The sequence below is a fragment of the Xenopus tropicalis genome, chromosome 6 (assembly GCF_000004195.4).
Source record: "Xenopus tropicalis strain Nigerian chromosome 6, UCB_Xtro_10.0, whole genome shotgun sequence".
NCBI lineage: Eukaryota > Metazoa > Chordata > Amphibia > Anura > Pipidae > Xenopus > Xenopus tropicalis.
The window spans coordinates 3,984,445-4,128,002 of NC_030682.2; the positions used below are offsets into that span (position 1 = coordinate 3,984,445).

The 143,558-nt window shown below is 45.5% G+C and overlaps 10 protein-coding genes, 1 long non-coding RNA gene and 2 pseudogenes across 14 annotated transcripts in view; 7 read left to right on the top strand and 6 right to left on the bottom strand.

Moving 5' to 3' along the window:
- The first annotated feature begins 33,089 nt into the window (after positions 1-33,089).
- LOC105947555 lies at positions 33,090-37,791 on the top strand (annotated as a pseudogene).
- Positions 37,792-44,033: 6,242 nt separating this feature from the next.
- On the top strand, positions 44,034-60,872 carry LOC101735222 (oocyte zinc finger protein XlCOF6-like). Of its 3 annotated transcripts, none has more exons than XM_031904206.1 (3): positions 44,034-44,137; positions 57,920-58,061; positions 58,425-60,872. In XM_031904206.1, exons 2-3 carry the CDS (start codon positions 57,998-58,000, stop codon positions 60,629-60,631), a joined length of 2,271 nt encoding a protein of 756 aa, XP_031760066.1. In that variant the 5' UTR covers positions 44,034-44,137; positions 57,920-57,997; the 3' UTR covers positions 60,632-60,872. The 3 variants fall into 3 exon arrangements, with proteins under 3 accessions (XP_031760066.1, XP_031760068.1, XP_004915678.2); XM_031904208.1 differs by having other exon boundaries at positions 44,101-44,121; XM_004915621.4 differs by lacking the exon at positions 44,034-44,137 and adding an exon at positions 44,338-44,425.
- A 2,633-nt stretch (positions 60,873-63,505) lies between these two features.
- LOC100487485 (histone H2B 1.1) lies at positions 63,506-63,975 on the bottom strand. Its single transcript, XM_002943348.5, has one exon. It carries the CDS (start codon positions 63,958-63,960, stop codon positions 63,580-63,582), a length of 381 nt encoding a protein of 126 aa, XP_002943394.1. The 5' UTR covers positions 63,961-63,975; the 3' UTR covers positions 63,506-63,579.
- A 338-nt stretch (positions 63,976-64,313) lies between these two features.
- LOC116411632 (histone H2A type 1-like) lies at positions 64,314-64,800 on the top strand. Its single transcript, XM_031904321.1, has one exon. It carries the CDS (start codon positions 64,350-64,352, stop codon positions 64,740-64,742), a length of 393 nt encoding a protein of 130 aa, XP_031760181.1. The 5' UTR covers positions 64,314-64,349; the 3' UTR covers positions 64,743-64,800.
- A 2,457-nt stretch (positions 64,801-67,257) lies between these two features.
- LOC101735164 (histone H2B 1.1) lies at positions 67,258-67,714 on the bottom strand. The gene has a single exon (XM_004915619.4). It carries the CDS (start codon positions 67,694-67,696, stop codon positions 67,316-67,318), a length of 381 nt encoding a protein of 126 aa, XP_004915676.1. The 5' UTR covers positions 67,697-67,714; the 3' UTR covers positions 67,258-67,315.
- Positions 67,715-68,071: 357 nt separating this feature from the next.
- LOC101735111 (histone H2A type 1) lies at positions 68,072-68,551 on the top strand. Its single transcript, XM_004915618.4, has one exon. It carries the CDS (start codon positions 68,104-68,106, stop codon positions 68,494-68,496), a length of 393 nt encoding a protein of 130 aa, XP_004915675.1. The 5' UTR covers positions 68,072-68,103; the 3' UTR covers positions 68,497-68,551.
- Positions 68,552-70,726: 2,175 nt separating this feature from the next.
- LOC101732029 lies at positions 70,727-75,146 on the bottom strand (annotated as a pseudogene). The gene is made up of 4 exons (XR_004223168.1): positions 74,635-75,146; positions 72,741-73,235; positions 72,511-72,581; positions 70,727-71,207 (listed from the first exon to the last, which is right to left on the bottom strand). The product of XR_004223168.1 is annotated as a neurofilament heavy polypeptide-like (transcript).
- LOC101734862 (histone H2B 1.1) lies at positions 73,406-73,839 on the bottom strand. Its single transcript, XM_004915614.4, has one exon. The coding sequence runs from the start codon at positions 73,799-73,801 to the stop codon at positions 73,421-73,423; it is 381 nt and encodes a 126-aa protein (XP_004915671.1). The 5' UTR covers positions 73,802-73,839; the 3' UTR covers positions 73,406-73,420.
- A 1,083-nt stretch (positions 75,147-76,229) lies between the features above and the next one.
- On the top strand, positions 76,230-76,962 carry LOC101734931 (histone H1B). The gene has a single exon (XM_004915615.4). The coding sequence runs from the start codon at positions 76,249-76,251 to the stop codon at positions 76,909-76,911; it is 663 nt and encodes a 220-aa protein (XP_004915672.1). The 5' UTR covers positions 76,230-76,248; the 3' UTR covers positions 76,912-76,962.
- A 1,385-nt stretch (positions 76,963-78,347) lies between these two features.
- On the top strand, positions 78,348-78,827 carry LOC100487179 (histone H3). Its single transcript, XM_004915616.4, has one exon. The coding sequence runs from the start codon at positions 78,363-78,365 to the stop codon at positions 78,771-78,773; it is 411 nt and encodes a 136-aa protein (XP_004915673.1). The 5' UTR covers positions 78,348-78,362; the 3' UTR covers positions 78,774-78,827.
- Positions 78,828-81,115: 2,288 nt separating this feature from the next.
- On the top strand, positions 81,116-81,517 carry LOC100486870 (histone H2B 1.1-like). Its single transcript, XM_031904326.1, has one exon. The coding sequence runs from the start codon at positions 81,137-81,139 to the stop codon at positions 81,515-81,517; it is 381 nt and encodes a 126-aa protein (XP_031760186.1). The 5' UTR covers positions 81,116-81,136.
- Positions 81,518-82,930: 1,413 nt separating this feature from the next.
- LOC116411641 lies at positions 82,931-95,603 on the bottom strand. The gene is made up of 3 exons (XR_004223246.1): positions 95,591-95,603; positions 85,227-85,228; positions 82,931-83,038 (listed from the first exon to the last, which is right to left on the bottom strand). It is a non-coding gene; the product is annotated as an uncharacterized LOC116411641 (long non-coding RNA).
- A 47,643-nt stretch (positions 95,604-143,246) lies between these two features.
- The window catches only part of LOC100494585 (E3 ubiquitin/ISG15 ligase TRIM25-like), a 2,390-nt gene continuing 2,078 nt past the window's right edge, over positions 143,247-143,558 (bottom strand). The window contains exon 2 of the mRNA XM_031904258.1: positions 143,247-143,558. This exon is cut by the window's right edge and continues 691 nt beyond it. The gene's annotated coding sequence lies outside the window, so the exon portion shown is untranslated.

The following is a 143,558-nucleotide window of genomic DNA, read 5'->3' on the forward strand; positions in this document are numbered from 1 at the left end:
GGGGGGGAGGAAAGAGGAGAAAACTGAGAAGACTCTTGCTCGTGCCTTGACGGATTTTTCTGAAAACAGGAAGTCTGACACAGAAAAACATGTGACACAAAAGAAGACAAGAAATCCTGTGTTTCTTTTGATTGAGGACTATAAGTATTTCTGTGAGTGCTTATGGCTGTATTTACATAGACCTATCTGATTAAGCTTACTTAGTTTTTACTTTTCCTTCTCTAAGAACCGAGTCATTTTTCACTCCTAATTTCAAAACAATATGTAAAGCTCTCTCCTAATTAAAATTATAGAAAAAAAATTACCCTTGGGTTGTTTAAGAATAAACCATGTTTATTGGTCTACTTTCACATAAAACTCAATGAATATGCAAAATATTTATTTACCTATACAAAGGATATTGCAGATATATTTCGGTCCCCTTGCAAAATACAGTAGCTGCCATCTGACTGCAGTTTCAAGGTAACACAGTATAATAGTGGATGAGGCTGATAAAAGACCTGCATCCAACCATCAATTCAAAATGTTGTCTAATTGAAATTAGCCTCACTGCTCTGTTAGTTGAATCAGAGGAAGATGAGGAAACTGGAGCCTTAGATGGGGGGAAACATCCCTTCCTGACCCCAAGGGGCCATCAGACCAGTCCCTGGATCCCAGTACAATAAAGGCCTGAATGCTGCAAGCTGAGCAGTTGCTGTATGGCCGGGCTTTAGATGGTTTGTAGGTGCTGTCAGCAGTGGGGTATTCACACAATATGCGAGTTGCTTACAAATGTGGCGCCTTTGTCCAGTTCTGTCAGAATGGAATGTACTGTGTTGCACCATGGGAAAAAGACTCTTTGCAGCCCTGGGGGTACATTGAACCCGCTGCCAGGGAGCCATAATACAGAGCAATGAAAAACAGCAGCACCAAAAGCCTTTGGAAAGTGTTAAATATTGGGTATTGGAAAATAAGTTTTATCCCAGGCCTGAATGGGTTAACATGTTACAAGTGTACAACTGACTTGCCATTCACACTATCCCTCACATACCCCATTGTTCCCTAAGTCTGGAATGTGATTGATTGGAAACATATGGTCTTAGGGGTAATACAGTGGGGGAGGGGTTTCCAACAGGGATTTATATCAGCAACAAAAGGTTGGTCTCACACTTTCACTCTCACACACACACAGCCTGACACACACATACATTTTTACTACTTTAAATGAATACATACATACTTTGTATTGTATTGGGAAGCTGTCAATATTGTTTTTGTCAGGCTTAATTACTGGTAATTTGTATGTAACTTCTGTAACTCTTTTCCACACATTAAATGTACTTTAAATATCACCTTGGTGAGTGGTGTTTGTTGACCATAGTACTTACACAGATATATTAGAGAAAGGATAATTATAACAGATGGCGAGTCCCTGGACTCTACACATATACACTCTCTGTCAGCTTCAAAGGGGGACAGAAGGGTGTAGCTGAACTGAAGCTCCCAGATGTCTTTATGAGTAAAAGAACCTAGAAGTCACTTGTGTAAGTATTAATAGCGGCGCAGGAGGAATATTCTGCTTTCCGGTGAGTATGGGTTTTCTTGATAATTTGGCTAGGAAAAGCAAATTCGAGTTTAAAATCCTCCATAGAATTATGTCTGATGCAGAGATATGGTCAGATCTGTACAGTCAGTGTGTGGGGGCAAATGTAAAGTTAGAAGAAGGATGTCATTTTCTAAGATGAAGCACAAGATTAACAATGTTATGTTAATGGTGAAAACATTTAATATGTTGATGTGCTCAGGTAGGAAGGGAAATGATGTAGGAAAGACTAATTCTCATTCTGATGAAAAAGTAGAATGTGACACAGTTAGTACTGACTGTCTGGCTAAGGGGATTGCTCAGCATGATTTTTAGAAGTAGAATCAGTTTTGCGAAGGAATAACCAGGTTCCGGTTATTACAAAAGAATAGAGATCTACGTTTATTCCGGATCTCAGTGACCCAACTTTAGATTATGATAGGGCAAAACTGCAGTTAAAAGTTAATAAACAGCTTTTAAAAATTGTGAAAAATATTCCACATTTGAATGCAAAGAATAATGTTTTATTAAACTGTGATCTGTTTGAGTCTCATATAGAGAGATATGATTTAAGTGAAGAACAGAAGAATAAAGTGGTTAAACTGTGGGTGCCGGCACGTATTTCCCAGAGGTTATTAATCCCTGTGAGTGCTCCCGGCACTGATACAGATGGGAATCTAATACACGGCACAAGGAGGGACAGGCTATTAATGCTTAATTATATAATTAATGGTAAAAATGTGCTTGATATAGAGGTGCTTAATAATCTCGAGACCTCTATAGATGACGACCCCTTTACATTTCTGGTTTTGTTCGAGCAAGTTGACTGGTTATGGGTATTGGAGAAGATGAAGTTACACAGCAAATGATGAAAGCTTTTGTAAACAAGTTTAAATATCTAGACCCTGTAGCTAATATTTGTGCTTGCAGTGTTGATACCCTTCAGAAAGCAGCCTCACATATAGATACGTACAGGAGACAGCTTATACTGCAGAACTCAGGCCCCTCAAACATTAACATGATAAGGGAAATATGCCAATCAAATAAAACAAAGATAAGATCATATACCCATGCAATCTGCTATTTTTGCGGCCGGGTCGGGCATTATTTCAAAAAGTGCTTTAAAAGACGGAAATTATTTAAAAAGCAAATTAAGGTTGATAAAGATTCTGAAATGAGGCATGAGCTCAGGTCTGTGCTGTTACACAGGGAAGGGAACCTGATGCACAGAATGGCCGCTCCCAGGGTCCCATGAACAGACCAGTCTGTCGGTATAAAAGACCCAGGGCTGAAGAGAAAAGGAGTTACTCATTGTTACTGAGAAAAGGAATAATCACATTATAGGGTTAGTGATAAAGAAATGTTAGTACTTATTCCTTAAAGGTTTGTAAACATTGTGTAAATGAATATGATTGGGTATGGCTTTTGAGAAAAAACATTTACTTGGAAATACGTAGCAGTGTTATTGTGAGTGTAATGTATTTCATTGAACCTGCAGAAGCAGGAAAGTTTCATGTATGTTATAAGTTTTATACTGTAGAATTTCTGCAAATGATAACCCCCTATTTAGCCAAATGCCAAGTTAGGTTTGGTGAAAAGCTATTTTGGCAGTGGAATCATAAACATCAGAATTGTATCTTGTTTTATTTGTAGCATAAAGTGTCTCTGTATGCATTATGGGTTCTGTAGCCATATACTGTCTGTAGCCTGAATGTCAGGGAATTATTATTGAGATTATGTAGCCCAGATATTATAATGGGTATAAGGGAGACAGGGAATATTTAAGGGAATAGAATGGCCTCACCCATAATTTGTGGAGCAGCATTTATTAATCTATTGCTCAAAGGCATCTAAGTTTGCTTGTGATGCTCAAATAAAGGAGGTTTGGGTGTTGATGGTTTCAGATTTCCAAGACTTGTTGAATGACTAGTTTAAGAATAATTTTTGCAGATGTTTTTTTCAAGATTCAGAGTAGTTAGAAAGGTATCGGCAATGTTTTCCTGATTAAACAAGGCTGTTAGGAACATTGTACAAAAATCTACCAACCCCCATCCCAGGGTGCCATGTTTTTCTAGTCTGTTTTACTGGAACCAGGAGAATGTTGTGTTTCCACTGACCAATATTTCTGAAATAGTGATATCTATAGAAGTTTATATAGAACTCTACGTTGACTTTTCATTATCAAAATCAGGTTCACAAAGATTTGGTTTCCCCTATAAACTAGAGATCAGTACAATAAATGATGTTATTTAAAGACGTTGGTTCCAAGGGGCACATGGGTAATACTCAGGTTACACCAGGGAGGGATGTGTAGAACTGCTCAGCCGTAGGTATTGTGTTCATATAATGAGCAGACTTCTACTGTATAATAGTTGGGACAGATAAACAAAGCTTATTTTCTGAAGATTGCATTGTATTTCCATGTAAATTGTTTCATAAACTGAGGGAAATTATTATTATAGGAAATGTTGGCATATTTGCCAATAAGGGAATTATTTTACTAACCTTTACCAAATAAGTACAGGAACAAGAGAGTAAATACATTCTAATCTATAATTGCATTAGTACAACCCAATTTTTTGCTTTCATTTGGCTAAAGAGTAACAGGGAAACTTTATTTACACTGTGTAAATTATTTTAATCTTATTTTCTTCAGCCTTGGAATTCACAATTGCCGCAAGCAGGCAGGTGCCATTATGTGGTATGATTATTCATATAAATAAGAGTAAAGTTCTCATGGCTAATGGGCCGGCTCTGCAAAATAACAGCAAAGTTGGGGGGTTTAACATTCTATTGTACAAGGAATATATCTTATACATTGATCTGGATGAGAAGAAACGTCTGAATAACATCAGCTGCTGAAATATTCCTTTTATATTTTATAGGAAATATTATATGTGTCGGCCATGGGTAAAAGTATCACATGGATAAAAACATCCTGCGATAGATAACAGATTATACATTTTAAGAATGTTTTCCTTAATATGCAATTATATTGGGACCAGGAAAATAGTTAGTACTTACAGCATTTTAAAAGGTTAAAGTAATGTAAGTGGACAATAATGATTTTTATGTATATGCCTTAAAGGGGAACTGTCACCCTAAGACATAACTCCAAATTATTTTCTATATTGTTAGTTAAGCAAAATAAACTTTACATACGCTATAGAAATAATATAAATCTTGTTTAATTCTGTCTTGGAATTACTCAATCACAGCAAGCAGGCCGGCGCCATTTTGTGGACACTGTTATGAAGGCAAACTTTGTATCATGCCAAAATCTTGTTTATGAACCAGAATGGGGGACCAGATGCCCAGGCCCATGCACTGGCCATACAGTTAGATGAGGAGGAGGGAGGGGAAAGCGAGATGTGCAGTGACATCTATGTAGTGCTGAATGGAAAGCTAAAGTTATTGTCTGCCCCGCCTCTATGTCTAAGGGGCATAGAGGCGGGGCAGGCAATATATGATTGACAGCTGGGATTTTTAAATGCCTTTATAATGGGTTTGGATGTGTTAATATAAAAATGAATTTGGGTTTGAGTTTCATGTTTAATTTGAAAAGGACTTTTATTATACAGCTTTTTATGTCTGGGTGACAGGTCCCCTTTAAACACATGTTTGTTAAGTACTGGGAAGAAGGCATCATTTGTACATGTTTTAATTTTCCCTTATAATTATTTTCCTATTTATGTTATTCATACATTCACTTAAGAGATTTATGATTTTCAATATGAAGGACATTATTAATCATGGAATGCATCACATCATATTCATGGGAATGGCAGGGTAATACAGGGATAGAGTTTCAGATTAATATAAATGTGCAGTTTAGCAGTAGCTATAGGCCGGGCTGGGCACGACTCTGCCAAACAGCGGGAGGAACAGCAGCCTATGGAGGGAAGTGCGGGTTTGGGAGTAAAGTGATTTGTAACAGACTGTGACTCAGGGGGAAATTAACATTGGGGAATAACATTCATAAGGGTTACCTGAGAAATTATTTGATTATGAACTGTTCACAAAGAGACTGTCTCATCCCTCCTGATTCTGTCTGTGTCGTGTTCAGTCTCTAACAGACTGTTGTTTCTAAGATCCGGCTAAAGACTGTGTTATTACTGCTTATTCAAGTCCCACCTTCCTTTCATTGGGTACGGCCTACGTTATGGCTGTTCTACATCAGGGCAGCTGCAAAGATACCATGAACCCCAGAGGGGCATTGGTGATGCCGGTACTGGTACAACTCCCTGATTCTATACTGCTTCTGTAACTCTTTTCCACACATTAAATATACTTTAAATATCACCTTGGTGAGTGGTGTTTGGTGACCATAGTACTTACACAGATATATTAGAGAAAGAATATTTATAACAAGTAGGGGGCAGTAAGGGGCTCCCAGGAGCCAGTGAGTATCACACCCAGGGATGAGCTGTGGGAGATACAAGCAGATATTAGGGCAGATACAGTAGGGGGCAGTAAGGGGTTCCCAGGAGCCAGTGAGTATTACCCCCAGGGATGAGCTGTGTGAGATACAAGCAGATATTAGGGCACATACAGTAGGGGGCAGTAAGGGGTTCCCAGGAGCCAGTGAGTATTACCCCCAGGGATGAGCTGTGTGAGATACAAGCAGATATTAGGGCAGATACAGTAGGGGGCAGTAAGGGGTTCCCAGGAGCCAGTGAGTATTACCCCCAGGGATGAGCTGTGTGAGATACAAGCAGATATTAGGGCAGATACAGTAGGGGGCAGTAAGGGGTTCGCAGGAGCCAGTGTATTTGTCTGATGGGGTCAGCTCACTAAATATAGGATTTGAACAACAATAAAATAGGCCAATGAAATGATAGGGGGCATTGATTTGTGTTTGTGTTAAACCAAGGGAAGCCAGTTTCAAGAGGGAAACCAGTAGTTACTGATTGGCCATTTCTCAGCCATTTTCACACAGACTTTATTAGCTTGAAACTGTGCCTCTCCCCTACACAGGGTATAAAGGTTACAATGTATATTATATATATGTTCATATACCAGTGTATCAGGGAGTGGCTCTATACCAAGCAGTCAATTCTACTAGCAGTATTCACCTTTCAGTACTGAGAGACTGCCCGGCCTGCACTCCCCAGCACTGAGAGACTGCCCGGCCTGCACTCCCCAGCACTGAGAGACTGCCCGGCCTGCACTCCCCAGCACTGAGAGACTGCCCGGCCTGCACTCCCCAGCACTGAGAGACTGCCCGGCCTGCACTCCCCAGCACTGAGAGACTGCCCGGCCTGCACTCCCCAGCACTGAGAGACTGCCCGGCCTGCACTCCCCAGCACTGAGAGACTGCCCGGCCTGCACTCCCCAGGACTGAGAGACTGCCCGGCCTGCACTCCCCAGCACTGAGAGACTGCCCGGCCTGCACTCCCCAGCACTGAGAGACTGCCCGGCCTGCACTCCCCAGCACTGAGAGACTGCCCGGCCTGCACTCCCCAGGACTGAGAGACTGCCCGGCCTGCACTCCCCAGCACTGAGAGACTGCCCGACCTGCACTCCCCAGCACTGAGAGACTGCCCGGCCTGCACTCCCCAGCACTGAGAGACTGCCCGGCCTGCACTCCCCAGGACTGAGAGACTGCCCGGCCTGCACTCCCCAGCACTGAGAGACTGCCCGGCCTGCACTCCCCAGCACTGAGAGACTGCCCGGCCTGCACTCCCCAGCACTGAGAGACTGCCCGGCCTGCACTCCCCAGCACTGAGAGACTGCCCGGCCTGCTCTCCCCAGCACTGAGAGACTGCCCCACCTGCACTCCCCAGCACTGAGAGACTGCCCGGCCTGCACTCCCCAGCACTGAGAGACTGCCCGGCCTGCACTCCCCAGCACTGAGAGACTGCCCGGCCTGCACTCCCCAGCACTGAGAGACTGCCCCGGCCTGTTCCTTCCAGCACTGAGAGACTGCCCAGCCTGCACTCCCCAGCACTGAGAGACTGCCCGGCCTGCTCTCCCCAGCACTGAGAGACTGCCCCACCTGCACTCCCCAGCACTGAGAGACTGCCCGGCCTGCACTCCCCAGCACTGAGAGACTGCCCGGCCTGCACTCCCCAGCACTGAGAGACTGAGTCCCAGTAACCAAATGGAGAGACAGTAAGTAATTAGCAAATAGATTTATTTTAGGCCGTTACTGGCTGTAAGTGGGAGAGTCACAAGATGTATATTCAGTACATGTCTCTTTGCAGTTACTGTGTTTGCTCAACTAAATGTCATTATTCTGTAACTCCCTGTATCTGGGCTTAATATGTGATTCCTACATATTCCCCCCTCCCTCTCACTCACCCCCGGCCCAGAATGAAATCACTTCCCCAGCCCCATTATACAGGGCCCCAACTTTAAGAGTTTACCAGAGCACAAGTCACATGGCTGGGGGCACCTGGGAAACTAAGAACGTGTCAAGTTCCACATCAGAATTCAAAATTAAATATAAAAAATTCAGTTTCCCCTTTTAAAAAAAAATGGATTTCAATGCAGGATTCTACTGGTTCACCGCAAAGAATTGATGCATTTTTAAAAAATCTTGTTTTCCTGTGATAGAATCCCTTATGGTATTAAGATTATAAACATGATATGTAATGTACATAATGACACACTGACTTCCAAGAACAAAGACTTCAAATCCTAAATACATTAAAAACAGTGAGAAACATCAGAGCATTAAGTGCCTCATGCGTTTCGGGTTCCACCACCCTTAAAGAAACAGTAACACTATTCTACCCTGCTGCAATAATTGCCCTATGCTGCACAAAGTGTACTATTTTCAACGCTTAATTAAAAAAATAACTTCTAAAACGTTTACGGTCTTTTGAAAAAAGGGCGACACAGTGATATTCACTCTGTAAAATCCACCATGTGACGCTCCCCATCTCCCCTTACCCTTCTGCTCACTGCCAGGAGTCTGTTGTTACCCTTAATGTTGTCCATCTCTGTCTAAATTCCTTCAACTTAGGTTGTGAGAGAGTGTGGGCAGCATAACTTTGGTATCAGTTCTTCTGTATAATGTTGCAAGCAATGAAGTGAACGTGACATGAAAGAACTAATAGGGCAATTATAAAGGGGTAGAAGGGTAGAATAGATTTTGTTCTTAAAAAAAATTAGTGTTACTGTTCCTTTAAAAGAAAAGTAACACTAAAAAGTAACAGTAAAAAACAAATAATTGCCCTATCTAGCACACCATTTATTATTTTGAATGCTTTATTAGAAAATACCTGCTAAAACTTGGCTTCCGGTCATTTGAAATAAGGCGATGCGGTGATGCCAGGGAAGTATCCACTAAGCAACGATTGATTGATCAATCCTAGCCTTCCTTCTGTATAGGAAGGGGTCAGGCTAGGATGGATCAATCGATCGCCGCATAGTGGATGCTTCCCCTGCATCGCCGTATCGCCTTATTTTAATAGGTTAGCTTAAAGCAGTTTGAATGTGTAGCACTGGCTCCTTTTGAAAGCTCAGACTCAGGCACACTTTACTGCTGCGCTGCAAGTTGGAGTGATATCCCCCCCCAGCAGCCGATCAGCAGAACAATGGGAAGGGAGCAAGATAGCAGCTCCCAGTAGGTATCAGAATAGCACTCAATAGTAAGAAATCCAAGTCCGGCTTGGGACTCCTCCAGTTACATGGGAGTAGGAGAAACAATAGGTTAGCTGAAAGCAGTTCTAATGTGTAGTGCTGGCTGAAAGCTCAGACTCAGGCACAATGGCAGAGTAAATGATTTACTATGTAAACAGTGCAATTTAGTAATAAAGCTACACCATAAAAATCATGACAGAATCCCTTTAAAGAAGACAAAGGATAAGTGAAAATCCCTACAATCTTGTAGGCAATAATGAATACTATTTGGGATGAGAATAATATCTCCAAAGGGGAGGGGCACAGAGAGGATTTAAGTGCAGACTTTTGCTCCTTGTTAAAGGAACAGTAACACTAAAATATGAAAGTGTATAAAAGTAATTACAATATAATGTACTGTTGCCCTGCCACATCATAGAGGTAGTCCACGTCCTGATGATGCCTGGTGGGATTTCCATGTATCACACACCCAAAGCCGAGCTCCTCTCTGCGAATAAGCTCCCTCTGTAAATCCATTTGTCGAGGTGTTTTCCCACCTTGTCGTATACCCACTCCGGGGCATAGGGCATGTAATATCCCCATGTCTCGTACACATGGGCATTGATCAACCTCTGGACCCGGGAAACAGTCCTCTGCTTTTGTAAGCTCAAACTGTTCAAGCCACTCTGTCCACTCCCCAGTGACACCATCAAATGGGTCTAAAATTTGGTTTAAGAATCTGACTCCCAGTCCCAGCAGAGCTGATCTCAGCAGATTGGTTTTCTGGTATTAACACTGGGGGGCAAGGAATACACTGGCTTGGGGATTTTCTCCCTCCATGTTATAATACAATGTAAAATGAAAAACAGAAGATTGCACAAGTAATGCAGAAAATAATTCTGTATATTGTAAGCAACGCTGCCACCAATTTGTACCAAGTTATCTGTTACCTTCTGGGTAGCCGGGCAGGGTACGGGTTCCTTTAACAGCTGGGCAGGGTACGGGTTCCTTTAACAGCTGGGTACAAAGTAGAGATAGATACACAGAAATGGTTTGTGGGAGCACTCCAAGGCTAAATAGAGTATACAAATACATTGGAAGTGCCACTGATCTGGCCAAATTAACTACAAACATACAAAAAGAGAGGGGGATTGATCAATGCACATTCCCTGGTCCCCTGTCTATTGCTTGTGCATGTATTGACAAAAAACAGGGGTTTTTAGTTACAAAATTATGATCATAAAATTGGTAAGCCCCCATACCACGTCAAGGTAAACCCTGTATGGTGGTCCTATCTATTTACCTCTGGTCATATTTTTCAAAGGCTGGCACTCCCGTGCACTGTTGCCATTCTTGACCTGGGGGCTTACCAATCTTATGATCATCATTTCGTAACTAAAAACCCCTGTTTTTGTAAACACATGCACTAACGGACAATTTACTTATGAAACAGGGGACCAGGGAATGTGCATTGATAAATCCCCCTCTCTTTTTGAATGCTACAAAGTAGAGATAATACACTTGCTGAATGTATAATGAGAGTGCATGCAGCACTCTCTATTTTACTATGGGGCACCACATATAACTGAGAGTTCAGGCCGGGGGGCTGGGGACACTTTATGTTGGTGCCACTTATCTGTAACCCAAGGTGTGACATCCATAAGATCCAGAACATTAGATTTATAATCCGGTGATGGAAATCTATTCAGTGTTCCCAGGGATTACAGTGCCCAGTATTTAGTCCTGGTTCTCCTCTTGGGTAGAAATGGGCCACTAACTAAGCAGGGGTGACTGACTCTAACGGGCCCTGGAACCCGGGGCTCTAACCTACTCTGATCAGAGAAGGGACCTGACTACTGAACCTTCTGCTTATTATAAAACAATTCTGCACTAGTTACAGTAAGGGCCTTTTGGAACTGGAACCTAATGGTCCTAAGGTGCAAGGAGAGTAAAATCCTTCCCTGACTGGCACTTACTGGCACTGACTGACACTTACTGGCACTGACTGACACTTACTGGCACACTGAGGGGAACCTACAGTTGGTGCAGCCTTTCTTGCACTTTGCCAACCTTGCCCCCCAGGGGGTCTCTCTCTCCCTGCTGCCAGCTCTGTGCTCTCTCCTTGCCTTATTGTCTTGGCTCCCTCTCTCCCATCTCTCCTTGCAAAGTCACAAGGTATCAGCCTTACTGTTTCCAGATTGTCTAAGGCTGCCATCTGCAGGCTGGAGGTGACATTTGCACAGTCCTCATTTGCCTGCCTGTTACACTACATTGGGTCGGGCCTAGGCAGGGCTGATGTTCTGCTTGAGATGGGAGTGTAGGTGCAAGTTGCAGGAGAGAGGGCAAATGAACACTGTGATGATCTGCTAAATGCTGATTATTACATAACATTTAGCTGTGATGTTGTGGGACCCCCCCAAGTGAGGCGAGGGAATACTGGGTTATGGGATATAGCTCTTAGTACAGCTTGACCAAGGTTCTGGTCTGATTGCCATCTTGGAGACTCAGCCAGACATTCGTCAGGGGAAGGGAAGAAAAGGGTATGTTTTGAGAAACTGGATCTGAAAAGTATGTTAAAAACTGCACTTATTTCAGTGATTTAACATGTATAATCATATTAAAGGAGACATATTGGATAAATGGGAAAACCCCTAACCCTGTAGGCAATTATGAATAATATCCGGTGCTGGTTTCCCTTTGGGCTAAACATTAACCCTATCTGTAACAATGGCCCCTTTATTGGAGCTCCCTATAGATCCTATCACTTCTCTGTTGGAGTTTGAAATGGAGAGTGGGCGTGTCCCTGCCAGAAGCACAGTAGGAGGGGGAGAGCCAATCACAGCCCTGCAGTCACACAAGCAAAGACAGGCTTCAGTTCCCTATCAGGTCAGCCTAGCTGCTGATTGGTTCCTATCCTACAGTGCAGGGTACGGAGGGCCGCCGGCTCCCCAGCTCATCCAGAGAATTCAGCCAGCAGGAAGTGGAACAGATGGGCGGGGCTAGTGGGGTTTGGGGGGAATTTCTCAATAAATCAGTCCGAAACACAACTTTTTTAGCACAATCCTTCTATATCTAGAGGAGTATAATTCTCTGGTACATTCATCATTTTTATAGGATATGTCTCCTTTAAACTAAATGGAAAATCAAGGTATATGTCCCCTTTAAATGCTGCTGCTTCCTCAGTAAAACAGATATAAATATGAATCTTTTCCCTCCCTGTAGGTACAGAGTTGGAGCTGCTGAGTGAGGCGCCTGGGGGAGAGAAGGAGGAAATTCAGGGAAATGTTCTGTACAGACTGAGAGTGAGAGACTCCCACTGACTGAGGCACCAGCTAAAGGGCCCCCCCGGGAACTGCCCCCCAAGGAGGGAGCTGGCAACCAAGGGACTCATCCATCTGCAGATCTGCCCCCAGAAGCACAGGAGAGATGGATGGAGGGACCCCGAGGGGGCAGGGGGGCAGGATCCAACAGCTGGGGATAAAGATGCACCAACTGGATCTGAGGATCCCTGACATGGAGGAGCTGTGCAACTTGGCTGGTACATTGGGTTCCTTACTGGCACAGGGATCAGATGGAGCTGCACTGTGTGGGGCTGAGGGGGCAGATAATGAGGGCAGAGAGGCAGATGGGATAATGGCCCCTGGATTGACTGATACTGTGCTGGGTATAAGGAGACTGATCTATGGGCCGGAGGCTACAGACCTGGTACTGGATATAAACACGGCTCATAAATATGTATCTGTATCAGGGGACAGGAAATCTGCTTCCTACTCACCAACAGAACTACATTACCCACAATCCCCAGAGAAATTTCAGAATTATGCTCAGGCTTTAAGCAGCAGGAGTTTCCCCTCAGGGCGACATTACTGGGAAGTGGAGGGCAGTAAATCAGGGAACTGGGGGGTAGGGGCGGCCTATCCCAGTATAGAGAGGGGAGGGTATCAGTCTGGTATTGGGAATAATAACAAGTGCTGGTGTTTGCGCAGATGGGAGGATATCAGATATTCAGTGGAACATGACAGTAAATGGACACAGTTACCCCACGTCCCTTCCTGCAGGAGAATCAGGATCTGGTTGGACTATGAGGCCGGACGTCTGTCCTTTTATGAGCTGAGTGAGCCAATCAGGCACTTACACACCTTCACTGCCTCCTTCACTGAGCCCCTTCATGCTGCATTCTGGGTACAATCCCATGGTACCTGGGTGAGAATCATTAGAGAGAGAGAAAAAGGAGCAGAAGTACGGACACTAAAGAGAGAGACAGACAGACAGATAAGAGACAGTGAGAATCTGACCCCAGGCAGAGAGAAGTTGGACCCAGAGACCCGGATGCAGGAGGAGGGTGCTGTGTCTCATATAATCCACAAGGGGGAGACAGAGAGGGAAGAGTTGGCCAGGCAGATCCCTGACATGGAGGAGCTGTGCAACTTGGCTGGTACATTGGGTTCCTTACTGGCACAGGGATCAGATGGAGCTGCACTATGTGGGGCCGAGGGGGCAGATAATGAGGGCAGAGAGGCAGATGGGATAATGGCCCCTGGATTGGCTGATACTGTGCTGGGTATAAGGAGACTGATCTATGGGCAGGAGGCTACAGACCTGGTACTGGATATAAACACGGCTCATAATCATGTATCTGTATCAGGGGACAGGAAATCTGCTTCCTACTCACTAACAGCACTACATTACCCACAATCCCCAGAGAGATTTCAGGATTATGCTCAGGCTTTAAGCAGCAGGAGTTTCCCCTCAGGGCGACATTACTGGGAAGTGGAGGTCAGTGAATCAAGTAACTGGGGGGTAGGGGCGGCCTATCCCAGTATAGAGAGGGGAGGGGATCAGTCCGGCATTGGGAATAATAACAAGTGCTGGTGTTTGCGCAAATGGGAAGATAACAAATATTCAGTGGAACATGACAGTAAATGGACACAGTTACCCCACGTCCCTTCCTGCAGGAGAATCAGGATCTCATTGGACTATGAGGCTGGACACCTGTCCTTTTATGAGCTGAGTGAGCCAATCAGGTGCTTACACACCTTCACTGCCTCCTTCACTGAGCCCCTTCATGCTGTGTTCTATGTTAATGGTGCCTGGGTGAGAATCATTAAATAGGGTGCTACCCAGAAAGGGAATGCATTTAAGCCTATAAATGCTCAGTTTGGCTTCTCTGCCTATAGGACACACATAGCATTTGTCTGTTGGCATAGAAGCGCCCATGTCCTCTTGCCATGGTTCCTTTTGACTCCAAAGGGAAATGTCTCACCCCATCTGGGCCCTTACAGAACTAGTAGAGAAAAGTCTCCAGGCTGAACTATTTCTTTCAACACATTCAGTTTCCCACAGACACTTGGCTACCAGTGGTTCTTAACTAAGAATAATAGGTTTATTAAAAAAAAATAAAAATAACATACAAGAAGGTTGTTCCTTTGTATGCAAAATATTTGTGGCACAAACACATTTTACATTATACACTGACTTCACAAAAAGGTGTTACTTACAGCCCAGGTGCCTGCTCCCAGTGTATCAGTATCCTCAAAGGGTGCTCCTAGGGCAGTGACCCCCAACCAGTGGCTCGGGGGGAACATGTTGCTCCCCAACCCCTTGGATGTTGCTCTCAGTGCCCCCAAACCAGGGAGTTATTTTTGAATTCCTGACTTGGGGGCAAGTTTTGGTTGAATAAAAACAAGATTTCCTACCAAATAAAGCCCCTGTAAGCTGATAGGGTGCATAGAGGCCCCTAATAGCCAATCACAGCCCTTATTTGGCTCCTCCATGAACTTTTATGGTGCTTGTGTTGCTCCAAGTCTTTTTACATTTGACTGTGGCTCCCGAGTAAGAAAGGTTGGGACCCCTGCCCTAGGGAATACACATGTGGAGACTCAGAGTGGGGATTCAACAAAAGTGGAGTAAAAGTGGCGTAAATACAATCTTGGTATTAACAAATACAAATTTGCCAAAATTCCTGTTCAACCACCACTTTTCATTTTTTGGATGCAGAAAGACAATTTACAGACTTTTGTGAATACATTGTTAAAATGATAAAAATAGAAGGAAAACAGCATTTTTAATGAAAGTGGGTTTTTATACGGAGTAAATCCAGCTCTGCATTGCTTCCACCAATCACCTTTCAGTATATTGCCCTCATTAGCATATTCATGGAGATTACCAGCCTACTGTTACAAGACCCATTTTCTATGTAACCATAATATAACAATAGGTTTAACCCTTTCACTGCCAGCCATTTTGAACAAAGCAGAACTTCTACTGCCTCTACTGTTTTTGAACATTTTGCACTGTTTCACTTTAGGGGCCTTTCCTTGGGGGAACTTTTAGTTTACTCAGGAAAACAATATATTGTTTTTTTCAGGACAACCTAAGCTTTTAAAATATGGTAGAATTTTTGTGTAATTCCAATTTTGTAACAAGATATAGGCTTCTAAATGTCTAAAAAATGAAAAAAAATTATATTTTCCATAATATAAACACATACCAGAAACAAAAATTATTTTATGCATGAAAATACACCTGATTTGGAAAGTCCCATGTCTCCTGAACGTGCCAATACCAAATATATATAGTTTTATGGAGATTTCTCACATGTATAGGTCAAAAACTCCCAGCAGTACACTACCAAATTCCCAAAGCACTGCTCCTGAAAGCTGCATACTTTAGATTTCAAGGCCAAAAATTCCGCTAACAAAGTTTATCCCAGAAAATTTTACATTTTTAGAAAGAAGACATTCTGGGGAATCCAGAATAGGCACAACTGTCTGTCTACTCCAAACTATTAAGTCGCAATGCTTTCCTAAAGTTATTGGTTTTTATCAAAATTTGTGAAATTTTTTTAAAATCGCTTCAAAGCTTCCAGTCTATAGTATCTTATCTCCTACAGGTCATAAAGTAACCAAATAAAACACCCTAAATATGAATGCCAGGGGTCTACTGAACAGTTTGATGCCCAATATGTATAGGTTTAGCTAAGTATGTGGCATGTAGGGGCCCCAATGTGAACATACACCCATATGTACTGTCATTTCAGCTTCTGCAAAATCAACATTTACATCATTACATGTGGGATAATGCTAGTAAAAAGTACATTCACCCCAGAAAGCCATATATTTTTGAAAAGTACACATTCCCCCGAATCTAAAATGGGTACCCATGTCTTTCTACTCCACAGTACCAAGCCGCAAAGCTTTCCTAAAGTTGGCAATTTTGATAACATTTCCAAAAATCCACTCAAAGCTTCCAGTTTCCAGCATCTTATCTCCCACATAGCATTAGGTACCAAGATAAAACACCCTAAATATGAACGCCAGGGGCCCACTTAACAGTTTGATGCCCAATATGTATAGGTTTACCTAAGTATGTGGCATGTAGGGGCCCCAATGAGAACATACCCCCATATGATCTATCATTTCAGCTTCTGCAAAATCAATAAATTTACATCATTATATGTGGGATAATGCTAGTAAAAAGTACATTCACCACAGAAAGTCATATATTTTTGGAAAGTACACATTCCCCCGAATCTAAAATGGGTACCCATGTCTTTCTACTCCACAGTACCAAGCCATAAAGCTTTCTTAAGTTTGACAATTTTTATGGAATTTCCAAAAATCACCTCAAAACTTCCACTATGCAGCATCTTATTTTCTACAGATCATTAGGTACCAAGACAAAACACCCTAAATATGAACCCCAGAGGTCTACTGAACAGTTTGATGCCCACTGTACATAGGTTTATCAAAGCACATGGCACTTAGAGACCCCCAAATATACCTTGTGCACACTATTTTCATGGCTTATCTTTACCTAATTCATAAACACATGGCAGTTTTATGAGGGGTAGATGCTGCAGAAATGTAGAGTGACCCCTAAAATCCCTATATTTTTGGAAAGTACACATTCTGACAAATCCAACAAGGGTAAAGAGTCATATCTACACCAAAGTACCAATCTGCAAAGCTTTCCTAAAGTTAGTGGTTTTTATGACATTTGAGAAAATCGCATAAAAATGTTGCAGTTTGCCGCATTTATCTCACACAATTTCTTGCGTACAAAGGCAACTCACCCCAAATAGGAACACCAGAGGCCTACTGAACAGTTTGATGCCCAATATGCATAGATATACCAAAGTCTGCGGTATGTACTGACCCCATAATGAAAATAGCGCATAAGGATTTCTCACCTGCCAGCTCAGCTTTTGCACACAGAGCCCCCTGACAGCCTATTATATGCAGTAAGACCCCCAAACTACACAGGGACCCCCAGAAAACCATATATTTTTGGAAAGTACACATTCTGATGAATTCAAAATAGGTAAAGTTATTTTCGTACACCAAAGTTACACATGGCAAAGCTACGCTAAAACAGATCAGGAATACTAATATAGGGATAAAAATGTGCAAATCAGTGAAACAATAAGTGAAAATAAGTCACATGACAGTGTAATTAGTGGTTAGAATATCTGATCCAATAGTCACGCTGTCAAAATAAACAGTTTTTGGGGGAAATGAAAAAAAAAAAAGTACAATGAAAATTTTTTTTAAAAAGTTTTTGTGAGTTTGTGTATACATGTGCACATGTAAAAGTTGTGTGACAGTGTGTATATGAGTGTATATAAGTGTGCAAAGTGGAAAAAAAAAACCTGTGCTAAATTGTGTTGTATGTGTGTATAAATGTATATAAATGTGTGTAAGTGTGTGTAAAAGTGTGTATAACTAAAAATAAAGTCACACTTACCTGTCTGAAGGTCAGATCGGTTCCCTGCTTCTCCTTCCTTCAGTCGCCGAGGAAGTAGGTGGGAGGCGGCTCTGGGGGGGGGGAAGCAGGAAGCTGTACAAGCAGCAGATGTGATCGCATCTGCTGCTTGTAGGATGGTCCTGCGACAATCGCATTGCAGGACCATCCCCCCAACCCCCTCGGCTTGTTGCCGAAGGGGTTGGGGGCACATCTGTCGCCGATGCAGAGAGAACCGATCAGGAAGAAAGACCATAGGTACTACGTCATTAGCAGGAAACTGCTTTTTTAAAACGACATAGCACCTACAGTCTTGGCAGTGAAAGGGTTAAAAAAGACCCATCAACATTTTTAGAAGAAGAAAAAAAATACGTATTTTATACCATTTTATATATAAAAGTACCTTATTGCCAACATAAAAGGGTGACAAGAATATCTCTTTACATTACATTTGCATTATCTTGCTATCTTTTGCTTAATTAATGAGGCAATATGAGCATTTCAAGTAAATTTATTGTATAAATCTTGATTTAAAGTAGACATATAGGATTAAGAAATAAACCCCTAATCTTGTAGGCAATTATGAATAATATCCGGTGCTGGTTTCCCTTTGGGCTAAACATTAACCCTATCTGTAACAATGGCCCCTTTATTGGAGCTCCCTATAGATCCTCTCAGGTCCCTGTCTGGGTTTCACATGAGGGGTGGGCGTGTCCTAACGGTCCCTGCCAGAAGCACAGTAGGAGGGGGAGAGCCAATCACAGCCCTGCACTCACACAAGCACAGACAGGCTTCAGTTCCCTATCAGGTCAGCCTAGCTGCTGATTGGTTCCTATCCTACAGTGCCGCCGCCCCCCTGCACAGCCTGGGAAAGGAGGCAGCAGGAAGTGGAACAGAGGGGCGGGGCTAGTGGGGATTTGGGGGAATTTCTCAATAAATCAGTCAGAAACACAACTTTAAGCACAATCCTTCTATATCTAGAGGAGTATAATTCCCTGGTACATTCATAATTTTTATATGGTATGTCTCCTTTAAAGATCGCAGAGGGCAAGGGGATGATGTAAAATATATTCATACAGAATTATAGTGACACAGCATATGAAATGTATACCTGCCATTCACACATACTTGTAAGTTGATTTGGGAAATGACTGAGCCGCCTTTTAATATATGTTCTTGCCAGAGCCGGATTTGTCTTGCCGGCGCCCCTAGGCCACCACCTTTGGGCCCCCCCCGTGCGCATGCGCGAACTCACAGCCACCCTGTGCCCCCCCCCCGGCTGTGAGCGCAAGTGCGCATGTGCAAACATTTAAAGTCCTATACGGAGCAGTGGGGAGAGGTCCCCATTGCTCCGTATGGGAGCCAAATGTACAAATTATTTTGCGGTGGGGCGGCATGCCGCCCCTAAATTTGTGCCACCCTAGGCCCGGGCCTTTGTGGCCTCACCACAAATCTGGGCCTGGTTCTTGCCTTTTATAGATACTTGAGGGTAGGGACATACTGACACCCGGCATATACTCTGGGGCACAAGGCTCTCTCTCTTCCCAGGAGGGACAGACACATCTCTCTCTCTGCCCTGGAGGGACAGACAGGTCTCTCTTGCTGAGAGATGGGCACACACCCAGGCACACACACACATATATGAAACATACACACACATCACATATTAACATTATATTTATATGCATTAATTGTACAAAATATTACTGTGAGCTGCCAAGGGTATGTGTGACTGGCTGTTTGTGCATATAATTTGTAACTCCATATAATAAAGATATTTTGTTTTCACCTTGGTGAGTGGTACTTTGACCATAATACTTACACAAATTTTATAATTAATACATGATATTCTACATTGGCATCGCCAGCCAGATAAATAGACACTGGGCTTTACATATCACACATATACCCACTTTGAAAGCTTCATAAAGGGGGGATAGAGGATAGAGTGTGCTGTATGTATGAAGCTTCCAGAAGTCTGTAAGTAAAAGAACCTAGAGCGGATTTGTGTAAGTAAAAGAACCTAGAGTGGATTTGTGTGAGTAAAAGAACCTAGAGCGGATTTGTATGAGTAAAAGAACCTAGAGCGGATTTGTGTGAGTAAAAGAACCTAGAGCAGATTTGTGTGAGTAAAAGAACCTAGAGCGGATTTGTGTGTAAGTAAAAGAACCTAGAGTGGATTTGTGTAAGTAAAAGAACCTAGAGTGGATTTGTGTAAGTAAAAGAACCTAGAGCGGATCTGTGTGAGTAAAAGAACCTAGAGCGGATTTGTGTAAGTAAAAGAACCTAGAGCGGATTTGTGTGAGTAAAAGAACCTAGAGCGGATTTGTGTATAAGTAAAAGAACCTAGAGCGGATTTGTGTAAGTAAAAGAACCTAGAGCGGATTTGTGTAAGTAAAAGAACCTAGAGCGGATTTGTGTATAAGTAAAAGAACCTAGAGCGGATTTGTGTAAGTAAAAGAACCTAGAGTGGATTTGTGTAAGTAAAAGAACCTAGAGCGGATCTGTGTGAGTAAAAGAACCTAGAGTGGATTTGTGTAAGTAAACGAACCTAGAGCGGATTTGTGTGAGTAAAAGAACCTAGAGCGGATTTGTGTATAAGTAAAAGAACCTAGAGCGGATTTGTGTAAGTAAAAGAACCTAGAGCGGATTTGTGTGTAAGTAAAAGAACCTAGAGCGGATTTGTGTAAGTAAAAGAACCTAGAGCGGATTTGTGTAAGTAAAAGAACCTAGAGCGGATTTGTGTAAGTAAAAGAACCTAGAGCGGATTTGTGTAAGTATCAGAGGCACTGACACAGGGGTGCAGCAAGGGGTATTCTGCTTTCTGTAAGTATGGATTTTATTAATAATTTGTCAGGTAAGAGAAAATTTGAATTTAAAATTCCAAAAGACTTGTCTGATGCAAAGTTATGGTCGTATCTTTATAGTCAGTGTGTGGATGCGAATATAAAGTTAGATGAAGGAGTGTCATTTTCTAAACTAAAGCTCAAAATTAACAACGTAATGGTAATGGTTAAAACATTTAACACGTTAATGTGCTCTAGTGAGAGGGACACTGAGGGGGTACAGGCTATCTCTGGAACTTTAAAAGAAGATAAATGTGACTCAGTTAGTTCTGAGATTCTGGCAGAGATAGAGAAACATAATGTCAGACTGACAGAAATTGAGTCAGTTTTGAAGCAAAGTAAAGTGACACATGTTTCTGTGATCACTAAAGAACAGAGACAGTCCCAGAGTATCTGGATATTAATGACCCAGAGTTAGATTATCAAATGGCAAAGTTAAAATTAAAAATTGACAAACATTTGTTAAAAATTGCTGAGACTTTTCCAAAGTTTGATAAGTGCAGGAAATTGATAGGAAATAGTCACATCTCCCAGAAGCACAAAAAAATACCATGTTTAAAAGATGGCTGCCTGTGTCTGTAACTAGAGATGTAGCGAACTGTTTGCCGGTGAACTAATTCGCGCGAAGATCGGGTGTTCGCAAGTTCGCAAACTTTCCGCGTATGTTCGCAATTTGGGTTTGCAGCGTTTTTTTCCGCTGCGTTTTTTCTCAGCCTAAAAACGCCGCACAACCACACATGGCGTTTTTCAGCCTAGTACTGGTGTAAGCAAATCCCATTTCCATGGTGCTAATAGTGCAAAATAGCAAAAAACGCGGTGTATTTCTGCTAGGTCTGCCTGTTTTTATGCAACGCTGTGTCAACAAAGTATTTTTCAGAGAAAATTTTGCCCTTGATCCCCCTCCTGCATGTCACTGTCCAGGTCGTGGCACCCTTTAAACAACTTTAAAATCAGTTTTCTGGCCAGAAATGGCTTTTCTAGGTTTTAAAGTTCGCCTTCCCATTGAAGTCTATGGGGTTCGCAAAGTTCGCAAATATTCACGCTTTTTTCGCTACATCCCTATCTGTAACAAGTCAGTTGCCAAACTTCAAACAGTATTCATGGAGAGTGCAATGAGTATGAAAGAGTCAAACAGCTGTATTTAATCACTAATGGTGAGATTCCTTCTGTAGAATTGATCAGTAGATTTGAGAAATGCAAGTTGCAGGATGATGTTTTTGCATTTGCAGCAACGTTTGAAAAAGCCTACAGATTGGTCATGGAATTAACTGATGCAAATCAACCAGCACCCAAGGCCAAGATCAATGAATGCAAAAATGTATATTTCTTGATCCTGTAGCTATTGTTCATGCATCCAGTTGCAGTTCATTCCTAAAAACAATAGCTTTTATTGAGAAATATAGATTGGAACTTCTGTCACGCAGCTCAGAATCTACTGACAAGCAGATAGGAGCCCTAAGAGGAGCACATTTAAAAAAAAAAAACAATTTCTATGAATTTTCGGTTTGTCATTTTTGCGGGAGAATGGGGCACCTAATCTGCAAATGCTTCCATTTATGGAGACACAGATAAAATTAATAAAAATAATTCTATGAGGAAAGGAGAAGGTCAGATGAATAGGGATTCACGTTGGCGTGACTCTGGTATACAGAATAGCAACAGCTGCAATCCCAAAATGGCCAGCACAGGAAAGGAGGAGCTATTCTCTGCTGTTAAAATAGTTGCTATAAATGAAGTCAAAAGGTTAATGTTGATTTGACCTAAATTATTCACTTAAGGTTTGTAACATTTGTATTAAGCAACCAAATGTTTTAGGATTGTTGAAATACAAAGTTAATATATACATGGAAATATATTCAAAGCAGGTCCCATATAATTGTGCCTAATATGGGCAGGGTTATCCCCAGATGAATTAAACAATACTTTATATGCTGCTAACTGGAGCTGGTAAACCATGGGATAGTGTGCAAATATTGTTTATGTGGGAGAATGTATCTACTATGGTGCATTTTCATTTCCATGTATATTGACCGTTAAAAAAAAGTTTCCTAGATTAAAAATTAATTTTCCAACCTTTACAGAATAAGACCCTATGAAATTTGAAGTCCTCATGATGTATGTGTATTTATGGATGCATTTAGTGTATATTTTTACTTTTGTTGAAAGGGAATGGAATTTGCTAAGGTGCTAGAACAGCAATTCCTTGAGACAGCAGAACAGCTGCTGGGGGGTCATTAGTATACTGGGTATATTCCCTATGTGAGGGGGAGGGAATAGCGACTCATAGTATCATAGTATGATATGGCTGGAAGAAAATGATTTCTGAAACTATGTTTCCAATATGTTAAACCTTGTTTCAATGTTTTTCCTAATTTTCCCTAGGAATTATGGTTTAGTCCAAGTGGAAAAGGAAATTCTTATTTGTGTTTTTGTTTTCCTCTTTGAAAGTGCATGAGGAAAATTGTATGTGAGATTAATGGTTTGTTACTCATGTAGTCAAACAGATTCACCTATTGCAATATAATAAGTCAGACTGTAACTGAGTGACCCAAGGTAAGGGAATGATTATGATTTTAAATACTTTTGAGGAGTTCCATCTGCACGAGGATTGTAGTCACAATGTGTCATGTGGTGTTTATAGGTGACTGACAGGTGCATGTGTGTATGGGGGGGTGATGTGGATAAGGGGTGAGTAACATAAATAAACAGTCTGACCCTTTTGTTTGCAAAATGTTTCCTTGAGGATTAAAACCAACATATAATATATGGTAAATGGAGACCTAAAAGTGCACCTATTAGGAAAAAGTGCTGCTGTGCAGATTAATATATTGGTATTATTCTAAAATGTATGAAGAATGATATCTTGCAATTATATTTTTTTTAAGAGTACTCCATATACATCTTGTGATGATTATATTTTGAGATTTATCAGATAATCTGACCAATTATATATATTATATGTAAACAGTTTAAAATAAACAGACATGAATTACAAGATGTATATGTTACTGTTCTTTTATGACAGTCTGGATCTACTATTTCATTTTTATTTTGTTAAATTGAATTTTATTGAATGTATATTTTGTCAAGGTCATTGTCATGCCAGCCCATTCCTCTGACATGTCCAGAGTTAAACCTGGCAACATTTGGCTTTGTGTTAAATACACAACAAGGGACTGTGGGAAGGTGACACTTATCTGGGTTAGCAGACAATTCAGAGCCGGGGCAGTTGGGGGGAAGTTGGGGCAATTGGTTTCTTTGATCTGTTGATAAAGAGAGGCAATTGTGGCCCTAAGAACAGCAGGGGGCGCAGCTATGAGAAAATATGGATTATAGAAAGGGATCCATATCTCCTTTGCTTTAGGGGTCACATCCTCATAAATCACATATTGGTTATGGGGGGCCCCATGCTTCCCAATGGTACCAAACAGGGACTGCCTATACCCACCAGTTAGGGGGATAGTTTCTGGGGGGCTGGGACAGGAGACACCCCTCATGTTTGGTATCATTCTGATCCCCCACATATGGGTTTAAACAAGCCCCTATTTTCATAATATTGGGTACCGGCAAGTGCCAGTATTATATGACAGAAACTGGCCTGAGAATTGCAGCCTCTACAGGGGGTCCCAAGGGGCAAGTTCCTGGCCACTCCCCCCTCATGCATATGGTAATGAGGGAGGGGCCCAGCGGGGGATAAAAGGGCAACAGACCCAGTGACTAGAGCTCATACATGAGATTCCAATTCTATTGGGGTGTGGGCTCAGGTTTCCAACTCTATTTTATTTCCTGTTTGCAATGTAATGTGTGTGTCTCTTTTTGTAATATCTGTGTAAATGCCCTGTTTGCCCCTGTAATATTAAATAGAAATGTAATAAGTTCTGCCTTTTGGCTCTAAGACTCACGAGCTTGTATAGCGCTTGGGCCTAAAATGCATTAACTGCTTGTCTGTGGGTAGAGGGAAAGGTGTCTGTGTAAAGGCTAATTAACTAGTTGGCTGCTAGCAGGAGAGTGTGTAATTAACCCTTTGGCTGCTAGAGTGCTGGGGGAATGAGTGGAAGCTAACCCTAACTACAGTGAGAGAGAGTGAGGGGTACATGTGTGTATTGGGGAATAGTACCTGTTGTAGGGAGCAGGGAGATATTCACATTAGGTTTCTATCGCCTGTTAATGATAGATGGGGGCAGGGAATAGTTATTTGGGGTGGGGGTGTGTTTGGGGGTGTCTGACGTTAGTCTAACCTGTGTGTAAGGGGACTGAGTGTAACCCCTTGTGGCCCCGTCCCAGTGTCAAATGCATCTTTCTGACAGTTGTAAAGTCTGAATGACATGAATGACAAATTTGTGAGATGTTTCTCCTAAATCGTCATTAGTACCTGATTTATCAAGCTCAAACTAGCAAAATTATGTAAAGAAGAGTCATTAATATTGCACATTTTAAAATGGTAATGGGTCTGGAATATATAAAATGGTATGAAATACTTTTATTTGCAAAACAGTTGGTTACAGCCTTTCTATGTTTGTATTTGCTGTATAAAGATGCTAATGCCGTATCAACAGTGCAAATATGTGATAAAAGGCACAAAGCACAAGTGTGGTGATAGCATAAAAAGTAATGAGCAAGAGGATATATATTATTTGATATCTCAAGCAAGATCGCAGCATTTGATTATTTTACCTCACTCCTCAACTTTATGTAGGAATGTTTAGAAGTGTCTCTGTGTAACATGTTTATTGATATTGTTTCTCATCCATGGAAATGTAACATTATAGGTTTAAATTAGTCAATTAGTAAAATGAGGGTTCAATTTTATTGACATGTTCCCTTTATTCCCCTTACAGTACTGTTAGTACCGTACCCCTACTGTTATTTGGTTTTGTGATGGAGTGAATTTAGCTAAAAAATTTTGTTTGTTTGTCTTTAAATGTTAATTTTACTGGCCAGTAACTCATTAATTCAGTATTTCAGTGTGTAAATAGCTATGTGTATAATCTGTGTGTATATATGTGGTATATATGTGTTAAAAGTGGAAACAGCATTAGCTTTTAGGGATGAGCGAAAAAATTCGCCAGTGTTAGATTCGCGGCGAACTTTCGTGTTTCGCCGCCGGCGAAATGTTTCGCGAAACGGCGGCGAAAATTCGGCGTGCGGCTCGTTTTGCCGTGCGGCAGAATTTTGTCGCGCGACAAAAAAAATCTTTGTCGCGCAGTTATTTTTGCCGCGCGCGGCCAAATTTTGTTGCGTGCGAGTAATTTTTGCCACGAACGCCCAATTTTAGTCGCGCGCGGGCAATTTTTGACGTGTGTGCCGATTTTTCCGCCGCGACGGAAAACTAGGGCGCACAACTTATTTCGCCGGGCGCAGAAATTACGCCGAGAAATTACGGTGCGACAAAAATTACGCCGCGCGACGAAAAAAAAATTACGCCACGCGACAGATTAGTTTCGCAAATTTTTCGCCGTTTCGCGAATTTTTTCACCGTTTCGCGAAAAACGGGACAAAATCGCTCATCACTATTAGCTTTGGGTAACAAACGGAGGCCTACTTAGTTTGAAGCCTGTGGCTCAGCTGTGCTGGGTTTTAAGTGGTGCTAAAATAACTGCCTATAGAGCTCTGTTTGCCCCAAGTGTATATATAAGTGGGTGCATAAAACTACTTTGTTTCTATACAGAACATTGCAATTGCTTGTATAAAGTAAAGTTTAATAAAGCACTTACCTGGAGCTTTCAGAGAAGCCACTCCCTAAAGGGGTGGGGCTGCCTCTCTGAATGAATATTTATAGAGTAGATACTGACCACCAGGAGCAGCATAGAGCAGTTTGGAGGCTATAAAAGCTGCAGACTGGTTTCTTTTGGGAGTCTGTGTTAAGCCTTTGTAAGAGGCAGTTCTAGAGCACCAGGAGTGTGCTTGAAGGGTTACTGTTGACCCCCCCTGCTGGTAAAAGTTTGTATTGCACCATTGCAAAAACAGTTCTTTCTGCATGTGATAAAAATAAAGCACAATATTTCCACTGAAGATCTGTCTGCTACTAAACCTGCACACACCCAGTGACCGGTTTGTTTATTTATGTTTTGTTAAAATAATTCAGTTTTTAGTTTTTTTTGTAAATTCATCATACACTTACATAATACACAAAAGCTCACATTTTATTTCTTGTTGTTTTCCCAGACAGTAACAAGTTCTGCATGGAATGACAGGGTAATACAGTGATTGGGTTATTATATACCTATAGAGATAGGTTTAGTAACACTGATTTTCAGTGCAGATCAGGGATAGAGGAGACACAGAGAAGATCCATCTGTTGCAATAGGAATGGAGACATCACCCAAGGAAACCTGATGTAAAAGTGATGGAGTCGTAACAGACTGTAATTTAGGATAAAATTGAGGAGTATTTGGAGATACAAAGTGGAATTTCAGCAAAAGACAAATGGAGGATGACTGAAATGTGTAATTAAACAATAGTGGACTGGCTTCATTTTAACCTTTCACCTTACTTTTTTCGCCCATCAGTTAAAGACTCTCTCTAAAGGGTTTGGCCTCCACCAACAACAGTCAGACAGATTGTGTACAAATGGGGGGAATTCAAGCCCATTGTTACCCCGTCCAGAAGTGGCTGCCCATCAAAGATAAGACCAACTGCAAGGCTAAAGGTGACCATACACGGGCCGATTGTAGCTGCCGATATGGGTCCATTGGACCGATTCGGCAGCTTATCAGCCCATGTAAGGGAAACAACGACTGGCCTGCCCGACCGATATCTGGCCAGGTTAGAAAATTCAGTCAGATCGGGGACCACATTGGCTCGTTGATGAGGCCCCGAACTGACTGCACCTATTCCAGTCATTATAATTTGATCGTTTGGCCCCAGGACCAAACAACCGAATTAGCCTAAATTCCTCCGATATCGCCCACCTGTTGGTGGGGATATTGGGAGAAGATCCGCTCACTTGGTGACCTCGCCAGGCAAGCGGATCTTTACGTGTATGGCCACCTTAAGTCTAACAGTCTTACCAGGGAGTTAAGAGAAAACATCTGTAAACTGTGCTGTCAGAAGATCCTTACTCTGTCTTACTGGGGGCTTCCTGCACCTTTACAGGTAGAAACAGGCTGAATAAACATAGTGTTCTCAGTTTTCCAAGACTTTAACATGATGGATCTGTTTACCTTTCTAGGAATCTGGGTGAGGAATTTTGTAATTCACTTCCCCTGTCCTGCTCAATACCTTAAAGGGACCTGCCATGTAGCTAAGAGCTTACTCTCTGAGCAACGGAACAACACTATCACCCAGCTGGAATGTCCGAACATGAGCATTTCTGTTAAAGTGTTGTACCTTCCTCAGATTCTCTTTGGCAAAGTGACCCAGCAGATCTAACCAATCTCTCAAAGTGTATGGGGACAACCAACAGGCCTACATGGCCAATATCTGACCTAAAACTTGACAGGCCCACATTTCAGTTGCACACAGACATTATTGGGGATGTGCCTCTCCCCTACACAGGGTATAAAGGTTACAATAAACACTATAAATATTATGTGCCAGTGTATCAGGGTGCGGCTCTGTACTTTCTCCCTTGTACCAAGGTGCCAGTTCTACTAGCAGTATTCTCCTTCCAGCACTGAGAGACTGCCCGGCCTGCCCCTTCCAGCACTGAGAGACTGCCCGGCCTGTTCCTTCCAGCACTGAGAGACTGCCCAGCCTGTTCCTTCCAGCACTGAGAGACTGCCCGGCCTGCTCCTTCCAGCACTGAGAGACTGCCCAGCCTGCCCCTTCCAGCACTGAGAGACTGCCCGGCCTGCACTCCCCAGCACTGAGAGACTGCCCAGCCTGTTCCTTCCAGCACTGAGAGACTGCCCGGCCTGCCCCTTCCAGCACTGAGAGACTGCCCGGCCTGCACTCCCCAGCACTGAGAGACTGCCCAGCCTGTTCCTTCCAGCACTGAGAGACTGCCCGGCCTGCTCCTTTCAGCACTGAGAGACTGCCCGGCCTGCTCCTTCCAGCACTGAGAGACTGTCCGGCCTGTTCCTTCGAGCACTGAGAGACTGCCCGGCCTGTTCCTTCCAGCACTGAGAGACTGCCCGGCCTGTTCCTTCCAGCACTGAGAGACTGCCCGGCCTGTTCCTTCCAGCACTGAGAGACTGCCCGGCCTGTTCCTTTTAGCACTGAGAGACTGCCCGGCCTGTTCCTTCCAGCACTGAGAGACTGCCCGGCCTGTTCCTTCCAGCACTGAGAGACTGCCCGGCCTGCACTCCCCAGCACTGAGAGACTGCCCGGCCTGAACTCCCCAGCACTGAGAGACTGACCGGCCTGTACTCCCCAGCACTGAGAGACTGCCCGGCCTGAACTCCCCAGCACTGAGAGACTGACCGGCCTGTACTCCCCAGCACCGAGAGACTGCCCACCCTGCAGTACGGCCCTATTGTTGGCCGAAATGGCTTTTTCCACCTACAATGAAAAGATTGTTTCCCTTAGAATTGCAGAGTATTAGCAGGTAAGTGTAAAATACTTTGCGACTTACCATCGACCTGAGGTCCCCAACCAATTAACCTACTGCCCTATTATGCTTATTCTTTGTTCTCTGACTCTGGGGCTTAGGATTTCACCTGGTTCCTGGGGGTTAATTTCCATAGCAACCATGAAGCAGTTATGTGATCAAAATGAAAACTGAAGAGGAGGGGCCTGAAATAAGATAAGTGATAAGATATACAGGCGGCAATAAAAGCCTCACAGTCAGTCTTGTTCTTGTCGCTGGGTCAGGGCCATATACAGTAGCGTAACAGTGGGTCACACACTGCAGCTTTGGGGCAGGAAGGGGAGGGTAAAGGAGCCCAACCCCCCAGTGTCACCAGATATAGGGTCTGACAAGGGTGAGTTATGCCCCCATATCCCATGTGTAACTTGATGTGCATGGAGCAGCTTATAACTGTAGCTATGCTAAGCTCCACCCACAATTATAAGCCCCACCCACTCATTTAAAGTTACTGAAACGTATACAATTTATGTAACGTTTGCAAAAAGTGCCTAGAAAATGACATAAATTGTGTATGAAGCAAAAGCCAATGCAGAGAAGCTTTGCAGGGACAAACCCCACTGCCCCCCAATGCATTTTAAATCTGAATGTAAATCCCACTGCCCCCAATGAGCAAACTTATTAGCTCATTAATTATTCATTGTAACTATTCAAGCATTATCATTGGGCCCCAATACTTACACAGTTTATATAACTTATGTAAAAACGTATGTAACTTCCATATCAAGCAATGATGGTGCAGAACAGGGGCAGGTAGGCGGGAAGGGGTTAAACTTAGGGCAAACTCCACTGACCCCCAATAAACTCCCAATGGAAATCATTATATGAACGGCTTATTATAGAGAAACATCAGCTGTTTATATTGCACACACAAGGGGCGGGGCCAAAATCTTAGTACTGTGCTTGTGTTCATGGGGGGCCCCCATATAAATAACTTGTGCAGGGCCCCAAAGCTTCTGATATCTGCCCTGACACATGTTCTTTGGTATCAGACTTCCTGCTCTCAGAAAAATCCTTTAGGGCATTTTATATTATATTATATATTATATTATTACAGCAGGGAAAATAAGTATTGAATGTGTGAATGTTTTTCTAATGGGGCTACTGACATGAAATTTACACAAGATGTCGGGAACAACAGACCCCACATATAAAGATATTAAAACAAATAAGTCAGTAAATGAAGTTCTGTGCAGTAAAGTGGAATGACGCGGGGAATAAGTACTGAGCGCGCTTACTGAAATGTATTTAATACTTAGTAGAAAAGCCTCTGTAGGAAATGACAGCTACAGGCGCCTCCTGTATGGGGAAACTAGTCACAGGCATTGCTGGGGTGGGATTTGGGCCCATTCTCCCACACAAACTGATGCACCTGAGGAAGGCTGTTAGCCGAAACATGTAGTGCGATGATATATTAAATTACACTGTTGCACTGAAGAACATGTGTACTCTCCAGGTTATTTGGATTGAATCCCACACAAATTGGCTTCAAATCTTGAAGGTTCCGGGGCCTCTTCTATGAACTCTGATCTTCAGTTCTTTCCATAGATTTTCAATTGGATTCAAGTCGGATGAGTGACTGGGCCATTCTAGCAGCTTTATTTGCTTTCTCACAGCCAAGGAAATGCTTAGTTGGTTTGAGTGTTTGGGCCAACCCTCATCTCATCTTCTTCAGCATCCTGGTAGGTGGAGTAGATTCTTATCAAGAATATCCCAGTACTTTTCTTCATTCATCTTTCCTTTAATTATATGAAGTCTGCCAATACCATATGCTGAAAATCAGCCCCACAAATGGGACTTTTCTAGGAGCCTTAAGGAATTTCTTCCCAGAATCCTGTTATGACTCATTTGCATACATATGAGGCGGTCTCCTCAATCCTTTTAGTTTGTTCGTGAATCCCCACTCCTGGCTCTCCCTAAGCTGATCAGAAAACCCTGCGCTACACTGATGAGCCCCAAAAAGGGCGAAACCGGTCTGTAGTTGGGAATCTGATCAGCTATTATCCCGGCTTCTGCTTTAAACCCAGTGGGTGAGCTTTAGCCCATAGGATAAACCCATGTAAATGGGACTTTTCTAGGAGCCTAAAGGAATTTCTTCCCAGAATCCTGTTATGTCTAAAGTTTAGAGCTGTTCATACTTTTAATGATAATATTGTTAAATAAGTACAACTTTTTCATGATACGTTAATTATTCCACAAAAAAAAGTTGTACTTTTCATACTTTACACAACAATAGAAAGTTCAGAATTCATTCAGGCTTCGGTATGGTGACTTTCCTTGGGCCGGGTTAGAGCTGCAGAGTGCCATTGAGCCCTATGGGAGACTTTCCTTGGGCCGGGTTGGAGCTGCAGAGTGCCATTGAGCCCTATGGGAGACTTCCCTTGGGCCAGGTTGGAGCTGCAGAGTGCCATTGAGCCCTATGGGAGACTTTCCTTGGGCCAGGTTGGAGCTGCAGAGTGCCATTGAGTCCTACGGGAGACTTTCCTTGGGTCGGGTTGGAGCTGCAGAGTGCCATTGAGCCCTATGGGAGACTTTCCTTGGGCCGGGTTGGAGCTGCAGAGTGCCATTGAGCCCTATGGGAGACTTTCCTTGGGCCGGGTTGGAGCTGCAGAGTGCCATTGAGCCCTATGGGAGGCTTTCCTTGGGCCGGGTTGGAGCTGCAGAGTGCCATTGAGCCCTATGGGAGGCTTTCCTTGGGCCGGGTTGGAGCTGCAGAGTGCCATTGAGCCCTATGGGAGACTTTCCTTGGGCCAGGTTGGAGCTGCAGAGTGCCATTGAGCCCTATGGGAGACTTTCCTTGGGCCAGATTGGAGCTGCAGAGTGCCATTGAGCCCTATGGGAGACTTTCCTTGGGCCGGATTGGAGCTGCAGAGTGCCATTGAGCCCTATGGGAGGCTTCCCTTGGGCCGGGTTGGAGCTGCAGAGTGCCATTGAGCCCTATGGGAGACTTTCCTTGGGCCAGGTTGGAGCTGCAGAGTGCCATTGAGCCCTACGGGAGACTATCCTTGGGCCGGGTTGGAGCTGCAGAGTGCCATTGAGCCCTATGGGAGACTTTCCTTGGGCCAGGTTGGAGCTGCAGAGTGCCATTGAGCCCTATGGGAGACTTTCCTTGGGCCGGGTTGGAGCTGCAGGGTGCCATTGAGCCCTATGGGAGGCTTCCAAAATCATGCACAGAAGGATCAAAGCCACAAAGGTTTTCGCATGATTTACGATTGCTTGGATCCGAAAATTTCTTAACTTTTGGATTGCTACCATGATTTTTCGTACGTCCAAGAAAAGAATTTTCGAATATCAGAAATTATCGTGATTAATATGAATTTTTGCCAATCCGAGATTTGTACTTTAATGAATGGGCCCCTTAGTGTTAATTTCATGTCAATATCCCCATTAGAAATATATTTACTGAAAAAAACATTGAAGTGTTCAATAATTATTTTCCCTGCTGTATATTTGGTGCAATTATGCCCAATTTGTGACAATGAGCACGCACAATTGTGCTAATTTTGATGAATCTCCGCAACTGCAGTACCCAGTGCAGCAAATCATCTTGTTTTAACCGCAATGACACTGGAATTCTGGGAAAAATATGTGGGGAAAAAATGGCTATTGCTCTCAAAAATGCACTTTGCACTTACTAAGCCCAATAATAAGCTTATAAGCCCAAATCTGTCCTATTTGGGTCTTTGTGTCCTATTTGTGTTAGTGGTGTTGAAAAATCATCAAATATGACATTGGGCACTTTAACAACTATGTCCCTTTATCTCTTTAGCAAATAAATCAACTGATACATTAGCTGCCCCAAAGGTGGTAAGGGGGCGGGGCTGCCTGCAGAAGGAGGAGCTAAATGGATGGAGAGCAGGGCAGGAGACAAGCCCCAGGAGATCAGATCCAGGAGCTGGAGATAAGGATCCACCAATTCGATCTCAAGATCCCTGACATGGAGCAGCTGTGCAACTTGGCTGGTACATTGGGTTCCTTACTGGCACAGGGATCAGATGGAGCTGCACTGTGTGGGGCTGAGGGGGCAGATAATGAGGGCAGAGAGGCAGATGGGATAATGGCCCCTGGATTGGCTGATACTGTGCTGGGTATAAGGAGACTGATCTATGGGCAGGAGGCTACAGACCTGTTACTGGATATAAACATGGCTCATAATCATGTATCTGTATCAGGGGACAGGAAATCTGCTTCCTACTCACTAACAGAACTACATTACCCACAATCCCCAGAGAGATTTCAGCTTTATGCTCAGGCTTTAAGCAGCAGGAGTTTCCCCTCAGGGCGACATTACTGGGAAGTGGAGGTCAGTGAATCAGGGTACTGGGGGGTAGGGGTGGCCTATCCCAGTATAGAGAGGGGAGGGAGGCAGTCTGGCATTGGGAATAATAACAAGTCCTGGGGTTTGTACAGAGGGTATGATAACAGATATTCAGTGATACATGACAGTAAATGGACACAGTTACCCCACACCCCTTCCTGCAGGAGAATCAGGATCTGGTTGGACTATGAGGCCGGACGCCTGTCCTTTTATGAGCTGAGTGAGCCAATCAGGCGCTTACACACCTTCACTGCCTCCTTCACTGAGCCCCTTCATGCTGCATTCTGGGTAGGGTGGGAGGGTACCTGGGTGAGAATCATTAGAGAGAGAGAAAATGGAGCTGAAGTACTGACACTAGAGAGAGAGACAGACAGACAGATAAGAGACAGTGAGGATCTGACCCCAGGCAGAGAGAAGTTGGACCCAGAGACCCGGATGCAGGAGGAGGCTGCTGTGTCTCATATAATCCACAAGGGGGAGACAGAGAGGGAAGAGTTGGCCGGGCAGATCCCTGACATGGAGGAGCTGTGCAACTTGGCTGGTACATTGGGTTCCTTACTGGCACAGGGATCAGATGGAGCTGCACTGTGTGGGGCTGAGGGGGCAGATAATGAGGGCAGAGAGGCTGATGGGATAATGGCCCCTGGATTGGCTGATACTGTGCTGGGTATAAGGAGACTGATCTATGGGCAGGAGGCTACAGACCTGGTACTGGATATAAACACGGCTCATAATCATGTATCTGTATCAGGGGACAGGAAATCTGCTTCCTACTCACTAACAGAACTACATTACCCACAATCCCCAGAGAGATTTCGGAATTATGCTCAGGCTCTAAGCAGCAGGAGTTTCCCCTCAGGGCGACATTACTGGGAAGTGGAGGGCAGTGAATCAGGGGGCTGGGGGGTAGGGGCGGCCTATCCCAGTATAGAGAGGGGAGGGTATCAGTCTGGTATTGGGAATAATAACAAGTGCTGGTGTTTGCGCAGATTGAATAATAACAGATATTCAGTGAGACATGACAGTAAATGGACACAGTTACCCCACACCCCTTCCTGCAGGAGAATCAGGATCAGGTTGGACTATGAGGCCGGACGCCTGTCCTTTTATGAGCTGAGTGAGCCAATCAGGCGCTTACACACCTTCACTGCCTCCTTCACTGAGCCCCTTCATGCTACATTCTGGGTAGGGTGGGGTTCCTGGGTGAGAATCATTAGTTAAAGCTTGAAAAACAAATGGCTGAAAATGCAGCATTTTATATATATATATATATATATATATATATATATATAAAACTACTACATACCTCCCAAGTGTCCTATTTGTTGCAGGACAGTCCCTATTTTAACAGCTCAGCCCCCAGTCCCGGATTCTTATTGAAAAGCCCCTCATTTCCGTTTGCTCTCCTGCACAGAACCCCAAAAAGATACAAAGTTTCCCAAATGCAATAAGTTAAGGGGGCTTTTTGCAGAGCCCAGAATACTCACCCCCTGCACTGAGATACAAGTGTAATAAGCTAAACAGGTCTCTTGGGGGAGCTAGAAATGTGTTAAAACTTTACAAAACCCGCCAAATTGTGTAATATGGGAGTGGTATTTACAAGTCTGTCCCTTTATCCCCATGTCTGATTCCTGTGCCATATAATGACGGGAAAAATGCCATCATTATCTCTATATGTAAGGTACCAGCAGGATGAGAAATGGTGTTGCAATGTGCAGATTTCTGTGAAATTTTGCCTTTTATATATTTTATTACAGACAGTGCTCTAAGAACATTATTATGTGATATTTATAAGTTTAGAAAAAACAATTTTGTGTATATAATAACAGAAAGATGCAATGTGCCCCAATGTTTCTGTATTTCTGCATAGGGAATGTCGGGCAGCACAATTATCTCTGTTCAACTCTGTCCCAGTTCTGCACAGAAAGAGCGATGATATTCTATAAGGATCCAGGGGGGGGGGGGGGTGGGGGTTGTATTGGTTCCATAAGGATTTAGGCCAGGGGGCACCTACAGGAGAGGGATGTGAATGTGCCCTTTGGCCCTTTGGCAGCTCAGGGTGGTCTCCCTATTTGTACCAGTGCATTGGGATGATTTCTCTTAAATGGTTTAACTGTATTTTCTATTGGGAGGATTTTTACTGAAAGTTTAATAAAAACCTTTTTCTAAAACCAATTGTGTCTGTGTGGGTGCTGAAAATTAGATTATGGCACAAACTTACAGTTAAACAACCCCAGTTAGAACTTTATAAGGGGCTAAAATATCAATGGATGCCATTTTACTTACCCCTTCTCTCTAGGTAGGGTTATACCATGATGGAAGCTACAGTCACTGTGATTGGCTGAGCCGCCAGGAGAGCTCTGCAGCTGGTGATTCTTTTGGCTGTGCCAGTGGGTACTGTGCCAGGGGGAGTTTATGCATTTAGTGCCAGGGGGATGGGTATGTGCTACTGGGCCCATAACATGCCGACTGCTTCAACCAAATAATGGGAAAGATCAAAGCCTTAACAATATTGGGTGCAGCCAAGTGGGAAACAAAAATAAAGTCAGTCCCGGGGAAGGGGTTACAGTATGTGCCGGGGAGTGACACGTAGAATCTGGTTTAGCAGGAGGCAAGAAACGCCAGGGATCTCCCAGAGAGCTGTTATTTCATATAACAAATGTAGATGCTACTGGGGTGTTACACAGTATTGGGCCAGGGCAGTCAGGAGTAGGGTGAGTACCAAGTGAATGGCACCCATAATACATACCTCCCAACTGTCCCAATTTTCATGGGACAGTCCCTTTTTTGACAGTTCAACCCGCATTCCCAGATTCTTACTGAAAAGTCCCTCATTTTCCTTTGATCTCCTGCACTGAATGCTAAAAAAAGATACAAATTTAATTAAAAAGTAGCTTTTGGCAGAGCCCAGAAAGTTAACAAGCTTCACCTGCACTTAGATACATTGTTTCTCACATTTAATTAAATAAGTAGCTTTTGGCAGGGAGGAAACCATTCACCTGCACTGAATGTAATAAGGGCTCCTTGTGGAACAGGGACCTTCAGAATCATCACCATAGGACAGAAACCAAACCAATAGTGTGTGATCACATAGAAGAGAAGCCACCTATCGACAGCGATTGTGGGAAAAACTACAGGGCGAAGAAAAAATGCAAAGTTTATCTTCAGATTCATAAAGAAGAGAAACCGTTTGTCTGCAAAGAGTCTGGCAAATGCTTCAGCGAGAAGAAAACCCTTGAAGTTCATTTTCGCAGCCACACAGGAGAGAAGCCATTTGTCTGTACTGAGTGTGGGAAGAGCTACAAGAGTCAGAGTAAACTCACTGTTCATTTTAGGATTCATACTGGAGAGAAACCATTTGCCTGCCGTCACTGTGGGAGGAGCTTCAAGGATGGAGATGTCCGCAAACATCACATTTTAACTCACACAGGGGAGAAACCATTTGTCTGTACTGAGTGTGGGAAAAGCTTTACCAAAAAATATGATCTCAAATCTCACGTTTATACTCACACAGGAGTGAACCCATTTAGTTGCACTCAGTGTGAAAAAAGCTACAAGAAAAAGAGGGAATTAGTTCTTCATCTTAAAATTCATGACGGGAAGACTTTCCCATGCACAGAATGCGACAAATCCTTTCCAGCAACGTGGCAGCTCAAAAGGCACCAAATGGTGCACACCGGGGAGAAACCATTCAAGTGTTCCGAGTGCGGGAAAGGCTTCCGGGAAAGAGGAAAATTGCAGTTGCATTATCTCATTCATATGGGGATTAAACCCTTCTCATGTTTGGAGTGTGGGAAGATGGAAGACTGAGTTGCAAAATCACTGCTTGGTACACACTGGGGAAAAACCATACGTCTGCACCGAGTGCGGGAAAAACTGTGCAAGTAACAGTGATCTAAGGAACCATCTCCGGATTCACACAGGGGAGAAACCATTTGCCTGCACCGAGTGTGGGAAAAGTTTCCGGGTCAAGGTGGAACTCGGCAACCACCGCCGGGCTCACATAGGGGAGATGCCATTTGCCTGCGCCGATTGCGGGAAACGTTTTCTGCATAACAGTGGCCTCTTGCGCCATCGGAGAGTTCACACCGGGGAGAAACCCTTTGTCTGCACTGAGTGCGGGAAAAGCTTCAAGGATCAGGGGGTCACTAAATCCTCATTTACAGACTCACACGATGAAAATAGTTTGCAAATGGTTTTTTTCTTTTGTTCAACAGATTGGCGCTAAAATATCTGCAAACTTTTACTAAATGAAAAAAATGGCTGAAATCTATAAACCGGGATTTGTATATTCTGACAAATGACCAGTTTTCCCATCTGGATAGTTGAAAGTGATGGTGGAGACTATGGAGCATATGAGGGACCTACATGGCCGCAGTCCCAACGCTACGTAGAGATGAAAGGCCACTCCCACATACAGGGGCATATTTATCAAAGAGTGAAACAAGAGCTTGTCCCAGCCCAACAATGTTCCACCATCCTCTATTCATTTGTATGGGAAATATTGGGGGCATATGTAGCAATGAATCTGAATTCACGCTTTAAAGGAGAAGGAAAGGTACAAACTCAGTCGCTTTATCAGAAAGGTCTGTGTAAATACAGCCATAAGCACTCACAGAAACACTGAGTCCTCTATCAAAAGAAACACAGGATTTCTTGTCTCCTTTTGTGTCACATGTTCTTCTGTGTCAGATTTCCTGCTCTCAGAAATATCCTTCAGGGCACGGCACGAATCTGCTCAGTTTGCTCCTCTCTCCCCCCCTCTTCTCTTCCTCCCCCTCCCATCTCTCCTCTCTCCCCCTCCCAACTCTGTGTAATCTGAGCTATCAGCAGCCAGAGCTGCAGCAGGAAGCTACTGAGACCAAGCTAAAATGGCAGCTGCTATCTTAAAGGAGACATATCCTATAAAAATGATGAATGTACCAGGGAATTATACTCCTCTAGATATAGAAGGAATGTGCTTAAAGTTGTGTTTTGGACTGATTTTTTTGAGAAATTCCACCAAAACCCCACTAGCCCCGCCCATCTGTTCCACTTCCTGCTGCCTCCTTTCCCAGGCTGTGCAGGGGGGCGGCGGCACTGTAGGATAGGAACCAATCAGCAGCTAGGCTGACCTGATAGGGAACTGAAGCCTCTCTGTGCTTGTGTGACTGCAGGGCTGTGATTGGCTCTCCCCCTCCTACTGTGCTTCTGGCAGGGACCGTTAGGACACGCCCACCCCTCATTTGTGATTGGCTCTCCCCCTCCTACTGTGCTTCTGGCAGGGACCGTTAGGACACGCCCACCCCTCATGTGAAACCCAGACAGGGACCTGAGAGGATCTATAGGGAGCTCCAATAAAGGGGCCATTGTTACAGATAGGGTTAATGTTTAGCCCAAAGGGAAACCAGCACCGGATATTATTCATAATTGCCTACAGGGTTAGGGGTTTTCCTTTATCCAATATGTCTCCTTTAAACAAACAGAGGGAGCTTCTAGGGCTGTTACTCAGGCAGGTAAAGCTTTCTGCAGAATTAATATAGGGCTCTAGCTTGTACTATTGTGGCTAATGTATTGGCAGTAAAATGCCAAAATGCCTTTCCTTCTCCTTTAAAAATGTCATAACAATGAATATAGAATGGAAGAATTTCTCTCGGGTCACTGTGCTGAGCTCTATGTCCCTGTCTGAGCGGCCCCATCCCCCCGTACAGTCGGACAGAGGCCCCAGTTGGGGACACACACATTTCTGGTTTATACACTTCCCGAGGCTCAAGGACCTCTCTACTTTCAGTGCCTGAATGCTATTGGTGCGTTAGGAAACAGACAGTAAAACCAGCAAAAAAAACAACCTTTCAAATGTCAAAAGCAGAGAAGGACATTATCCATCTCATTAGCATCTCATTAGCATCTCATTAGCATCTCATTAGCATAAGATAATTGTGCACAGAATATTACGAGTAAAATTTAATATAACAATAATATAGACTCGCAGCAGCTTCTCTTACCTCTATAGTTAGTACAGGTATGGGATCCGTTATCCCGAAACCCGATATCCAGAAAACTCAGAATTACGGAAAGCCCGTCTCCTATAGACTCCATTTTAATCAAATAATTCAGATTTTTAAAATTGATTTTGTAAAAATAAAACTGTGCTTTGTATTTGACCCCAACTAAGATATAAATAACCCTTACTGGATGTAATAAAATCCTATTGGGTTTAATTAACGTTTTATTGATTTCTTAGTAGACTTAAGGTATGAAGATCCAAATTATGGAAAGACCCCTTATCCGGAATACCCTTGGTCCCAAGCATTCTGGATAATGGCTCCTATACCTGTATGAGTTGTAGGCAATTAGTGCCACTGCCCATATACAATATACAATTTATACAGAATCAATTTTATCTGTCAACTTTAAAGGAGACATATCCTATAAAAATGATGAATGTACCAGGGAATTATACTCCTCTAGATATAGAAGGATTGGGCTTAAAGTTGTGTTTCTGACTGATTTATTGAGAAATTCCCCCAAACCCCACTAGCCACGCCCATCTGTCCCACTTCCTGCTGGCTGAATTCTCTGGATGAGCTGGGGAGCCGGCGGCCCTCCGTACCCTGCACTGTAGGATAGGAACCAATCAGCAGCTAGGCTGACCTGATAGGGAACTGAAGCCTGTCTGTGCTTGTGTGAGTGCAGGGCTGTGATTGGCTCTCCCCCTCCTACTGTGCTTCTGGCAGGGACCGTTAGGACACGCCCACCCCTCATGTGAAACCCAGACAGGGACCTGAGAGGATCTATAGGGAGCTCCAATAAAGGGGCCATTGTTACAGATAGGGTTAATGTTTAGCCCAAAGGGAAACCAGCACCGGATATTATTCATAATTGCCTACAAAATTAGCGTTTTTTCCCATTTATCCAATATGTCTCCTTTAATTCAATTGAAGGGATAGCTACATTTTTTAATGAAACTGACAATAAAATTCCCGAATAACAGTTCCATTTGCTTTTCATTTTTATTTCTTTTTTGTGCCGTTTGTTGGATTCGTCATCAAGTGACTTCCTCAGGGGAATAAAGATCTGCATTGAGCAAATCAAAGTGGATCTTTATGCCCCTGAGGAAGTCACTTGGTGACGAAATGCGTTGGGCCCAAGGCCGGAACTAGGGGTAGGCAGAAGAGGCAGCTGCCTAGGGCACAACGATTGAGGAGCCTCTCCTGCCTACCCCTAGTGCTACTTTGTCATTGCCTCCGCCACTTGTCATTAGCGGCGGAGGCAATGACCGATGTAATCGCCCCGCCCCCCTGCACCGGCTCCTGTGCTTTGGCGCGCATGCGCTGTTTGGGGGGGGGCGGGGAGGTGGGCGGAGTTGGCCGACCGGGTTGCCTAGGGTGCCCGGTCGGCTTGGCCCGCCCCTGGTTGGGCCTCATTGATTGATAGGCTTATTGTACTGCAACATTTGTAAGTGCCACTTTTATGTATTAAACAATTAACTTTTGATTTTACACTATGGGAGTGCACTACTCGTTTTTAGATATCGGTAGATTGATTCGATATGTCAGATTTCCCTGACTACTGAGCTATTTCATGTAGCCCACTTTAGAGAATGTGCTGCTACCTGCTGAGATCTTGTGGCGCTTACAGGGATCCTGAGCCCCACTTACTTTGGGGAACAGCTATTTCTTTATACTTTGGCGTGCCTCCACCCAGGATAGGGATAGAATGAACTATAACTCCCCTCCCGAGATCTTGATATAGTGCTCCTGTTTGGGGACCCCAGCACTCTGGTGCCTTGCCCCCTCCCTGGGGTAGGTTCTTACCGGGTAGTGTTGGTCCTCCAGGAGTAATACACACACACTGATGTAATGCTGAACAAAGTGTTGTGTTTATTGGCAGAGTGGTAGACAGCTTTGGCACACAGGATACAGAGAATGTCAGGATACCTTCTCTAGGCTTTTGAAGTCCCCCTCTCTTGGGATACCGGCCACACTCCAGCCAAATGACCCTCCCTTTGGGGTTCCCTCCGGTACTCACGCCGGGATACCCTCTCTAGGGCTACCCCCGGTACTCACGCCGAGCAGACACCCCCTGGAGACCTCACCCCGGAAATGTCACCCGGCTATCCCCCAGATTAGGCACACTCCTATTCCTAGTTCTTGTATCCCTGACTCCAGCTATCAGTGCTGGGAGATCTTAATCTCATCTGCCTCCTGGTGGGGCCAAGCTGCCCAGCTAAATAATCCTGTCTACCACTCCTAGAATGGTCTATAACACACATCTAGCTCACTAGACCCAGCCTGTCACTATCCTCTAGCCAGAGGGGTCCCAGGCAATAAGACCTCAAGTAACATGGCAGCACAGCCTTATATACTGTGTGCACCCTGTGGCCTAACTATTGAACTGCAGGGGAAGTTAACTCCCTGTTAACCCTTATAGTGCCAACCACCCAAGGTGTCCCACTACTAAAATATTTCCCTCCCTTGGGGTCTATCCTGGGGGCAACCAACCTAGGGGACCCAAATTTTGGGGAACCCTACATTCATATTGTACAAAAACACTAAAATTGGATTTATAGAATGAATAGATTAAATAAGAATTAATAGAAGGAGGAGGTTGGAGCTGGAGAAGCAGAAGAGAAATATGATACAGACTTTTGATAAATCCAGTCGTCTCCTAAAACCCAGACACCGAGCCCAGTGAGGGCTGATCCTGGTTATATAAGTGCTTTCTCTACTGAAACCCGATCATTCTTGTACTATGAATCCTGCCAATGGCTTGATGGGTGCCCCATGGCAGTAGCTACAAGGGCAATTAGTGGGCACATCTCCATACCCTCAATAACACAGACACTACACAGTAACGTAGAGCAAATATTCTGTATACAGCATTTGCTTGGGTAGAGATTTGCACCACAGTGTTGCACACAGTAACAAATGGCTGTATATATATATATACACTCCATAAATAGCACTCACGGCTTGTAGATCAATAAAAAACTTTTATTGGTATTCCATATCTACGCGTTTCGACCCGCTGGGGAGGGAGGCGTAGATATGGAATACAAATAAAAGTTTTTTATTGATCTACAAGCCGTGAGTGCTATTTATGGAGTGAATGTAAGATTTGATATGCACCCGGCTCCTGCTCTCTGCGTATGGTGAGTGCCGCTAAATTGACACTTCCCAAGACCGGTGTTTTAGAGAGATCCCTGAAAGCAAATGCTTCTCATTCTACTGCTAAATCCTGTATATAACTAAAGCCTGTTTGTATGGACCCCATAGTGTCTGCATAACGTTATTTTATTATTGTGAGCTGGTGGATATTGATGGAGACATTCACTAACGACAGATAAGTTCTGTATATAGGGAGACCTCAAGTTCCGCCCAATGTGCCCCCTATAAAGGCAATTGAGAAGGGAGTGTATGGAACAATACAGAGCTGGTACATACACTCACAGAAACACAGTGGGCAGATGTGGGAGGATGAGTAAAGGATCCCGTAGTCTGATTCGGCATCTTATCTGCCTATGTATGATGGGCCTACTCAACCAAGATGTGGCCTGAAATGGGCTGGATCTTGATCGGGCAGGTTCGGTTTTCCGTTGGATTGGGGACAGCATTGGATTGTTGATGTGGTCCTTTGTCCTACAGCGCCTATGCCCGCCAGTCTGATCCTTTGGCACTAGGGCCAAATGACTGAATTAGCCCGATATTGCTCACCTTAGGTGGGCATATTGGGTTTATCTTGCAGTGTATGGCCCCCTTAGGCTTACACTTACCCTCAGGGTCAGACTGGGGGGTGCAGAGCGCACAGGGGCTTCTGCCTCACCCCGCTAATGTCCCCTGTCGCCTTCACTCCCCCCCCCCCCCGCAGGGGTCCCCAGCACTCTCCGACCCCCCCCCCCGAGCGCTCCTAAATTAAACTTACCTGTGGCGCCTCGGGGGAGGGAGCTGCAAGAGAACCGGGGGGGGGGGGGGCGGATCTGGGCTCTGGGGGCCCACCGGTTCTTTCCAGGTATCCCGGCAGCCCATTCCGACCCTGATTACCCTGCAGTTTAGTAGTTGTCACCCAATGGTGTAACGCTAATACAGAACATTACTGGGTGGGTTAGTGCGTAATGTTGGCAGGATTTGTTTTTAGTGTGAACCTGAAATCTATGTGTATCTGTCTGTATGTTTGTATGTATGTTTTTGTTTCTGTGTATAAATAATATGACAAATTCTGCTCACTGCTCTCTCCCTTCCCTGCCTGAGACACATGGGGGCAGAACTGCAGCTACTAAATCTGATATAAATCCCCCCCCCCCAGCCCTGTCTGTGCGGCTCCCTCACCCTCCCTGCCTGTTACACCAACAATCCGTTTCCTTATTTACATCTCCCGCCCATAATACTGCAACCAGCCAATCCTCGCGTAGTTCCAACCATAACAACAACAACAACCAATCATCACTGCCCAGAGGGCGGGCTAATCAGCGGCAGCCAATAGAGCGCGGCATATACCGGTTCCTTTTTAACCAATCACAGAAGTTCAGGGAAATACAGTGTTTGTAAGGAGTTCTACTGAGAGAAACTTTACCGGAACTGTAAGAAGGGGCGCAGGTTTGTGTCTGGGGGGAGGGGCACGGGGGGGAGGGGCACGGGGGGGAGGGGGAGGGGCACGGGGGGGGGCACAGGGGGGGCACCTGGGGGGGGCACGGGGGGGGCACAGGGGGGGGGCACAGGGGTGTGTGTCTGGAACAGCTGAATGGGGGACTGCGGGCTGAGTGAGACCGGAGAGCAGAGAGTTGGATGAGACGTGACTGAGGGGGGAGGAAGCGCTGCGGCCGGAGGGTAAACAGCACTGAAATGTGAGATAAACCGATAGGGGGAGGGCAGCACTGAGCTGAGGTAAGGGGGGTAATGTGTGTGTGTATTATAGGGGTAATGTACCCCCTACTGTAACTGATAAGGATATTAGCAGTCACTGAGGGGTTCTGTGCCCCCCATATAAAGGCACAAGGCTGCAGGCTGAGTTATACAGGGAACTCTGAGTATCACTCATGTATTATAAGGGATAATGTACCCCCTACTGTAAATGATAAGGATATTAGCAGTCACTGAGGGGTTCTGTGCCCATATAAAGGCACAAGGCTGCAGGCTGAGTTATACAGGGAACTCTGAGTATCACTCATGTATTATAAGGGATAATGTACCCCCTACTGTAAATGATAAGGATATTAGCAGTCACTGAGGGGTTCTGTGCCCCCCATATAAAGGCACAAGGCTGCAGGCTGAGTTATACAGGGAACTCTGAGTATCACTCATGTATTATAAGGGATACTGTACCCCCTACTGTAAGTGATAAGGATATTAGCAGTCACTGAGGGGCTCTGTGCCCCCCATATAAAGGCACAAGGCTGCAGGCTGAGTTATACAGGGAACTCTGAGTATCACTCATGTATTATAAGGGATAATGTACCCCCTACTGTAAATGATAAGGATATTAGCAGTCACTGAGGGGTTCTGTGCCCCCCATATAAAGGCACAAGGCTGCAGGCTGAGTTATACAGGGAACTCTGAGTATCACTCATGTATTATAAGGGATAATGTACCCCCTACTGTAAATGATAAGGATATTAGCAGTCACTGAGGGGTTCTGTGCCCATATAAAGGCACAAGGCTGCAGGCTGAGTTATACAGGGAACTCTGAGTATCACTCATGTATTATAAGGGATAATGTACCCCCTACTGTAAATGATAAGGATATTAGCAGTCACTGAGGGGTTCTGTGCCCCCCATATAAAGGCACAAGGCTGCAGGCTGAGTTATACAGGGAACTCTGAGTATCACTCATGTATTATAAGGGATACTGTACCCCCTACTGTAAGTGATAAGGATATTAGCAGTCACTGAGGGGCTCTGTGCCCCCCATATAAAGGCACAAGGCTGCAGGCTGAGTTATACAGGGAACTCTGAGTATCACTCATGTATTATAAGGGATAATGTACCCCCTACTGTAAATGATAAGGATATTAGCAGTCACTGAGGGGTTCTGTGCCCCCCATATACAGGCACAAGGCTGCAGGCTGAGTTATACAGGGAACTCTGAGTATCACTCATGTATTATAAGTGATAATGTACCCCCTACTGTAAATGATAAGGATATTAGCAGTCACTGAGGGGCTCTGTGCCCCCCATATAAAGGCACAAGGCTGCAGGCTGAGTTATACAGGGAACTCTGAGTATCACTCATGTATTATAAGGGATAATGTACCCCCTACTGTAAATGATAAGGATATTAGCAGTCACTGAGAGGTTCTGTGCCCCCCATATACAGGCACAAGGCTGCAGGCTGAGTTATACAGGGAACTCTGAGTATCACTCATGTATTATAAGGGATAATGTACCCCCTACTGTAAATGATAAGGATATTAGCAGTCACTGAGGGGTTCTGTGCCCCCCATATAAAGGCACAAGGCTGCAGGCTGAGTTATACAGGGAACTCTGAGTATCACTCATGTATTATAAGGGATAATGTACCCCCTACTGTAAATGATAAGGATATTAGCAGTCACTGAGGGGTTCTGTGCCCCCCATATAAAGGCACAAGGCTGCAGGCTGAGTTATACAGGGAACTCTGAGTATCACTCATGTATTATAAGGGGTAATGTACCCCCTACTGTAAATGATAAGGATATTAGCAGTCACTGAGGGGTTCTGTGCCCCCCATATAAAGGCACAAGGCTGCAGGCTGAGTTATACAGGGAACTCTGAGTATCACTCATGTATTATAAGGGATAATGTACCCTCTACTGTAAATGATAAGGATATTAGCAGTCACTGAGGGGTTCTGTGCCCCCCATATAAAGGCACAAGGCTGCAGGCTGAGTTATACAGGGAACTCTGAGTATCACTCATGTATTATAAGGGATAATGTACCCCCTACTGTAAATGATAAGGATATTAGCAGTCACTGAGGGGTTCTGTGCCCATATACAGGCACAAGGCTGCAGGCTGAGTTATACAGGGAACTCTGAGTATCACTCATGTATTATAAGGGATAATGTACCCCCTACTGTAAATGATAAGGATATTAGCAGTCACTGAGGGGTTCTGTGCCCCCCATATAAAGGCACAAGGCTGCAGGCTGAGTTATACAGGGAACTCTGAGTATCACTCATGTATTATAAGGGATAATGTACCCCCTACTGTAAATGATAAGGATATTAGCAGTCACTGAGGGGCTCTGTGCCCCCCATATAAAGGCACAAGGCTGCAGGCTGAGTTATACAGGGAACTCTGAGTATCACTCATGTATTATAAGGGATAATGTACCCCCTACTGTAAATGATAAGGATATTAGCAGTCACTGAGGGGTTCTGTGCCCCCCATATAAAGGCACAAGGCTGCAGGCTGAGTTATACAGGGAACTCTGAGTATCACTCATGTATTATAAGGGATAATGTACCCCCTACTGTAAATGATAAGGATATTAGCAGTCACTGAGGGGTTCTGTGCCCCCCATATACAGGCACAAGGCTGCAGGCTGAGTTATACAGGGAACTCTGAGTATCACTCATGTATTATAAGGGATAATGTACCCCCTACTGTAAATGATAAGGATATTAGCAGTCACTGAGGGGTTCTGTGCCCCCCATATAAAGACACAAGGCTGCAGGCTGAGTTATACAGGGAACTCTGAGTATCACTCATGTATTATAAGGGATAATGTACCCCCTACTGTAAATGATAAGGATATTAGCAGTCACTGAGGGGTTCTGTGCCCATATAAAGGCACAAGGCTGCAGGCTGAGTTATACAGGGAACTCTGAGTATCACTCATGTATTATAAGGGATAATGTACCCTCTACTGTAAATGATAAGGATATTAGCAGTCACTGAGGGGTTCTGTGCCCCCCATATAAAGGCACAAGGCTGCAGGCTGAGTTATACAGGGAACTCTGAGTATCACTCATGTATTATAAGGGATAATGTACCCCCTACTGTAAATGATAAGGATATTAGCAGTCACTGAGGGGTTCTGTGCCCATATACAGGCACAAGGCTGCAGGCTGAGTTATACAGGGAACTCTGAGTATCACTCATGTATTATAAGGGATAATGTACCCCCTACTGTAAATGATAAGGATATTAGCAGTCACTGAGGGGTTCTGTGCCCCATATACAGGCACAAGGCTGCAGGCTGAGTTATACAGGGAACTCTGAGTATCACTCATGTATTATAAGGGATAATGTACCCCCTACTGTAAATGATAAGGATATTAGCAGTCACTGAGGGGTTCTGTGCCCCCATATAAAGGCACAAGGCTGCAGGCTGAGTTATACAGGGAACTCTGAGTATCACTCATGTATTATAAGGGATAATGTACCCCCTACTGTAAATGATAAGGATATTAGCAGTCACTGAGGGGCTCTGTGCCCCCCATATAAAGGCACAAGGCTGCAGGCTGAGTTATACAGGGAACTCTGAGTATCACTCATGTATTATAAGGGATAATGTACCCCCTACTGTAAATGATAAGGATATTAGCAGTCACTGAGGGGTTCTGTGCCCCCCATATAAAGGCACAAGGCTGCAGGCTGAGTTATACAGGGAACTCTGAGTATCACTCATGTATTATAAGGGATAATGTACCCCCTACTGTAAATGATAAGGATATTAGCAGTCACTGAGGGGCTCTGTGCCCCCCATATAAAGGCACAAGGCTGCAGGCTGAGTTATACAGGGAACTCTGAGTATCACTCATGTATTATAAGGGATAATGTACCCCCTACTGTAAATGATAAGGATATTAGCAGTCACTGAGGGGTTCTGTGCCCCCCATATAAAGGCACAAGGCTGCAGGCTGAGTTATACAGGGAACTCTGAGTATCACTCATGTATTATAAGGGATAATGTACCCCCTACTGTAAATGATAAGGATATTAGCAGTCACTGAGGGGCTCTGTGCCCCCATATAAAGGCACAAGGCTGCAGGCTGAGTTATACAGGGAACTCTGAGTATCACTCATGTATTATAAGGGATAATGTACCCCCTACTGTAAATGATAAGGATATTAGCAGTCACTGAGGGGTTCTGTGCCCCCCATATACAGGCACAAGGCTGCAGGCTGAGTTATACAGGGAACTCTGAGTATCACTCATGTATTATAAGGGATAATGTACCCCCTACTGTAAATGATAAGGATATTAGCAGTCACTGAGGGGTTCTGTGCCCCCCATATAAAGGCACAAGGCTGCAGGCTGAGTTATACAGGGAACTCTGAGTATCACTCATGTATTATAAGGGATAATGTACCCCCTACTGTAAATGATAAGGATATTAGCAGTCACTGAGGGGTTCTGTGCCCCATATAAAGGCACAAGGCTGCAGGCTGAGTTATACAGGGAACTCTGAGTATCACTCATGTATTATAAGGGATAATGTACCCCCTACTGTAAATGATAAGGATATTAGCAGTCACTGAGGGGTTCTGTGCCCCCCATATAAAGGCACAAGGCTGCAGGCTGAGTTATACAGGGAACTCTGAGTATCACTCATGTATTATAAGGGATAATGTACCCTCTACTGTAAATGATAAGGATATTAGCAGTCACTGAGGGGTTCTGTGCCCCCCATATAAAGGCACAAGGCTGCAGGCTGAGTTATACAGGGAACTCTGAGTATCACTCATGTATTATAAGGGATAATGTACCCCCTACTGTAAATGATAAGGATATTAGCAGTCACTGAGGGGTTCTGTGCCCCCCATATACAGGCACAAGGCTGCAGGCTGAGTTATACAGGGAACTCTGAGTATCACTCATGTATTATAAGGGATAATGTACCCCCTACTGTAAATGATAAGGATATTAGCAGTCACTGAGGGGTTCTGTGCCCCATATAAAGGCACAAGGCTGCAGGCTGAGTTATACAGGGAACTCTGAGTATCACTCATGTATTATAAGGGATAATGTACCCCCTACTGTAAATGATAAGGATATTAGCAGTCACTGAGGGGTTCTGTGCCCCCATATACAGGCACAAGGCTGCAGGCTGAGTTATACAGGGAACTCTGAGTATCACTCATGTATTATAAGTGATAATGTACCCCCTACTGTAAATGATAAGGATATTAGCAGTCACTGAGGGGCTCTGTGCCCCCCATATAAAGGCACAAGGCTGCAGGCTGAGTTATACAGGGAACTCTGAGTATCACTCATGTATTATAAGGGATAATGTACCCCCTACTGTAAATGATAAGGATATTAGCAGTCACTGAGGGGTTCTGTGCCCCCATATACAGGCACAAGGCTGCAGGCTGAGTTATACAGGGAACTCTGAGTATCACTCATGTATTATAAGGGATAATGTACCCCCTACTGTAAATGATAAGGATATTAGCAGTCACTGAGGGGTTCTGTGCCCATATAAAGGCACAAGGCTGCAGGCTGAGTTATACAGGGAACTCTGAGTATCACTCATGTATTATAAGGGATAATGTACCCCCTACTGTAAATGATAAGGATATTAGCAGTCACTGAGGGGTTCTGTGCCCCCCATATAAAGGCACAAGGCTGCAGGCTGAGTTATACAGGGAACTCTGAGTATCACTCATGTATTATAAGGGATAATGTACCCCCTACTGTAAATGATAAGGATATTAGCAGTCACTGAGGGGTTCTGTGCCCCCCATATAAAGGCACAAGGCTGCAGGCTGAGTTATACAGGGAACTCTGAGTATCACTCATGTATTATAAGGGATAATGTACCCCCTACTGTAAATGATAAGGATATTAGCAGTCACTGAGGGGTTCTGTGCCCCCCATATACAGGCACAAGGCTGCAGGCTGAGTTATACAGGGAACTCTGAGTATCACTCATGTATTATAAGGGATAATGTACCCCCTACTGTAAATGATAAGGATATTAGCAGTCACTGAGGGGTTCTGTGCCCCCCATATAAAGGCACAAGGCTGCAGGCTGAGTTATACAGGGAACTCTGAGTATCACTCATGTATTATAAGGGATAATGTACCCCCTACTGTAAATGATAAGGATATTAGCAGTCACTGAGGGGTTCTGTGCCCCCCATATAAAGGCACAAGGCTGCAGGCTGAGTTATACAGGGAACTCTGAGTATCACTCATGTATTATAAGGGATAATGTACCCCCTACTGTAAATGATAAGGATATTAGCAGTCACTGAGGGGTTCTGTGCCCCCCATATAAAGGCACAAGGCTGCAGGCTGAGTTATACAGGGAACTCTGAGTATCACTCATGTATTATAAGGGATAATGTACCCCCTACTGTAAATGATAAGGATATTAGCAGTCACTGAGGGGTTCTGTGCCCCCCATATACAGGCACAAGGCTGCAGGCTGAGTTATACAGGGAACTCTGAGTATCACTCATGTATTATAAGGGATAATGTACCCCCTACTGTAAATGATAAGGATATTAGCAGTCACTGAGGGGTTCTGTGCCCCCCATATAAAGGCACAAGGCTGCAGGCTGAGTTATACAGGGAACTCTGAGTATCACTCATGTATTATAAGGGATAATGTACCCCCTACTGTAAATGATAAGGATATTAGCAGTCACTGAGGGGTTCTGTGCCCATATAAAGGCACAAGGCTGCAGGCTGAGTTATACAGGGAACTCTGAGTATCACTCATGTATTATAAGGGATAATGTACCCCCTACTGTAAATGATAAGGATATTAGCAGTCACTGAGGGGTTCTGTGCCCCCCATATAAAGGCACAAGGCTGCAGGCTGAGTTATACAGGGAACTCTGAGTATCACTCATGTATTATAAGGGATAATGTACCCCCTACTGTAAATGATAAGGATATTAGCAGTCACTGAGGGGTTCTGTGCCCCATATACAGGCACAAGGCTGCAGGCTGAGTTATACAGGGAACTCTGAGTATCACTCATGTATTATAAGGGATAATGTACCCCCTACTGTAAATGATAAGGATATTAGCAGTCACTGAGGGGTTCTGTGCCCCATATAAAGGCACAAGGCTGCAGGCTGAGTTATACAGGGAACTCTGAGTATCACTCATGTATTATAAGGGATAATGTACCCCCTACTGTAAATGATAAGGATATTAGCAGTCACTGAGGGGCTCTGTGCCCCCCATATAAAGGCACAAGGCTGCAGGCTGAGTTATACAGGGAACTCTGAGTATCACTCATGTATTATAAGGGATAATGTACCCCCTACTGTAAATGATAAGGATATTAGCAGTCACTGAGGGGTTCTGTGCCCCCATATAAGGCACAAGGCTGCAGGCTGAGTTATACAGGGAACTCTGAGTATCACTCATGTATTATAAGGGATAATGTACCCCCTACTGTAACTGATAAGGATATTAGCAGTCACTGAGGGGTTCTGTGCCCCCCATATAAAGGCACAAGGCTGCAGGCTGAGTTATACAGGGAACTCTGAGTATCACTCATGTATTATAAGGGATACTGTACCCCCTACTGTAAATGATAAGGATATTAGCAGTCACTGAGGGGTTCTGTGCCCCCCATATAAAGGCACAAGGCTGCAGGCTGAGTTATACAGGGAACTCTGAGTATCACTCATGTATTATAAGGGATAATGTACCCCCTACTGTAAATGATAAGGATACTAGCAGTCACTGAGGGGTTCTGTGCCCCCCATATAAAGGCACAAGGCTGCAGGCTGAGTTATACAGGGAACTCTGAGTATCACTCATGTATTATAAGGGATAATGTACCCCCTACTGTAACTGATAAGGATATTAGCAGTCACTGAGGGGCTCTGTGCCCCCCATATAAAGGCACAAGGCTGCAGGCTGAGTTATACAGGGAACTCTGAGTATCACTCATGTATTATAAGGGATAATGTACCCCCTACTGTAACTGATAAGGATATTAGCAGTCACTGAGGGGCTCTGTGCCCCCCATATAAAGGCACAAGGCTGCAGGCTGAGTTATACAGGGAACTCTGAGTATCACTCATGTATTATAAGGGATAATGTACCCCCTACTGTAAATGATAAGGATACTAGCAGTCACTGAGGGGTTCTGTGCCCCCCATATAAAGGCACAAGGCTGCAGGCTGAGTTATACAGGGAACTCTGAGTATCACTCATGTATTATAAGGGATAATGTACCCCCTACTGTAAATGATAAGGATACTAGCAGTCACTGAGGGGTTCTGTGCCCCCCATATAAAGGCACAAGGCTGCAGGCTGAGTTATACAGGGAACTCTGAGTATCACTCATGTATTATAAGGGATAATGTACCCCCTACTGTAAATGATAAGGATATTAGCAGTCACTGAGGGGTTCTGTGCCCCCCATATAAAGGCACAAGGCTGCAGGCTGAGTTATACAGGGAACTCTGAGTATCACTCATGTATTATAAGGGATAATGTACCCCCTACTGTAAATGATAAGGATATTAGCAGTCACTGAGGGGTTCTGTGCCCCCCATATAAAGGCACAAGGCTGCAGGCTGAGTTATACAGGGAACTCTGAGTATCACTCATGTATTATAAGGGATAATGTACCCCCTACTGTAAATGATAAGGATATTAGCAGTCACTGAGGGGTTCTGTGCCCCATATAAAGGCACAAGGCTGCAGGCTGAGTTATACAGGGAACTCTGAGTATCACTCATGTATTATAAGGGATAATGTACCCCCTACTGTAAATGATAAGGATATTAGCAGTCACTGAGGGGTTCTGTGCCCCCTATATACAGGCACAAGGCTGCAGGCTGAGTTATACAGGGAACTCTGAGTATCACTCATGTATTATAAGGGATAATGTACCCCCTACTGTAAATGATAAGGATATTAGCAGTCACTGAGGGGTTCTGTGCCCCCCATATAAAGGCACAAGGCTGCAGGCTGAGTTATACAGGGAACTCTGAGTATCACTCATGTATTATAAGGGATAATGTACCCCCTACTGTAAATGATAAGGATATTAGCAGTCACTGAGGGGTTCTGTGCCCCCCATATAAAGGCACAAGGCTGCAGGCTGAGTTATACAGGGAACTCTGAGTATCACTCATGTATTATAAGGGATAATGTACCCCCTACTGTAAATGATAAGGATATTAGCAGTCACTGAGGGGTTCTGTGCCCCCCATATAAAGGCACAAGGCTGCAGGCTGAGTTATACAGGGAACTCTGAGTATCACTCATGTATTATAAGGGATAATGTACCCCCTACTGTAAATGATAAGGATATTAGCAGTCACTGAGGGGCTCTGTGCCCCCCATATAAAGGCACAAGGCTGCAGGCTGAGTTATACAGGGAACTCTGAGTATCACTCATGTATTATAAGGGATAATGTACCCCCTACTGTAAATGATAAGGATATTAGCAGTCACTGAGGGGTTCTGTGCCCCCCATATAAAGGCACAAGGCTGCAGGCTGAGTTATACAGGGAACTCTGAGTATCACTCATGTATTATAAGGGATAATGTACCCCCTACTGTAAATGATAAGGATATTAGCAGTCACTGAGGGGTTCTGTGCCCCCCATATAAAGGCACAAGGCTGCAGGCTGAGTTATACAGGGAACTCTGAGTATCACTCATGTATTATAAGGGATAATGTACCCCCTACTGTAAATGATAAGGATATTAGCAGTCACTGAGGGGTTCTGTGCCCCCCATATAAAGGCACAAGGCTGCAGGCTGAGTTATACAGGGAACTCTGAGTATCACTCATGTATTATAAGGGATAATGTACCCCCTACTGTAAATGATAAGGATATTAGCAGTCACTGAGGGGTTCTGTGCCCCCCATATAAAGGCACAAGGCTGCAGGCTGAGTTATACAGGGAACTCTGAGTATCACTCATGTATTATAAGGGATAATGTACCCCCTACTGTAAATGATAAGGATACTAGCAGTCACTGAGGGGTTCTGTGCCCCCCATATAAAGGCACAAGGCTGCAGGCTGAGTTATACAGGGAACTCTGAGTATCACTCATGTATTATAAGGGATAATGTACCCCCTACTGTAAATGATAAGGATATTAGCAGTCACTGAGGGGTTCTGTGCCCATATAAAGGCACAAGGCTGCAGGCTGAGTTATACAGGGAACTCTGAGTATCACTCATGTATTATAAGGGATAATGTACCCCCTACTGTAAATGATAAGGATACTAGCAGTCACTGAGGGGTTCTGTGCCCCCCATATAAAGGCACAAGGCTGCAGGCTGAGTTATACAGGGAACTCTGAGTATCACTCATGTATTATAAGGGATAATGTACCCCCTACTGTAAATGATAAGGATATTAGCAGTCACTGAGGGGTTCTGTGCCCCCCATATACAGGCACAAGGCTGCAGGCTGAGTTATACAGGGAACTCTGAGTATCACTCATGTATTATAAGGGATAATGTACCCCCTACTGTAAATGATAAGGATATTAGCTGTCACTGAGGGGTTCTGTGCCCCCCATATAAAGGCACAAGGCTGCAGGCTGAGTTATACAGGGAACTCTGAGTATCACTCATGTATTATAAGGGATAATGTACCCCCTACTGTAAATGATAAGGATATTAGCTGTCACTGAGGGGTTCTGTGCCCCCCATATACAGGCACAAGGCTGCAGGCTGAGTTATACAGGGAACTCTGAGTATCACTCATGTATTATAAGGGATAATGTACCCCCTACTGTAACTGATAAGGATATTAGCAGTCACTGAGGGGCTCTGTGCCCCCCATATAAAGGCACAAGGCTGCAGGCTGAGTTATACAGGGAACTCTGAGTATCACTCATGTATTATAAGGGATAATGTACCCCCTACTGTAAATGATAAGGATATTAGCAGTCACTGAGGGGTTCTGTGCCCCCCATATAAAGGCACAAGGCTGCAGGCTGAGTTATACAGGGAACTCTGAGTATCACTCATGTATTATAAGGGATAATGTACCCCCTACTGTAAATGATAAGGATATTATCAGTCACTGAGGGGTTCTGTGCCCCCCATATAAAGGCACAAGGCTGCAGGCTGAGTTATACAGGGAACTCTGAGTATCACTCATGTATTATAAGGGATAATGTACCCCCTACTGTAAATGATAAGGATATTAGCAGTCACTGAGGGGTTCTGTGCCCCCCATATACAGGCACAAGGCTGCAGGCTGAGTTATACAGGGAACTCTGAGTATCACTCATGTATTATAAGGGATAATGTACCCCCTACTGTAAATGATAAGGATATTAGCAGTCACTGAGGGATTCTGTGCCCCCCATATACAGGCACAAGGCTGCAGGCTGAGTTATACAGGGAACTCTGAGTATCACTCATGTATTATAAGGGATAATGTACCCCTACTGTAAATGATAAGGATATTAGCAGTCACTGAGGGGTTCTGTGCCCCCCATATAAAGGCACAAGGCTGCAGGCTGAGTTATACAGGGAACTCTGAGTATCACTCATGTATTATAAGGGATAATGTACCCCCTACTGTAAATGATAAGGATATTAGCAGTCACTGAGGGGTTCTGTGCCCCCCATATACAGGCACAAGGCTGCAGGCTGAGTTATACAGGGAACTCTGAGTATCACTCATGTATTATAAGGGATAATGTACCCCCTACTGTAAATGATAAGGATATTATCAGTCACTGAGGGGTTCTGTGCCCCCCATATAAAGGCACAAGGCTGCAGGCTGAGTTATACAGGGAACTCTGAGTATCACTCATGTATTATAAGGGATAATGTACCCCCTACTGTAAATGATAAGGATATTAGCAGTCACTGAGGGGTTCTGTGCCCCCCATATACAGGCACAAGGCTGCAGGCTGAGTTATACAGGGAACTCTGAGTATCACTCATGTATTATAAGGGATAATGTACCCCCTACTGTAAATGATAAGGATATTAGCAGTCACTGAGGGATTCTGTGCCCCCCATATACAGGCACAAGGCTGCAGGCTGAGTTATACAGGGAACTCTGAGTATCACTCATGTATTATAAGGGATAATGTACCCCCTACTGTAAATGATAAGGATATTAGCAGTCACTGAGGGGTTCTGTGCCCCCCATATAAAGGCACAAGGCTGCAGGCTGAGTTATACAGGGAACTCTGAGTATCACTCATGTATTATAAGGGATAATGTACCCCCTACTGTAAATGATAAGGATATTAGCAGTCACTGAGGGGTTCTGTGCCCCCCATATACAGGCACAAGGCTGCAGGCTGAGTTATACAGGGAACTCTGAGTATCACTCATGTATTATAAGGGATAATGTACCCCCTACTGTAAATGATAAGGATATTAGCTGTCACTGAGGGGTTCTGTGCCCCCCATATACAGGCACAAGGCTGCAGGCTGAGTTATACAGGGAACTCTGAGTATCACTCATGTATTATAAGGGATAATGTACCCCCTACTGTAAATGATAAGGATATTAGCAGTCACTGAGGGGTTCTGTGCCCCCCATATAAAGGCACAAGGCTGCAGGCTGAGTTATACAGGGAACTCTGAGTATCACTCATGTATTATAAGGGATAATGTACCCCCTACTGTAAATGATAAGGATATTAGCAGTCACTGAGGGGTTCTGTGCCCCCCATATAAAGGCACAAGGCTGCAGGCTGAGTTATACAGGGAACTCTGAGTATCACTCATGTATTATAAGGGATAATGTACCCCCTACTGTAAATGATAAGGATATTAGCAGTCACTGAGGGGTTCTGTGCCCCCCATATAAAGGCACAAGGCTGCAGGCTGAGTTATACAGGGAACTCTGAGTATCACTCATGTATTATAAGGGATAATGTACCCCCTACTGTAAATGATAAGGATATTAGCAGTCACTGAGGGGTTCTGTGCCCCCCATATAAAGGCACAAGGCTGCAGGCTGAGTTATACAGGGAACTCTGAGTATCACTCATGTATTATAAGGGATAATGTACCCCCTACTGTAAATGATAAGGATATTAGCAGTCACTGAGGGGTTCTGTGCCCCCCATATAAAGGCACAAGGCTGCAGGCTGAGTTATACAGGGAACTCTGAGTATCACTCATGTATTATAAGGGATAATGTACCCCCTACTGTAAATGATAAGGATATTAGCAGTCACTGAGGGGTTCTGTGCCCCCCATATAAAGGCACAAGGCTGCAGGCTGAGTTATAATATTTGGAATTTGTTTTTTTTTCATAATTCAAACTCTCGATAACAGGGTCTCTCCCCCCTATAATCTAATAATAATATACATTTGTATCTGGGATTCAGTTCTGGTGTGCAATGTTTGTGTGTAAATGTTCTGTATTTGCGTCTCTTTACTGTATGAAGCGCTGCGGGGAAGGATAGTGACCATAATAATAATAATAATAATAATAATAACGTGTGTATCTTTGCTTTGTGTTTGACAGATTTCAGACTGTAAAGAAATCACAAGGGATAATCTCTGTATAATTCTCACCGGTTGCACCGAAAATTCTACTCCTTAGATGTTCCTCCATGTTCAAAATCTTCCTCTTTCCAGACAAGAGACTGTAATGGAGCTGCATATCAGTAAGTCTCCCATAGTTACACGGGATATTAAGGAACCAATCAGCAGCCAGGCTGACCTGATAGGGAACTGAAGCCTGTCTGTGCTTGTGTGAGTGCAGGGCTGTGATTGGCTCTCCCCCTCCTACTGTGCTTCTGGCAGGGACCGTTAGGACACGCCCACCCCTCATGTGAAACCCAGACAGGGACCTGAGAGGATCTATAGGGAGCTCCAATAAAGTGGCCATTGTTACAGATAGGGTTAATGTTTAGCCCAAAGGGAAACCAGCACCGGATATTATTCATAATTGCCTACAGGGTTAGGGGTTTTCCTATTTATCCAATACATCTCCTTCAAGTGACTGTTGTGTTTGTTTTCTTTTATAGAAAAGTGGCCCGGAATGGAGAAAAGACTGAGATCTGTGTTTGCCAAATATCGTTTGGTTCCATATGGATCGAAGACGAGCAGAATCAGAGGAGATGTCTCTACGGAGAGTACAAAGAGCCAAAAACAAACTCACCAATCCAACAAGTCCGTTTCCTGCAAGGAGTTTGGCAGAACATCCAATCAGGAACAAACAGGAGAGAAGGGCTTTACCTGTGGGCATTGTGGGAAAATCTACATGGACGAGCATCACCTCAGCGTTCATTTCCAGCTTCACTCAGCAGAGAAGCCTCTCGCCGGCACCGAGACTGCGGAAACCACTATGGGAAAGAGCAACGTCCGAGATCTTCCGGCTTTCCCCTGTCCCGAGTGCGAGAGGTCCTTCAGCTCAAAGCCGAGACTCGAAGAGCACCAGAGGACTCACACTGAGGTTAAACTGCACGAGTGCACGGAGTACGAGAGATCCTTCAGCTCAAAGCCCAGACTCGACGAGCACCAGAGGACTCACACTGAGGTTAAACTACACGAGTGCACGGAGTGCGAGAGATCCTTCAGCTCAAAGCCCAGACTCGACGAGCACCAGAGGACTCACACTGAGGTTAAACTACACGAGTGCATGGAGTGCGAGAGGTCCTTCAGCTCAAAGCCCAGACTCGACAAGCACCAGAGGACTCACACTGAGGTTAAACTGCACGAGTGCACGGAGTGCGAGAGATCCTTCAGCTCAAAGCCCAGACTCGACGAGCACCAGAGGACTCACACTGAGGTTAAACTACACGAGTGCACGGAGTGCGAGAGATCCTTCAGCTCAAAGCCCAGACTCGACGAGCACCAGAGGACTCACACTGAGGTTAAACTGCACGAGTGCACGGAGTGCGAGAGATCCTTCAGCTCAAAGCCCAGACTCGACGAGCACCAGAGGACTCACACTGAGGTTAAACTGCACGAGTGCACGGAGTGCGAGAGGTCCTTCAGCTCAAAGCCCAGACTCGACAAGCACCAGAGGACTCACACTGAGGTTAAACTGCACGAGTGCACGGAGTGCGAGAGATCCTTCAGCTCAAAGCCCAGACTCGACGAGCACCAGAGGACTCACACTGAGGTTAAACTACACGAGTGCACGGAGTGCGAGAGATCCTTCAGCTCAAAGCCCAGACTCGACGAGCACCAGAGGACTCACACTGAGGTTAAACTGCACGAGTGCACGGAGTGCGAGAGATCCTTCAGCTCAAAGCCCAGACTCGACGAGCACCAGAGGACTCACACTGAGGTTAAACTGCACGAGTGCACGGAGTGCGAGAGGTCCTTCAGCTCAAAGCCCAGACTCGACAAGCACCAGAGGACTCACACTGAGGTTAAACTGCACGAGTGCACGGAGTGCGAGAGATCCTTCAGCTCAAAGCCCAGACTCGACGAGCACCAGAGGACTCACACTGAGGTTAAACTACACGAGTGCACGGAGTGCGAGAGATCCTTCAGCTCAAAGCCCAGACTCGACGAGCACCAGAGGACTCACACTGAGGTTAAACTGCACGAGTGCACGGAGTGCGAGAGATCCTTCAGCTCAAAGCCCAGACTCGACGAGCACCAGAGGACTCACACTGAGGTTAAACTGCACGAGTGCACGGAGTGTGGGAAATCTTTCCAACGGAAACAGCACCTGAAAGCTCATTATTTAATGCACACGGGGGTGAAGGCTTTCTCGTGTGACGAGTGCGGGAAACGGTTTAAACAGAGGAACGGTCTCAGCACTCACCGGCTGAGTCACAGCGGGGAGAAACCGTTTGTCTGCAGCGAGTGCGGGAAAAGCTTCCGCGCGAAAACCGATCTCAATTATCATCTCAATATTCACACTGGCAGAACCTTCCCCTGCACCGAGTGTGAGGAATCCTTCCCGTCCCAGAAGCACCTCAAGCGCCACCAAATGATCCACACTGGGGAGAAACCCTACGACTGCACCGAGTGCGGAAAATCCTTCCGCCACAAAAGCAATTTGGATCAACACAACCTCATTCACGCCGGTATCAAACCTTTCAGCTGTTCCGAATGTGGGAAACGGTTCCGATGGAAACAAATCCTTCAGGATCACCAGCTGATCCACACGGGGGAGAAACCCTACGGCTGCAGCGAGTGTGGGAAAAGCTACGGGAACAAGGGCGACCTCAAAGCCCATCTGCAGAGACACATAGGGGGGAGGCCACTCGCCTGAGTGGGGGGAGGAGGAATGAGAGAGAGTCTATACTCACAGGGAACCGTCTCTGTACTGAGACCAACTGGAACTCATGGGAACATCCCTAGTCTGTACTCTGACTGGGAAAGGTACTGGGATACATGCGATCAGCAAATCAGGATTATGATCAATTATTCACTGTATTAATGGACTTGAGTGGATTCATTTGCTCTGGGCGAGGAATCCTGTATATAAATAAAGCCTGTTTGTATGGAACCAATGGCGTCTGTGTAATGTTATTATTATAGAGAGCTGGGGGGGGGGATAGACTGTAAGCTCTTGGTATTTGGGTTTGTTACCCGTATAGTGAGGCCGGGGATACTCTCCTTTGTGTTGGAATAGCAGCCGGACCGGCCTTGTTTGGATGTAGGGAGGATGATTTGTAAATGAATATTAAGGGTATAACGCATGTATAACTCATTAGCACTTCTTTTTAATTAATCACTATTTATCGTTACACTGTCCCATGGTATAGAGACCTCCCTCAATAGAAACTCTATAGTGTAAGGCAAGGAAGTGATAGAAGGATAGAGAATATATTACACTGGGTTTTATTTATAGAAATAAAGGTTTTTGTTTTAATTCAGCAGGGGGGGGGGGGGGGCATCTAGTTCCACCTCCAGCCCATGTGTTACCCAGTGTTTCTCTTCTCTTTACTTTAAAGGAGACATATTGGATAAATGGGAAAACCCCTAACCCTGTAGGCAATTATGAATAATATCCGGTGCTGGTTTCCCTTTGGGCTAAACATTAACCCTATCTGTAACAATGGCCCCTTTATTGGAGCTCCCTATAGATCCTCTCAGGTCCCTGTCTGGGTTTCACATGAGGGGTGGGCGGGACTAGTGGGGCTTTTGGATACATTTTTGATAAATCATCCACAAACACTACTTTTTAAAGAAGACATATTCTATAAAAGTTATGAATGTACCAGGGAATTATATTCCTCTAGATATAGAAGGATTGTGCTTAAAAATGTTGCATTTCTGACTGATTTATTGAGAAATTCCACAAAAACCCCACTAGCCCCGCCCATCTGTGCCACTTCCTGCTGCCTCCTTTCCCAGGCTGTGCAGGGGGGCGGCGGCACTGTAGGATAGGAACCAATCAGCAGCTAGGCTGACCTGATAGGGAACTGAAGCCTGTCTGTGCTTGTGTGAGTGCAGGGCTGTGATTGGCTCTCCCCCTCCTACTGTGCTTCTGGCAGGGACCGTTAGGACACGCCCACCCCTCATGTGAAACCCAGACAGGGACCTGAGAGGATCTATAGGGAGCTCCAATAAAGGGGCCATTGTTACAGATAGGGTTAATGTTTAGCCCAAAGGGAAACCAGCACCGGATATTATTCATAAGTTTTCCTTTATCCAATATGTCTCCTTTAATAAAAACTGAATCCCCCCCCCCCCCCCCCCCCCCCATACCCTAAGCCAGGCACCTGGTATAAATTCTACTCCTGTAAGTGCACAAATAGAGTATAGACTCATTCAGCCAATCATGAGACAGCCACTCAGAGGGAAGGGGGTAAATCCTGTAAGAAGTGGGCAATACTGGGGCTGCTAATCTGAGGAATTCCTATAAAGAAACACAGAGCTGGGCCAAAAGCAGCTTCCTCTGGCTCCCTGGTGCCCCACATAATACATCTTTTAGATTGTGAGCTCTTTTGGACTCTTTACCTCTTGTATCAGTTATGGGATATTCGTGTATATAATTTTGTATGTTCAGTGCAAACAGCCATTTACTGAATAGCGCTGTGAAATACTGTGGCGCTTTATAAATACCCGAGAGGCGCAACTTGTTCCCAATCCAGCATTTATTTAGCTGGGAGAATCTGGCACTGAGCTGGCCGGGAATTGCACCTCTCAATTACTAGCAATGATTTATACAGCGCCAACAAGGAGGCAAATGGGAATGTAAATTTTCTCCGGCATAGGAAGGGGACATGGGGGGGGCGGGGATGGATTTATCGCTGGGATATCGCACTTATTGAAGGGATATCCGAGCGGCCGGGGAGTTGCGCAGCCGCAGAAGCACTTTCCTCATGTTACAGTAACAGAACTGCCAAATAAACAGATTCCTAGGGTAGAGAATAGCGTATTGCCCCTCTGTTCACCCCGTAACAAAACATACCCCCCCCCAAGTACAGAGATCCTTATTGAGCCGGATCCAGAGCTACTGAGGCCCCGCTGACTCCCCCATAGTGCGCAGGGGTGTGAGCCCGACACACAGGGACTAACGGGTTCACTTAGCGCCACAATGGGAATCACCACAGGGGGCAGCACTGAGCCCAACAGGCCTGTTTATTCAGCTTGTGCGACTATAACAGGATGAGCCCCCAGTTCCTATATCGCAGCCCTGAGAGCCCCAGGGAGAGTTCCTATTGGCGGGTTTACTCGGCCGGGAATTCAATTGCTTTTCGCAAACTAAGCATTAGCGTCCCATTGGCTTAAACTCATTTAAACTAATTATCCACCGCCCAAACGCCCTACACTATAAACGGATTTAAATTAAAAAAAAAAAAAAAAGTATGGGGGGGGGGGGAAAGAGTGTTTCAAAGATAAAATCACTGACAGAAAATCTGACACAAAGTGATACTTTCCAGCCGCATTAGGATGAGGCCTCCCTGGGGGCAAAGCGCTGAGTCTGTAGTTACTCGCTGTGTCCAGATGGAATTGTCATATAACAACCAAATCGCTACACAGGAGCGTCTGTCTGCGACACTGTATCAAGTCATTAACTGGTGGGGGCAGAAGTGTAGAAACAATAGTGTAACTGCGCTGAACTCAACCCTGTTCTTTTAGCCTAGAAGGCTCTGACTGCGGAGTCCAAAATAGGAAGCAGAAGAGTTTACAGATCTTATAGGGAGGGGGTGAGTGGCTCTGAGAAGAGCCTTTGTGTTGCTGGGAGTAGGGCAGGAGATGGGGCAGCAGTTACTTGGCGCTGGTGTACTTGGTGACAGCCTTGGTGCCCTCGGACACGGCGTGCTTGGCCAGCTCCCCAGGCAGCAGCAGGCGGACCGCGGTCTGGATCTCCCGGGAGGTGATGGTGGAGCGCTTGTTGTAATGAGCCAGGCGGGAGGCTTCCCCTGCGATGCGCTCAAACACATCGTTGACAAAGGAGTTCATGATGCTCATGGCCTTGGAGGAGATGCCGGTATCGGGGTGCACCTGCTTCAGCACCTTGTACACGTAAATGGCGTAACTCTCCTTCCTTGTCTTCCTGCGCTTCTTCCCATCTTTCTTCTGGGTCTTGGTCACCGCTTTCTTGGAGCCTTTCTTCGGGGCTGGAGCAGACTTGGCTGGTTCAGGCATGATCAACTATCCTAACGCTTTCTGATATACGAGAAAACTGTTCCCTCCTTCTCCCGGGCTGCTGCTTTTATAGCCCTCCCATGCAAATAAGGGAACTCGGAACCTGCGTCTGTAACTGGTCGGTTTGTGTCACATGGCATAAACCCTCCCATCTACAGCTACGGATTGGTGTTCCAGATTTGCTGCAATTAAACTTACTCGGAAAAAAAGGGGGGGAATGCTCTTAGAGCAATTGATTGGTGCTTCCTAAAACCCCATTGTGATTGGCTGAATCAGAATTCACCCAATTAGAGAAGAGAGGTGTGTCCTGCGCTGCCTACTAAAGCCTGTACTGGGACTAAGGTAGTTACATTCTTCTATTTCTTTGTAGCTGAGTTGTATTGGGGATCATGTCCGGCAGAGGGAAACAAGGCGGCAAGGTTCGGGCTAAGGCCAAGACCCGCTCATCCCGGGCTGGGCTGCAGTTCCCAGTTGGCCGTGTTCACCGCTTGCTGAGGAAAGGCAATTATGCCGAGCGGGTGGGAGCCGGAGCTCCGGTCTATCTGGCCGCAGTACTCGAGTACCTGACCGCTGAGATCCTGGAGTTGGCCGGGAACGCTGCCCGGGATAACAAGAAGACCCGCATCATCCCCAGGCACCTGCAGCTCGCTGTGCGCAACGATGAGGAGCTGAACAAACTGCTCGGAGGGGTGACTATCGCTCAGGGCGGGGTCCTGCCCAACATCCAGTCCGTGCTGCTGCCCAAGAAAGCCGAGAGCTCCAAGCCGGCCAAGGGCAAGTAACGCTCCGAACGATGAACTCTAAGCATCAAATAACCCAAAGGCTCTTCTCAGAGCCACTCACATTATCTAAACACGGCTGTGTGACACATACGGGTAAATCTGACTGCTGATCCGCTCATAAACCCAAAGGCTCCTCTCAGAGCCGCCCATATAGTCACTGAATTGTAAAAACGCTGTCTATGCTAAACGTTCTCTATAGCTTTCAATTTAATATACATTTATTGCCAAGAAATGGACAAACTCCGTTGTAATTTGCTTATTTAGCCCATAGACTCTTCCCCCAAACACAGACATACGCTCCCATAGGTTGGTCAGTGTCCGGCCCAGTCGCAGTATCGCAGGGGGAAGCTAATATTTAGCGATCTGAGAACTAATCTGTTAGTTACACGGGGGGGGGGCTGATACAGTCGCACTGCCAATAACAGGGAGGGACACAATGTTGCTATTCGGGCTGCAATTGATTTCTGCGTCGGTGAAATAATGTATCGGGGTAACAGGGGATCTGAGGGCCCCCCACTTCTCCTTATTCTCTGATCCCAGCGGAGCTTCCCAGTGCGGAGTCGGATGTAACAGGGAACTGATTGAGGGAATTTCTGGATTCGGGGCTCAGAGATTACATACAGGGAATATGAATGTGATTCCCAGAGATTAGTGGGAACATTCAGCAAATACGTTTTGTGGTTTTGATTTTGCTGTCCAGTTACTGTATATAGTCAGTTATAATGTATCACTTGGACTTTAATTCATATAAAAGAATTATATAAATAAGTGACGTCTCAATCCAGTAAAGACCTTTCCTATTTCCCCTTATACTGTGTGTGCGCCCAACGGACGCTTACTTGGCGGGCGATTTGAAACCATCAGCTGATCTCACTGAGCCAATCAGTAGAAGTAACCTATGGGCGGGACTTAGTTAATCGACTTGTTTGAGAGGACAATGTATTATTATGCACTAAACTCCGCCCACCAGCTCAGTTCCCTCTCAGGTCCTCCCCATCTGTATAAAGGAGGCTGCAGGAAGCGCTTGCTGTACATAATTCACTCAGTCAGTTTGAGGATGTCCGGACGCGGCAAAGGCGGGAAGGGTTTGGGGAAAGGAGGCGCCAAGCGGCACAGGAAGGTGCTGCGGGATAACATCCAGGGCATCACCAAGCCCGCCATCCGCCGCCTGGCACGGAGAGGGGGAGTCAAGCGCATCTCTGGCCTCATCTATGAGGAGACTCGGGGGGTCCTCAAGGTTTTCCTGGAGAATGTCATCCGGGACGCCGTCACCTACACCGAGCACGCCAAGAGGAAGACCGTTACCGCCATGGATGTGGTGTACGCTCTCAAGCGCCAGGGCCGCACTCTCTACGGCTTCGGGGGCTGAATCTGCTCAGAAACCGATATAAACCCAAAGGCTCTTCTCAGAGCCGCCACTCACTCGGTTATTTAGAGCTGTTACTATTTGCCTAAATGTCTGGGTTTTACTGACCCTGCGCCGGGGCAAAGCTGAGAAACCGACTGTTTGACACCAGCCTTTTGTATAAAGGGGACGGTTTTTATGAGAAGAAAACCTACTGGGGTGAGCGGCAGGGTAATTCCGTCCCACACTGGGGCAACACCTAATAGTCTGTTCCCATAAGCGATTGTTTAGCTCCCCCCCCCATTCATATTGGGCCAATGAGAATTTGTTCCTATACATTAAAATTTCTAAATTACTTGGTGGAACCGGTTGAACACTTTGCTGAAGGCGCAGGAACAGGAGATAAAACCCAGTACCGATATGTGCAGTCACCGTGGGGGTCGGACCCGTTACTGTTCCGCTTGGGATCCCACCTCCCCCGGTGTTTTTCAATTAGAAGCCGTTTTTGCAGGAGACTGTAAGACTCCTCACGGACCCTTCTGTTGGGTCTAGAATCTTCCCGCCCTGAAGTCGGCCTCATATCAGCTATAAAGATTTCTGTACTACAGCAGGAATAAGCCCGCCCTGTGTGCCAGTTCTCTTGGGTCGGTATAGGGGGCGCTGTTCACCCCTCCGGGCCCCATATCGCAACCCTGAGAGCCCCAGTGAGGGTTATTGGCGGGTTAAATGGGCCGGGGATTCATTTGCTTTCCGAATAGTAGGTACATTCGCCCCCACTGTAAAACTTTGACTTGGATCCATATAAAAGAATATTTTTTAGATAATGGCACTGGCAGAAAATCCGACAAAATTATACTTTATGTTCCACAGCCCATGTGCTCATTCCCAGCCGCATTTATTATGTGGCCTCCCTGGGGGGAACCCAATGCATTGCGGCTGGGAAAGAGTCTGTAGTTACTCGCTGTGTCCGGATGGGATTATGTAATAACTAAATCGCTACACAGGAGCGTCTGCCTGCGACACTGTATCAAGTCATTAACTGGTGGGGGCAGAAATGAAGTGTAAATAGAATACAGTAACTGCGCTGTTCCTTCAGCCCTGAGAGTTGTACTCGCCGCGGAGACTCAAATGAGAAGCAAAAGAGATTACAGATCTTATAGGGAGGGGGTGGGTGGCTCTGAGAAGAGCCTTAGTGTTGCCGGGAGTAGGGCAAGAGATGGGGCAGCAGTTACTTGGCGCTGGTGTACTTGGTGACAGCCTTGGTGCCCTCGGACACGGCGTGCTTGGCCAGCTCCCCAGGCAGCAGCAGGCGGACCGCGGTCTGGATCTCCCGGGAGGTGATGGTGGAGCGCTTGTTGTAATGAGCCAGGCGGGAGGCTTCCCCTGCGATGCGCTCAAACACATCGTTGACAAAGGAGTTCATGATGCTCATGGCCTTGGAGGAGATGCCGGTATCGGGGTGCACCTGCTTCAGCACCTTGTACACGTAAATGGCGTAACTCTCCTTCCTTGTCTTCCTGCGCTTCTTCCCATCTTTCTTCTGGGTCTTGGTCACCGCTTTCTTGGAGCCTTTCTTCGCGGCTGGAGCGGACTTGGCAGGTTCAGGCATGGTCAATTAACCTTACGCTTTCCGATAAAACTGGAATACTATTCCCTCCTCTTTCCCGCCGCTGCTTTTATAGCCCTCCCATGCAAATGAGGCAGCTTAATATCACAAACTATTACTGGTTAGTTTTATCACATGGTATAAAGACCGCCCATCTACAGCGACGGATTGCTGAAAGTGTCTGTGTGTTATTGGCTGCAATCAATCCCACCCAGTAGAAAACTGATTGAAAGTATTTAGGGCAATTGATTGGTGCGTCCGAAACCTACACTGTGATTGGCTGCATTGCAACTTACCCAATTGGAGAAGAGAGGTGTGTCCAGAGCTGCCTACTAAAACCAGAACCTGCGCGGAAAAGTTATATTCTGCAATTTATTTGTTTTCGAGCGTTTGGATTTACTCCTGAGAACATGTCCGGAAGAGGCAAACAAGGCGGCAAGGTTCGGGCTAAGGCCAAGACCCGCTCATCCCGGGCTGGGCTGCAGTTCCCAGTTGGCCGTGTTCACCGGTTGTTGAGGAAAGGCAATTATGCCGAGCGGGTGGGAGCCGGAGCTCCGGTCTATCTGGCCGCAGTACTCGAGTACCTGACCGCTGAGATCCTGGAGTTGGCCGGGAACGCTGCCCGGGATAACAAGAAGACCCGCATCATCCCCAGGCACCTGCAGCTCGCTGTGCGCAACGATGAGGAGCTGAACAAACTGCTCGGAGGGGTGACTATCGCTCAGGGCGGGGTCCTGCCCAACATCCAGTCCGTGCTGCTGCCCAAGAAAGCCGAGAGCTCCAAGCCGGCCAAGGGCAAGTAACGCTCTGAGTGACGAGTAGAACTACAGAAACCCAAAGGCTCTTCTCAGAGCCGCCCCCATATAGTCACTAAGAGTTCTAACAACTTGGTCTGTTCTAAACTTTCTATAGAGACTTCAGTTTCATGTATTCACTGCAAGAAATTGGCAATAAGCTCCGTTGTAATTTGCTTATTTAGCCCATAGGCTCGCCCCCCACACACAGACATACACTCCCCATAGGTTGGTCAGTGTCCGGCCCAGTCGCAGTATCGCAGGGGGAAACTAATATTTAGCGATCTGAGAACTAATCTGTTCGTAACACCGGTCCCTCTTAACAGTCTTTCCCCTGTGGGTGACTATCCCGGGGGGGGGGGGTAACAGGGGGTGACTATCCCGGGGGGACTGATACAGTCGTACTGCCGGTAACAGGGGGTGACTATCCCGGGGGGACTGATACAGTCGTACTGCCGGTCACAGGGGGTGACTATCCCGGGGGGACTGATACAGTCGCACTGCCGGTAACAGGGGGTGACTATCCCGGGGGGACTGATACAGTCGTACTGCCGGTAACAGGGGGGTGACTATCCCGGGGGGACTGATACAGTCGCACTGCAGGTAACAGGGAGGGACACAATGTTGCTATTCGGGCTGCAATTGATTTCTGAGTTGGTGAAATAATGTATCGGGGTAACAGGGGATCTGAGTGCCCCCCAACTTCTCCTTATTCACTGATCCCAGGGGAGTCGGATGTAACAGGGAACTGATTTTGAGGGAATTTCTGAGTTTGTGACTTTTTAGTAAGAGATTACATACAGGGAATATGAATGTGATTCCCAGAGATTAGTGGGAACATTCAGCAAATACGTTTTGAGGTTTTGATTTTGCTGTCCAGTTACTGTATATAGTCAGTTATAATGTATCACTTGGACTTTAATTCATATAAAAGAATTATATAAATAAGTGACGTCTCAATCCAGTAAAGACTTTTCCTATTTCCCCTTATACTGTGTGTGCGCCCAACGGACGCTTACTTGGCGGGCGATTTGAAACCATCAGCTGATCTCACTGAGCCAATCAGTAGAAGTAACCTATGGGCGGGACTTAGTTAATCGACTTGTTTACAAGGCCAATGTATTATTATGCGCTAAACTCCGCCCACCAGCTCAGTTCCCTCTCAGGTCCTCCCCAGACATATAAAGGAGGCTGTAGGAAGCGCTTGCTACACATAATTCACTCAGTCAGTTTGAGATGTCCGGACGCGGCAAAGGCGGGAAGGGTTTGGGGAAAGGAGGCGCCAAGCGGCACAGGAAGGTGCTGCGGGATAACATCCAGGGCATCACCAAGCCCGCCATCCGCCGCCTGGCACGGAGAGGGGGAGTCAAGCGCATCTCTGGCCTCATCTATGAGGAGACTCGGGGGGTCCTCAAGGTTTTCCTGGAGAATGTCATCCGGGACGCCGTCACCTACACCGAGCACGCCAAGAGGAAGACCGTTACCGCCATGGATGTGGTGTACGCTCTCAAGCGCCAGGGCCGCACTCTCTACGGCTTCGGGGGCTGAATCTGCTCATAAACCGATATAAACCCAAAGGCTCTTCTCAGAGCCGCCACATAGTCACTGAGAGTTGGAACAACTCGGTCTCTTCTAAATGTTCTGCCTTTCGGTTTCCCGTATCCCCCGCCATTGGCTTATTCAGCCCATAGGCTCCTCCCCTCACATACGGTCCCACAGTCCGTGTCCTGCCCCGTCCGACTGATAAACGGTATCTCAGGGGGCGAATACTTAGCGATCTGAGAATGAATCTGTTGGTAACACCGGTCTCTCTCAACAGTCTTCCCCCTGTGTCCCCTTCCTCCTCTCCCCCCATGGAGTTGGGACAAGAATGAACTCTCCCTATAGTTGTCCCTGGGCAAATAGGGGGGTATTTGGGCTGGAGATCCCTATGTGGGTTATGATGGATGGGGGGTGGGGGTGACTATATTCAGCAGTTTTCTAGTTAATTCCAGCAATCTGGTTGCTAGGGTGCAAATTACCCTAGCAACCATGCATTGAATGAGACACAGGAATATGAATAGAATGAACTCAACCTATAGTTGGCCCTGGCCGAACAGGTGGGTGTTTGGGCTGCAGATCCCTATGTGGGTTATTGGGGGGCAGATTTCCGGGCACAATGGTGCCGGGAGCCACAGACCGGGTGTCAGTCCCCATCACTCCCTACCGGCTCCTCATGTTCAGCTGATTTGATTGGGGATTTGGTGGCTCTGAAAAGAGCCTTTGTGCTGCTGGGAGGCTGTGCGGGTTGGATCTAAGCCCTCTCGCCTCGGATCCTGCGGGCCAGCTGGATGTCCTTGGGCATGATGGTGACCCTCTTGGCGTGGATGGCGCACAGGTTGGTGTCCTCAAAGAGACCGACCAGATAAGCCTCGCTGGCCTCCTGCAGAGCCATGACGGCTGAGCTCTGGAAGCGCAGGTCGGTCTTGAAGTCCTGAGCGATCTCCCGGACCAGGCGCTGGAAAGGCAGTTTGCGGATGAGCAGCTCGGTGGATTTCTGGTAGCGGCGGATCTCCCGGAGAGCGACTGTGCCGGGCCGGTAACGGTGAGGTTTCTTGACTCCGCCGGTGGCCGGGGCGCTCTTCCTGGCTGCCTTGGTGGCGAGCTGCTTGCGGGGAGCTTTCCCTCCGGTGGATTTGCGGGCGGTCTGCTTGGTACGGGCCATCGTATACAATTCCGAACTTCAACTCTTTCACTAATAAAGAATGAACAAGAGAACCCCTTATACAGGCGCTACTACCTTATAGGAGACATATCCTATAAACATGATGAATGTACCAGGGAATTATACTCCTCTAGATATAGAAGGATTGTGCTTAAAAAGTTGTGTTTCTGACTGATTTATTGAGAAATTCCCCCCAAACCCCACTAGCCCCGCCCATCTGTTCCACTTCCTGCTGGCTGAATTCTCTGGATGAGCTGGGGAGCCGGCGGCCCTCCATACCCTGCACTGTAGGATAGGAACCAATCAGCAGCTAGGCTGACCTGATAGGGAACTGAAGCCTGTCTGTGCTTGTGTGAGTGCAGGGCTGTGATTGGCTCTCCCCCTCCTACTGTGCTTCTGGCAGGGACCGTTAGGACACGCCCACCCCTCATGTGAAACCCAGACAGGGACCTGAGAGGATCTATAGGGAGCTCCAATAAAGGGGCCATTGTTACAGATAGGGTTAATGTTTAGCCCAAAGGGAAACCAGCACCGGATATTATTCATAATTGCCTACAAAATTAGCCATTTTTCCCATTTATCCAATATGTCTCCTTTAAGATTGGCAAATCCGCTTCATTCTAAGAAATCCCGCCTCAACACTACAGCGCTATTGGTCAGTTTGAATATAATTTCTCCTTTGTTTGGGTCGGAGAAGCCTGTTGGTTATTTCAGACATCCCGCCAAAAGGTTTTTGAGTCTGTTCCTGTACAGTGTAACCTGCTAAGGGGACGGAGCTTATAAAGCTGGAATGTTGGACTTTATGTAGTGTTGCAATTTAATGCTTTCACTACAATCCCGGGTAGCGATGCCGCTAATAACCCGAGAGATCAGTAAGGGAACCCCGTGTAACAAACTGTCAGTTTCCCGCACTGGAACAGCCGCTCCCCGTTTTATTTCCCCGGGTTCCACCTGAACCCGCTCAGCCGGGAGACAAGGGCTAAAACCAAAACCCGTGGAAATGGATATTTGCTAAATGACGTTGTAAAACCGCACATCACCACTAGGTGTCACTAATTGTACACTCAGCGCTAGGCAGATACGGTTACAGATCGGGTCTATAGTTGTACGGATCTTCCCCCTGACTGAATCTCTATTTGTGGCAGGGAACACGGACGCGGGCGTTGCCCCCTTATTTTGGGGTAATTTGTTTCTCTCCCGTGTAATGTAATGAGGGATCGGCCCAGAGCAGGGGTCCTCAAACTTCTGACCCAAGGGGCCGGACCACCAGCACCCCCCTCCCGCTCTAAATCGTATGGCCCAGATACCAGTTAGCTCACTAGGAGCTCTGCCCGAACCGAAAACCCCGACATATTACAGTAACGCAGTCGCACAGGTATCGGCTCTTTTGCTGGGGGAGGTGGGGGCTCTGAAAAGAGCCTTTGGTGCAATGCGCTGGGGCCCCGGGGCCACATTACTTCTTAGGAGCGGCCTTCTTTGCTTTAGCAGCTTTGGGTTTGGCTGCCTTGGCCTTTTTAGCCGGGCTCTTGGCAGCTTTGGGCTTGGCGGCCTTTTTAGCCGGGCTCTTGGCCACCTTCTTGGGTTTGGCAGCTTTGGGCTTCTTGGGGCTTTTGGCGGCCTTTGCCGGTTTCTTCACCTTCTTGGGGCTCTTTGCTGCTGCCGAGACCTTCTTGGGCTTTTTAGGGGACTTGGGCGCCTTCTTTGCCGCCGCCGCTGGTTTCTTGGCTTTGGGCGCCGCTGGCTTCTTCTTGGCCGCCTTCTCCTTACTCTCCAGCGGCTTCTTGTTCAGCTTGAAGGATCCGGAGGCTCCGCTCCCCTTGACTTGGGTGAGAGTCCCCTTAGTGACCAAGGCCTTGAGAGCCAGCTTGAGGCGGCTGTTGTTCCTCTCCACATCGTAGCCTCCGGCAGCCAGAGCCTTCTTGAGAGCGGCCAGGGACACCCCGCTGCGCTCCTTAGAGGCGGACACGGCTTTCACGATGAGCTCGGCCGCGCTGGGCCCGGAGGGTTTCTTGGCTTTGGCGCCTCCCGCTGCCGCCTTCTTGGGCTGCTTCAGAAATGAAGTGTAAATAGAATACAGTAACTGCGCTGTTCCTTCAGCCCTGAGAGTTGTTCTCACCGCGGAGACTCAAATGAGAAGCAGAAGAGTTTACAGATCTTATAGGGAGGGGGTGGGTGGCTCTGAGAAGAGCCTTTGTGTTGCTGGGAGTAGGGCAGGAGATGGGGCAGCAGTTACTTGGCGCTGGTGTACTTGGTGACAGCCTTGGTGCCCTCGGACACGGCGTGCTTGGCCAGCTCCCCAGGCAGCAGCAGGCGGACCGCGGTCTGGATCTCCCGGGAGGTGATGGTGGAGCGCTTGTTGTAATGAGCCAGGCGGGAGGCTTCCCCTGCGATGCGCTCAAACACATCGTTGACAAAGGAGTTCATGATGCTCATGGCCTTGGAGGAGATGCCGGTATCGGGGTGCACCTGCTTCAGCACCTTGTACACGTAAATGGCGTAACTCTCCTTCCTTGTCTTCCTGCGCTTCTTCCCATCTTTCTTCTGGGTCTTGGTCACCGCTTTCTTGGAGCCTTTCTTCGGGGCTGGAGCGGACTTGGCTGGTTCAGGCATGGTCACACCGCTGCTTTCTAACTACAAACTGTTCTCTCCTCCTCCCGGGCTGCTGCTTTTATAGGCCTCCCCTGCAAATAAGGGAACTCGGAACCTGCGTCTGTAACTGGTCGGTTTGTGTCACATGGCATAAACCCGCCCATTCACAGCTACGGATTGGTGTTCCAGAAAGCGTCTGTGTGATTGGCTGCAATCGGACTCGAAAAAAAAAAAAAAAAAAAAGAAGAAACGTGTTTAGAGCAATTTTTTGGTGCTTCTCAGAGCCACTCACATTATCTAAACACGGCTGTGTGACACATACGGGTAAATCTGACTGCTGATCCGCTCATAAACCCAAAGGCTCCTCTCAGAGCCGCCCAATACAGCTGCATCGCACAGGGGGTCGTTTTGTTACAGGATAAATGAATGTGGCGGGATACAGACATAAGGATAACGTTACTCACAGGATTCCTGTCCCAACAATAGTATTTAGTTTGGGTTTTACGCCTTCTATGAGTGGGGATAAAAGCCGAATTTTCACGTTTCTTCCCTGTCCCTAAAAATGTACCGATATCTGTCAGAGCACAAATTGCGAGATTAATTCAGCCGATCATGGGGCAGTCACTGCGGGTTGGAAGTGGGGGGAGACCTGTATGAATCGGGCAGTTATGTGGCTGCTGCTCGTTCCAATCCCTAATTATGAGTTGATTATAATGGAAGGAGTATTAGTAGGAAAGGCTGCGGGATGAATAGAAGTAACTGACAGTAAGGAGGCAGCGCCAGGGGGAAGCCACATACAGTGAATGAGCAGCGCCCGGTGTATTACCCACATCCCATGCTGCTGATTGTTACACTGTGTGTTCAGCTGATTTGATTGGGGATTTGGTGGCTCTGAAAAGAGCCTTTGTGCTGCTGGGAGGCTGTGCGGGTTGGATCTAAGCCCTCTCGCCTCGGATCCTGCGGGCCAGCTGGATGTCCTTGGGCATGATGGTGACCCTCTTGGCGTGGATGGCGCACAGGTTGGTGTCCTCAAAGAGACCGACCAGATAAGCCTCGCTGGCCTCCTGCAGAGCCATGACGGCTGAGCTCTGGAAGCGCAGGTCGGTCTTGAAGTCCTGAGCGATCTCCCGGACCAGGCGCTGGAAAGGCAGTTTGCGGATGAGCAGCTCGGTGGATTTCTGGTAGCGGCGGATCTCCCGGAGAGCGACTGTGCCGGGCCGGTAACGGTGAGGTTTCTTGACTCCGCCGGTGGCCGGGGCGCTCTTCCTGGCTGCCTTGGTGGCGAGCTGCTTGCGGGGAGCTTTCCCTCCGGTGGATTTGCGGGCGGTCTGCTTGGTACGGGCCATAGCGATAGAGATAATATAATCACTAACGAAAAGAAACTCAATAGAAACCACAGCCGCATTGACTTATAATTTATAGGCGCTACCACCTTGTGATTGGTCATCTCTAAACCCGCCCCTTCAGTACCTAGCGAATCTGCTTCTCAAATCAGAAATCCCGCCTAAATACTACTACTCTATTGGCTGTTTTCATTTTCATAAAAAATTCCATATGCGCTTATTGTCCGGTCGCTCTGAGAAAACCCTCAGCGATTTCAGATCTCCCGCCCCCAGAATCTCACTCGCTAGATGGACACAACCTTGTGTTTGTGATTTCGTAGCAGTTTAGAGCTGAGCCCATTGCTCTTTCCCAACACAATCCCGGGCTGCGGTTCCGCTAATAAAGTACAAAATAACCTCCCGATTAGGAGCCAAAGGCGAAATCTCTTGGTTCCGGTGCCAGTTCCGCTTTGGCGGAGCCACAAACCATTCCCAGTTGAGTTGGGAACATTGGGAACCAGTAACCCTCAGGCGGGGTGCGGATTCAGGGAACGGCAGAACCAAATAGTGAAACTGTAACCGCCCGGTGCCCAGATCTGCAGGTTGTACAATAGCGGCACCTAGTGGGGATTTGAGGTTTCACAGGATCATTCCCCAAACTACATTATTTCCAGCGATCCGAGAAGGCAGCGGTACAGACAGTACTGTAGTGCGGGGGAACCCACGGCAAATGGAAATCACCTATATTGTCTACCAACAGAACCCAACCCTAACTATACACAGTAACCATGGGGCTGATATGGGGGCGGGGCTACTACAGAGCGACAGAAGTTACCGGCTCTTTTGCTGGGGGAGGTGGGGGCTCTGAAAAGAGCCTTTGGTGCAATGCGCTGGGGCCCCGGGGCCACATTACTTCTTAGGAGCGGCCTTCTTTGCTTTAGCCGCTTTGGGTTTGGCTGCCTTGGCCTTTTTAGCCGGGCTCTTACAGGTTTGAAAGGAGGTAAGAAATAATAGGCGGGGCTACAACACCACCCAATAGGAGGCATACTTGATGTTGCTAGTTGACCAATCAGGCAAAGAAAGGCTGAATATAAAGAGGCTCCGCACCTGGAAACCAAAATACTTTTTACTGAGTTTAGGGAGAGAATGGCAGAGACTGCAGCTGAGACCGCTCCGGCCCCTCCCCCGGCTGAAGCCGCCAAGAAGAAGAAGAAGCAGCCCAAGAAGGCGGCAGCGGGAGGCGCCAAAGCCAAGAAACCCTCCGGGCCCAGCGCGGCCGAGCTCATCGTGAAAGCCGTGTCCGCCTCTAAGGAGCGCAGCGGGGTGTCCCTGGCCGCTCTCAAGAAGGCTCTGGCTGCCGGAGGCTACGATGTGGAGAGGAACAACAGCCGCCTCAAGCTGGCTCTCAAGGCCTTGGTCACTAAGGGGACTCTCACCCAAGTCAAGGGGAGCGGAGCCTCCGGATCCTTCAAGCTGAACAAGAAGCCGCTGGAGAGTAAGGAGAAGGCGGCCAAGAAGAAGCCAGCGGCGCCCAAAGCCAAGAAACCAGCGGCGGCGGCAAAGAAGGCGCCCAAGTCCCCTAAAAAGCCCAAGAAGGTCTCGGCAGCAGCAAAGAGCCCCAAGAAGGTGAAGAAACCGGCAAAGGCCGCCAAAAGCCCCAAGAAGCCCAAAGCGGCCAAACCCAAGAAGGTGGCCAAGAGCCCGGCTAAAAAGGCCGCCAAGCCCAAAGCTGCCAAGAGCCCGGCTAAAAAGGCCAAGGCAGCCAAACCCAAAGCGGCTAAAGCAAAGAAGGCCGCTCCTAAGAAGTAATGTGGCCCCGGGGCCCCAGCGCATTGCACCAAAGGCTCTTTTCAGAGCCCCCACCTCCCCCAGCAAAAGAGCCGATACCTGTGCGACTGCGTTACTGTAATATGTCGGGGTTTTCGGTTCGGGCAGAGCTCCTAGTGAGCTAACTGGTATCTGGGCCATACGATTTAGAGCGGGAGGGGGGTGCTGGTGGTCCGGCCCCTTGGGTCAGAAGTTTGAGGACCCCTGCTCTGGGCCGATCCCTCATTACATTACACGGGAGAGAAACAAATTACCCCAAAATAAGGGAGCAACGCCCGCGTCCGTGTTCCCTGCCACAAATAGAGATTCAGTCAGGGGGAAGATCCGTACAACTATAGACCCGATCTGTAACCGTATCTGCCTAGCGCTGAGTGTACAATTAGTGACACCTAGTGGTGATGTGCGGTTTTACAACGTCATTTAGCAAATATCCATTTCCATGGGTTTTGGTTTCAGCCCTTGTCTCCCGGCTGAGCGGGTTCAGGTGGAACCCGGGGAAATAAAACGGGGAGCGGCTGTTCCAGTGCGGGAAACTGACAGTTTGTTACACGGGGTTCCCTTACTGATCTCTCGGGTTATTAGCGGCATCGCTACCCGGGATTGTAGTGAAAGCATTAAATTGCAACACTACATAAAGTCCAACATTCCAGCTTTATAAGCTCCGTCCCCTTAGCAGGTTACACTGTACAGGAACAGACTCAAAAACCTTTTGGCGGGATGTCTGAAATAACCAACAGGCTTCTCCGACCCAAACAAAGGAGAAATTATATTCAAACTGACCAATAGCGCTGTAGTGTTGAGGCGGGATTTCTTAGAATGAAGCGGATTTGCCAATCTTAAAGGAGACATATTGGATAAATGGGAAAAATGGCTAATTTTGTAGGCAATTATGAATAATATCCGGTGCTGGTTTCCCTTTGGGCTAAACATTAACCCTATCTGTAACAATGGCCCCTTTATTGGAGCTCCCTATAGATTCTCTCACTTCTCTGTCCAGTGTGAAATGGAGAGTGGGCGTGTCCTAACGGTCCCTGCCAGAAGCACAGTAGGAGGGGGAGAGCCAATCACAGCCCTGCAGTCACAAAAGCACAGACAGGCTTCAGTTTCCTATCAGGTCAGCCTAGCTGCTGATTGGTTCCTATCCCACAGTGCAGGGTATGGAGGGCCAACGGCTCCCCAGCTCATCCAGAGAATTCAGCCAGCAGGAAGTGGAACAGATGGGCGGGGCTAGTGGGGTTTGGGGGAATTTCTCAATAAATCAGTCAGAAACACAACTTTTTAAGCACAATCCTTCTATATCTAGAGGAGTATAATTCCCTGGTACATTCATCATGTTTATAGGATATGTCTCCTATAAGGTAGTAGCGCCTATATAAGGGGTTCTCTTGTTCATTCTTTATTAGTGAAAGAGTTGAAGTTCGGAATTGTATACGATGGCTCGTACCAAGCAGACCGCCCGCAAATCCACCGGAGGGAAAGCTCCCCGCAAGCAGCTCGCCACCAAGGCAGCCAGGAAGAGCGCCCCGGCCACCGGCGGAGTCAAGAAACCTCACCGTTACCGGCCCGGCACAGTCGCTCTCCGGGAGATCCGCCGCTACCAGAAATCCACCGAGCTGCTCATCCGCAAACTGCCTTTCCAGCGCCTGGTCCGGGAGATCGCTCAGGACTTCAAGACCGACCTGCGCTTCCAGAGCTCAGCCGTCATGGCTCTGCAGGAGGCCAGCGAGGCTTATCTGGTCGGTCTCTTTGAGGACACCAACCTGTGCGCCATCCACGCCAAGAGGGTCACCATCATGCCCAAGGACATCCAGCTGGCCCGCAGGATCCGAGGCGAGAGGGCTTAGATCCAACCCGCACAGCCTCCCAGCAGCACAAAGGCTCTTTTCAGAGCCACCAAATCCCCAATCAAATCAGCTGAACATGAAGAGCCGGTAGGGAGTGATGGGGACTGACACCCGGTCTGTGGCTCCCGGCACCATTGTGCCCGGAAATCTGCCCCCCAATAACCCACATAGGGATCTGCAGCCCAAACACCCACCTGTTCGGCCAGGGCCAACTATAGGTTGAGTTCATTCTATTCATATTCCTGTGTCTCATTCAATGCATGGTTGCTAGGGTAATTTGCACCCTAGCAACCAGATTGCTGGAATTAACTAGAAAACTGCTGAATATAGTCACCCCCACCCCCCATCCATCATAACCCACATAGGGATCTCCAGCCCAAATACCCCCCTATTTGCCCAGGGACAACTATAGGGAGAGTTCATTCTTGTCCCAACTCCATGGGGGGAGAGGAGGAAGGGGACACAGGGGGAAGACTGTTGAGAGAGACCGGTGTTACCAACAGATTCATTCTCAGATCGCTAAGTATTCGCCCCCTGAGATACCGTTTATCAGTCGGACGGGGCAGGACACGGACTGTGGGACCGTATGTGAGGGGAGGAGCCTATGGGCTGAATAAGCCAATGGCGGGGGATACGGGAAACCGAAAGGCAGAACATTTAGAAGAGACCGAGTTGTTCCAACTCTCAGTGACTATGTGGCGGCTCTGAGAAGAGCCTTTGGGTTTATATCGGTTTATGAGCAGATTCAGCCCCCGAAGCCGTAGAGAGTGCGGCCCTGGCGCTTGAGAGCGTACACCACATCCATGGCGGTAACGGTCTTCCTCTTGGCGTGCTCGGTGTAGGTGACGGCGTCCCGGATGACATTCTCCAGGAAAACCTTGAGGACCCCCCGAGTCTCCTCATAGATGAGGCCAGAGATGCGCTTGACTCCCCCTCTCCGTGCCAGGCGGCGGATGGCGGGCTTGGTGATGCCCTGGATGTTATCCCGCAGCACCTTCCTGTGCCGCTTGGCGCCTCCTTTCCCCAAACCCTTCCCGCCTTTGCCGCGTCCGGACATCTCAAACTGACTGAGTGAATTATGTGTAGCAAGCGCTTCCTACAGCCTCCTTTATATGTCTGGGGAGGACCTGAGAGGGAACTGAGCTGGTGGGCGGAGTTTAGCGCATAATAATACATTGGCCTTGTAAACAAGTCGATTAACTAAGTCCTGCCCATAGGTTACTTCTACTGATTGGCTCAGTGAGATCAGCTGATGGTTTCAAATCGCCCGCCAAATAAGCGTCCGTTGGGCGCACACACAGTATAAGGGGAAATAGGAAAAGTCTTTACTGGATTGAGACGTCACTTATTTATATAATTCTTTTATATGAATTAAAGTTCAAGTGATACATTATAACTGACTATATACAGTAACTGGAAAGCACAATCAAAACCTCAAAACGTATTTGCTGAATGTTCCCACTAATCTCTGGGAGTCACATTCATATTCCCTGTATGTAATCTCTTACTAAAAAGTCACAAACTCAGAAATTCCCTCAAAATCAGTTCCCTGTTACATCCGACTCCCCTGGGATCAGAGAATAAGGAGAAGTTGGGGGGCACTCAGATCCCCTGTTACCCCGATACATTATTTCACCGACGCAGAAATCAATTGCAGCCCGAATAGCAACATTGTGTCCCTCCCTGTTACCGGCAGTGCGACTGTATCAGCCCCCCGGGATAGTCACCCCCCTGTTACCGGCAGTGCGACTGTATCAGTCCCCCCGGGATAGTCACCCCCTGTTACCGGCAGTGCGACTGTATCAGTCCCCCCGGGATAGTCACCCCCCTGTTACCGGCAGTGCGACTGTATCAGTCCCCCCGGGATAGTCACCCCCTGTTACCGGCAGTGCGACTGTATCAGTCCCCCCGGGATAGTCACCCCCTGTTACCGGCAGTGCGACTGTATCAGTCCCCCCGGGATAGTCACCCCCTGTTACCGGCAGTGCGACTGTATCAGTCCCCCCGGGATAGTCACCCCCTGTTACCGGCAGTACGACTGTAGCAGCCCCCCGGGATAGTCACCCCCTGTTACCGGCAGTACGACTGTAGCAGCCCCCCGGGATAGTCACCCCCTGTTACCGGCAGTGCGACTGTATCAGCCCCCCCCGGGATAGTCACCCCCTGTTACCGGCAGTGCGACTGTATCAGCCCCCCCCGGGATAGTCACCCCCTGTTACCGGCAGTACGACTGTAACTAACTAACCAGTAATAGTTTGTGATATTAAGCTGCCTCATTTGCATGGGAGGGCTATAAAAGCAGCGGCGGGAAAGAGGAGGGAATAGTATTCCAGTTTTATCGGAAAGCGTAAGGATAGTTGACCATGCCTGAACCTGCCAAGTCCGCTCCAGCCGCGAAGAAAGGCTCCAAGAAAGCGGTGACCAAGACCCAGAAGAAAGATGGGAAGAAGCGCAGGAAGACGAGGAAGGAGAGTTACGCCATTTACGTGTACAAGGTGCTGAAGCAGGTGCACCCCGATACCGGCATCTCCTCCAAGGCCATGAGCATCATGAACTCCTTTGTCAACGATGTGTTTGAGCGCATCGCAGGGGAAGCCTCCCGCCTGGCTCATTACAACAAGCGCTCCACCATCACCTCCCGGGAGATCCAGACCGCGGTCCGCCTGCTGCTGCCTGGGGAGCTGGCCAAGCACGCCGTGTCCGAGGGCACCAAGGCTGTCACCAAGTACACCAGCGCCAAGTAACTGCTGCCCCATCTCCTGCCCTACTCCCAGCAACACAAAGGCTCTTCTCAGAGCCCCCCACCCCCTCCCTATAAGATCTGTAATCTCTTTTGCTTCTCATTTGAGTCTCCGCGGCGAGTACAACTCTCAGGGCTGAAGGAACAGCGCAGTTACTGTATTCTATTTACACTTCATTTCTGCCCCCACTAGTTAATGACTTGATACAGTGTCGCAGGCAGACGCTCCTGTGTAGCGATTTAGTTATTACATAATCCCATCCGGACACAGCGAGTAACTACAGACTCTTTATCAGCCGCAATGCATCGGGTTCCCCCAGGGAGGCCACATAATAAATGCGGCTGGGAATGAACACACGGGCTGTGGAACATAAAGTATAATTTTGTCGGATTTTCTGCCAGTGCCATTATCTAAAAAATATTCTTTTATATGGATCCAAGTCAAAGTTTTACAGTGGGGGCGAATGTACCTACTATTCGGAAAGCAAATGAATCCCCGGCCCATTTAACCCGCCAATAACCCTCACTGGGGCTCTCAGGGTTGCGATATGGGGCCCGGAGGGGTGAACAGCGCCCCCTATACCGACCCAAGAGAACTGGCACACAGGGCGGGCTTATTCCTGCTGTAGTACAGAAATCTTTATATCTGATATGAGGCCGACTTCAGGGCGGGAAGATTCTAGACCCAACGGAAGGGTCCGTGAGGAGTCTTACAGTCTCCTGCAAAAACGGCTTCTAATTGAAAAACACCGGGGGAGGTGGGATCCCAAGCGGGACAGTAACGGGTCCGACCCCCACGGTGACTGCACATATCGGTACTGGGTTTTATCTCCTGTTCCAGCGCCTTCAGCAAAGTGTTCAACCGGTTCCACCAAGTAATTTAGAAATTTTAATGTATAGGAACAAATACTCATTGGCCCAGTATGAATGGGGGGGGAGCTAAACAATCGCTTATGGGAACAGACTATTAGGTGTTGCCCCAGTGTGGGATGGAATTACCCTGCCGCTCACCCCAGTAGGTTCATTCTCATAAAAAAAACCGTCCCCTTTATACAAAAGGCTGGTGTCAAACATTAGTCGGTTTCTCAGCTTTGCCCCGGCGCAGGGTCAGTAAAACCCACAGACATTTAGGCAAATAGTAACAGCTCTAAATAACCGAGTGAGTGGCGGCTCTGAGAAGAGCCTTTGGGTTTATATCGGTTTATGAGCAGATTCAGCCCCCGAAGCCGTAGAGAGTGCGGCCCTGGCGCTTGAGAGCGTACACCACATCCATGGCGGTAACGGTCTTCCTCTTGGCGTGCTCGGTGTAGGTGACGGCGTCCCGGATGACATTCTCCAGGAAAACCTTGAGGACCCCCCGAGTCTCCTCATAGATGAGGCCAGAGATGCGCTTGACTCCCCCTCTCCGTGCCAGGCGGCGGATGGCGGGCTTGGTGATGCCCTGGATGTTATCCCGCAGCACCTTCCTGTGCCGCTTGGCGCCTCCTTTCCCCAAACCCTTCCCGCCTTTGCCGCGTCCGGACATCTTCAGTTATAATCAGAGCTACTGACCTATATAACTATACAGAAGGCGGCTCAGGCGCCTCCTTTATACACCTGGAGAGGACCTGAGAGGGAACTTAATTGGTGGGGGGAGTTTAACGGAAGCCCACCTCACAGAAGCCGATTGTGAAAATCCCGCCTAAAATAGATCCAGCATACCGTTGGTTAAATCCCGCCCACAAGTCTTTGCTAACGATTGGCTCGGTGACATCAGCTGATGTGTTTGAATCCAACTGCTGCTTTTCTGGGCAGCGATTGCAAAGCGAATATCGGGGGTAACGGGGAAGGTTCCTCTATGCGGAGCGTTAGTAACAGGGTAACCAGCACAGCGGGTAGAGATGTAGTGAACTGTTCGCCGGCGAACTAATTCGCGGACTTTTGGCGATGTTCGCCATTTTGGGTTCGCCGCGGTTTTTTTTGGCATTATTTTTTGGCGTTTTTTTTTTTCCTTTCGTTATTTTTTGGTGTTTTTTTGGGGGGGGGGGGGGGGCGTGGTTTTTTTTTCGTTATTTTTTGGCGGGTGTTTTTTGGTGGTTTTTTTTTTTGGCGGTTTTTTTACAAAGTATTTTTCAGATACATTTTTGCCCTTGATCCCCCTCCTGCATGTCACTGCCCAGGTCGTGGCACCCTTTAAAGGAGACATATCCTATGAAAATGATGAATGTACCAGGGAATTATACTCCTCTAGATATAGAAGGATTGTGCTTAAAGGAGACATATTGGATAAATGGTAAAAATGGCTAATTTTGTAGGCAATTATGAATAATATCCGGTGCTGGTTTCCCTTTGGGCTAAACATTAACCCTATCTGTAACAATGGCCCCTTTATTGGAGCTCCCTATAGATCCTCTCACTTCTCTGTCCAGTGTGAAATGGAGAGTGGGCGTGTCCTAACGGTCTCTGCCAGAAGCACAGTAGGAGGGGGAGAGCCAATCACAGCCCTGCAGTCACAAAAGCACAGACAGGCTTCAGTTCCCTATCAGGTCAGCCCAGCTGCTGATTGGTTCCTATCCTACAGTGCAGGGTACGGAGGGCCGCCGGCTCCCCAGCTCATCCAGAGAATTCAGCCAGCAGGAAGTGGCACAGATGGGCGGGGCTAGTGGGGTTTGGGGGAATTTCTCAATAAATCAGTCAGAAACACAACTTTAAGCACAATCCTTCTATATCTAGAGGAGTATAATTCCCTGGTACATTCATCATTTTTATAGGATATGTCTCCTTTAAAGTTGTGTTTCTGACTGATTTATTGAGAAATTCCCCGAAACCCCACTAGCCCCGCCCATCTGTTCCACTTCCTGCTGGCTGAATTCTCTGGATGAGCTGGGGAGCCGGCGGCCCTCCGTACCCTGCACTGTGGGATAGGAACCAATCAGCAGCTAGGCTGACCTGATAGGGAACTGAAGCCTGTCTGTGCTTGTGTGACTGCAGGGCTGTGATTGGCTCTCCTCCTCCTACTGTGCTTCTGGCAGGGACCGTTAGGACACGCCCACCCCTCATGTGAAACCCAGACAGGGACCTGAGAGGATCTATAGGGAGCTCCAATAAAGGGGCCATTTTTACAGAGAGAATTCATTTTTAGCACAAAGTGTAACCAGCACCGGATATTATTCATAATTGCCTACAAAATTAGCGTTGCCCCCCATTTATCCAATATGTCTCCTTTAAACAACTTTAAAATCAGTTTTCTGGCCAGAAATGGCTTTTCTAGGTTTTAAAGTTCGCCTTCCCATTGAAGTCTGAGGGGTTCGCAAAGTTCGCGAATATTCGCGAGTTTTGCCGAAAGTCCGCGAACGGGTCCGCGAACATTTTTGGCGATGTTCGCTACATCCCTAACAGCGGGGAGACTCTCAGCCCCGCACTAAACACTGAGCGCTGGGGCCCAAGCTCCTCCCCTGCGGAATCTCTGTATAAATACTCAGTCAGTTCTCAGTCCCCATCGCCTCCCGAGAGCGGGTTATGTGGGAATAAATGGGAGATGCTGAGTTTCTCCCGTAGATACACCGGGGCAGTTCTGTCACATTACCGTGAGAGTAAATGTTGGCGCTGTTAGGGGCACATCCATTCCCCGCTGCTTTTCTACTTCATTCAATAACTGCCATTAAAGCGGTGGTTCAGCTACAGCTTTTCATTCGGGCTTCATTTTGTAATTTGTAGTTTTTGAATTATTTCACTTCTGACTCTTTCCAGCGTTCAAAGCTTTTTTCCTGCGGCGGGATTTAGTCAGACAATTCATTGTTGGCGCCAGAATTCCGTTAAACTCCGCCCACCAGCTCAGTTCCCTCTCGGCCAATAAGGGAGAACAAACACTTTATCGCCTAGAATTTCAGTTCATTTCTCAGCTCCCAGCAGGTGAATGCAGCGCCACATGAGTTATATCCTGGAGTCGTTGTGTCCTGTTAAAGGGGAAGTAAAACATCCGGACAAATTTTTAGTTTTAGCGCCAGAGCACAAATCATCCATCCCCCTCCCCCACCCACTCAGTTACACTTGCACCCATGTACCTGCAGTTGTGGATACACAATGGGTCACAGTTACCCCCGCCCTGTGGCCATGTGACTTTCATTGTATCCCACGAGTACAAGCAGGGTCAGACTGGGGGTGCCCCCGCCGGCTGCATCCCCTGCACCCCCTAACCCCCCACAGGGGACCCCACTGAGCCTCCCTACTACCCCCCACCCCCCCGCGCAGTGTCCCGGCAGCCCAGTCCAACCCTGAGTACATGGATCTCTACCAGGAGGAACATGTAGAGAAGCCCAAGATCCCAGTTTTGTTCTCAGTGTGTATGCGCTGGATTGCTGATCACCAAGATGCATGCTGGGAACAAACGTTGCTGGGCATCGTCAGATATGGGGGCAGAAACAATAAGACTTCACCTCCACCTGCCGAACTGCCATAAACGCACCGAATATCGTACAAAACGAGGTTTCATATCATCAGTGCGTGTATGGCCGGCTTTACTCTGAGCTTTACTCCATTTTATAGGAGATGTATCACTAACTAAAGAACGTGCCAGTGCATTACATTCCTTTCAACATAAAAGGATTGTGCTTAAAGTTGTGTTTCAGGCTGATTTATTGAGAAATTCCCCCAAATCTCCACTAGCCCCGCCCATCTGTTCCACTTCCTGCTGCCTCCTTTCCCAGGCTGTGCAGGGGGGTGGCGGCAATGTAGGATAGGAACGAATCAGCAGCTAGGCTGACCTGATAGGGAACTGAAGCCTGTCTGTGCTTGTGTGAGTGCAGGGCTGTGATTGGCTCTCCCCCTCCTACTGTGCTTCTGGCAGGGACCGTTAGGACACGCCCACCCCTCATGTGAAACCCAGACAGGGACCTGAGAGGATCTATAGGGAGCTCCAATAAAGGGGCCATTGTTACAGATAGGGTTAATGTTTAGCCCAAAGGGAAACCAGCACCGGATATTATTCATAATTGCCTACAGGGTTAGGGTTTTCCCATTTATCCAATATGTCTCCTTTAAGTCGTTTTATTGCATTTTCTGTTATGCATAGTTGTTGGTCGCTTGACTTTGTCTGTAAAACTAATTTGCCCAAACCAGAATACTCAAACTGTTATTCTGACTGCAGATATCACAAAGCAAAAAAAAACACAAATTTTAGTGATCTGTTTTTGTATTTTAGCAATTATTTTTTTAATAATTCTTTCTTTATTGCTTTTCAGGATAGGGATACAGAACAGAAGGGGGAGGGGAGGCAAAAAAATTCCATACAAACATTTGAATATTTTAGCAATTTTATTTAATTTCACATTGTTCTATGATACTTTGCACATGGACATTTTGTCTGCTTTATTTCAATTTGGCTTCCTCTGTACCCCACATAGTTTGGTAAATCTATGCATATTGGGCATAAAACTGTTCAGTAGACCCCTGGCGTTCATATTTAGGGTGTTTTATGTTGTTACAAAATTTGGGGTACATAATGGGACAAAATGCAAGCTTTGTGGCAATTTTCAGAAATGTTATAAAAACGATTCTGTTTAGCATAGCTTTGTAGTTTGGTAGTTTGCAGTAGAAAGATGTATTTACCCATTTTTGTTTTGTCAGAATGTGTACTTTTGGAAAATATATGGTTTTCTAGGGTCTCTGTACTGTTAGGGGGTCTTATGGCATATAATACACATACCGGGTGCAAAAACTCCACAAGCCGGAGCGTCTTATGTGAAAATTCATATGCACTATTTTTATTTGGGTGCCCCTGTACCCCACATAGTTTGGTAAATCTAGGCATATAGAGCATCAAACTGTTCAGTAGACCCCTGGCATTCATAATTAGAGTATTTTATGTTGATATGTTACAAAATTTGGGGTACATAATGGGACAAAATGCAAGCTTTGTGATGATTTTCAGAAATGTTATAAAAAACGTTCTAGCATAGCTTTGTAGTTTGGTAGTTTGCAGTAGAAAGATGTATTTACCCAATTTTGTTATGTCTGACTGTGTACTTTTGGAAAATGTATTGTTTTCAAGGGTCTCCGTACTGTTAGGGGGTCTTATGGCACATAATACACATGCCGGTAGCTTATATTGCAGCGTATACACTTTGTATGCACTAACTTCCTTTTGGGGTCTCTAAATGCCAGATACAGTGCTGATCCTATGCACAATGGGCATCAAACTGTTCAGCGGACCCTTGGCTTTCATATTTAGGGTGTGTTTTCTTGGTACCTAATGTTATGTGGGAGATAATGTGCTTGAAAGTGGAAGGTTTGTTGCCATTTTCAGGTATTTCATCACAACCGCCAATTTTGGGCAAGCATAGCAACTCTGTAGTTTGGAGTAGAAAGACATGGGTACCATTTTTGAATTCACCCGAATGTGTACTTTCTGAAAATATATGGTTTAGGGGGGTCAATGTGGGTTTTTTTTGTGTTTTTACCCTACAAAAATGCAGTAAATGTGTCGATTTTTTTTAGTAGCTAAAGAGATCTCTGGGGCAAATTGTATGTACTAACTTCCTTTGTTTGTGAATATTGAAATTGTTTATCCACCACTTTTACTCCAAAAAATGCTTCCTCCACTTTTGTGAATCCCCCCCTCCCTTCATGTTCAGTCTGATTAACTGATTATTTTCAAATCCAATGTAACTCTCTGAAGTGAAATGGGACAGATTCGCTCATCACTATATCACTATATAGCAGGTTCATATATCCACAATAAGGGGGCTGGGGCTTCCTTTTAAACCTCCAAATATACTTTATTACTTTGTAATAAACAATTATAAAATCAGCTTCCAGCCTATATTACTTGAGTGATTTCCCATTATGGCAACATCAGATTTACCTATTGCCAACCCTTACAGCCCAATTACCCCATTCTGCATTCACCCATTAGGCAGAGCACTAAGTGATGATTCTCACCCAGGCACCTTCATCACACCCTACCCAGAATGCAGCATGAAGGGGCTCAGTGAAGGAGGCAGTGAAGGTGTGTAAGCGCCTGATTGGCTCACTCAGCTCATAAAAGGACAGGCGACCGGCCTCATAGTCCAATGAGATCCTGATTCTCCTGCAGGAAGGGATGTGGGGTAAAACTGTTTCTTTTCTATCATGTCTAACTGAATAGGTGTTATTATTCCATCTGCCCAAACCCCAGGACTTGTTATTATTCCCAATGCCGGACTGTTTACCTCCCCTCTCTATACTGGGATAAGATACTCCAACCTCCCAGTCCCCTGATTCACTGCCCTTCACTTCCCAGTAATGTCGCCCTGAGGGGAACCTCCTGCTGCTTAAAGCCTGAGCACAATCCTGAAATCTCTCTGGGCATTGTGGGTAATGTTGGTCTGTAATTGAGAAGGATATACATTTCCTGTCCCCTGATAGAGATAAACGATTCCCAGCCATGTTTATATCCAGTACCAGGCCTGTAGCCTCCTGCCCATAGATCCTTTTCCTTATACCCAGCACAGTATCAGCCAATCCAGGGGCCATTATCCCATCTGCCTCTCTGCCCTCATTATCTGCCCCCTCAGCCCCACACAGTGCAGCTCCATCTGATCCCTGTGCCAGTAAGGAACCCAATGTACCAGCCAAGTTGCACTGTTCCTCCATGTCAGGGATCTGCCCGGCCAACTCTTCCCTCTCTGTCTCCACATTGTCGATTATATCTTGGAAATCACCACATTTTCTCTTTGGTTCTCTATAGTTCTCCTTCCCTGGGTCCATCTTCTTTCTGCCCAGTCAGTTCCTCAGTATCTTGTCTCTCTCTCTCTCTCTCAATGGTGTTAGTCCCTCGGTGCCTCCTTCTCTCTCTCTGGGGTACGTTCCTCAGTGTCCCCTTTATTCCTAGGTTGTATTTCCAGGTTCCTTCCAGTCAGATTCATCATGAAATTTCTATGTTTCTTTCATGCATATTATACAGTATTTCCCATCAGGCAGCTGGGCCTCTTGCCTACAATGGAGAAGAGAAACCAATGAAAGCAAAATACAGTTACACAAAATATAAAACGTTTTATCAGGAGAATTGCTAAAAGCGAACCCTTCCAGCCCAGTCTGACCCCGGGGCACCAACTGCTTCTGGAATGGGTGGGGGAAGGAATCTTCCTGATCTACAGGTAGGAGACCTTTATGTAATGATGGACCAACAAACCTAGAGCAACGATTGGCCCATTACTAGTAATTATAGCAAACAGGGTGGTCTCCTGCCCAGTTTGTTCCAGTGCAGCCCAGTTCAAACCTGCATGTTTGGGTTTTAGCTGTGTGAAACCTGAAAAAGTTGAGACAATCACTTCCCTGGGTCATAACCTGGTCCCCAACATCATTACTTCACCCACATAAAGCAGCCCCCCGACATCACTGACTATTACTGTGAGATACATTTACTGATTGGTTGTTCTGGAGAAGTCCAAGTGCTGAGTCTCTTGTTACTGCGGCTTAGCTTGTCTGGCGCAGGCCGGGCAGTCTCTCAGTGCTGGGGAGTGCAGGCCGGACAGTCTCTCGGTGCTGGGGAGTGCAGGCCGGACAGTCTCTCGGTGCTGGGGAGTGCAGGCCGGGCAGTCTCTCAGTGCAGGCAGTCACAGGCCGGGCAGTCTCTCAGTGCAGACAGTCACAGGCGGGGCAGTCTCTCAGTGCAGGCAGTCACAGGCCAGGCAGTCTCTCAGTGCAGACAGTCACAGGCCGGGCAGTCTCTCAGTGCTGGAAGGGGCAGGCCGGGCAGTCTCTCAGTGCAGGCAGTCACAGGCGGGGCAGTCTCTCAGTGCAGGCAGTCACAGACCGGGCAGTCTCTCAGTGCAGGCAGTCACAGGCCGGGCAGTCTCTCAGTGCAGACAGTCACAGGCCGGGCAGTCTCTCAGTGCTGGAAGGGGCAGGCCGGGCAGTCTCTCAGTGCAGGCAGTCACAGGCTGGGCAGTCTCTCGGTGCTGGAAGGGGCAGGCTGGGCAGTCTCTCAGTGCTGGAAGGGGCAGGCCGTGCAGTCTCTCAGTGCAGGCAGTCACAGGCCGGGCAGTCTCTCAGTGCAGACAGTCACAGGCGGGGCAGTCTCTCAGTGCAGGCAGTCACAGGCTGGGCAGTCTCTCAGTGCAGGCAGTCACAGGCTGGGCAGTCTCTCAGTGCAGGCAGTCACAGGCTGGGCAGTCTCTCAGTGCAGACAGTCACAGGCTGGGCAGTCTCTCAGTGCAGACAGTCACAGGCTGGCTGTTGCTTTTGGAACTGACACTCAGTACACAGGAATTTCTATAAAGGCTGCACCCCTCTTACATCTACATTTATTGTTTCTCGTAAATGTTATACTTTGTGTAGGGGAGAGGTACAGTCCTGTAACCATCGCTGATCCCGTTCCAGCCTATAGTACGTCCCGTTAGTTCCACCATTCCCAAAGGGCCTAATACAGTTCCACTCCGGATACAGTTGGTTTAATAAAAGGCAAGTTTAGTGTTAGTGCCCAGTAGGATAAGCACCCAAACTTTATGGTACTGGGGGTCGGGTGTGTAAACTGCACTGCAAGTCTATGGGGTCCTACAGCAATGATCCATAGATTTCTATTACAATAACCCAGACTGTGCCCGTCCCACCCCATATACACCCTGCCTGGCACCCTGACCCACAGTAGCGCCTATATGCAGCCCGTCCCACCCCATATACACCCTGTCTGGCACCCTGACCCACAGTAGCGCCTATATACAGCCCGTCCCACCCCATATACACCCTGTCTGGCACCCTGACCCACAGTAGCGCCTATATACAGCCCGTCCCACCCCATATACACCCTGTCTGGCACCCTGACCCACAGTAGCGACTATATACAGCCCGTCCCACCCCATATACACCCTGCCTGGCACCCTGACCCACAGTAGCGACTATATACAGCCTGTCCCACCCCATATACACCCTGCCTGGCACCCTGACCCACAGTAGCGACTATATACAGCCCGTCCCACCCCATATACACCCTGCCTGGCACCCTGACCCACAGTAGTGCCTATATACAGCCCGTCCCACCCCATATACACCCTGCCTGGCACCCTGACCCACAGTAGCGCCTATATACAGCCCGTCCCACCCCCTATACACCCTGCCTGGCACCCTGACCCACAGTAGTGCCTATATACAGCCCGTCCCACCCCCTATACACCCTGCCTGGCACCCTGACCCACAGTAGCGCCTATATACAGCCCGTCCCACCCCATATACACCCTGCCTGGCACCCTGACCCACAGTAGCGCCTATATACAGCCCGTCCCACCCCCTATACACCCTGCCTGGCACCCTGACCCACAGTAGCGCCTATATACAGCCCGTCCCACCCCATATACACCCTGCCTGGCACCCTGACCCACAGTAGCGCCTATATACAGCTCGTCCCACCCCCTATACACCCTGCCTGGCACCCTGACCCACAGTAGCGCCTATATACAGCCCGTCCCACCCCCTATACACCCTGCCTGGCACCCTGACCCACAGTAGCGCCTATATACAGCCCGTCCCACCCCATATACACCCTGCCTGGCACCCTGACCCACAGTAGCGCCTATATACAGCCCGTCCCACCCCATATACACCCTGCCTGGCACCCTGACCTACAGTAGCGCCTATATAGAGCCCAGCCCAGAGGTGCCTGTATGTATATAACTGAGCCGAGCCCATAATTGCTGGAATTCATACCAACCTTCAGTGAATAGATAACTATATGTCACCTTTATACACCTTTATATAACAGACATTGTTTGTCCGTATTGTGCAGCCTATTTGTGTCTTGTCGTATCTGTTTCTCCTGGGCATCACCATTTATATGATAGATATGGCTCTGTCATTCAAAGCTTATTCCCTTCCAACCATTAGTGCATTCTCTGCAGCACAGACCAGATGGTGGCGCTGTTCTATTGTAGCTCTATGGTGAATCAACCCTCGTACCCTCCACTAACGCTCAGGGCAGAATCGGCAGATATGGGGGTAGGAACAATAGGGATTCTGCCTCCACCTGACGATTCTGCCCTGAGCGCTTGTCTCTGCTCGGCACCAATCAAAAGCTTTTGTCCCACCTGATCGGAGAGACGACTCATATCCAGAGCTTTTGCAATATCAGTCGCCTTGTCAGTCCCCCATACACGCACCGAATATCGTCCGAAGCCTCATTTCATATGATAATATCGGGCGTGTATAGCCGGCTTTACTCTACAATTTACATTTTATTCAAAAGAAGGGTCTCAGATGGCCAGTCAAGCAGGGCCAAAATTATTGGGACACAGCCCCCAGATTAAAGGGCAAGTCAAATAATCTTATCATATATTTAAGCACAAGATAACCCCACCCCTCATTGTACTTAAATATATGCTTTGGAACCCATGGGGTTAGAACTGCCTATGATTAAGGCTGAGAAACCTGTAAGGCGGCTTGTTTTGGGGTTTGTATGTTTTTAATATGGATTTTGATATGATTTTTCTTTTTGAGTTTTTGTTAAATTCTGGGATACTTTTGGTTGATTATCAGCTTTACTCTACAGCACATTTACAGTCCATGGCTTGAGAGAGATCCTGGGGATGGGAAGGAGATGAGGATGTTCTCTTTAATACTACTCCAGGCCATAGCTCCCAACTGGTCTGATTTTTGGGGGACAGTCCCTCTTTTAACAACTCAGCCCCCAGTCCCGGATTCTTACTAAGAAGTCCCTCATTTCCCTTTCATCTCCTGTGCTGAAGCTAAAAAAGATACAAATTTAATTAAAAAGTGGCTTTTGGCAGAGCCCAGAAAGTTAACAAGCTTCAGCTGCACTTAGATACAGTGTTTCTCACATTTAATTAAATAAATGGGCTTTTCGGCAGAGCCCAGAAAGTTAACAAGCTTCAGCTGCACTTAGATACAGTGTTTCTCATATTTAATTAAATAAATGGGCTTTAGGCAGAGAGCCCAGAAACTTAACAAGCTATACCTGCACTGAGATACAAGTGTAACTAATAAGCTAAACAGGTCTCTTGGGGGAACTGAAACTCACAGCTTAAAGGGCAACTTCACCTTCATTAGCAAAACTGTAATAACACATAAAACAAGAGCCCAAAACCCCCAGAAATGTGCTCAAGCTTTAAATAACCTGCCAAATTTAGTCAAATGGGAGTGGAATTTAGGGGGTGTGGTTGCAAAAAATGGGCATGGTCATAAAAATTTTGCCGCACTGCGCGCAGCATTTCTTTTTGTCCCTCTTTCTATTTTCAAAATGTTGGGAGGTATGCTCCAGGCAAGTGTGAGTGTCAGAGAAGAGAATGTCTCCTGTCTGTCCCTATGTTACAGAGTAAATAATAAATTCCATCTGGTGAAGCTCAGGGTCAGACTGGGCCGCCGGGGCACAGGGAAAAACCCAGTTGGCCCATGTGGCCCAGACTCGACTCCTGTTGCTGCTCCCCCTGCTGCCGGTGTCCCTCCCCCGACGTGTTGAAAGTAAGTTTCATGTTCAGTGGAGGACGACGGGGGGGGCCTGAGGGGGTGTGGCAGGGGCACCTTAGGGGGTGCAGGCCCTGAGGCCGTAGCCTCGGTGGGCCCTGCACCTCCAGTCTGACCCTGGTGAAGCTGCACCTCTTTTAAAAGATCTTAACAAAGATGAACAGCAGAGACAATGGGCAGTGAGGGGTTAAACACAGTAAATACCTGAGAAAGCTGAAACCCTTAAATAGACAAAGCAACTCCCTGGCAATAGAGATGTAGCGAACTGTTCGCCGGCGAACTAATTCGCGCGAACATCGGATGTTCGCCATTTTGGGTTCGCCGCGTTTTTTTGCCTCGCTTTTTTCCGCTGCATTTTTTCGCTTCGGTTTTTCACCTTTGCGTATACATAGGAATAGCTTGCGTTTTTTTTTTTGGCGTTATTTTTTTACGTTTTTTTTTTTTGCGGTTTTTTTTGCGGTTTTTTTACAAAGTATTTTTCAGAGAAATTTTTGCTTGATCCCCCTCCTGCATGTCACTGCCCAGGTCGTGGCACCCTTTAAACAACTTTAAAATCAGTTTTCTGGCCAGAAATGGCTTTTCAAGGTTTTAAAGTTTGCCTTCCCATTGAAGTCTATGGGGTTCGCAAAGTTCGCGAATATTCGCGAGTTTTGGCGAAAGTCCGCGAACGGGTTCGCGAACATTTTTGGTGATGTTCGCTACATCCCTACCTGGCAACTGGCACATTGGTATGTCACGTCCTTCTCCCACTGGCACATTCATTACCCCTGGGATTCTCCTCTCCCTTTCTCCCTTACCTGCCGCGCTCTCTACAGGTAAACTGATCTTTTTGGTTTCTATTTTATTTCTTATTTCTCCTTAGGGCTCTCGGGACCCTCACAACTGCCCATGGTGGGTAGGGAACTTCCTATGTTATGGAACTTCCATCAGCCTCCAAACCTTTGTGTTATGGGGGACTTTTTTAAGAGTTAAAAGGGCCTTACACAGGGTCAGACTGGTTGGGGCCCCTGCTGTACCCCATAATCCCCCCACAAGGGCCCCCACTGTATGCCCTAAACCCCCACAGAGGCACCTGCTGCACACCCTGACCTCCTGCAGGGGCCCCCACTAAGCCCCTGAGTGCGAGTAAGTTTAATGTTAGGGGAGGAACACCATCGGGCAGGGAAGTGCCGGCAGAGGTAGGGTCAGGCCCACCAAATTTCCCGGTGTCCCGGCGGCCCAGTCCAACCCTGACCTTATAGAGGTTATTCACCTGTTGGTAGAAGTGAGAACTCAGAGCTTGGAGTTAACTCCAAATTTTGTTTATCCATCATAGGTTTAACTAATCTGTTTAAATGGTAAATCAGTTGCTTATGATTTGGTCTGTGCTGGATTTATTAATGTTGTTGGGTTTTATATGCAAAACCCCAAGTGTGACGCTCTAATCATCAAAAATATCAAAGCCCTCACTTACATTGCCAAACAGTGACACATTAGAACATATATTTTACTTGTGGAGTTAAAGTTGTTTGGCCTCCCTCATATTAAACTATATACAGTATAAATATATATATACCTCTATATCTGAAACAAAGTTAATGGAAAATGGCTCAGGGAGCTTTTCTTAGAACTTTTGCAGTTGACATAAATTCTTTAAGATTTTATTAACTGCTATTAACTCTTAGTTGCCAAATGCAACTGAACTGCTCTAAGTGAAGCTTAAAGGAGACATATTGGATAAATGGGGAACAACGCTAATTTTGTAGGCAATTATGAATAATATCCGGTGCTGGTTTCCCTTTGGGCTAAACATTAACCCTATCTGTAACAATGGCCCCTTTATTGGAGCTCCCTATAGATCCTCTCAGTTCCCTGTCTGGGTTTCACATGAGGGGTGGGCATGTCCTAACGGTCCCTGCCAGAAGCACAGTAGGAGGGGGAGAGCCAATCACAGCCCTGCAGTCACACAAGCACAGACAGGCTTCAGTTCCCTATCAGGTCAGCCTAGCTGCTAATTGGTTCAGGTAAGGGTCAGGTCTGGGCCCAGTCTGACCCTGCCCCAGCCCCTAGGCATCAAGCAGAGGTGGGGAATGAGTGGCCCCTGGGAAGTGATCACCCCTGCGCCGCCCACTCACAGGATCCAAAAGAGAAGAGGTCTGCTGCATCCCTCCTGTGATCTCTACCCAGCTTGTCCCAGGTTAGTGCCACATACACACACAAACACACACTTATTACACTAATACACACTTATACTTACACACACATACACACAATGTTGGGGGTGTTTCACACATTCACAGCACTCACACTTACACACACACACACACACACACAACACACATTTTGTCAAGTGTACACACACACACATGCAATTTTGTGAATTTTTTTTATCATATCATTTTTTTCTTGTCTGAAAAATGTTTTATTGCCATTGGGGATAGCATATTCACTAACCACACTGAGCAATACCTTTTGTGTATTATTTTGGTGTTTTTATTACATTATATTTAATTTTTGGTGCATTTTTAGTCATTTTATTGCATTTTTAGCCATTTTATTGCATTTTCAGTTATGCATAGTTGTTGTTTGCTTGACTTTCTTTGTCTGTAAAACTTATTTGCCCAAGCCAAAATACTCAAACTGTGATTTTGACTGCAGATATCACTAGGCAGAAAAAAAAATATTGATTTTAGTGATTTTTTGGGGGGAATTTTAGCAATTTTCTTGCATTTCACATTGTTCTTTGTTACTTGTCTGTATTTCAATTTAGCTTCCTCTGTACTCCACATAGTTTGATAAATCTATGCATATTGTGCATCAAACTGTTCAGTAGACCCCTGGTGTTCATATTTACAGTGTTTTATGTTGGTACATTATGAAATGAGGGGGTACATAATGGGGCAAAATGCAAGCTTTGTGGCGATTTTCAGAAATGTCATAAAAACCGTTATGGTTAGAATAGCTTTGTAGTTTGGTAGTTTGCAGTAGGAAGATGTATTTACCCATTTTTGTTTTGTCAGAATGTGTATTTCGGAAAATATATGGTTTTCTAGGGTCTCCATACTGTTAGGGGGTCTTATGGTACATAATACACATATCAGGAGCTTATATTGCAGTGTTCAAAGCATCAGAGGTGAAAATTCATATGCACTATTTTTATTTGGGTGCCTGTGTACCCCACATAGTTTGGTAAATCAATGCATATAGGGCATCAAACTGTTCACTAGACCCCTGGCATTCGTATTTAGAATGTTTTAGGTTGATATGTTACAAAATGTGGGGTATATAATGGGGCAAAATGCTAAATTTGTGACAGTTTTCAGAAATTTCATATAAGCTGTTATGTTTAGCATAGATTTATAGTTTGGTAGTTTGTAGTAGAAAGATGTATTTACCCATTTTTGTTTTGTCAGAATGTGTACTTTCAGAAAATATTTGTTTTTTTAGGGTTTCCTTACTGTTAGGGGGTCTTATGGCACATAATACACATGCCGGTAGCTTATATTACAGCGTATGCACTTTGTATGCACTAACTTCCATTTGGGGGTCTCTAAATGCCAGATACATCGGTGATCCTATGCACAATGGGCATCAAACTTATATTATCTCAAACAATTTTTGGTATCTGAAATTTCCATAACACTTTCAAGTATTGAAGCAAACAAGCCTTAATGCTGTTTGGTTCACTCCTGCTGCCTCTATCATTTAAAATCCTTGGAGTAAATTATCTTTATATGTGAAATAATGTCCATTATACAACAAAAAAAACACAGATTTCTAATATATTAGAAACTACCTACCCTAAATTCCATGGTCTCCTCTATGTGACTATTGGATGGAGTGCAGCAGAAAGATGATGCTTTAGTTATATCTGGTATTAAAGAAGTATTTATTATTACATTTTACAGAGTTAAATGCTACAGAGATGAGTCTAGTATTTATACAATCGAGAACAACAATAACCAGTTGTCAGGACCTGCCTGTACTCGAACTCTATGTTAGGCAGGTTCTGCATTACCTCGCTGAGCCACTTGAGACCTTGGGCAGCCAGCCTTAAACATTATATTCACCCCTCTTTGCCCCATTATTCAGACTCACTGCCTCCTCCTCCCTTAGTAAGCCCAGGTGGTTGCAATTGGACAATTATCGGGCTTTATAAGCCAGTTAGAAGCAACCCCTGGTTGCTTGTTCATTAAGCCCTTTTTGTGATCCTTTGACCATACCTGCCTGACTCCTGCCTGGTTCCTGCACCTGTATCTGCCCTTGTTCCTGTGACCGTACCTGCCTGACTCCTGCCTGGTTCCTGCACCTGTATCTGCCCGTGTTCCTGTGACCATACCTGCCTGACTCCTACCTGGTTCCTGCACCTGTATCTGCCCGTGTTCCTGTGTCCGTAGCTGCCTGACTCCTGCCTGGTTCCTGCACCTGTATCTGCCCATGTTCCTGTGACCGTACCTGCCTGACTCCTACCTGGTTCCTGCACCTGTACCTGCCCGTGTTCCTGTGTCCATAGCTGCCTGACTCCTGCCTGGTTCCTGCACCTGTATCTGCCCGTGTTCCTGTGACCGTACCTGCCTGACTCCTGCCTGGTTCCATTTGCTTCACCCTGTTCCTCATCTCCTGTCCCTGACTTTTGTTGGATCTCCCAGTATTGACCTCGGCCTGTTTAATTGAGTGCTCTCTGTCTTCAGCCTGCCCCTGACCACTGCCTGTTATTCGGACCCTCCTTGCCTGCTGCTAGTCCTGACCCTCTGCCTGCTATACGGACTTGTATTGTTTGCCTCTGACCACTGCCCGTTTTATGGACTTTGTATTTCTTGCTCAATCCTTATAATAAATGTCTCTGCATCTCAACATGCCTTCTGCTTATCTACAACAACAGTACCCTTTATATCCATATTACACAGCATATAGGCTCCTACCTGCCAGCCACCCACCTGTGGCTGTACCTGACACCAGTTTTCTGGCTGAAGTTCTCTGAACCTTTCAGTGTGAGCACAGGATATCCAGGTAAGTTCCTATTTTGTTTTAATTAAAACCTTTTTTTATTGGTCTCAGTGTTTTGGGGATAGGAAGTTTCTTTTTGTATTCTGTGAGGCATTGGTTCTCAAACTGAAGGGCTGCCCATGTTGGGAGGTCCTGGAGAGAGTATCTCCTGAGACAAACTTTCTCTGGGACAGACAAGAGATGGATAATATTTTAACCTACTCAACACTCAAAGAATTTAACACTTGAAAATTGATGGTCTGTATTCAGAAATGTCTATTGCAAAATAGTTGAAAAAATAGCAAGGGTGTATCTACCTTATCAACAGAACAGAAACACATCTCATTTTTTTCCCCAGTATCTTTAGGTCAGGCTACTTTATTCATTTCATGGGAAAAATAAAGAATAACAGAGAACATTTCTGTATGAATTGAGACAGAGTGAAATTAATACCCCAGAACCATGTAAAGAGAGAACCAGAGAGAACAAAGTGAAAACCAAAGAAACTTCTTCACTCAGAACAGGGAAACTGGGCAGCTCCCACCAGAAGAGAAATGGCTGAACAGGTCCAGAAGGAACAGGAGGTCAGTAGAACAGAACAGGGACAAGCACCTGACCCCCCTGATTTAATTCAGCAGCTGATGAAAAGAAAGAAAGGACCAACTCGCTATCAAGATACAATGTGCTGAGGAAGTGTGCAACATGGTGGCTGAATTGTATTCCCTAAAAGAGCAGGAATCAGATAGAGCTGCACTGTGTGGGGCTGAGGGGGCAGATAATGAGGGCAGAGAGGCAGATGGGATAATGGCCCCTGGATTGGCTGATACTGTGCTGGGTATAAGGAGACTGATCTATGGGCAGGAGGCTACAGACCTGGTACTGGATATAAACACGGCTCATAATCATGTATCTGTATCAGGGGACAGGAAATCTGCTTCCTACTCACTAACAGAACTACATTACCCACAATCCCCAGAGAGATTTCAGGATGACCCTCAGGCTTTAAGCAGCAGGAGTTTCCCCTGAGGGCGACATTACTGGGAAATGGAGGTCAGTGAATTAGGCTATTGGAGGATAGGGGCGGCCTATGCTAGTATACAGAGAAAAGGGAGACAGTCCTTGATTGGATACAATGATAAGTCTTGGTGTTTATACAGAGGGGATAATAACACATATTCAGTAAGACATGACAGTAAAGAGAATAATTTACCTTATTCCCCTTCCTGCAGGAGAATCAGGATCTGGTTGGACTATGAGGCCGGACGCCTGTCCTTTTATGAGCTGAGTGAGCCAATCAGGCACTTACACACCTTCACTGCCTCCTTCACTGAGCCCCTTCATGCTGCATTCTGGGTATGGGGGGAGGGTGACTGGATGAAAATCCTTAGTTAGTGCCCTTCACAGTTGGGGATACTACCTTACTACTGTAAGGGCAGAAAGTAATGTTTTCCATATGAGATCTAATAATTGCAACATGACATCTTTGTAATAATAGATGTTTCATTCACAATCTATACAAAATCATCCTCAGGGCTCATATTCAAGAGTGCCTGTTCCTGCCTTCCTCTACAATGGACCCTTTCCTATCGTGCTGTACTCACACACAGGTGGAACATAGATTAAAAAAAAATTAGTTTTAAATGTGCACATCGATAGGGGAGGAATAGGAAACTATATGCACATTTAGAAGGACGGCTGTAAACTTTTACCTTATGAGAAAACTGTTCAGCGAAACGCGCGGCAAGGCATTGTGGGGTAACATATGATCTTTCTCTCTTTTATTGTATAAATACCTTTTTACCAGATTGATCATTAAGCCAAACTGATACCTGGGGTTTAGTGGAGTGGTCTAATTTCTATTTTGAAGGGTGCAGTTCCAGCTAACCCTATAGTTAACAGCTAATCATTTTCTTTCTTGACACTTTATCTTACTACTGTTTTCCCTCTTAGATCCTTGATGTTTGTGGTCTTATAGGATAATTTAGCCTCTATAGGAGTACAGTGAAACCTCAATTTTACATCCCCTGATTTTAAGGTTTCCTGCATTTTACACTATTGTTTTGTAGTCCCACTAATATATATTATAGTGAATAGTGTTAAAGACACAAAAGCAAGGAACTGACACACCTAAGGGATACGATAAAAAATAACTTTTATTACTATTATTATAAAATAAATCTCATTAAAAACAAGAATAGAAAAGTCCAGAAAAAAAGAGAGTTAAAAAATCTCAATCACACCCTGTATCTGCTACGAATCTAGCTGACACTCTTAGATACTGTTACTTCAAAATGTATCTTTTGTTATTACCCTTGACTTGAGTTGGCAACAAATATAACCACTATTTCTCCAGGCGTATTTATTATGCACAAAGTAACTTATGTGCACAGAGTGTCGGGTGCAGCCTTATGTTAAAGGACAAATTGTGGTTCCGGCTGACCGGTAAGTATATCTTGCTTTACAGGGCTTTGGAGTAAATCGTAATTGAAAATCCTATGGCTTCGACCATGGATCTTGCAGATATAATACATTTTATTACCATCTATTGAATGTTCTGGTCTTATTTCCTCATTTTATTCTTTATATGTTTTCTATATTGGTGTATGACGTCTTAATGTTATGGTAAGGTAAGTATTGTTAGAGATTAGAAATAAATAGCATCTCTCAATAGAGATGTAGCGAACTGTTCGCCGGAGAACTAATTCGCACGAAAATCGGTTGTTCGCAAGTTCGCAAACTTTTAGCGATGTTCGCAATTTTGGGTTCGCCTTAGCTGGAGCCAAATTTTGACCTCTCACCCCAGAGCCAGCAGATACATGGCAGCCAATCAGGCAGCTCTCCCTCCTGGACCACCCCTGGACCACTCCCTTCCATATATAAACCGAAGCCCAGCAGCCATTTTACATTCTGCCTGTGTGTGCTTGATGAGTTAGCATAGGGAGAGAGCTGTGCAGGGGTTTGAGGGACAGTTTAGGTAGCTTTGCTGACTAGTAATCTACTTTCTACTGCTCTGTATGTAGCTGCTGGGGGCAGCTGTCCTGCTGATCTCATCTGCTGTAACCCAATAGTCCTTGTAAGGACTGCTTTTATTTTCTGATTACTGATTACAACAACGTATTTTTCAGAGAAATTTTTGCCCTTGATCCCCCTCCTGCATGTCACTGCCCAGGTCGTGGCACCCTTTAAACAACTTTAAAATCAGTTTTCTGGCCATTAATGGCTTTTCTAGGTTTCAAAGTTCGCCTTCCCATTGAAGTCTATGGGGTTCGCAAAGTTCGCAAAAGTTCGCACTTTTTGGCAGAAGTTCGCAAACGGGTTCGCGAACTTTTTATGTGAGGTTCGCTACATCTCTATCTCTCAATACCAATTTGTAAAGAGTTTCTGCAAACGAAATGGCTCAGGATCACTCCCCACACACATAAGGTGAGTTTAATCAACACGAAAGGTTTTCTAGAAAATCAAATATCTTACGATCTACTCGCATAAGAATCTCTCAATAGTATCACACTCTTAGCTCCGGTACTATGTATTTTTTTTTTATAAAAGAACACCTATCATATATAATATGGTGCACAATTGAGTTTGTTAAAAAAAAGTTACATCGGTTTGGTTAGACTATGTCCGTCAATAATATTATAGCAGCCTTATTCCATGCTATTAATTTAGATTTCTGGTATCCCTTAGCAATAGTACTTGGCACCATGCATCGAACACTCTATCCACTCGGCTTTAAAGACACACATTTAACGCTAATTATAGTCTTTTTTAATTAGCCTTTGTGGAGTAGCTTGGCGTTCTAATATGCAAATATATTCCCACAAAGGGTGAGAGGATCACGGCGCAAATATTAATCAAAACTCCCAATGTGTTTAACTAATAAACACTAAGTACCTGGGGCGCTGTCCGATCAGAGATGATCCTTTACATAATTGTTCTTAAACCCTTTAACTAACCTTAATTGGTAAATTAAGGTTAGTTAAATATAAGAATATTCTAACACAGTGCTGTCCAACTGGCGGCCCCCGACCCCCCTCTGTGTGGCCCCCCACCTGTCTGGCTGCTTTGATGGCTTACTCTTGTGTAAACTTTAAATGGTATCAGTACTGTGATTAACTGCCCCCCTGCATGGTTCTCACCTCAGATTCAGGCTGTAATCCCTCTGTATTGTTTAAATATGTAATCCCCTGTGTTGTTCACCTTTTACTCTTTGTATTGTTCACCCCCTGCAGTGTTCACACCTCAGGCTCAGGCTGTAATCACCCCCATTGTTCCCCTGTTCACACCTCAGGAGCAGTAGAAACCCACAAATAAACCCTGCCCACTATAAAAAGAACATATACTGAGGTGGTACTGCAATTAAAAAGTTTTTTAATATATAGTTATTGTGCAGACTGTAGGAGCAGTGCCAGCATTGTGTCACTGTATGCTGCCTGTGTGTGCCATACAGCATAGGGCAAGCAGAGTATGGCACACACAGGCAGCATAGGGCAGGCAGAGTATGGCACACACAGGCAGCATAGGGCAGGCAGAGTATGGCACACACAGGCAGCATAGGGCAGTCAGAGTATGGCACACACAGGCAGCATAGGGCAGTCAGAGTATGGCACACACAGGCAGCATAGGGCAGTCAGAGTATGGCACACACAGGCAGCATAGGGCAGGCAGAGTATGGCACACACAGGCAGCATAGGGCAGGCAGAGTATGGCACACACAGGCAGCATAGGGCAGGCAGAGTATGGCACACACAGGCAGCATAGGGCAGGCAGAGTATGGCACACACAGGCAGCATAGGGCAAGCAGAGTATGGCACACACAAGCAGCATAGGGCAAGCAGAGTATGGCACACACAGGCAGCATAGGGCAAGCAGAGTATGGCACACACAGGTAGGGTAGGGCAGGCAGAGTATGGCACACACAGGCAGGGTAGGGCAGGTAGAGTATGGCACACACAGGCAGGGTAGGGCAGGCAGAGTATGGCACACACAGGCAGGGTAGGGCAGGCAGAGTATGGCACACACAGGCAGCATAGGGCAGGCAGAGTATGGTACACACAGGCAGCATAGGGTAAGCAGAGTATGGCACACACAGGCAGCATAGGGCAAGCAGAGTATGGCACACACAGGCAGCATAGGGCAGGCAGAGTATGGCACACACAGGCAGGGTAGGGCAGGCAGAGTATGGCACACACAGGCAGGGTAGGGCAGGCAGAGTATGGCACACACAGGCAGGGTAGGGCAGGCAGAGTATGGCACACACAGGCAGGGTAGGGCAGGCAGAGTATGGCACACACAGGCAGGGTAGGGCAGGCAGAGTATGGCACACACAGGCAGCTTAGGGCAGGCAGAGTATGGCACACACAGGCCAACTATGGCACAAACCAGCCAAGAATGGCACACACAGTCAAAGTATGGCACATGCATGCAGGGTAGGGAAGGCAGAGTATGGCACACACAGGCAGAGTAGGGAAGGCAGAGTATGGCACACACAGGCAGCATAGGGCAGGCAGAGTATGGCACACACAGGCAGCATAGAGCAGGCAGGGTATGGCATACACAGGCAGCATAGGGCAGGCAGAGTATGGCACACAATAACTTGATTTCCTACAAACTTGTGTGTAAATGGTCTTCAGAAAAACAATAAAAAGTGGCAGTCGAATCAGAATTTTGGTGGATTTCTGTTTGTGAATATTGAAATTGTATTTCCATCACTTTTACTCCAAAAAATGTTTTTTCCATGTTCAGTCTGGTTAACCGATTATTGTCAAATCCAATGTAACTCTCTGAAGCAAAATGGGACAGATTCACTCATCACTATATCACTATATAGCAGGTTCATATATCCACAATAAGGGGGCTGGGGCTTCCTTTTAAACCTCCAAATATACTTTATTACTTTGTAATAAACATTTATAAAATCAGCCTATATTACATGAGTGATTTCAGAGGCTGCTCATAAAAGCCATTATGGGAACATCAGATTTACCTACTGCCAACCCTTACAGCCCAATTACCCCATTCTGCCTTCACCCATTAGGCAGAGCACTAAGTGATGATTCTCACCCAGACACCTTCATCCCACCCTACCCAGAATGCAGCATGAAGGGGCTCAGTGAAGGAGGCAGTGAAGGTGTGTAAGTGTCTGACTGGTTCACTCAGCTCATAAAAGGACAGGCGTCCGGCCTCATAGTCCAATGAGATCCGGATTCTCCTGCAGGAAGGGACGTGGGGTAAATGTGTGTCTTTCCTATCATGTCTCACTGAATATCTGTTATTATTCCATCTGTACAAACACCAGGACTTGTTATTATTCCCAATACCAGACTGATCCCCTCCCCTCTCTATACTGGGATAGGCCGCCCCTACCCCCCAGTCCCCTAATTCACTGCCCTCCACTTCCCAGTAATGTCGCCCTGAGGGGAACCTCCTGCTGCTTAAAGCCTGAGCACAATCCTGAAATCTCTCTGGGGATTGTGGGTAATGTTGGTCTGTAATTGAGAAGGATATAGATTTCCTGTCCCCTGATAGAGATAAACGATTCCCAGCCATGTTTATATCCAGTACCAGGTCTGTAGCCTCCTGCCCATAGATCAGTCTCCTTATACCCAGCACAGTATCAGCCAATCCAGGGGCCATTATCCCATCTGCCTCTCTGCCCTCATTATCTGCCCCCTCAGCCCCACACAGTGCAGCTCCATCTGATCCCTGTGCCAGTAAGGAACCCAATGTACCAGCCAAGTTGCACAGCTCCTCCATGTCAGGGATCTGCCCGGCCAACTCTTCCCTCTCTGTCTCCCCCTTGTGGATTATATGAGACACAGCAGCCTCCTCCTGCATCTGGGTCTCTGGGTCCAACTTCTCTCTGCCTGGGGTCAGATCCTCACTGTCTCTTATCTGTCTGTCTGTCTCTTTCTCTAGTGTCAGTACTTCAGCTCCCTTTTCTCTCTCTCTAATGATTCTCACCCAGGCACCCTCCCACCCTACCCAGAATGCAGCATGAAGGGGCTCAGTGAAGGAGGCAGTGAAGGTGTGTAAGCGCCTGATTGGCTCACTCAGCTCATAAAAGGATAGGCATCCGGCCTCATAGTCCAACCAGATCCTGATTCTCCTGCAGAAAGGGATGTGGGGTAAACATGTATATTTACTGTCATGTATAATTAAATATCTGTTATTATTCCATCTGTACAAACCCCAGGACTTGTTATTATACCCAATGGCAGACTGCCTCCCTCCCCTCTCTATACTGGGATAGGCCGCCCCTACCCCCCAGTACCCTGATTCACTGCTCTGCACTTCCCAGTAATGTCGCCCTGAGGGGAAACTCCTGCTGCTTAAAGCTTGAGGTGCCCACTGAAATCTCTCTGGGGATTGTGGGTAATGTAGTTCTGTTAGTGAGTAGGAAGCATATTTCCTGTCCCCTGATACAGATACAAGATTATTAGCCGTGTTTATATCCAGTACCAGGCCTGTAGCCTCCTGCCCATAGATCAGTCTCCTTATACCCAGCACAATATCAGCCAATCCAGGGGCCATTATCCCATCTGCCTCTCTGCCCTCATTATCTGCCCCCTCAGCCCCACACAGTGCAGTTCCATCTGATCCCTGTGCCAGTAAGGAACCCAATGTACCAGCCAAGTTGCACTGTTCCTCCATGTCAGGGATCTGCCCGGCCAACTCTTCCCTCTCTGTCTCCACATTGTCGATTATAACTTGGACAGTATCACATTTTCTCTTTGGTTCTCTATTGTTCTCCTTCCCTGGGTCCATCTTCTTTCTGCCCAGTCAGTTCCTCAGTATCTTGTCTCTCTCTCTCCCTCAATGGTGTTAGTCCCTCGGTGCCTCCTTCTCTCTCTCTGGGGTACATTCCTCAGTGTCCCCTTTATTCCTGGGATTGTTTTTTCAGGTTCCCTCCAGTCAGATTCATCATGAAATTTCTATGTTTCTTTCATGCATATTATACAGTATTTCCCATCAGGCAGCTGGGCCTCTTGCCTACAATGGAGAAGAGAAACCAATGAAGGCAAAATACAGTTACACAAAATATAAAACGTTTTATCAGGAGAATTGCTAAAAGCGAACCCTTCCAGCCCAGTCTGACCCCGGGGCACCAACTGCTTCTGGAATGGGTGGGGGAAGGAATGTTCCTGATCTACAGGTAGGAGACCGTTTTGTAATGATGGACCAACAAACCTAGAGCAACAATTGGCCCATTACTAGTTGTAGCACCGTGGATTTTATTTTGATTTTATAATGATTTACAATAATATATACATCTGCTTTGACATATGAATCAAATCTTTGAGTCAAGTAAAAGCAGCAGATTTTGGGACAAATACTGTCCAGTGTTCAAGGTACAATGTCTTTGTTCTATGTATATTGCTGGGTAAACAGTAAACACAGGTATTGTTACCCAGCAAATATCCTTGGAATAAACAAACAGACAGCATATAGACAATACACTCTATGTACAACTTATTTGAGAAACAAATAAGGCTTTCTACAAAGTTAGTAAATTGTCTAGTTAGGTTTTGTTCATGACAAAAGTTTGCACACAATATTGCACAAGTCAGCACTTGGGGTTGGGGGTTTGCTAAGAACTCTAGTATAAAAGGGAGCCCCCACCATGGGTCAGTAGCTTCGCCTAGGGCCCCTCAACGAGTGCCGGGACATTTGGATCATCGCTTGGTTATTGGGAACCTGAAGGTCTTGGACCAAAGGCTGTGGGGCTCCCCGATTGGGGTGATTTGTGCAGAACTGGCTGTGCTTGTAACTATAATCATACAAAGATAAGTAAATCTATTTAATTCTATTATTACTTGTGTGCGTGTAAGTTATTGCTCACTAACAGTCTATCAGAAGGCTTAATCATTGATCCTGCATATGTATTAATATTTGTCATTAATGTCAATTAATACAAATTATTAATATTAATAAAGGTTCACCCCCTTTATTACATTTGGCGTAGTCGGCAGGATTAACCCTTTTGATGCTGGGAAGTGTAGTAATAACTTGTAAAGAAATTATAGAATTTATAGTGCAGCTTTGTATGGTAGTGTAGTGGCTTGTGCAGGGCAAACATACTGTTGAAAGTTAGCAATAATGTTCTGTTGGCTGAAAAACAAAGTTAGAGGGGTAGATGATCAAACGAGCAACCTTCCCACATGGGCTAGTTCCGGACCCTGGACCCATGTTGCTCGGGATGTGATAGAAAATCAGTAGAGATGTAGCGAACCTCACAAAAAAAGTTCGCGAACCCGTTCGCGAACTTCCGCCAAAAAGTGCGAACTTTTGCGAACTTTGCGAACCCCATAGACTTCAATGGGAAGGCGAACTTTAAAACCTAGAAAAGCCATTTCTGGCCAGAAAACTGATTTTAAAGTTGTTTAAAGGGTGTCACGACCTGGGCAGTGATATGCAGGAGGGGGATCAAGGGCAAAAATTTCTCTGAAAAATACGTTGTTGACACAGCGTTGCGTTTTGTGCTGTAAAGGGCAGAAATCACACTACATTCCTAAACTTGTGTAATAAACTGCTTTAAAACGTCCGGCGCCTACATGCCAATCAAGTCGTGTAAAGGTTACGGCCGGTTCCCACGCAAAGACAAAACGCCGCAGTAGTGGATACGGAATATATTATTGCTGGTGGAAAAACATCGCTCAGGTGATTTTATTGCAATGCAATGTCACTACTATAATGTTATTTCATTTAATGTTTGGTGCAGGAAACAAATTTACACGGGGGCAACAAAGACAATGAATTTTAGGAAGGCAAATTTTAGCTCCTTAAGGGCAGCGCTTCAGGGCATAGATTGGGGCATTATGTTTTCTGATAAAAATACAGAGCAGAAATGGTTGTCATTTAAAATGATATTAAATCATTACTGTTCTCAATTCATTCCATTAATAAGAAAAAGTAGAAGTGTTAAGAATCACCCTATGGGGCTTAACTCTGAGGGAAAGAAGTTAATAGGGAGAAAAAGGAAAGCTTTTAAGAAATATAAGTCAGAGGGGACAGTAGCTGCGTTTAATGAATATAAACACTATAACAAGTGTGTAAAACAGCAATCCGGAAGGCAAAGATAGAAAATGAGGAGCGCATCGCGGCCGAGGCCAAGACTAACCCCAAAAAGTTTTTTAAGTATATTAATAGTAAAAAGATGCAGGTTGAGGGTGTGGCCCCATTGAGTTATAATAACAATATGGTTACAGCGGATACAGAAAAGGCAGATGTGCTTAACCAGTTCTTTTCTTCTGTGTATACAGTAGGGGGAGCCAGAGGGCCAAGTCCCACCCAATAGCTGCACTGTTGCCTCAGCTCCAACTACACAGTGGTTGGCACAGGATATGGTGCTTAAAGGGTTACACACGATAAATGTAAACAAGGCACCTGGGCCAGATGGAATACACCCTCGGGTACTGAGAGAGCTAGGGGCAGAATTGCAGTGGCCCTTGTTTCTGATATTCTCAGACTCTCTTTCATCAGGTATGGTACCTAGGGATTGGAAGAAGGCGAATGTCATTCCCATATTTAAAAAGGGAGTAAGATCTCAGCCTGGCAATTATAGGCCTGTAAGTCTGACATCCGTGGTGGGCAAGTTATTTGAAGGCTTGTTAAGGGATCACATTCAAAATTATGTAGTGGAGAATGCCATTATGAGCAGTAATCAGCATGGCTTTATGAAGGACAGGTCATGTCAGACCAATTTAATTGCTTTTTATGATGAGGTAAGTAAGAAGCTGGACAGTGGGGATGCAGTAGATATCATCTATTTGGATTTTGCGAAAGCATTTGATACCGTTCCCCACAAACGACTGCTTTCTAAGCTAAGGTCTATTGGTCTTAGTGAAGCCGTTTGCACATGGATAGAAAACTGGCTACAGGATCGGGTACAGAGGGTGGTTGTTAATGGTACATTCTCTACTTGGAATAAGGTCCTCAGTGGGGTCCCTCAGGGTTCTGTACTGAGTCCACTTTTGTTTAATTTGTTCATAAATGACTTAGGGGAGGGTATTATGAGTAATGTATCAGTGTTTGCAGATGACACAAAACTCTGCAGACCAGTCAATTCTATCCAGGATGTGACATCCCTGCAGCAGGATCTTGGCCAACTGGCAATCTGGGCAGCTAAGTGGCAGATGAGATTTAATGTGGATAAATGTAAGGTCATGCACCTGGGATGTAAAAATATGCAAGCCCCGTATACCCTTAATGGGACTGCACTAGGCAAATCCCTAATGGAGAAGGACCTTGGAGTCCTTGTAGATAATAAACTTGGCTGTAGCAAGCAATCCCAGGCAGCAGCTGCAAGGGCAAACAAGGTTTTGAGCTGTATTAAAAGGGGTATAGATTCACGGGAGGAGGGGGTTATTCTTCCCCTTTACAGAGCGCTGGTAAGGCCCCATCTAGAATATGCTGTTCAGTTTTGGTCTCCAGTGCTCAAACGGGACATTACTGAGTTAGAGAGGGTCCAGAGAAGGGCAACTAAGCTGGTAAAGGGTATGGAAAGTCTCAGTTATGGGGAAAGACTGGCCCAGTTGGGTCTGTTTACACTGGAGAAGAGGCGCTTAAGAGGTGACATGATAACTATGTATAAATATATAAAGGGATCATATAATAACCTTTCTAATGTTTTATTTACCAGTAGGTCCTTCCAACGGACACGAGGGCACCCACTCCGTTTAGAAGAAGGGAGGTTCCATTTAAACATTCGGAAAGGATTTTTTACAGTGAGAGCTGTGAGGTTCTGGGGTCCCCTCCCCGAATCAGTCGTGCTGGCTGATACATTATATAACTTTATATAGGGGCTGGATGGATTCTTAGCAAGTGAGGGAATACAGGGGTTATGGGAGATAGCTCTCAGTACAAGTTGATCCAGGGACTGGTCCGATTGCCATCTTGGAGTCAGGAAGGAATTTTTTCCCCTCTGTGGCAAATTAGAGAGGCTTCAGATGGGGTTTTTTGCCTTCCTCTGGATCAACTAGTAGTTAGGCAGGTTATATATAGGCATTATGGTTGAACTTGATGGACGTATGTCTTTTTTCAACCCAACTTACTATGTTACTATGTTACTATGTTACTATGTGTAATGTGTTTGGGGCACTACTATAAATAACAGCAAACAGCACTGGACACGTTAAAGAACAGTTTAAATTAAAAAAAAATAAAAATTAATAATAAAAAAAAAGTGATCTCTGGTTGGTGCTGGGGGTGAACTACTAGGAGCAGCACACCAGTCCCCCACAGCTAGACTAATAGCACTCAGCTCTATAAATTACAGTAGCAAAGTAAAAAAACACAAATAAAAAAAAATTATGTGAATGTGTGGTTGGTGCTTAGTGCACTACTATGAGCAGCACACCTGTCTCCAACACACACAGACGGAGCTGCAGTACACAATGAAAAGAACACTAGAGTAACAGTAATCAGAAAATAAAAGCAGTCCTTACAAGGACTATTGGGTTACAGCAGATGAGATCAGCAGGACAGCTGTCCCCAGCAGCTACATACAGAGCAGTAGAAAGTAGATTACTAGTCAGCAAAGCTACCTAAACTGTCCCTCAAACCCCTGCACAGCTCTCTCCCTATGCTAACTCATCAAGCACACACAGGCAGAATGTAAAATGGCTGCTGGGCTTCGGTTTATATATGGAAGGGAGTGGTCCGGGGGTGGTCCAGGAGGGAGAGCTGCCTGATTGGCTGCCATGTATCTGCTGGCTCTGGGGTGAGAGGTCAAAATTTGGCTCCAGCTAAGGCGAACCCAAAATTGCGAACTTCACTAAAAGTTCGCGAACTTGCAAACTTGCGAACACCCGATTTTCGTGCGAATTAGTTCTCCAGCGAACAGTTCGCTACATCTCTAGAAATCAGCAACTCTCTCAGGTGACTCACCCCGATCACCTGTTGCTGAATTTGGATTTGTCTATGTGTTCCAAGGAGCTGAAGTCCTCAGCACAATTGGGTTGGTTGTGTTTTCAGGCGCTTAGGGAGGAGGCAGTCCAAAGGGAGGCAGTTGAGCTTGAGCTGCAGGCAGTTAAAGATCAACTAGCCACAATGAGAGAATGTTTGCGCTCCTCATTAGCACACAATGAAAAGTTGGAGATAGAATTTACAAAATATGTGGTAAAAACTATGAGTAACAATCACCATAGAAAAGAGACAGAACAAGAAGAAAATGGTGCATTAGTTAGAATAAGAGCTCTTATAAGTAAAGGAGACTGGGGGGAGACTGGTCAGGAGCACATGAGGAAGTTCAAGAAGACATGATAAGACCTATTGTGACTACAAGACAAGTCTGTCAAAGTGCAGATTTTGCTGACAGATCTTCAGGAAATACAGAAGCAGCAGATCAACAGTACACTGAGCAACCAAGTTTATCTGCTGCAGTAGTTAAGTTGGGTCAGCTAATTTCCCAGTTAGGAGGAGAAAGTGGTGTGCTTACAGATCCATTAACTTCAGTACTCCCAAACCCACATACAGTAAAAGAAGAATGGGAAAGGCCAGACAAAGTTCCATTTACTGCACATATGAAGAATACATTGCTAGTAGGATCTCCCACCCATTTAAAAGCCCCATTGTTACATAAAACTGAAATATTGTTGGGCAGATTAGAATGTGGAGAGGAAAACATTCCTAGGCAAAGGGTAGTAAAAGTCTGGGGTACAAAAAGGTTAAAAAACATTTGAAGGCAGATGCTTTTAGATTTGCTTCAATATGGTGTACCAAAGCCTGAAATTGATGGTATTCCTAACACTGATTTGTTGAAGCGCTGGAAAAAACTGAGACAAAAGGTGAGGTTGAAATTACCACAACCACAGAATGTGGCAACCTGTAATGTAGAGGACCTATCTTCCCTTTTAGCCCATACATAGAAAAGGAAATGGCTAAACATAAGGGGAACATCTAGGAGGTTATATGAGAGGATAACTAGTGATAGTTTAGGAAAAATACAGAAGCAAAACAATGTTGAGAATGGTACAATTCTACTGGTTTAGTAATAGAACAGCTGTATATCGTAAAAGGTGTTTCTCTTTGTATGTAAAGAATTGCTGCCCCCTCCCTTTATACACAGACTAGTTCAACTGAGGGAGTGATTTATTGCTCAAGATAGAGAAACAAAATACATTTTACATTGTGTTAAATTGTACTGTATGTTAATGTCATTTGTTTTTCTGTTTCAGGATTTAAGAATCTGATTATTTTGAGTTAATATGGTTTTTAATTACAGACATTAAGAGTTGATGGATCCATTATTTTTGACAAATTTTTGTTCTGTTTTTAGATTTCTGTGTAAAGGCCTTAAGACATGTCTGTTTTTTTTGTTAAAAAGTTTTTAAAGAACTGTGGTACTACAAATAAGAATGAAACTGGAAACACTTTGGGCCTGATTCACTAAAGTGCGATAAAATTTATCGCATGTTTTGCGTTAAATTAGTCGCGATAATTAGCGCTCGATTCACCATAGTATTATCGCGTGCGTTAACTCGCCATATCGCATGCGTTAATTTCCGCGCTGAAAAGAATACAATCGCATGATTCACAAACACTTAGGCGCACTAAATATCGCATTGGTCTATGCAAAAATTAACCCATACTACAGGCAGGTGATAAATTCTAGAAAAGTGCAGTAAATGAGTTTTTGGCAATAAAATATGGACTTACAGTGTTATTTATTCAGTCTGTGTCTTTTTACTCAATTTTACTAAAGTCTTGGGATGTATGGAATTTCCCTACTAATATACAGTACTATAGTGGTAAATATTTAGTCGCCATAATATACAGTACTATAGCGGTGAATATTTAGTCGCCATAATATACAGTACTGTAGCGGTGAATATTTAGTCGCCATAATATACAGTACTGTAGCGGTGAATATGTTGTCGCCAAAATATACAGTACTATAGCGGTAAATATTTAGTCGCACAAAATACATTACTAGGTATAATAATTATAGAAAAGTACAGTAAATGAGCTTTTGCCAATAAAATATGGACTTTGCAGTGTTATTTATTCAGTCTGTGTTTCCCCCAGAGTGACGCAGCCGCCAGTTTGCAGCGAAATGGGCATTTTTAATACAGTAATTTTCTGCAAGTATTGGCGTGTATGGCTAACATGGCGTGCGTTTATTCGCGCGACTATTTATATGCAGCTACAAGTGATGAAATGTTTCGCCAGGCATGGATTCGCAGCAAATTTTTGGACGTACAGCAAATTTTTCCGCGGCGAATTTTTTCATGCGTTTCGCAAAACAATCTGCCAATGGCAAAACGCATAAAAAAATTTGCCACTCAAAAATTCACCGCACGTCCAAAAATTTACACAGGCGTCAAAAAATAATAGTTGCGGGCAACAATTTTTTTGCCCGCACAACATTTTTGCCGTTTTGTGGATCTTTCGAAAGATTTGCTAATTTTTCATAAAAGATAACCAGAACACATTCACTCATCACTAGTGGCTACTATTTATATGTGGCTAATATTTATATACACTATTTATATGCGGCGACAATTTATATACACTATTTAAAGCTACCATTTATATCCGGCGACTAACCGCGAGAGTTATTTAGCGCATGTACCGGCAAATACCGCATTTAAATTGTCTTCGCGAGTTAAATAACGCATGCAATATCGCGCGTAAAATAGCGCAAGTATGCTTATAGTGAATCGTGCGAAAAGTCGCGAAAATTAATACGCAATAAAATTTTTACCGCATGCTAAACAGATCTTAAATGCTAATTTTTATCAAGTGCATTAACAAATGGGTTAATAGCAAAACAATGGACAGCAAACAAGGATTTGGACATTGTTAATCTTCAATGGACATCAGTACAAAGTATTGAAGAACCTGGAATTCATTTGAATGGTGACCTGGAAACTTAAATGGACATTGGTTTTGGACTTTATAAATGAATATTTATGTTTTGTTCAATTGTTTCTACCGGCTGAAATTAGCATTGCATACACTATTGTACTAATGGTAATAGGAATGTTATGGCTTGTTACATGAACTGTAAAGTGCTAGTTAGTGGATTTTAGAGCACAGGCAGCACAGCTGAACTGTATACCTCCAATGGTATATAATATTGTGCAGTGAACCTGCAGTATAGAGAAGACCCTGGCTGACAATCTGTAGATTCTGGCAAATACCAGAGGGGCTGCTGTAAGATGCCATAGACACTCACTATTTATTGGGCTGGTGAAAGGATGTTTGGGGCTCTGTGTACTTGAAATGCCAGGGCCTATTTTGAACTTATCCCTTATGAAGTCAGTCTATGAAATTCTTTGATAAAAAAGAAAGATAGTGTAATTTATTATCCTGAGGGAAAAATTGTATGTGAAACTAGAAAGGGAAGTTTGAGAACAAACTTCATGTTGGGTTGAAAAACATGAAGTCACTGAATGGGCTCCGCCCACTTTCTCTGACCATGGACCACAGTTATATAGTAAAAACCACTGTGCAAAGTTTGGGGACCCTGGTTTTAATAGTGTCTGCATGGCAGCAACTTAAATTTCCCCACTGAAAGTCAACGACATCTGATTGGTGGTTGGTGGCTCCACCCCCTTTTTCTAACCTGGAACTGCAGTTACCCAGTGACTAACTCTGCGAAGTTTAGGGACCCTAGGATTAATAGTTAAAGAACGGCAGCAATTACACCAATAAAAGTCAATAGGTGAATTGTGATTGGTGGTTCCGCCCACTTTTTCTAACCTTGAGTAGAAGTCACCCAGTGACAAACAGTGGGCACCCTGGCATAAATAGTTTGAGAATGACAGCATTTTAAATTTAAACCAATAAAATTCCATGGTTGAAATCTGATTGGCTGTTAGTGGCCCAACCTTCTTTTCCTATTTTTGAACTGCAGTCCCCCAGTGACCAACATTGCAAATTTTGGGGACTCAGGCATTCATTGTGAGGCTGAGAGCATTTTACACTTCACCATTAAAAGTAAATAGGTGAAATGTTATTGGCTGTTGGTGGCTCCACCCACTTTTTTCCTAACTTTGAATGGAAAATACCCAGTGACTAACTCTGGAAACTTTAACAACCCTGGAATTAATATTTAAATAATGGCATCAGTTTAAATATAAACCAAGGAAATCTAATGGGTGGAAATGGATTGGCCGTTGGTGGCTCCTCCCACTTGTTTGGGAACCCTGATATAAATAGTGTGAGCAAAGCAACATTTTAAATATAAACCAAAAAAATTTAATAGGTGAAGTCTGATTGGCTGTTGGTGGCTCCACCCACGTTTTAAAACCTAAAAATGCAGTTCCCTAGTGACCCTGGTGTTAATACTGTGAGAATGGCAGCAGGTTGAATTTCCCATTGAAAATCAATAGGTAAAATCTGATTGGCTGTTGTTGGCTCCACCCACTTTTTCTAACTCTGAACTGCATTTACCAGGTGACTAGCTCTGCAAATTTTGGAGACCTTAGTATTAATATTTAAAGAATGGCTGCAGTTTAAATTTAAACATATGAAGTCTATAGGTGAAATCTAATTGGTTGTTGTTGGCCCCACCCACTTTTCTAAACTTGGAACATAGTCACCTAGTGACAAACTGTGCAAAGTTTGGGGACCCTGACATTAAACATGTGAGAATGGCAACAGTTAAAATTTTCCCACTGAAAACAATGAAAGAAATGTGATTGGCTTTTAGTGGCCCTGCCCACTTTTTCTAACCTTGGGTACAAAGTCACGCAGTGACTGACTGTGCAAAGTTTGGGAACTCTGGCATCAAGCCAATAAAATTTAATGGGTGAAATCTGATTGGCTGTTGGTGGCCCCGCCCACTTTTTCCAAAACTAAAACTGTAGTCCTCTAGTGACCAACTGTGAAAAGTTTGGGGACCCTGGTGTTAATACTGTCAGAATGGCAGCAGGTTGAATTTCCCCATTTAGAGTCAATAGGTAAAATCTGATTGGCTGTTGGTGGCTCCACCCACTTACAAAAATACAAAAAAACTTAAATGCGTAGTCACCCAGTGTCTGACTATGCAAAGTTTGGGAAGCCTGGCAACAAACCAATAAAAATCAATAGGTGAAATCTGATTGGTTGTTGGTGGCTCCGCCCACTTTTCAAAACTAAAATTGCAGTCCCCTAGTGACCAACTGTGAAAAGTTTGGGGACCCTGGTGTTAGTACTGTGAGAATGGCAGCAGGTTGGATTTCCCCATTGAAAGTCAATAGGTAAACTCTGATTGGCTGTTGGTGGCTCCGCCCACTTTTTCTTACCTTGAATGCGTAGTCATCCAGTGACTGACTGTGCAAATTTTGGAAAATCTGGCATCAAACCAATAAAAATCAATAGGTGAAATCTAATTGGTTGTTGTTGGCCCCACCCACTTTTCTAAACTTGGAACATAGTCACCTAGTGACATACTGTGCAAAGTTTGGGGACCCTGACATTAAACATGTGAGAATGGCAGCAGTTAAAATTTTCCCACTGAAAACAATGAAAGAAATATGATTGGCTTTTGGTGGCCCCGCCTACTTTTTCTAACCTTGAGTACAAAGTCACGCAGGGACTGACTGTGCAAAGTTTGGGAAGCCTGGCATCAAACCAATAAAAATCAATAGGTGAAATCTGATTGGTTGTTGGTGGCTCCGCCCACTTTTCAAAACTAAAATTGCAGTCCCCTAATGACCAACTGTGAAAAGTTTAGGGACCCTGGTGTTAATTCTGTGAGAATGGCAGCAGATTGAATTTCCCCATTGAAAGTCAAAAGGTAAACTCTGATTGGCTGTTGGTGGCTTCGCCCACTTTTTCTTACCTTGAACCACAGTTACCTGGTGCCTAACCCTGTAAAGTCTGGGGTCCCCGGTGTTATTACTGTGAGACTGGCAGCAGGTTGGATTTCTGCCAAGTTAATAGGTAAAATCTGATTGGCTGTTCACATCTCCGCCCACTTTTGGGCATCCAACAATCATCATATTTTCATTCAGGCTGAACCCATGACTGTGTGATTCAAGTTTGGGGGTGTGGCCTCAAAGCTGTAAGTTTGGCAGCAGTTTCAATTTCCCCATAAAAGTCAAAGGTACAATATGATTGGCTGCTGTTGGCCCCTCCCACTTTGTGGGGTTTTTTTTAAAAAAAAAAAAAACCTGAATGTGTAGTCACCCAGTGACTGACTGTGCAAAGTTTGGAAAATCTGGCATCAAACCAATAAAAATCAATAGGTGAAATCTGATTGGCTGTTGGTGGCTCCGCCCACTTTTCAAACCTTAAACTGCAGTCCCCTAGTGACCAAGTGTAAAAAGTTTGGGGACCCCGACGTTATTACTGTGAGACTGGCAGCAGGTTGGATTTTCGCCAAATCAATAGGTAAAATCTGATTGGCTGTTTGGGCATCCAATAATCATCCTATTTTCATTCAGGCTGACCCCATGACTGTGTGATTCAAGTTTGGGGAGTGAAGCCTCAAAGCTGTAAGATTGGCAGCAGTTTCAATTTCCCCATTAAAGTCAATGATTAAAATTTGATTGGCTGTTGTTGGCCCCTCCCACTTTGGGGTCATCCAACAAATGTTGCTGCTTCATTCGGGGTGACCCCATTATTATATTATTCAAGTTTGGGGGGTGTAGCTTCAAAGCTGTAAGTGTAGCAGCAGTTTGAAAATCTTCCCTGTCAAAGTCAATGGGAAAATTGGGGGGTTCGGAGCGGCGCCACAAAAAGACGGGGGGCCGGATCGCTTAGAAAAGCACAAGCAACCTGCTCTGCTATAGGGCGAAGATGTGTGGGGAGTTTGGGTGTTGTACCCCTAAAACTGTAGGAGGAGTGGCATTTAGAAAATGGGGGGCACTAAGAAGAAGAAGAAGAAGAAGAAGCGGAAGAATAAGCCAAAGTCGAAGAACAGTCTGTGGGGTTTTCAACCCAACACAACTAACAATGTCAGTAGCATTATTGTATAAGTAATTATTATAAGTGTGAAGAGGGTCATGTCATGTCATTTTGTGAGTTAGTACTGTGATGTCAATGGGGTTGGCTGAAAGAGATTTTGGACAACTCTATATAACTGAAGCAAAAGCCTTTAAAAAAACTGCAAATAATACACAATTCTGTTGAGGGACACGGTTGTTTATAAGAAGTCACTGTTAGACTTGATAGTATCATCCCAAGTGATTTGAATGCCCTGGCTGATTTGTGGCCTTATGGGTGGAATTTGTGGCTACTAGTGATAGACATATTTTGGAAAAGCATTGGCAGAATGTGTACTGAGACTAAAACTCTGCTAAAAGGAATTCAGTTGCCATTTGGTCTATAAGAGGGGGGTTAGGTAGAAACAAAGTGCATGGCAGATACATAATATAGTAAACATATTGCTTATCAAAGAAGCACTGTTTAACTATGTGAGCTGTAAAGCCTGCAATGAAACCTGCCCTTGGCCTAATTGTTTTGAGCAGCTGATGGTCTGTAATGAAAGTGCAGAGCAAGAGGGATTCCTATACATGTTTGCCCAAGATATATATCTATAAGTAGACACAGATTTTCTCACTGGACAGAAATCATTATAGAGGTGTTTTATGACTTGGGATATAGTTGAGATTTGTTTATTGTTTTATTAAATGTCATTAATTGTTTATTTGTTTAGGGCAGGGGTCAGGAACCTTTTTGGCCGAGTGAGCCATAAACACCACATATTTTAAAATGTAATTCCGTGAGAGCCATACAATATGTTTGGCCACAGATGCTGCGGGGCAAGGTAGGGTGGGTCCCAAGGATGCCGGATGTGATGCAGAGGAGGGCGTGGCCTGTGCTCGGCCAATAGAAGACGTGTTCTAAGGCTTAGAACACGTCTTCTATCCGCCAAGTGCAGGGGCAAGGTAGGGTGGGTGCGAAGGATACCGGATGCGGATGTGATGTGGAGGAGAGCTTGGCCTGCGCTCAGCGGATAGAAGACGTGTTCAAGAGCTTAGAACACGTCTTAGAACGTCTTAGAACACGTCCTCTATCCACCAAGAGCAGGCCACGCCCCCCGTTATTTTTTTTATTAAAGATTTGGCAGCGAGCCAGATGCAGCCATCAAAAGAGCCACATTTGGCTCCCGAGCCATAGGTTCCCTACCCCTGGTTTAGGGTAATGGGGACAACCAGTGAATGCATATATTGCATTGAATGCAGCATTGTATGTTATCTGTATTAGAGGACTTACCAATTTGTATACTGTTGGTTATTATTATCAAATCAGTATATTTTGTAAATCAAGGGGTGGAATGTAGCACGGTGGATTTTATTTTGATTTTGTAATGATTAACAATAATATATGCATCTGCTTTGACATATGAATCAAATCTTAGGTTTGAGTCCAGTGTTCAAGGTACAATGTCTTTGTTCTATGTATATTGTTGTGTAAACAGTAAACACAGGTATTGTTACCCAGCAAATAACCTTGGAATAAACAAACAGACAGCATATAGACAATACACTCTATGTACAACTTATTTCAGAAACAAATAAGGCTTTCTACAAAGTCTAGTTAATAGGTTTTGTTCATGACAAAAGTTTATACACAATATTGCACAAGTCAGCACTTGGTGTTGGGGGTTTGCTAAGAACTCTAGTATAAAAGGGGCCCCCACCCTGTGTCAGTAGCTTCGCCTAGGACTCCTGAACGAGTGCCGGGACATTTGGATCATCGCTTGGTTATCGGGAACCTGAAGGTCTTGCACCAAAGGTTGTGGGGCTCCCCGATTGGGCTGAATTGATGCAGAACTGGCTGTGCTTGTAACTAATCATACAAAGATAAATAAATCTATTTGATTCTATTATTACTTGTGTGAGTGTAAGTTATTGCTCACTAACAGTCTATCAGAAGGCTTAATCGTTGATCCTGCATGTTTATTAATATTTGTCATTAATGTCAATTATTACAAATTATTAATATTAATAAAGGTTCATCCCCTTTATTACACTAGTAATTATAGCAAACAGGGTGGTCTCCTGTCCAGTTTGTTCCAGTGCAGCCCATGTGGAGACCTAAGTAAAGATCTCCAGCATTAACTGTCTTTTGCAGTGGATTGAAGTAAGTGCCAGGAGGCAATGGGTTAACTGTGGACATGCTGCAGGTCACATACACAGGCCTGCTTGAACAATGGGAGGCAGTACTAATGCCCCACCCTGGGCAGTTCCAGCCAATGGAACAATGGGAATAGTAACAAAGGGGGTGGGATCTCAACCCCCAGGACTTTCCAACTGGCTACAGAGGGGCTGGGGCAGCTAGTTGGTACAGAGTGTTGGGCATAGTGGCTGCGGTGCTACGTCTGACCGGATTACTGGCTATTGGATCAGGGAAGGTCCAAGCAACTGACCCCAGCAGAACCACTGAGGATCCAGATTGCCTGCAGAGTGGATCACTGCTGGAATTGGGGGGCTGCTGCACCCTTGGAGGAAGGGGTACCAGGACTACTTGCTCCGCTGGCCAGGAAGTACTGTGTTGTATTGTGGGGGGCATGTTTAACCCCTGTGTTGCTGGACATTCTGTGACTATTCTTTAAGTGTGGGACATTCCATCCATTGTTGGAAAGCTATTGGCTGCCTACCTGTGGGGTTTCCCAGTGTGGATTTGCTTTGTTGTTATGTGTGATACTGTTTAATTAAACCACTAAAACCAAATATTGAAGTTCTGTGGCTTTGCCATATCCTGGCATCCCAGCCCAGTTTAAACCTGCATGTTTGGGTTTTAGCTGTGTGAAACCTGAAAAAAGTTGAGCCAATCACTTCCCTCGGTCATAACCTGGTCCCCAACATCATTACTTTTTGCCCTTTATTCAGGCATTCCCCTAAAGTTTGACACAGTTTACAGCTGGGAGGGAAATATGTAGTTTCCTCTACTGGGTTAAAGGGCATATAAACCCTGCTGCACAGCGCGGCTCAACCAAATGTTACTCAGCTGTTGCCGGACTACAAATCCCAGAATAATATAAGATATAATGATGGGTGAGGCATGCTGGGAGCTGTAGTCCAGCAACATCAGGGTTGTATAAAGCAATATTGCACAATAAAACTTTTCCCCAAATCTAATCTCCCAAGTTTTGGTCAGAATTGTTATTGGTGACTTTTCTTCCATCTATAATAGTGGTGTCCAACTTCTGTGGAACCGAGGGCCAGAATTTTTCCGGCCTCAGTGGTGGAGGGCCCATAATGGAAGCTAGTTTTGACCACTCCCCTTTTTAAAACCACACCCACTTAAAACCACACCCATGTTATTACATGACCATACCCATATTAATGGTGGTAGTACAGCAAAAACCTGCCATACTCTGCCTTCCCTACCCTGCCTGTGTGTATGGCACACACAGGCAGCTTAGGGCAGGCAGAGTATGGCACACACAGGCAGGGTAGGGCAGGCAGAGTATGGCACACACAGGCAGGGTAGGGCAGGCAGAGTAGGGCAGGCAGAGTATGGCACACACAGGCAGGGTAGGGCAGGCAGAGTAGGGCAGGCAGAGTAGGGCACACACAGGCAGGGTAGGGCAGGCAGAGTATGGCACACACAGTCAGGGTAGGGCAGGCAGAGTATGGCACACACATGCAGGGTAGGGCAGGCAGAGTATGGCACACACAGGCAGGGTAGGGAAGGCAGAGTATGGCACACACAGGCAGGGTAGGGCAGGCAGAGTATGGCACACACATGCAGGGTAGGGCAGGCAGAGTATGGCACACACAGGCAGGGTAGGGCAGGCAGAGTATGGCACACACAGGCAGGGTAGGGCAGGCAGAGTATGGGACACACAGGCAGCCTACAGTTACATAATGCTGGCACTGCACAATAACTATATATTAAAAAACTTTTTAATTGCAGTACCACCTCAGTATATGTTCTTTTTGTAGTGTGCAGGGATTATTTGTGGGTTTCTACTGCTCCTACAGTCTGTCTGAGGTGTGAACAGGGGAACAATGTGGGTGATTACAGTCTGAGCCTGAGGTGTGAACACTGCAGGGGGTGAACAATGCAAAGGTGTGAACAGTACAGGGGATTACATGTTTAAACAATACAGGGGGTTTACAGCCTGAATCTGAGGTGAGAACCATGCAGGGGGCAGTACTGATACCATTTAGAGTTTACACTCCACACAGCGGGCTGCCAGTTGGACAGCACTGATCTATAATTACTTTTTTTTTTTTCAACATGTATAGAAAACTAGGGGGCGCAGTGGGACAGCATTAGTTGGGTTTACAGCCCATTTAAAGTATTTCTGGGGCAGTTCAGTACCTGGCCAGGAGGTGTCAGGATTCCCTAGTTTAGGTTAACATATTAAAGGAGACATATTAGATAAATGGGAAAAACCCTAATTTTGTAGGCAATTATGAATAATATCCGGTGCTGGTTTCCCTTTGGGCTAAACATTAACCCTATCTGTAACAATGGCCCCTTTATTGGAGCTCCCTATAGATCCTCTCAGGTCCCTGTCTGGGTTTCACATGAGGGGTGGGCGTGTCCTAACGGTCCCTGCCAGAAGCACAGTAGGAGGGGGAGAGCCAATCACAGCCCTGCACTCACACAAGCACAGACAGGCTTCAGTTCCCTATCAGGTCAGCCTAGCTGCTGATTGGTTCCTATCCTACAGTGCCGCCGCCCCCCTGCACAGCCTGGGAAAGGAGGCAGCAGGAAGTGGAACAGATGGGTGGGGCTAGTGGGATTTGGGGGAATTTCTCAATAAATCAGTCAGAAACACAACTTTAAGCACAATCCTTCTATATCTAGAGGAGTATAATTCCCTGGTACATTCATCATTTTCATAGGATATGTCTCCTTTAAATATAGTATAGTGTTTGTTACCTGACACATAATTGCTTATGTATTGCCTCCTAAACTAATTGGGAATATTGTGGGTACCAAGTGCCTGGGGAGTTCAGCTGTCGGGCAGAGAGTGCTCCATTCGGGCCAAGCAGAGAGGTTCCCTCTTGGACTGTTCCACTGTTACTGGGATGTTTGAGCAATTAGCAATGGGTTCCTGTGTTCCTGGGGGTATAACAGTGATGCTCTATGGCAGGAATCACTTCAGGAGGAATAGTTGTCCCCATACAATATGTTGTATTTCATCTGTAGCCATTGGTCAAGAGAAGTATTGGGGTGCACCACTTACCCACTTACATATTAAGGGCCTGGTGTTTAGTTATTGTATTGTGGGCCCAGTCACATGTGGGAGCAGCAGAACTGTGAGAACCTACCGGATCCCCCTGAGCCCCCCACACAGACATGGGGTCTCCTACCCTATAGTTACACCATGTGGAATATGTAAGGTGCTGCCATTCATAACTATTATATTGAAATACATTTACTGTACCCTCCATGTCGCCTCTCAATCACACAGGCACCTCCTGATATAAATATATTCACTTATCACTTACTGATTGGTTGTTCTGGAGAAGTCCAAGTGCTGAGTCTCTTGTTACTGGGGCTTAGCTTGTCTGGCGCAGGCCGGGCAGTCTCTCTGTGCTGGGGAGTGCAGGCCGGGCAGTCTCTCAGTACTGGGGAGTGCAGGCCGGGCAGTCTCTCAGTACTGGGGAGTGCAGGCCGGGCAGTCTCTCAGTGCTGGGGAGTGCAGGCCGGGCAGTCTCTCTGTGCTGGGGAGTGCAGGCCGGGCAGTCTCTCAGTACTGGGGAGTGCAGGCCGGGCAGTCTCTCAGTGCTGGGGAGTGCAGGCCGGGCAGTCTCTCAGTGCTGGGGAGTGCAGGCCGGGCAGTCTCTCAGTGCTGGGGAGTGCAGGCCGGGCAGTCTCTCAGTGCTGGAAGGTGCAGGCTAGGCAGTCTCTCAGTGCAGGGGAGTGCAGGCCAGACAGTCTCTCAGTGCAGGGGAGTGCAGGCCAGACAGTCTCTTGGTGCTGGAAGGGGCAGGAAGGGCAGTCTCTCAGTGCCGGGGAGTGCAGGCTGGGCAGTCTCTCAGTGCCAGGGAGTGCAGGCCGGGCAGTCTCTCAGTGCTGGAAGGTGCAGGCTGGGCAGTCTCTCAGTGCTGGGGAGTGCAGGCTGGGCAGTCTCTCAGTGCTGGAAGGTGCAGGCTGGGCAGTCTCTCAGTGCTGGGGAGTGCAGGCCGGGCAGTCTATCAGTGCTGGGGAGTGCAGGCCGGGCAGTCTCTCAGTGCTGGGGAGTGCAGGCTGGGCAGTCTCTCAGTGCTGGAAGGTGCAGGCTGGGCAGTCTCTCAGTGCAGGGGAGTGCAGGCCGGGCAGTCTCTCAGTGCCGGGGAGTGCAGGCCGGGCAGTCTCTCAGTGCAGGGGAGTGCAGGCCGGGCAGTCTCTCAGTGCAGGGGAGTGCAGGCTGGGCAGTCTCTCGGTGCTGGGGAGTGCAGGCCGGGCAGTCTCTCAGTGCTGGGGAGTGCAGGCCGGGCAGTCTCTCGGTGCTGGGGAGTGCAGGCTGGGCAGTCTCTCGGTGCTGGAAGGGGCAGGAAGGGCAGTCTCTCAGTGCAGGCAGTCACAAGCTGGGCAGTCTCTCAGTGCTGGGGAGTACAGGCCAGACAGTCTCTCAGTGCAGGGGAGTGCAGGCCGGGCAGTCTCTCAGTGCTGGGGAGTGCAGGCCGGGCAGTCTCTCAGTGCTGGGGAGTGCAGGCCGGGCAGTCTCTCGGTGCTGGGGAGTGCAGGCTGGGCAGTCTCTCGGTGCTGGAAGGGGCAGGAAGGGCAGTCTCTCAGTGCTGGGGAGTGCAGACCGGGCAGTCTCAGTGCTGGAAGGGACAGGCTGGGCAGTCTCTCAGTGCTGGAAGGCACAGGCGGGGCAGTCTCTCAGTGCTGGGAAGTGCAGGCCGGGCAGTCTCTCAGTGCTGGGGAGTGCAGGCCGGGCAGTCTCTCAGTGCTGGGGAGTGCAGGCCGGGTAGTCTCTCAGTGCAGACAGTCACAGGCTGGGCAGTCTCTCAGTGCAGACAGTCACAGGCTGGGCAGTCTCTCAGTGCAGACAGTCACAGGCTGGGCAGTCTCTCAGTGCAGGCAGTCACAGACCAGGCAGTCTCTTAGTGCCGGCAGTCACAGGCTAGCTGTTGCTTTTGGAACTGACACTCAGTACACAGAGAATTTATATAAAGGCTGCACCCCTCTCACAGCAACATTTATTGTTTCTCATAAATGTTATACTTTGTGTATAACATGTGAAACAGAAAAACATAGTGATAAAGCAGAATACAAAGGCCTTGACTCCCATACTAATACTAGGGTGATTTTAAAAGAAGAAAAAACCGAACGAAAAAATTTGAAACTAACCCGAGATATGGAAGATTAATGGAAAGGGAGACACATGTACATCTATGTAGGATACACAAATATCAGAATTCCAAACCTTCCTATACACCCTCAATGAACATGGCCACTCATAATCATAACAAGATAAAGGGATCAATACATACCACACAAAATAAATATTATTCAAGTAAATCTAACCCACCTAATAAGGAGGGGATGTTACAATGTACAGGACACCCCCATGTATAGTGTCAATACACAAAATAGATATGAAACACAGGAATCCTATAGAATCCCACAGGAGGGAGATGGTATAGTAAGACCAAAAGCAAATATCACAGCACCCACAAACCCCTCTTTGGCACCGAGAGTTAGAGGTAAAAGGGGGGGAAGAGAATCCCAACAAGGGATCAAATGATTCCTCAAGTAGGAAAATTCAATATTTCAGATCATATAATGGCTAATAGTGAGATTAGTTTACTTAATAAAGGGTTAATGTTTGTCCCAACACCTAAGATTAACATATTAAATCGATTTGTAGATCTACATAAACTTATTCGAAATCTAACGCTTAAAAGACATTTTTTAATAAAAGAAAAAAAACAAGGTAAAGGCCAACTTGAGGAAATCCTCAATACAGAGGAAGACCATAATACTTTAAAGATATTGGAAGGATTATTAGCAGAGAACACATCAATGGCAATACGTACTCCCTTTAAAAATAAATCACAGTATTACCCCTTATACAATAAGGGCTCATATATCCAAACATTCTATGAGATTGTGTAGGCAGATTTACAAAAATTGGATCAATGTAGGCAGAACAAGGATAATCTAAAGAAAGGAGAAAGCAAGCCCTACATAACTTAAAGGAGACATATTGGATAAATGGGAAACCCCTAACCCTGTAGGCAATTATGAATAATATCCGGTGCTGGTTTCCCTTTGGGCTAAACATTAACCCTATCTGTAACAATGGCCCCTTTATTGGAGCTCCCTATAGATCCTCTCAGGTCCCTGTCTGGGTTTCACATGAGGGGTGGGCGTGTCCTAATGGTCCCTGCCAGAAGCACAGTAGGAGGGGGAGAGCCAATCACAGCCCTGCACTCACACAAGCACAGACAGGCTTCAGTTCCCTATCAGGTCAGCCTAGCTGCTGATTGGTTCCTATCCTACAGTGCCGCCGCCCCCCTGCACAGCCTAGGAAAGGAGGCAGCAGGAAGTGGAACAGATGGGCGGGGCTAGTGGGGTTTGGGGGAATTTCTCAATAAATCAGTCAGAAACACAACTTTAAGCACAATCCTTCTATATCTAGAGGAGTATAATTCCCTGGTACATTCCTAATTTTCGTAGGATATGTCTCCTTTAAAGAACAATAAGGAGATTATTATACGTCCAGCGGCTAAAGGTGGAGGCACAGTTATTATGAATAGAAGTGAGTACATTAAAGAGGCCAATAGAATTTTAAATGACAGTAATACATATTGCAGATTTGGGAAAGATCCCCCCCCCCATAAGTTACAGTTACAGAGTAAACAACTCATAGAACAGGCAGCAAGGAAAAGTATTCTCAATAAAGAAGAAAAATCATTTTTTATTTCTACCCATCCAAAAATTTCTTATTTTTATCATAATCCTAAAATTCATCAATCCATAATTGCAGGAACATATAGTTTAACAGCACATATATCAGAATATGTGGATTTTTTTCTACAACCTACAGTTCCACAACTTTTATCCTATCTTAGAGACTCTAAAAACTAGATGGTTTTGTATGGAAAGATCAGTATACAGGTATGGGATCCCTTATCCGGAAACCCATTATCCAGAAAGTTCCAAATTATGGAAAGGCCATCTCCTATAGACTCCATTATAATCAAATAATTCTTATTTTTAAAAATGGTTTCTCTTTTCTCTGTAAAAATAAAACAGTACCTGTACTTGATCCCAACTAAGATATAATTACCCCTTATTGGGGCAGAACAGTCCTATTGGGTTTATTTAATGGTTAAATGATTCCCTTTTCTCTGTAATAATAAAACAGTACCTGTACTTGATCCCAACTAAGATATAATTACCCCTTATTGGGGCAGAACAGCCCTATTGGGTTTATTTAATGGTTAAATGATTCCCTTTTCTCTGTAATAATAAAACAGTACCTGTACTTGATCCCAACTAAGATATAATTACCCCTTATTGGGGGCAGAACAGCCCTATTGGGTTTATTTAATGGTTAAATGATTCCCTTTTCTCTGTAATAATAAAACAGTACCTGTACTTGATCCCAACTAAGATATAATTACCCCTTATTGGGGGCAGAACAGCCCTATTGGGTTTATTTAATGGTTAAATGATTCCCTTTTCTCTGTAATAATAAAACAGTATCTGTACTTGATCCCAACTAAGATCTAATTACCCCTTATTGGGGGCAGAACAGCCCTATTGGGTTTATTTAATGGTTAAATGATTCCCTTTTCTCTGTAATAATAAAACAGTACCTGTACTTGATCCCAACTAAGATATAATTACCCCTTATTGGGGGCAGAACAGCCCTATTGGGTTTATTTAATGGTTAAATGATTCCCTTTTCTCTGTAATAATAAAACAGTACCTGTACTTGATCCCAACTAAGATATAATTACCCCTTATTGGGGGCAGAACAGCCCTATTGGGTTTATTTAATGGTTAAATGATTCCCTTTTCTCTGTAATAATAAAACAGTACCTGTACTTGATCCCAACTAAGATATAATTACCCCTTATTGGGGGCAGAACAGCCCTATTGGGTTTATTTAATGGTTAAATGATTCCCTTTTCTCTATAATAATAAAACAGTACCTGTACTTGATCCCAACTAAGATATAATTACCCCTTATTGGGGGCAGAACAGCCCTATTGGGTTTATTTAATGGTTAAATGATTCCCTTTTCTCTGTAATAATAAAACAGTACCTGTACTTGATCCCAACTAAGATATAATTACCCCTTATTGGGGGCAGAACAGCCCTATTGGGTTTATTTCATGGTTAAATGATTCCCTTTTCTCTGTAATAATAAAACAGTACCTGTACTTGATCCCAACTAAGATATAATTACCCCTTATTGGGGCAGAACAGCCCTATTGTGTTTATTTAATGGTTAAATGATTCCCTTTTCTCTGTAATAATAAAACAGTACCTGTACTTGATCCCAACTAAGATATAATTACCCCTTATTGGGGGCAGAACAGCCCTATTGGGTTTATTTCATGGTTAAATGATTCCCTTTTCTCTGTAATAATAAAACAGTACCTGTACTTGATCCCAACTAAGATATAATTACCCCTTATTGGGGCAGAACAGCCCTATTGGGTTTATTTCATGGTTAAATGATTCCCTTTTCTCTGTAATAATAAAACAGTACCTGTACTTGATCCCAACTAAGATATAATTACCCCTTATTGGGGGCAGAACAGCCCTATTGGGTTTATTTAATGGTTAAATGATTCCCTTTTCTCTGTAATAATAAAACAGTACCTGTACTTGATCCCAACTAAGATATAATTACCCCTTATTGGGGGCAGAACAGCCCTATTGGGTTTATTTCATGGTTAAATGATTCCCTTTTCTCTGTAATAATAAAACAGTACCTGTATGTCAGGAACACGCCACTCTCAGGCGCAGGTGACACCGGGACGGGGAGACAAGGGGTTACACTCAGTCCCCTTACACACAGGTTAGACTAACGTCTGACACCCCCAAACACACCGACGCCCCAAATAACTATTCACTAACCCATCTATCGTTAACAGGCGATAGAAACATAATACACTAATGTATCACTCACTCTTTCTCACTGTAGTTAGAGTTAGATTTCACTAATTCAACAAGCACTCTAGCAGCCAAAGGGTTAAATTACAGTCACACACACTACCCTGCTAGCAGTCAACTAGTTAATTAGCAGTTACTCAGACAACTTCCCCTCTACTCACAGAGCCAAGCAGTTAATGCATTCAAACATGTATACAAGGTACGTGGGATCTTTATAGAGCCAAAGGACATAACTTATTAAATTTTATATTTAACATTACAAGTGCATATAAAAAAATATTACAAAGAGAGATCTATACATACAAAACAGTAAATAAAATAAAAGGGAATAAAACACAGAGAAACCCTATGTACATTACCAAGTTAGAAATTTACTGTGTCCTCCAGAGGCCAAGAGTGGGAAATCTGAGCCCCCCCCAACAGAATTGGGACCTCAGGTATGAGCTGTCAGTAACTGGGTCTGTTGCCCTTTTATCCCTCGCTGGGCCCCTCCCTCATTACCATATGCATGAGGGGGGAGTGGCCAGGAACTTGCCCCTTGGGACCCCCTGTAGAGGCTGCAATTCTCAGGCCAGTTTCTGTCATATAATACTGGCACTTGCCGGTACCAAATATTATTATGAGAATATGGGCTTGTTTTAACCCATATGTGGGGGATCAGAATGATACCAAACATGAGGGGGGTCTCCTGTCCCAGCCCCCCAGAAACTATCCCCCTAACTGGTGGGTATAGGCAGTCCCTGTTTGGTATCATTGGGAAGCAGGGGGGCCCCCCCATTACCAATATGTGATTTATGAGGATGTGACCCCTAAAGCAAAGGAGATATGGATCCCTTTCTATAATCCATATTTTCTCATAGCTGCGCCCCCTGCTGTTCTTAGGCCCACAATTGCCTTTCTTTATCAACAGATACTGTGAGGGCCCACAGAGCCCCCACTGTTACAGAATACACATAGTTACCCCCTTGTGAGAGTTGTGTTCTGTCTGGAGAATGCAATAGACTGAACTGGGCATGCTCACTAGGTGGCTTCCCATAGGCCAAGTGGTCTTAGTTGTGATTGGCCCCTCTGGAAGCTGCCTTTGGGTTGACAGAAGAAATCAAACCCTGTTCTGCATTTACGACAGAGGCTGCTCCCTTTCTGGCTACAAAGAAGCTGCCAACAATTCCAATTTGTTAGTCTTTGTACAGAAGATCAGAGGGTACAGTCAAGGCTGTGTCCTGCCATGAGGAAGAGACTGCCCAGCTGCCCAAGCCAATGCAGCTGAATATAAGCACCCAGTGCCCAACAGTTCCATTCCTGGCACATCCTAGGAACAAGCGCAGGCCGGCTACCATTTACTTGCTGATGGAAACATGTGGATGCCTACTTGACATTCTCCAATAAATGCCTCATCCTGTGATACCAACCATTTGTTTTGGGTCCTGCCCTATGTCTGTGAACTCGTGGCTTGGTGCCGTCACAGTTACCAAAATTCATTCCTATTGAACAATTGTAGAAATTATTTTACCTTCCAGGCCTAAAATCTCTTTCCTTGGGATTTTTTTCAGCAGGATCCATGGCTCTGGAGTGGAAAAATATAATGTTCACCTCACTTTTACCTTCACCGCAAGGGGTGCCAGTGTGGGTACTAGGCCACAAACCATAACTGCCTACTGTAGGCACCTGGCCTCCTGCCCCACCTAGTTCTCTTCTGTCCCTGCAGTTACCTGAGTGCATGTGGGGCCCTCCTGCCGGTTCCTAGTCCCCCATTTCCTGGGCCTGAACTCATACACTGTTTGGCAGCCTTCCACCCAGTTTATGCCCTCTTGGTCTACACTGACCTGCTCAGTCCTTGACCGACATAAACTACTGGGTTCTACCCACATACCCTGCCCCTCTGGGCACACCCTCTGGTTAGTAGCTGCCTTAGGGGCAACTGGTACCATCAGCAATCCCTCCTGGACTCTGACTACCTGCCCCCCTCCCAGTATTGGTTCTGGCCCTGGAGCTCTACCTGGCTCCCAGCTACCCTCCTTGACCGCAGTCTGAGTGGCACTATCTACTGGGACCCTACTATGAGTCCTACCCACCTGTCCCTCACACTCCTGCACTGACTCCTGAGATTGGCCTATCTGCTGACCCCCACTCAAGACCTCAGGCAGTTTGGGTAAAAGGATCAGGGATCCCATGCTGGGTATCCCTCACTGCAGGTAACCTACCTGTCTGCACCAGGGAGACCCCTAGGGGAAACCTATCCCCCTTACCTCCACTTTGGGACACTGCTGGTTCAGGCACTGTCTGACACTCTCTCCTGTCTCCCAGCCCCCCCTCCCAGCTATCTCTTTGTACCTTACCGGTGGCAGTTACTGAGTGAGGTGAGTGGTTACACCCCAGCACGGTTGGACCTAGTGAGACCCGGTCATTGGGCACAAAAGCAGAGAGCATATTCCCCAAATCATTCCCCAACAATACATCGACAGGAATCTCATTGGACACTCCCACTTCCCTTAGACCTCTCCCCACACCCCAATCCAAGTACACCTGGGCCACAGGCACCTCTGGGTGGTCCCCAACCACCCCCTTTATGGACAAAGTCTTCCCAGGAATAACGTCCCCAGTGTTTATCATCTCTGGATGCACCAGAGACAAATTTGACCCTGAGTCTCTTAGTCCCTGAGTCACTTTGTCCCCCACAGTTACAGGCTGCATATGATGAGATAAGTTCTCCATCTTACCAGACACAAACATAACCACAGGCTGTACAGGTGGGGTGGGTTCCTTCCTTAGTGGGCAGTAAGCCCTCACAGGGCCCACCAGGTGGCAGGAAAAACATCAGGGGGCAGCTCCACGCTCTACGTTGGCACTAGATACCCCAAACAAGGACTTTTCACTGGATTGGGCATGCTGTGCTGTATTCCCTGGGTGATGCTCCTTCCTACTTGGGGATCACTGTAGAAATGGTCCCTTCCGGTATGGCAACCTGTTGGCAGTATATGCGTCTGTGAGCTGTGCTGCTTGAACTGCTGTTTTGGGCTCCCAGTCTAGGACAAACTGCTGTACCTCCACTGGACAGATACACAGGAACTGATCCAGTATCATCAGGTCCCCTAATTCAGCAAAAGTGGAAACACTTCCCCCCTGAACCCACTGATGGAAGGTGGTCCTCACTCTCCCCACCACATCAGAGTAGCTGTCATTGGCTCCACGCTGTATACTCCTGAATTTCTAATGGTGCATCTCCGGGGTGATGTTAAAGTGCTGTATCAATGCTTTTTTAATCTCATCCTAGTCCCCATCATATTCTGGTGGAAGGTCCACAAAAACTTCCAAAGCTTTGCCTTTAAGCCCTGGGGTCAGGAAGCTAGCCCACTGGGCATGGGGTAAATGAAATTGCCTGCAGGTTTTTTCAAACCCCCTGCAGAAAAGTGTCCAGATCCCTCATAAATTCTCCAAACGGGGTTTAAAACCATTTGTCTCCCTGGACACACTGCTGGGAGGTGAGGCAGTACCTTTTTGGAGCCGTGCCATCTCCAGCTGGAATTGCCTCTCTGCCTGGCATTCCGCTGCCTCCCTGTCTGCTGTTGCTGCCTCCCTGTCTGCTGCCTCCCTGTCTGCTTCTGCTGCCTCCTGTTCTGCTGCTGCTGTGGCCTCTGCCTGCTGGTATTGCAGAATAAGCTGCTGCCGTAGGTTAGGGTTGGATGAGCCCAGCTCCACTCTGCACCACTCTGAGAACTGTCGCTGCTGCCCTCCTCTGCATGGTATTGCCAATTATTTGGCCCTCCTGGGCCGTACTGGACTCCTGGTCACTCTCAGTCAGGGTTGCAATCAGCCAATCCTTGGTCTGGCTTGCCACGGTAATCCCTCTCTACTCACAGAGCCTGGCCAGCTGTTCCTTGCTCTGCCCCTGTAGGGTGCCATCTCAGGGGAGACTTGCCAAATAAAAGATAGGAAAGAAAAAGAAGAAAGGAAGGGAACTGTTTGCAGGTATGTCTTAAAAAAATATGCACTGTGTTTGTCATTCAATACTGTATATTCCTCACAAGGATTTACAGTCCCTTAGGGCGAGGGTTAAACACTTAATCCAAGCACTAATGCTCTATTAAAAAATTAAAAAATATCCCACCGCTTTTAGCGACCAATTGTCAGGAACACTCCCAGATGCGCGTGACACCGGGACAGGGAGACAAGGGGTTACACTCAGTCCCCTTACACACAGGTTAGACTAACGTCAGGCACCCCCAAACACACCGACGCCCCAAATAACTATTCGCTGCCCCATCTATCATTAACAGGCGATAGAAACCTAATACACAAATGTATCACATGTAACTCTCTCACTGTAGTTAGGGTTAGCTTTCACTTGTTCAACAGCGCTCTAGCAGCCAAAGGGTTAAATTACAGTCACACACTCCCCTGCCAGCAGCCAACTAGTTAATTAGCATTTACAACTTCCCCTCTACTCACACAGCCAAGCAGTTAATGCATTTAAACATGTATACAAGGTACACAGGATCTTTATAGAGCCAAAGGACATAACTTATTAAATTTTATATTTAATATTACAAGAGTAAACAGTGCGTATAAAAAGATATTACCAAAAGAGACATTCACATTACATTGCAAACAGTAAATAAAATAAAAGGGAATAAAACACAGAGAAACCCTATGTACATTACCAAGTTAGAAATTTACTGTGTCCTCCAGAGGCAAGAGTGGGAAACCTGAGCCCCCCCCAACAGAATTGGGACCTCAGGTATGAGCTGTCAGTAACTGGGTCTGTTGCCCTTTTATCCCCCGCTGGGCCCCTCCCTCAGTACCATATGCATGAGTGGGGAGTGGCCAGGAACTTGCCCCTTGGGACCCCCTGTAGAGGCTGCAATTCTCAGGCCAGTTTCTGTCATATAATACTGGCACTTGCCGGTACCAAATATTATTATGAGAATATGGGCTTGTTTTAACCCATATGTGGGGGATCAGAATGATACCAAACATGAGGGGTGTCTCATGTCCCAGCCCCCCAGAAACTATCCCCCCTAACTGGTGGGTATAGGCAGTCGCTGTTTGGTACCATTGGGAAGCATGGGGCCCCCCCATAACCAATATGTGATTTATGAGTATGTGACCCCTAAAGCAAAGGAGATATGGATCCCTTTCTATAATCCATATTTTCTCATAGCTGCGCCCCCTGCTGTTCTTAGGGCCACAATTGCCTCTCTTTATCAACAGAGCAAAGGAACCAATTGCCCCAACTTCCCCCCAACTGGCCCGGCTCCAAATTGTCTGCTAACCCAGATAAGTGTCACCTTCCCACAGTCCCTTTTTGTGTATTTAATTAAGGGTTTCTGTGGGAGCATGTGACCAGATGTTGGTAGTGTTTAACTTTTACAATGCCAGGGCAATACAATGCTGGTATGACACTGTACTTGATCTCAACTAATTACCCCTTTTTGGGGACAGAACAGCCCTATTGGGTTTATTTAATGGTTAAATGATTCCCTTTTCTCTGTAATAATAAAACAGTACCTGTACTTGATCCCAACTAAGATATAATTACCCCTTATTGGGGGCAGAACAGCCCTATTGGGTTTATTTAATGGTTAAATGATTCCCTTTTCTCTGTAATAATAAAACAGTACCTGTACTTGATCCCAACTAAGATATAATTACCTCTTATTGGGGGCAGAACAGCCCTATTGGGTTTATTTAATGGTTAAATGATTCCCTTTTCTCTGTAATAATAAAACAGTACCTGTACTTGATCCCAACTATGATATAAATGGCCCACGTATGCAACCTTATTTATGGGATTATGGGAGAATCGGTTTTTATGGTCCGATGAGGACTTTAGGGGGGGGACTCTGCACCTATGGCCCCTTCATAGATGATCTGTTTATAATTTGGGAAGGAGATAAAAAGAGGTGGAAATTAATTTGAATGATATGGGATTACAATTTACATACCAGGGGGTGTGTTTACTAAGAATGGAGATAAATATCACTGTTGATGTTGCTTGTCGCAACCAATTAGGTCTTTGCTTGATTTCTAACTTGTAGGTGACTTTTCAAATCTAATTGCTGATTGGTTGCTATGGGCAACATCACCGGAAATATTTATCTCCAATCTTAGTAAACATGCCCCTAAGTCTCTAAAGAGAAAGCAGAATTTTTAGATCTAAAATGGGTCTATTATTACCACTACGCATCATAAAGAAGTGTCTGTTAATGGGTTTCTACATTACAATAGCTGCCACAGTTAGTAATGAGTAGAGATGTAGCGAACCTCACAAAAAAAGTTCGCGAACCTGTTTGCGAACTTCTGCCAAAAAGTGCAAACTTTTGCGAACTTTGCGAACCCCATAGACTTCAATGGGAAGGCGAACTTTAAAACCTAGAAAAGCCATTTCTGGCCAGAAAACTGAATTTAAAGTTGATTAAAGGGTGCCACCACCTGGACAGTGACATGCAGGAGGGGGATCAAGGGCAAAAATTTCTCTGAAAAATACGTTGTTGACACAGCGTTGCGTTTTGTGCTGTAAAGGTCAGAAATCACACTACATGTCTAAACTTGTGTAATAAACTGCTTTTACAAGGACTATTGGGTTACAGCAGATGAGATCAGCAGGACAGTTGCCCACAGCAGCTACATACAGAGCCGTAGAAAGTAGATTACTAGTCAGCAAAGCTACCTAAACTGTCCCTCAAACCCCTGCACAGCTCTCTCCCTCAACAAGCACTCAACAAGCACACACAGGCAGAATGTAAAATGGCTGCTGGGCTTCGGTTTATATATGGAAGGGAGTGGTCCGGGGGTGGTCCAGGAGGGAGAGCTGCCTGATTGGCTGCCATGTATCTGCTGGCTCTGGGGTGAGAGGTCAAAATTTGGCTCCAGCTAAGGCGAACCCAAAATTGCGAACATCGCTAAAAGTTCGCGAACTTGCGAACACCCGATTTTCATGCGAATTAGTTCTCCGGCGAACAGTTCGCTACATCTCTAGTGATGAGCTAATCTGTCCCGTTTCGCTTCTCACTAAAATTCACGAAACGGCGAGAACATTTTCGAAACACATTTGTCACCCACAATTTTGTTTCTCACCCGCTTCTTTGTTTTTCTTCCATGCTTTTGTTGACGCGACCGCACTCTTTTTTGATGCAACCCCGCGCCCAATTTGACGTGCAACAATTTTTTTGTTCCACTGCGAATTTTCATGGAAGTTTCTGGAAACAATTCGCCAATGGCAAAAAGCTGAAATTCGTTGCTAATCCATGTCTGGCGAAAAAATTTGCTCATCACTAGCCACAGTAAAAAGACGTAAAAGGAATTGCACTAAGATAGAATCTTTTGAGAGTGAGGGCAATCGGCTCAAACATCAATTTACGGAAAAGGGACACCCCAATAGAATTGTGGAGCAAGCATATAATACAGTCCTGGGAATAGCAAGATCAGACACTAACAAAGGTTAGTGAAAAATGAATTAACACAAAAGGCAGGTTTTGTCACAGAATTTAATAATCATTCTAAAAAAATACAGAATATTATTCACAAACACTGGGATATTCTTCAGGCGGACCCTATGTTAAGTTCTGCCTATCATGGGCCGCCTGAGGTGATCTATAGGAGAGCACTTCCAATTAAATCTAATAATGCAAAGGGGAACTGCCTGAATAATACCCCAACAAAATAGGAAATTGGAGAAAAAGGAGGAGGGACGGTAAAATGTAACAAAAATACATTTGGCACGTGTGGGTATATCAAGAAAAGAGATACCAACATAGTTCACAACAATAAAGGGGGGAAAAAAACTATAAAAGGGATACATAACTGTCAGAATATGTGATTCATGCATTTAGAATGTGGATGTCCAGGGATGACATTTACTGGTAGAACAAACAGAACACTCAATACATGGTTCCTGGGACACATGGGGGACTTTTTTAAGAGTTAAAAGGGCCTTATACAGGGTCGGACTGAGTGAGGGACGGCAGGTGCCCCCATCGGCCACGTCCCCCACACGCTAACCCCCTGCAGGGGCCCCCACTGAGCCTCCCTAACCTCCCCAGGGCCCCCCCCCCACCTGACATCCTCCCCTGAGTGTGCGTAAGTTTAACACATTAGGGGAGGAACACCATCGGCCGAGGAAGCGCCGGCAAGAGTCGGGTCGAGGCCCACCAGGTTGCTTTTCTTAGAACTTTTGCAATTGTCATAAATTTGTTAAGTTTTCATTAACTCCTATTAACTTTTAGTTGCCAAATGCAACTGAACTGCTCTGAGTAAAGTTTTACCAACCTGCTTTTCTATAAGGAGATTCCGCTCCATATTGTTACAACGAGAAGGTGGCAGCAACGTAGATACGCCAGAGGAAGCAGCAAGGCTACAATATTCATATAACACTATTAGGCCCAGTGGCTACTTCATGTTTTTAGCCACATTATTTCTGTACTGCCCTTAGTTTATATTAATTGTTTATTTTTTCAGTTTCAGGGCTATTTTATTATTTCACAGCCCTGCAGCCACACAAGCAGAGACAGGCTTCAGTTCCCTATCAGGTCAGCCTAGCTGCTGATTGTGAATTGTGAATTGGTAGGGTAATGACTTTTTAGTAGTGATGGGCGAAATAATTCAGCAGGCGTGGATTCGTGGCGAATTTCCGTATTTCGCCATTGGCGGATTTTTTCACGGAAGGGGCAACAAAATACATACCTCCCAACATTTTGAAAATGGATAGAGGTACAAAATGAAATGCTGTGCGCGGTGCAGTGAATACCCTAAATACCACTCCCATTTGACTACATTTGGAAGATTATTTAAAGTTTGAACACATTTTGGGGTCCTGTTTTATGTGTTATTACAGTTTTGCTAATAAGGGTGAAGTTGCCCTTTAAGCTGTGAGTCTCAGTTCCCCCAAAAGACCTGTTTAGCTTATTAGTTACACTTGTATCTCAGTGCAGGGGGGGCTTTTTACCTTTCTGGGCTCTGCCAAGATTTGATTAAATGTGAGAAACAATGTATCTAAGTGCAGCTGAAGCTTGTTTACCTTTCTGGGCTCTCTGCCAAAAGCAACTTATTTAATTTAAAGCGAGAAACACTGTATCTAAGTGCAGATGATGCTCGTTAAGGTTTCTGGGCTCTGCCAAAAGCTACTTTTAATTAAATTTGTATCTTTTTTAGCTCAAAGGGAGATCAAAGGGAAATGAGGGACTTTTCAGTAAGAATTCGGGATTGCGGGTTGAGCTGTCAAAAGAGGGACTGTCCCACGAAAATCTGCATAGTTGGGAGGTATGCAAAATGTAGCGCGGAAAAATTCACCACATGTCAAAAAATTGTCACCCGCAAAAAAAATTACGTGTTAAAAAAAAGTCACACGCAAAAATTTTTTTGCATGCGCAACATTTTCGCCGTTTCACGAATTTTCCACCATTTCTAGGAACCTTGTTGATTTCATAGGACGCACTTGGAGCTAATATTATTTGCAGATGGATCATAATTACTCGTTCATTTCCACTTAGGGTTCACGCTCCCTTGTTTGTTCCATCAAAGTCAGTTTTCTTCCTAGTTTCTAACAGTCTACATTCAAAATATTTAAAGGAGACATATAGGATAAAGGAAAACCCCTAACCCTGTAGGCAGTTATGAATAATATCCGGTGCTGGTTTCCCTTTGGGCTAAACATTAACCCTATCTGTAACAATGGCCCCTTTATTGGGGCTCCCTATAGATCCTCTCAGGTCCCTGTCTGGGTTTCACATGAGGGGTGGGCATGTCCTAATGGTCCCTGCCAGAAGCACAGTAGGAGGGGAGAGCCAATCACAGCCCTGCACTCACACAAGCACAGACAGACTTTAGTTCCCTATCAGGTCAGTCGAGCTGCTGATTAGTTCCTATCCTACAGTGCAGTGTACGGAGGGCCGCCGGCCCCCCAGCTCATCCAGAGAATTCAGCCAGCAGGAAGTGGAACAGATGGGTGGGACTAGTGGGGTATGGGGGAATTTCTCAGCGAAAATGTCGTGCGACATGTTGGATTTTCAGATAAGATAATTATTAATTACAAGAATATTCTGATTTGTTAATGATAACGTGATTATTTTACTTAATAGAATATATATTCATGAATTATATTATGCTTTTTGATGAATCATATAGGAATGAATAATGAATGTTATTTTGTTTAGTTGATCAGAAACGTATGTGTTGAAAAGGAGGTTTGTATCGGATTACTAGCCCAGATGTATAATCTTTCGGTTAAAGCAAATATCAAAGGTTATATAATCCTTGGTGTCTAGGTGAACAAGATGAGAACACCTTGAAGGATCTTACAAACTCTCCACAATATAGAGCATACCTGTTGAGAGGGTAATAATTAATCTAGGACAGACCAATTTTGAATGGCTAGTGTGTTCACAAGTATATTGTATGTGTACTAAAGGTATTAAGTAGTTACACAGCATTGTTCTAGTCTGGAGCAATGTCAACAATAGTGTGTAACATCGAATTAAGGAAAGTCAAAAGTTATTTTATATTTTCTGAATATTTTCAGGCCACAATATTGAGGAAACAGTGACATCCACAGATGGGGGAGGACATTACGGGTCCAAAGGTCACTGTAATAAATATTTAAATCAACTGGTGATAGATTAACTTAAAGACTATCTGTTGATGCCAGTTGGTTAGTTGATAAATCCCAGAGGTGGAGTTTTAGCTAGAGACGAGGGATAAGTTAGGAGACAGGAGGACTAGGAGAGGAGCTAAAAAGAAAAAGAAACTGAAAAAGGAGAATCTAAGGGGATCTAAAAAACTGGAAGAGGAAGGAGAAACTACTCTCAACTATAAGAAAACTCTACTCTGGTAAATATAAATTTTTGTTATACTTTTTCTCGATTAAGTTGCTTGGATATTTATTATTCCTATGTGTATTATAGTCTTACCCTAAACATTGACTTTCCCAGAGTTGCAAACTGGGAATAATCTGTTTAATTTGGGTCCATTTTATTTTTCATTAGTATAGATATATGATATGCAAGTTAACAATCTAATGGGGAAATAAGAAAATTTAAAGACCTCAAAATCAATCATTTACCCTTCCTTTTATTCTAATATATTTAATACCTTGTTATTAAGTATTGAAAGTGAACGTATATATATTATTTTGTGGATGCTTGCGATTTATTGAATAATGTCTATTGTTCCTTTTGATTCATTATTAGATAGATATCAGGGAGTGTTAAGTAATAATTTCATTTTTGTAATATTCATATTTAAATAAATTAATTATTTTATTAAATAATTGTCATGATTTCTCACCTTTGTACCAATTGATTGGGAACGCTCGATATCGAATTCAGAGTTGGGCATATATTATTTAAGACTCCTCCTGTTTTACTAATAAGGAGACTTAAATTTTTTTATCTCATATTAAAATTAGAAATTTATCTAATTTTATTAAATATACGCAGAATTAGCCCGACAGACAAAAAAAATTGTCGCCCGTGGCTATTATTTTGTCGCCCGGCTATTGTTTTGTCACCCGCGGCTATCATCCGTTTCGCGAAACAATCCGCCAATGCCGAAACGCGGAAATTCGCCACGAATCCATGCCTGCCGAAACATTTTGCCCATCACTAATCTGGACTATTTTAAGGATTCAGTTGAGCCGGGCACTTGGATTCACCAAATCCTGCTGAAAAAGGCGGAATCCTGGATTCGGTGCATTCCTAAAATAGATTCCCCATTACTGAATGGAATAGAATCGCTCAGGAACATTCCCCCACATTCATTGTTGGTTCCTCACAAACAACAGGCCAGTGTCTGGGCCGTCCCATAAGGGGACAGTATGTGGGGCCCAAAGTGCCCTCTGCCCAATAGTAGGGAGTAGTGATGAGCAAAATTTTTTGGCAGGTATGGATTCTCAGGAAAATTCCGCATTTCGCCATTGGCTAATCGTTTCACGAAACTTCCGTGAAAATTCGCGTGTTGCGTGTCAAATTGGGCAATCGGAAAAAGTGCAGCGACAAAAAAATAGACGCGGGCAACAAAAAAATGCACAACAAATGCGTGTCACCAATTTTTTGCCGTTTCGCAACTTTTCTTGCCGTTTCACCAATTTTATGGTGAAGCAAAACAGGACAGATTCACTCATCACTAGTAGGGAGGAGTCTGGAAGGGCTAATGGGAGAATTCCACAGGGGACCTTATGAGTTATAGAACTAGTAATACAGAAAGAACACAAAGAGAATCACTGGAAAATATCTTCAGATTTTATTATTAATCACAATAAAGTAATGTAAACACTTTATTATATGGATTAAAAACAATATTTAGAGGTCTCCATGTGCCTCTGTCTTGCTTGACATTCCTATTGAATCAACCAATTCCGGCTATGGGATGTCAGCGCTAATGCCCAATCAGGGGCCCTGGAAATAAAGAAGGAAATGCTGGGCTGTAACCAACTGCTTTTTGTAGCATTGGGTGTGAGCTGCTAAATACTCAGTCATGGGGCAATTACTGCACCCAGAGATGAAAATTAGAAAATACTTATCCGGGGGGGAATGTAGGGAAGACATATTCTTTAGACGCCTTGGCTCCCATAACCTTCCCTAGATGGGTCTCTGATTTCAGCAAGAAGCCCCAGTGATCTGCTGCCCATATAATAACATGTATTAATGCAGGTGTGAGAGTTTGCTCAGTTGCCAGCCAGCAGATACACAGAATCCTATGGCAATCTGCTACATAACACAGGGTTCAGTAATCCTGTCCCTTTAGCAGCTTGGGGTTTCCCTTGGTTTTCCCTTGTTGTGAGTTAAGAGGAGCTTTAATAAACAATACAAATAGTAATAATATGAGGGGTTAACTGGTTCCTTGGGTAAATGCCTAAATTCACCTCAAATTTAGCAATGCTTTAAAGGAAAAGTAAAACTAAGTAAGCTTTATCAGAAAGGTCTATGTAAATACAGCCATTAACACTCACAGTAATGCTGCTCTGAGTCCTCTGTTACAAGAACCACTACATTTCTTTACTTCTGTTGTGTACACATGGACCTCTGCATCAGATTTCTCTCAGATCAAACCTCCAGGGCTTGGGCTTAAGCCTGTTCAGATTGCTCCTCTCTCCATCTCCCCCTCCCTTTCCCTCCTCCCCCCTCCCCTACCTGCTATAATCTGAGCCCGGAGCTACCAGACATCAGCATGCCCGCAGGTAAGTCATTTCAGACCAAGATAAAATGGCAGCTGCTATCGTAAACAAACAGAGTTTTTAGGGATGTTTACTCATGTATAGTAAAGCATAAAAAAAAAAATATATATATATATATATATAATATAGCTTTCTAGCTTGCACTATTGTGGCTAATCTATTGGCAGTATAATACCTCAGTAGTTTCTTTTATATAGAATAACTTTAAATCTTTTTAGAAAAAGAGCAGGCCTGAAGTCTATAAAGGGAAGCTGGGTGGTGAGAAGGGTTTCTTTGTCCACTGTTAGAGGTTTGAGACTGTTCACCTTTAGCAGTAATGCAGTATTAGGGCCGGATACATCCTACCTGTAGTACAAGTCTAACAATAGGTAGCCCATATCTGTTATAGCTCATCTCAAAGGGGAGAGAACATGAGGCTAATTAACTTGGGCATCCTGCTCCCCTTATCGGGAAGGTTAGTAGGGGATAGTACTTCAGTATGTCACAATATGTGTATGTGCCCAGTCTGATCAGTGGAGACATA

Coding starts and splice junctions, on each gene's coding strand:
- LOC100486870 (XM_031904326.1), top strand. CDS start 81,137: ATGCCTGAACCTGCCAAGTCCGCTCCAGCCGCGAAGAAAGGCTCCAAG.
- LOC101735164 (XM_004915619.4), bottom strand. CDS start 67,696: ATGCCTGAACCTGCCAAGTCCGCTCCAGCCGCGAAGAAAGGCTCCAAG.
- LOC101734862 (XM_004915614.4), bottom strand. CDS start 73,801: ATGCCTGAACCAGCCAAGTCCGCTCCAGCCCCGAAGAAAGGCTCCAAG.
- LOC116411632 (XM_031904321.1), top strand. CDS start 64,350: ATGTCCGGCAGAGGGAAACAAGGCGGCAAGGTTCGGGCTAAGGCCAAG.
- LOC100487485 (XM_002943348.5), bottom strand. CDS start 63,960: ATGCCTGAACCAGCCAAGTCTGCTCCAGCCCCGAAGAAAGGCTCCAAG.
- LOC101734931 (XM_004915615.4), top strand. CDS start 76,249: ATGGCAGAGACTGCAGCTGAGACCGCTCCGGCCCCTCCCCCGGCTGAA.
- LOC101735111 (XM_004915618.4), top strand. CDS start 68,104: ATGTCCGGAAGAGGCAAACAAGGCGGCAAGGTTCGGGCTAAGGCCAAG.
- LOC101735222 (XM_031904206.1), top strand. CDS start 57,998: ATGTTCCTCCATGTTCAAAATCTTCCTCTTTCCAGACAAGAGACTGTA. Junction 58,062..58,424: donor TGTAATGGAGCTGCATATCA/GTAAGTCTCCCA, acceptor TTTCTTTTATAG/AAAAGTGGCCCGGAATGGAG.
- LOC100487179 (XM_004915616.4), top strand. CDS start 78,363: ATGGCTCGTACCAAGCAGACCGCCCGCAAATCCACCGGAGGGAAAGCT.